Consider the following 144179-nt stretch of genomic DNA (forward strand, 5'->3'; position numbering starts at 1 on the left):
TAATGTTACAGTATTTCTTCATTTTCAGTTTTCTATTCAAATTGGTTTTAAGTTCACTCATTTGAGACCAAAAATACCTAGTATTCTTAAACTCCAAATGATACAGAAGTTTCTAAATTTGGAACGTGTTGTTCTTCCTCCCATTTGGGGGATTTTGTTTTATAGATGTACAATAACTTGCCACAGCACTTGAACAAAATTACTAATGCCATATCCAACGATGTTCTTATTATGTTATACCCCTGACACCAAAAGCAATTGTATGGGCTTAGGCACAGCATAGGTGCTTGTTCTCAGGCTGATCAAACAAGCTTAATTATGACCTCCAGATAAAGGCACTGCCATTAAGCCATTGAATTATCACAGATAAGGCTGAGTCTCCGTTACTGTCTGATGATAAATCACAGCTCACAATGGGCAGAGGAGTCAGAGCTCACACAGTTAATCCTTTGAGGGTTTGGATGGGCCCGTTCTCCTACTGTTTTGAATCTATTTATATTGCACTCAGAACCCCCAAATGGCCTCTGCTTATCTCCAGCTTTAGATAATTTATGCTTTTTGGTGTGTCACCTCACTGCTGAAGCTGTTATCAGGAATGAGGAGGTTTAGGAAATCGGATCCAGTGAAATACTAATCCTCCTGCCAATTACTACACAAAAACAAGTTTTCTGTGCTGATTTGCTTTTGTTTATTTGATACTGCAAATGTGGATTTTATGATTACAGTTTAGGACAATTGTTTAGCTCCCAAACAAAATAAGCGTTTAATTTGACTAGCTTCCTCTTTTCACAAGAGTGGTTGAGCAATTTGCACTGATTCAAATGGCCAGATGGTTTCCCCTCTGTTTGTCACTGACTAAATAGATGTGTAAATATTTTTATTTTCATGGAGGGTTGGTCTTGAGAAGAGCATTTGTTGAAACCCCTCTCAATGGTGGACTTCTGGTCCAAGATGCACCCACCCTCATTTAGATTCTTCCATGTGAAGTGTCTTCTATGGGAAACTATTTCACATAGAAATATGATGCCTGTCTTGGAACTGCATTAAGTTGAAAAATTTTTTCATCCCTTACTGCTGTCCAAGTTTTATGAAATCTTATCTCTGAGAATTTTATGAGGTTGTTTGACTAGTAGTTAAATCTATTACTTTCAGTGATATGAAACATTCCTAAATGAGTAACTACCAAGCCCATAAAATTCTCATGTGCTTATTAGCATAGTATAATGAAAATTTGAAATGCAAGGTTAGACCATACTTTTAAACAGGCGAATTAAATTCATACTGAACATAGCTATGTTTGTCTCTTCACTCCTTTCTAAATAAGATCTCTAAGGTTTTAGGGTTTGGGGAGGATGCAGTCACCTGGTTGTCAAGATTGATCACCAATTATTCAACTCTTCCTGTGTTCACTGTTGATGCCAGTTATTGAGATAGTAATCTTTGGAGTGATAAGGGAAGCTACAAAATTAATTCAACCTTGAGATTCCATTACACTTAATGTCACCTAATAGAACATTTGATATTTTTAATCCTAGTTAAAGACTTTCTCCCTAAGCAATTGCTGATGGCAGAAATGATGGAAAAGAAAAATATCTGAATTTATAACTTCTACAATTCTTTTTCTCTGGGTGTATTTCTGGGTACAGCATATATGTAGGTGGCTTCTCAAACGGCTCCTTGATTCTTCTATAAAAATGTGAGGTGAGTGTCTGTATTTCAAATTGAAAATGAAATGCTCATTTTTCTCTCATATATGAAAGCTTCTTCTCTTAAAAGATTTGCTTCTGCAAGGTATCCTAAATGTTAGCTTAGAAACTTTCTTACCTTTTTCTCTAAAGTACCAGAATTAAAAAAAAAAAAAAAAAAACAGATAAGAAAAGAAACCTGGACTAGTAGATCCATGCCATTCCAGAAACTCAATAGTTTTGATTTTAACAAATCAAATTTTATGTAAGATTTAATTTATTAGCATGTACTTTAAGTCACCAGCCAAATAATAAACTTCATTGCTTGTTTTATATTTATCACCTGTCACATTCCTTTTGAAATAGTCATTTTTGGGGGGGGGATTATTTTGTTTATTTCTCTCCCATTTAACCATATCAAGTTCAAATTCTTCAAGGACCAACAGACTGCACTATGAACTTTCATACACGTTTTACTGGAATCTACGGTCCTAGAGCTTACTGCTCTTTGTGGAAACACATAACAATAATTAAATAGAGCTGTCACATTGTTCACGTCTCTATACCTGGAATGAAGTTCAAGGACAAAAGCAAAACCTCTCTCCACTTAGTGGCACAAGTAAATGACGCTGTGAGTGGGAAGTTGAGATTACTATGGTTTTAGAAATAACATTATCTGTTGCCTCATTTGGCTATGACTCAAAAAAAAAAAAAAATTAAGTAGCATTAAGGAATGTGTGTGGGCTTCCCAGGTGGCACTAGTGGTAAAGAACCCATCTGCCAATGCAGGAAACATCAACTTGGGTTTGATAACTGGGTCGGAAAACCCCAAGAGAAGGAAATGGGAATCCACTCAAGTAATCTTGCTGGGAAATCCCATGGACAGAGGAGCCTGGTAGGCTACAGTTCATGTGATCTTAAAGAGTCAGACACAACCTCAGTTCAGTTCAGTTCAGTTCACTTCAGTCACGCAGTCATGTCCGACTCTTTGCGACCCCACGAAGCACAGCACGCCAGGCCTCCCTGTCCATAACCAACTCCCGGAGTTCAATCAAACTCATGTCCATCAAGTCGGTGATGCCATCCAGGCATCTCATCTTCTGTTGTCCCCTTCTCCTCCTGCCCCAAATCCCTCCCAGCATCAGGGTCTTTCCCAAGGAGTCAACTCTTCGCATGAGGTGGTCAAAGTTTTTGAGTTTCAGCTTCAACATCAGTCCTTCCAATGAACACCCAGGAGTGATCTCCTTTAGGATGGACTAGTTGGACCTCCTTGAAGTCCAAGGGACTCTCAAGAGTCTTCTCCAACACCACAGTTCAAAAGCATCAATTCTTCAGCCCTCAGCCTTCTTCACAGTCCAACTCTCACATCCATACATGACCACAGGAAAAACCATAGCCTTGACTAGACGGACCTTTGTTGGCAAATTAATATCTCTGCTTTTTAATATGCTACCTAGGTTGGTCATAACTTTCCTTCCAAGGAGTAAGCGTCTTTTAATTTCATGGCTGCAGTCACCATCTGCAGTGATTTTGGAGCTTAAAAAATAAAGTCTGACACTGTTTCCACTGTTTCCCTGTCTATCTCCCATGAAGTGATGGGACCAGATGCCATGATATTCGTTTTCTGAATGTTGAGCTTTAAGCCAACTTTTTCACTCTCCTCTTTCACTTTCATCAAGAGGCTTTTTAGTTCCTCTTCACTTTCTGCCATAAGGATGGTGTCATCTGCATATCTGAGGTTATTGATATTTCTCCTGGCAATCTTGATTCCAGCTTGTGCTTCTTCCAGCCCAGAGTTTCTCATGATGTACTCTGCATAGAAGTTAAATAAGCAGGGTGACAATATACAGCCTTGACGTACTCCTTTTCCTATTTGGAACCAGTCTGTTCTTCCATGTCCAGTTTTAGCTGTCACTTCCTGACCTGCATATAGGTTTCTCAAGAGGCAGGTCAGATGATCTGGTATTCCCATCTCTTTCAGAATTTTCCACAGTTTATTGTGATCCACACAGTCAAAGGCTTTGGCATAGTCAATAAAGCAGAAATAGATGTTTTTCTGGAACTCTCTTGCTTTTTCGATGATCCAGTGGATGTTGGCAATTTGATCTCTGGTTCCTCTGCCTTTTCTAAAACCAGCTTAAACATCTGGAAGTTCACAGTTCATGTATTGCTGAAGCCTTTCCAAGCTTTCCGGCTTGGAAAATTTTGAGCATTACTTTACTAGAGTGTGAGATGAGTGCAATTGTGCAGCAGTTTGAGCATTCTTTGGCATTGCCTTTCTTTGGGATTGGAATGAAAACTGACCTTTTCCAGTCCTGTGGCCACTGCTGAGTTTTCCAAATTTGCTGGCATATTGAGTGGAGCACTTTCACAGCATCATCTTTCAGACACAACTTAGCGACATTTAAAGTAGTGATAATAGGCTATCTATATATTTGGGGACAGACTGAGATGGAAGGATCAGAATTGAAGATCAGTGGACAGTTGCTCAAAGGTGGTGTCCGCAGGACATTCTGGGGTCTTGGGCTCAGGGATGATACATGTCTACAAGAGGAGTTTAAAGGAGATGGTAATAAAAATAATACATTTTGATTGTTCTGATAGATCAAGTGATTAGACAGCAGAGAGTTGGAAAACCACTGTAGAACTGTTTAGGATACATGACTCCATTCACAGCCTGTACAATTTAAACCCACAGCCACAAGTATCTGAGATAAAACAGAATTCTACTCAGACACTTCCTTAGTATTTCCCCATAGACACTTTCGGCAATTCAAAATAGAGCTGTTGTGTGTTATGCAAAAATACATAACTAAGAATAGAGACCTTGAAAAGTATATTTAAACCAAGAGGAATGGGAGCACAAATTTTGGGTCAGCCACAGAGAGTGAGGATTTTTGTCATAAATATTTGTACCTAGGTCTATAGTGTTACAATAATCATAAAGTCAAACAAAACCAAATGACCAGATGTTGTGGTCTGAGTTAAGCAAACAGGTATGGAAAACATGGAAATCACCAGATATCTATGTCCACTTGCAGTTTGTTCTTTGTTTTATGCATGTATATTCATGTGGGACATTGACTCTATCTTATGAAAGCCTGCTGAGAAAAAAATTTATATATTGGCTTTTGGATTTTATGAATTTTTTTTTTTTTTTCCAGAGGCAAGAAGTCCAAACCTTTTACAAATCCTGCCAGCCTCTCTAAATCTGTGAAAAACACTAGAATACTCTGAAACAAAGGTGAAAGTACTTGTGTTTATTTTTTTTCCCTCCTATTTTTCAACAGGGAAATCTCAAAGGCAAAGATATTTCTCTGCCTCTCATGTTAGTGTTTGGTACATTGGTATGGAGCAAGGACTGTTTCTCTGGAGACTCTGGTTCCCTTTTCCAATCTCTCCCACATTTGATTTCAGGAGATATCAAGTTAAAGAACAACCTTGAGTAGAAGAAGGACAAAAAAAAAAAAAAAGACACCAAAACTCAAAAAGGTGAGCAAAGAAAAATGAAGACAGGAAGAGGCAGCCAGTTGGATGGAAAGCTGGAGGTGGAAGGGACTTTAGCAAACTGATTTCCTGACTTTACAATGAAAGAATCTGAGGTCCAGAGCCTAAGAGTAATAAACACACTCATGCAAGTACTCGGTCAGTGACCAAGATGAAACAGGATCTCATTTTCTTAGTTCCTACTTTTAAGCTTTTCTTCTAAATCAGTTTATCTTTCTCCTTTAGCTGATGTGTGAAGGAGAGAAACCTCACAGTTTAGAGCATCTTCTAGATTTTTAAACTCTTTGCTTTCAGAAATCTGAGCTCTGCCTCTTCTTGTCACTGCTGGGAATGTCTCCAACCGAATTGATGGTCAAACCTCATAATTCACTCTAACCTAAAGAAAGTTTGGACCACAGGCTAAACAAAGAATACTGGTAACCTGTGGAGTGACTACAGATTAGTTTGGAAAGTGAATTTACGCTTGCTCATCCCTCCTGAAATAGGAAACAGACTGTGTTGTGTTGTGTTGTGTAAATAGCTCTAGAGCTGGTCTGTGTGTTGTTCAGGACCAGTGAGCAAGTGTTTAGACCTGTTTTGGGTAGCCGAGGGAAAGCAGTGTTGAGAAGGGAGGCTTGGCAGCCAAGGCTCCCCGTACATCAAGGCATAGAGAGTTGATGAGGTGGTTCCTCATGCTTCTGTATTCCAAAAACTCATGGCAGTGAACAGAAAAGATGAACTTTTTTTGATATAAAGAGCAGGAGAACATGTAAAAAGATTGCACTGACAAGGTTGTGTGATAGTGCAGAAAGAAGCATATAGTCAAATTTTTGCATGGCATGCCTAGTCAATTTTGGAAGAGATGGGATAATATAATGAACCTTCATCCCCAGCCTAAGTGAGAGATAGCTGGCCAAGTCACCAATATTTTAAACATTTACTGTCTTAGGTGCATTGGCTCAAAGGTAATAGAAAGCCAAAAACTCATGATCATTTATCTTTGTGCATTAATGTGTGATGTGGCTGCATGCATCTTTTTGATCTTTAAAGCAAATAGAGAGGAAGGTGCTGCCTCTCCTTGCCTTGTGAACACTCTGGCACCAAGCCCCTGGGTCCTGCTGTGCCTGATGTTAGCTGTGTGCCTGCAAGTGCTGCTGGGGTGTAACCAGATGAAACTACCCACAAAAGAAAGAAATGCCAGTGCTCTTAGTGCTGCCTCACTTTGATGTTTTGTTTTGGTTTTTTGTTTTGTGAATGGTTATTTATTTTTTACTATTTTAATTGTTTTTATTTCAAACATTATGAAATACACATAACAAATCATGAACACTTTTTCTAATCCTGTCCCCAACACCATGGTTTGGTATATACACATTTAGCCTCTAACCCTAACCCTAAACTATTATATATTCAGCAAAAAATGAGACATAAACTTTTCTTTGTAACTTATGTTTTCCCTTACAATATTATGGATAACTTTCTAGATCTGTACATCCCAATGTGCTTTATTCTTAAATTGGTTGAAATATTACTGAGAATCAAAAGAAAAAAGTTGCTCATGATCCCACCATGATTATAATTTAAGTAAAAAAAAAAAAAAAAAATCCCAGTTAACCATCAGGTGAAAGTTTGCTCTCCACTCATCCAATACACATGTGCTTTCCATCACACATGAATGCTGTGATAGTAAATACGAGTAACAGTTGGCAGAATACGCTTCCAGATTTTGACCACATTGATACTGACATATCTATATACACATCTACATATATATGCATTTTTAACATATACGTGTATTTCATTTTAAAATGAACCAGAATTTTCTTAGTGAAAAATAACATAGTAGTTTTTCTTTGGTTTTAAGTTTGCAAAATAATTTGTTAACTGTCAATATGAAGGCAACCTAAACCCAAAGAAAAGAACATCATGTAAAAAGGGAAATTTCTCTTTAGTGTCTGCCTAACAAAATTTTCAGACTTATGGAAATTAAACATAGAAGCTACATGGGGCCAACAGGAAAGTATTTCCTCAGTCACTCATTCATTTATTCATTTGATAGTAACATCAAATAGTTACTATTTGATGAGCCACACATTAAATCTCATCCAAAAATGAGATCTGATAGGTGTTTCACATTAGGATTAAGAGGCATGTAAAATGAGTTCCTGTGTTTTCTGTTCCTTGAAAAAAAAAGACAAAAGTAAAGTAATAATGACATCGGTTATGTTTACTCTCAAAAGTACATTTCCTCTCTCTCTCTCTCTTAAAGGAATCCCTAATCACTGTTTCATGTTGTGCCATTGAAAATGATGCTAGGGGTTGGAGAGGAGGAAGGAATATTTAATGAGCATCTGCAATGGATTCTGACTCCAGTTTTGATGTCTGGTTGCTGATAGCTTTCAAAATCCTCTCTTTTGCTTCCTTGCCTCACTTCTGGGAAAATCAATAAAAAGCTCTCAAGTTGCCTGTCTTGTACCAGTGGGAATTTCGGACTAGCAAACTACCTGCCTGGGACCCCACAGCCCAGACTCACCCGCCAAGTCAATTGTCCCTCTCTGCTCTCTAAGTTATTTTCAAACTTGCTTGGGAGCACCAATCCTCCCTGGAAAGCCTCATGATGAGGTAACAAACTTTTTCAGACCCTCTCACTGCATTCATGGTGTCATTTGTTTCAACATCTGAATAAAATTTGGGGTGAGGAGTTGAACCACTTACGCCATGGGGTAACCACAAGGTAGTATTTAATACATGCAGGCATCTATGGAGTTTTATATAAACTATCAAACATAATATTTATCACAAACCAATGAAGTAGGCAAAAGAGCAGATGATGTGATCAAATAAGTAGCAGAGCTTCCATTTAAATTTAGATCTGATCCAACATCCATATTCTTTTTATATAACATGTGTTGTAGGCATTATTTTTAGCTGCAAGGTTCAGAGGATCCATACAAATGCTCAGATAACAAAGAGTTCACAGAAGAAGAGTAGAACCAAAGTTGATAAATTCAGAAAGTATTTGCAGGAGACACAATGATAGCTTATGAATAGTAGGGACCTTTCCCAGCCTGTATCTATTTTTTATCAATGACCAGAACTTTTCAAGAAGCCATTAAGCAAATTTTGCCTCCCAGAAGAGGAATCACATTTGCAAGCCTCAAGCAGATACTGGCAGAGGAATAGATACCACCTTGACTATCCCACTTAGGCAATGGTCACCCTGGGAGGAGGAAAGATTCTCTACACCTAACATGTGCCAGGGTAACCATCTGAAAAAAATAGAGGCTTTGGCATCAAGAAGGAAAGGGGGGTGCCTCTCAGACACGTAATCCGCTGTGCCCACTATTCTGTTTTATTCTGCCTTTTTGTGCCATGCTCGTGTGAACTCGAATACTCTAGTTATTATATATTTCATATATTTCAGTGTATTTTAAATGACATTTTTACTAGTTCATATCTCCTCAAGTTAAACAATAATAACAACAACGAAGGAACGTAAAGACCCCCCTTTCCTCATGCTCTCAGTTTCAAGCCATTTGTCACTCTGAGCCTGGTAGCTCCTGAGGTTAGTAGGTGACCGCGTCTGGCTACATCTCTGGCTCTGTGTGGGTCTGTCTCCTATAGGCTCCTCCAGTGACTGAAGAAAGATAGCAAAGCCCAGAGGATGGGTAGGAAAGTGGGGGGTCTTAAGAAGACCTGGGCGTGTGGCAACCCGTGGACTCTGTCAACAAAGAAAGTTGATGATCACTCCTTTTAAATGATCCTGGTCAACTTGACCCCTAAAGGCCAAAACTAGATTTTTGGCTCATTCTTTCCTGATCCAGCCTATGTAAAAAGGCAGGGAAAACAAAACAGAGAGACTGCTTTGTGTATTTCGGGAAGAGGCTGATAGCCTGCTATTAAAGATACCACAAGATAAAAATAAAGAAGATAACCCTTTGGCCTTTTATCCTGTGGAGAATCCCCGTCCTAAATAAGTTCCAGCCATCAGGGCTGAGCTGCAGTGAGCTGCTTGAGAAAAATAACCTCCCATTCATTTAAGGAGCCATAGCAGCCAGAGAGAAAAGGGTCAGGTTGAAATACAGAATACATGCCCAGTGACATACAAGCAAATGAGAAACTGAACTGTTTTTAAAAGAAAGGAAGGAAGGGAAGAAGGGAGGGAAGGAGGGAGGGAAAATGCATAAAAAACATACAGATGCAATATTACACACCCACAGAAACTAAATTGTGGATTTGGCAACTAACAAACCAAATATGTTAAAACAGAGAATGGTTATTGTTGAGACTGGATGAAATAAGTACAAAAATATCTCAAAACACAGGAAAGAAAGAGAAAGAGAAATCACAAAGAAAAGAAAATACACGAGAATAGCTTTAAGAGCAAGAGCAGCAAAAGGTGATTTAGAGGAGGCAAAGGAAGGGATGGGAGTGAGGTCATTATGAAACAACTTCTAGACATAAATTTTCCTAACCTGAGAGTATATTTGATTCTAACAATTAAGAGGGCTGAGTAAGTTACAGGCTGATTTAATAAGAAGACCTACAACACTATGTAAATCCTTGCAAAATGTGTGAACTCCAAGGATAAAAGAAAAAATAAATGTATGTTTCCAACTTAAGAGAATAAGTTGCCAGAAAGAAAAAATAATCACAGTGGCATAGGCATTATTATTTGACATTGGAAGGTAATAAATAATAAGGTTATTTTTCAAGAGAAATAAAACCCAGCATGCCAAGAATCTCGTACTCAGTTACTTATTTTCTTGTAATGACTGAAATATCCATTATTCACTGATAGTTGGCTGAGGCCACTGGAAAAGATTGCACTTTGAAGTTTAGGCACGGCAACTTGGTTTTTGGTCAGTGAGATGTGACAATCTGTAATATGTGTCACTGTGGAGGAAGCATTTATTGCTAGTGTGTGTGGATTTCTCTCAATCTTCTCGGCCATGGCAGTTGTGGAAATGGGTTTAAATACCACCACTGTGGGATGATGGAACCTCCTGGGGGGCAAAGTCAGTGGTAAGACATCTAGACAAACCCATCTTTTGATCCACTCTGGTCTTAGAGCATGAGAAAGGAAGAAACTTCTGTTTTTTTCAGCACTGAAGTTTGGGGCTGACGGTGACACCTCACCTATTCTGAATGATTCAACTAGTCATCAAAGGGTCAGTCTGCAGTGGGGCCCTCAGATCAGATTGTTGTCTTCTGATTCCAGGACAAAAATGAGGTCCTGGCAAATTAGATCGCCTCAATGAACAGGGAGGAAAAAGAAAAATGGAGAATCTGAGAGCTAGCACATTTTAAAAGATGAGAGACAGAGTGTTAAACCAGAGGCAACTGTGTTCATGAATTAGCAAGATTAAATTTCTCAAAATCAGCAGAAATGGAGACAAAGAATAACATTCACTGAGTTACGGGAAAATAAAGGTCATCTCCACACATCCTATTTTACACATTAATCTGGCCATGAAACATTATAAAGTATGTATTGTAAATCATATTGCTTAATGAAATGATTGATTTAATTCAACTGTATTTGTTGTTGAATAAGTCCTGCCAACTTTTAAGAACAAACTGTTAGAGTGAAATTGTGATATTATGATAACACTTGTTACTATTTGGCATTAAGTGACTTTCTTTAACAAAGAAAAAACCTTTACACTGGACTCCCTTGTTCATAATCAAAATACCATGTCCAGGAAAGATAGTTTAAAACAAAAGAGTATGTAGAGGAGCAGAGAAACAGAAAAAAAAGCTACCTTTTTTTTTTTTTTTTTAATGAGTGAATGTTGAGGTCTAAATTTTATAAACATTATCACTGGCTTAAAAGTGTTAGAAAATGGTGAATATGTAGTCACCAATGGGCTTACAATAAGGAACAGAACCTATAGTGACTGGCATAAAATTCGCAGCTGTTCAGAAGGCCATGAATATCCAATTGGTGGGGCAATTTCCAAGGTTAGTAATTTCTATTTTCCTATCATCCTTTACCAAATAAGCATGCTCAATGTTGCTATAAATACTAGCTTTATTGGATATGCAGAATTTCATCTAACATTTTCTATTAGAAATATTATTTTATATAAATATTTACCATATGATTTTATCATATCACTTCAGTTCAGTTCAATGGCTCATTCGTGTCTAACTCTTTGCAACCCCAGGGACCGCAGCATGCCAGGCTTCCCTGTCTATCACCAACTCCCAGAGCTTGATCAAACTCATGTCCATCAAGTCAGTGATGCCATCCAACCATCTCATCCTCTGTCATCCCCTTCTCCTCCTGCCTTCAATCTTTCCCAGCATCAGGGTCTTTTCAAATGAGTCAGCTCTTCACATCAGGTGTGTGGATCACAATAAACTGTGGAAAATACTGAAAGAGATGGGAATACCAGACCGCCTGACCTGCCTCTTGAGAAACCTGTATACAGGTCAGGAAGCAACAGTTAGACTGGACATGGAACAACAGAGTGGTTCCAAATAGGAAAAGGATTATGTCAAGGCTGTATATTGTCACCCTGCTTATTTGACGTCTGTGGAGAGTATGTCATGAGAAATGCTGGGCTGGAAGAAGCACAAGCTGGAATCAAGATTGCTTGGAGAAATATCAGTAACCTCAGGTATGCAGATGACACCACCCTTATGGCAGAAAGTAAAGAGCAACTAAAGAGCCTCTTGATGAAAGTGAAAGAGGAAAGTGAAAAAGTTGGCTTAAAGCTCAACATTCAGAAAACTAAGATCACAGCATCCAGTCCCATCACTTGATGGCAAATAGATGGGTAAACAGTGGAAACAGTGTCAGACTTTATTTTTCTGAGCTCCAATATCACTGTGGATGGCGATTGCAGCCATGAAATTAAAAGTTGCTTACTCCTTGGAAGGAAAGTTATGACCAACTTAGACAACATATTAAAAAGCAGAGACATTACTTTGCCAACAAAGGTCTGTCTAGTCAAGGCTATGGTTTTTCCAGTGCTCATGTATGGATGTGAGAGTTGGACTATAAGGAAAGCTGAGTGCCGAAGAATTGATGCTTTTGAACTGTGGTGTTGGAGAAGACTCTTGAGAGTCCCTTGGACTGCCAGGAGATCCAACCAGTCCATCTTAAAGGAGATTAGTCCTGGGTGTTCATTGGAAGGACTGATGTTGTAGCTAAAACTCCAATACTTTGACCACCTGATACGGAGAGCTGACTCATTTGAAAAGACCCTGATGCTGGGAAAGATTAAGGGCAGGAGGAGAAGGGGATGACAGAGGATGAGATGGTTGGATGGCATCACCGACACAATGGACATGGGTGGACTCCAGGAGTTGGTGATGGACAGGGAGGCCTGGTGTGCTGCAGTTCATGGGTTCACAAAGAGTCGGACATGACTGAGTGACTGAACTGAACTGAACAAGCATCAGTCCTTCCAATGAACACTCAGGACTGATTTCCTTTAGGATGCACTGGTTGGATCTCCTTGCAGTCCAAGGGACTCTCAAGAGTCTTCTCCAACACCACAGTTCAAAAGCATCAATTTTTTGGTGCTCACCCTTATTTATAGTCCAACTCTCACGTCTATACATGACCACTGGAAAAACCATAGCCTTGACTAGATGGATCTTTGTTGACAAAGTAATATCTCTGCTTTTTAATATGCCCTCTAGGTTGGTCACAACTTTCCTTCCAAGGAGTAAGCGTCTTTTAATTTCATGGCTGCAGTCACCATCTGCTGTGATTTTGGAGCCCAAGAAACTAAAGTCTGTCACTGTTTCCACTGTTTCCCCATCTATTTCCCATGAAGTGATGGGACCAGATGCCATGATCTTAGTTTTCTGAATGTTGAATTTTAAGCCAGCTTTTTCACTCTCCTTTTTCACTTTCATCAAGAGGCTCTTTAGTTGCTCTTCACTTTCTATCATAAGGGTGGTGTCATCTGTGTATTTGAGGCTATTCCAGCTTGCGCTTCATACAGCCTGGCATTTTGCCTGATGTACTCTGCATAGATGTTAAATAAGCAGGGTGACAATATACAGCCTTGACGTACTCCTTTCCCAATTTGGAACCAATCTGTTTTTCCATGTCCTATTCTAACTGTTGCTTCTTGACCTGTATACTAATTTATCAGGAGACAGGTAAGGTGGCCTGCTATTGCCATCTCTTAAGGGATTTTCCACAGTTTGTTGTGATCCACACAGTTAAAGGCTTTGGCATAGTCAATAAAGCAGAAGTAGATGTTTTTTTCTGGAACTCTCTTGCTTTTTAAATAATCCAGCGGATGTTGGCAATTCGATCTCTGGTTACACTGTCTTTTCTAAATCCATCTTGAACATCTGGAAGTCATGGGTCACGTACTGTTGAAGCCTGGCTTGGAGAACTTTGAGCATTACTTTGCTAGTGTTTGAGATGATTGCAATGGTGAGGTGGTTTGAACATTCTTTGGCATTGTCTTTCTTAGGGATTGGAATGAAACCTGACATTTTCCAGTCCTGTGGTCACTGCTGAGTTCTCCAAATTTGCTGGCATATTGAGTGCAGTGCTTTCAGAGCATAATCTTTTAAATTTTGAAATAGCTCAACTAGAATTCCATCACCTCCACTAGCTTAAGCCCTCTTAGAAGAGGTCATCATTAACCCTATTATATAGCCACCAAGCAGACAACCCACCTACTGCAGAATAGTTATAATACCATGTATGATGTAATATTAATTATCAATAAAATTATCATTATTATTTTACATTATTGATAAATTTAATACTTCTTATTTGAAATTAATTTGTCATGTATACATTTAAAATTTTCAAGACACAAATGATAAATTATAAATAAGAATCTTAATGAATATTACAGAAAGCAAGAGAGAATTGACATTTGTGACAACATGGATGTTCCTTGTGGGCATTTTATTAAGTGAAACAAATCAGACAGAAAGACAAATACTGTATGATCTCATTTATATTTGCAGTCTAACAAGGCTGAACACATTGAAACAGAGAGCAGAATGGTGGTTACCAGGGAAGCAGGGCGATGTTGGTAAGGGGATACAAATTTTCAGTTATAAGATGAATGGTGACTATAGTGAATAATAGTCTATTACATACTTAGAAGTTTCTAAATGAGTAAATCTTAAATGTTCTCACCACATACACACAGAGGAAATGACATGAGATGAGAAGTGAAAACTAACCTTATTATGGTGATCAGTTCAAAATATAAATATATGTATTTGTATATATATATTTCAAGTCATCAAGAGGTATACCTTAATCTTACACAGTGTTATATATCAGATATATCTCAATAAAACTAGGTGGGAAAAAGCATTTCAATACACACTCACTCAAATGAAAACTCCCAAATAGAATTGTGAAAGCCATGGATGGCAAAAAGATAATTAAGAACCTGTCTTTAGTTTAATGAAAATATCATCATTCACAGTCCTCAAATATTCATCACTGAGCAATGTACTTGTTGCTTTCGATGAAAAGTGTCCTGAAGCAAGTATCTCACTTAATTTCTTAAACATAGTACTCCATATTCCATATTTTGGTGGCACATTCAGTTTTAGATACTAAGAAGTGATCCATTTTAGTAGTTAACTTTAGTATAAAAATATTCATTATATGAAGAGTGGCATCATGTTATTAATTTTAAAGATTTCTTATTTTAACATAAATTTGAATGAAAGCTAAGTGTGTGCATATACATGCATGTATTAATTGGCATATGGAAAAGGAAGAAAACATATTTGTTGTCTGAAGTCAGCTATCTTTATCGTTTATTTTGATTGTACTGAAAATGTGATCTATGAATTGTTGTACCTAATTGCTGGTAACATATTTACAAAATTGAGAGCAAGAGTTTAGATACTTTCATGTTTGGCACTGCTCATGACATACAAACACAGGATCAGGGGACTCATTTCACAAAACAAGATATAGACTCATTTCTGTTTTGTTTAAATTCTGTGTGAGTCACAAGTTAAATCAGTCCAAGACAGACTGGGGAAAAAATGAAAAACTGATTTTTCACCTTGAATAATTTGAGCAGCACTGGTCTTCATCACCTAAGGTGGTAATCTGAGGTTAATACCGTTTACTTTTTATTTTTTGTTATTAGCATTTGTTTAAATGATTCTCTCAACTAAACTGTGGCTGATTACCGTGAGTAAGATGCTTTACAAAATGCTGCCTATATTCCTTGTATATAATTGGTGTATTCTTGAATATAGTTATCAGTGAATTTATCAAGTTATACATGAATGGCTTTAATAACTACTACTAATAATAAATATAATAAAATAGCTAGTAATTATACAGCACTTACAACATGCCAGATTAAACAGTTTAAAGTCATTATGTTCTTTACTCTTCACAATAACCTTAGATGTTAAGTACTATGTGTGTACTATATGATCCTCTAATTATTTCAGAAGTCACAGCACAGAACAGTTAAGTGAATTACCCAGGTCACAATATTTAGGAGGTGGTATTCCAGGGGTTTGAATCTTAGCAATATGTAGGCTCTGTACCTCCTAACAGTGTCTCTAAATTTTAGCAGAATTGTTAAAGATATCCCTAGTCCAGTAAGTCTGGAGAGGTTCTAGAATTTGCATTTCTAGCAAGCTCTCAGGAGATGCTTGAAGATCACATGGGGAGAATGCCATGATTTAGTCAGAGAGCATTATAGGATATTCTGCTAGAAAGAAGCTGAACAGCCAAGGGTGTCTTTCTCTTCTTACCAGATATGCTATCCATTGTCAAAACCAATGAGACCATCACAAAATACCTAGAATAAACAGCACAAAACAATTTATTGCAGGAGAACTATGTCAGTCAGGTACAGTCTTTTGGAGCAGAACAAAAAACTTATCTCGTATGACTTTAGGGGAAGCATAGAGTATGCCTGCCTGCTGCCTGCTAAGTTGCTTCAGCTGTGTCTGACTCTTAGTGACCCTACAGACTGCAGCCCAACTCCTCTGTCCGTGGGGAGTCTCCAAGCAAGAGTACTGGAGAGGGTAGCATAGAGTATAGGCACTGACAAACATTCACAAATGCATGTGGGTTGACAACATCTTAGATGCTTAGTTAGTCCTTTTAACCATGGCTACAGAATAATCAGACTTTTCCTGAATCTGGGGCAACTTTTTTATTTTCACTACCAAACCTATATTTGTTTATCATAAATATACTGTCATCAAATTCAACCATGATCTTCTTCATGCCACTGTCCCTGATTTTTACAAATGCAGTTGATAATTGAATCTAGGGGAGCACACAACTAATTTTATGACTCAGTTTTTCAGGGCAGTTCAGTTAAGTCACTCAGTCATGTCTGACCCTTTGATATCCCATAGACTGCAGCACTCCAGGCTTCCCTGTCCATTACCAGCTCCTGGAGCTTACTCAAACTCACATCCATCGAGTCAGTGATGCCATCCAACCATCTCATCCTCTGTTGTCCCCTTCTCCTCCTGCCTTCAATCTTTCCCAGCATCAGGGTCTTTTCTAGTGAGTTGGTTCTTCGCATCAGGTGGCCAAAGTATTGGAGTTTCTTATAGAGTTCCTCATAGATTCCTAGTAGATGTTCAATGGATGCTTATTGAAGTTATAAATGGGGTGGAATCTGAAACAAAGTAGGATTCCCGAGGCTTAAATACAGGAATCAAAGAAATATCCACGGACATACTCACAGATACAAGAAAATGAAGGCTCTTCCAGAAGCTATTTGTATATTTCATAAATCCATATCTGGAATGAATTTAAACATTTTTATTCTTCTGTTCATTACCAATATAACCACTGATGTACTCAGGATGCTGTATGTGTGCATGTCTATAAATATATGTATATTTATACATGTGTGTATATGTATACATATAAAACATAGATGAAATGATGGAGAACAACTTATCATTTATAGCTTATGCTAGTTTTATTATCCTTGAAGTCTGACATTGACACTTATGAATGAATTATCTCATTACTGAATACTTGAATACTAATTGAAATATTAACAATGCCATAGAAATTCTGTGTACCATGTAGTTAAGGTTACTAAATGGCATCACTGATTTGTTCTAGTTTTTCTTACAGGTTTAACTGTGTAATGGGACTTCCTTTTAGGAATGTAAGTCCAATGATTGAAGGGACAGATAAGTTAACTCATAATTTCTATAACTACATGTTTTGCTGTAAGACTAATCATTTTCTCTATGAATTGTAATTTTGTAATTATTTTCTTATTTAGTCCTCTGTGACTGATTAAATGTTTTTATGTGTCTTATGCAAGGATTACCCTGGAAACAGATATCCAGAGAGAAAGCTTACTGTAACTAAAATACCAATTTATTCATAGCTACTTAGGTAATACTGCCATTTCACCCATTCTAAACAGGTAAAGAGAAAAAATGTAATTTGTAGACCATCAATAAGTAATTATTGACTGCAAGCCTTCTCTGTTTAAATTCTGCTTCACCAAAGAATTAACAAGGATAATGCATCAAAATTTTCTGTAGAAATAATGTGGTTTATTTGTTTATGGACACTGGGGCTTTATCTCAACAGCCCAACTAAAGCTATGATTTTTATGTATATTGAGAAGAGACTAGAAGAGTGTCGGCAAATACTAAGTGCTCATGTATTGAATGAGTTATTGAATGAATGTAGGAGTAGTCACCTATGACAGCCTAAGCCACAGAATCCATGAACACAAAGGCAGGCCTGTTATGGAGAAATCAGAATGGGTTTATTTAGTCTTGTGCTTCCCAGACTTTAATGTGATTTATAAATAACCTGGTGGTCTTGTTAGAATGCAGATTCTGATTTAGTAGGTCTGGGACCAGGCTTGAGAGTGTATTTCTAATAAGTTCTCAGGTGATGCCAACATTGCTGGAACCTGAGCCATAATTTGAATAGTGATGGTTTAGCCACTGCTGCTTGAAACTGGTCCTTTCACAGCAGCTCTGGCAACTAACTTCATTTAAAAAAAAAATGGCAACTAAATTCTATGCTGGGGATATCAAAGTAAATCAAATACAATACTGCGTGATTGTTCATAGTTTTCTTTGTAAATCTACTTGGTTGAACTTGGTAGTCGTGAAGATTGACTTATATGCACTGCCATGTATAAAACGAATAGCTAGTGGGAACTACTGTAGAGCACAGGGAGCTCAGCTCAGTGCTCTGTGGTGACTTAGGTGGGTGGGAAGGGGGAGAGATGGAGGTAGGGGAGGGAAGGAAGTGCAAGAGGGAGGGGATACATGTAAACATGTAGCTGATTCACTTTCTTGTACAGCAGAAATTAACACAATGTAAAGAAACTATGCTAATTCAAAATTTTTTAAAAAGCCATGGAGAAAATGTACTCTTTCTTCCAATGAAGGGATATGAGTCCTGACTGGGAAATATTGGAGCTGCTGTCAGTTGAGTTAATTGATGGTTCATACTGGAACCTGCACATTTCCTTGGTGATCTGAGTGGAAAAAAATCACTGTTTTAATAAATACAGTTGATTCACACTTTCAGTCATCACTCACTTTTTCTTCCCACAAACTCAAAAGTTTGTGTAACTTGTGCTTCATTTCCTTTATCTCTTTGAATAAGAATTTCTTCTTTAGGAAGTTTTTAGAGAGTACAGACAGTTAGCAGAGCTGGCCAAAATTTCTTTTGTATGAATGTAGAGAAAGTAAATGTTTTGTGTTGGCAGAACTGTACCCATTCCAAACTTATGGAACAAACAAGAGCTGTAAAATATAGTCGTCTGGAGTGAAGTAATCGTTTTCAGCATGTAATATGCCAAAGAGGAATCCCTGAGCAGGCTCTGTGAAATGTTTGATCATCCTAAAAACAGGATTTGAAAACAACACTATAACATCCTGCTGCGTTTAAAGTCTGGGTGGCTTGAAGATGCAGTTTATTGAACAATACACCAGATAATCCTCTAGCTACCTCTTTTTCAAGGTCAAGTCCACACTAGCAATTACAGTAATGTTTGTTGAAGTTACTTGAATGGCAGGTATAAAGGCTGCCATTTAACCAAACTGGTTGATCCGGTGACTTTGTTTGTGAATTTTGCTCCTCACTTTTGCTTTAAAAGAATCACTTGTGTGGAAAAGAAAACAAGTTATCAGCCTAACCCAATTAACCGTAAAACTAACAGTTTTACCTGCAGATAAATCTATCAAGCATTCTCACAGAATTAAACAAAATCCATTCACATTTAGTTGAACACAATCTCTAGATTCTCACCATATTGACACTCCCAAGATTCAGGAATAAAAATAGTCACTGGTGTTCTTCTTGTAATCATATCAACTAAAATAGGAACCAATGAGAACTTAAATCTCAAAACAGGGGATTAGATTTTTAAATTTGGGAACAAGCAGGGATTTCTTTTGTTTGGGACTCTTACGTCCTGACATTTTCTTTTTTTCTCCCTGTCAACTCTTAGATGCCTATATCTATTAGATGATGGGGGAATAAAATGTACCGATTAGCACCTGGCATAAACAAAACAAAAAATAGTAACTTTTGGAAACTACTACTTTTTCTGCATAAAACAAATATGTTAGGAGCAATGATATCTTAAGTGATCTAAATGAGAAAAACGAATCTTTGAAACAAATTTGACATTTCTTATGAGTTACAATGTTTATTTTAATATAATTTAGTAAAGAAACTATAAAATAAGCCTTGATTATCAATATTATCACAGATCATCATTTGATTGAATAGGTTTTATAGGATATTTATAAATATTTATCCATTACTAAAGCAAACATTTGTTCTGAGTGTCAGCTGCTCATTACATGCTTTGTTAATATGAAAGATGTTAAATTCCTCTTGGGATAACCAAAAGATACCGTTGCTTGTGAAAGCAAGTTGTAGATTAGTATTCATACTATCATCTCAATTTTGAAGAAATAGAAATAAAAGTATTTTTATATAGTCTTTGTCTTTCTCTATATGTATGTTATATACACAGGTATATTAGAATAGCAAAGATTTTTCTAGACTAATACATAGTCTTTAAATCTCGGTGATTTAAAGCAATAAGAACTTATGACTTACTGTCATAAGTTCATTGTTGTGGCCAAATCTATAGTGTAGTTGTCCTCCCCACTGACTTGGTGATCCTGACCATTTAATCCTCTGCCTTCTCTGCTACCCGAACAATAGGCTTGATTGGTTGATCTAAGCAGGAGGAAAACAGCCACTGAAGAATTGAAAGAGCTTTCAATTCTTCCAATTCACTGTCTTTACTTAAAAGGGTCACATTATTTCTCCTTATATTTTACAGACATAATCAGTCAAACATACTTGCTAAATACAAGGAGGCTCAAAAATGCAGAGGAGTCCATGGAATGCTTGGTACCCTGTATTTCCACAAGAAGAAAGGGTTAAAAGGAGGGAAGCCTAATTGTTAAAGAGTAGATAAATTTGAGGAGTGGAAGAGAAGTGGTAAAGGAGGACCACATTTTATTGTATTCAAATCTAAATACCTTGTTTTTTCAACAATGCTGTATTTTGTTTGATTTGATTAAAATATATTTTAAATTTTATGAATTCTTAAAATCACTACTTAGAGACCAGGAGAATCCTCTGGCTTAATTTTTGTAATAAGGTTGTGACTAGTTCAGTGTCTGGTAGGACATTTAGACCTCTTTTCATTCATCATTCTTTTAGTTATCTTTCTTACTTAACATTTTTGTAATGTTATCAGTTCTCTTTTGGTAACCAAAATGTTCTGAGCTTTGCTTTCATAGGTCAATGATTTTCAATATCCAATTTGCTCCTAAGTCCTTAATAAAATAATCAGAAAGTAGACTCCTCTTGTAAAGCCTCCACTAATTCCAATGGAGTTCCATCAAAATAAAGAGTAGCCTGTAATCATGGAAGCATGTTTCCAGTGATAAAAAGTTTCACAATATTTTATAGATAATGTGATTAAAAAACTAAGAATCTAAAATTGTCTAAGTTGGGTAAAGCCCTAGGAAGTCATAGGCTTTCACATGCTCACAGTAGGGAAGAAAGAGCTGTTTGGTGAATTTGCTTAGAAAATGGCTTCAGGGAAATCCCTGTTTGTCTTTGGTTAGCTAATTTAGGAGTGTGTGACATTTTCTGGGCTTTTATGTTTCCCTGGCTCACTTTGAAGGTATATAATTTGTTATTCTTTTAGAAACATATTCTTTAGATGTGAACAGTTTCACATGGATGTAATTCTTAACAAGTGCTACATAACCATAGTTATTTTAGGTATAATATAATTATTAAACAATTGCCACTCCCAAGCTTTAAAAAATATATATAAAGCAAGGCAAGATAGGACAGCTGAAGGTAAAACAATCATGAAGGAAATTTGAGAACTCAGTGTTCTTCAAAGGATTATTTGCATGAACAAAAGGAATATTAATCTGAGGTAACCATAGGAGGCAGCGTAGGATGCATTCAAAAGCAAACCAAGACCTAAAAGTGCAAGCAAAATGCAGGTTAAAAACCTGCACTTAAAATAATAGTGTGACTTGAAGTCTGCTGTCTCCCTGACCACTGGATAAAATTATCAGCTACGCATTTTCATAGAACCATATTCATTGCAGAAAACAGACTTTATTGGAGCTACTACAAGAAAAAAAAAGGGCCATACAGTTCAGAGAATCTTCAGAAGACTCAAAGAATCAAGTTTAGACACCAGAGCTTGAAGTTACACAGAAAAAAAACACAACTAGAAAAAATGCCCAACAACCCAGAGTAGCGGCCCTCAAGGTGTGGCTTGTGGACCAGCCACTAATCCACATACTGTTGCAAGTCTGGGGTGAGAAAACAGACCATATCACTAGGCGCGCTAGTTTAGTTGACAATCTTTTTCTTAGCAAGATTTCCTCACAAGAGAAGCAGCATGTCAATGTACACTCAAGTGCAAGCTCTTGTCTGAAATGAAGACAAGAGCAGCACTGTTTCTTGGTTCATCATGCCTTCACCCTTTGCTGCATGTCACTGATGCTTCTGCAAAATGGAGACTAAAACACTTCAACCTAGCAACCCCAGGAAGAAGCATATGAGTCCATTACCTTATTCCCCAGAAGAGTCAGTCCTCTTTTGAGCTACAGAAGTTACCCAAGGCTCCCTTTGGCTTCCAGGTCTGATGACAATAAATAATAATAAAACATAAAGTTTACTGGTTTGATCAAATATTTTGTGAAATGAAAAACCTATCATCTAGAATGTTTTTCAGGTCATGAATTATTTTGAGACTGTGATAAGAACCATGGATGCAGACTTCTCTGGTGTTCTGGTAGTAAAGAATCCAACTACCAATATAGATGACACAGGTTCAATCCCTAGTCTAGGAAGATTCTGCATGTTGCCAGAGTAACTAAACCCTCACACTGCAACTACAGAGCGTAAGTGCTGCACTTAGAGAAAGCCCACGGGCAGCAATGAAGACCTGGTGCAGCAAAAAAAAGAACCATGGATGCTTATTCTTAGCAAATTGACATACATGCAATTGTACCTGGACTCATAGAAGATTTATGGACACTGCAAAGGCTGTCTTCAGACTCTAGGTAAAAAAATCCTGATCCAGAGTAAAGTAGAAATTATCAACTTTATCAATAATTTGATTTTAATATATAACTCTCTATTTTACATGAAATGATACTTCAATTTGGAGCTGAAAATTGCAATTTGATTTACAACTCTTACTGGCAATATAATCTAGGCATATAAACTCTTTGGATCTCAATTATCTTACTTGTCCATTGAAGATAATAATACTTATCTCATAAGATTACTATATTTCCTTTGGTATGTATCTGGAATAGCACTTGTCACAAAAATATTTAATAAATGTTCATTTACTCATTCATTCTTTACTTATTTAGTTTTGATGTATTAATAAGACTGCTTACAATCTCCTGATTATTTTCTGCTTTTACAATTATGTTCAACGCATATTTATTAAATGCTCACTTTGTACCAGAAGCTGTGCTAAAGGGTGTGCATAGATAAGCAAGTAGGAAACTCTGCTCTAGAGTAACTTACCATATGGTGGCATGTTAAGAGAAACTATTGATATTTTGTAGTAAGTGATATAAGAAATAAGCATAAGGTTGTATGGGATCCCAACAAAGGAGCAGTGGAACAGATAGTGAAGATTTACTGAACAATTCATGATGGAGATGATAGCAAGTTGTGCCAATAATATTAAACTTTCTAATTGCTTTCTGTATGTTGATTATTTTGCTAAATATTGTTAAATACTAAATATTTAAAACTTAACAGATGTGGCTACTAGGCTGAAACAGAATATCAATGAGAGAGTTGGAATTAGCTTTGACTTCAAATCTATGTTCTTTAACAATTAGTTTAAGAAAGTCGGAAATATTGTTTCAGTCAGGGGGAAGTAACTTTAAAAATTACTGGAATGAAGATATGGCATGCTTTTTGTATGAAAGAAACTACATAGACTAATGATGATAATAATTGTTATGAACACAAACGATAATAAATTATAAAACATAATTAAGAGATAACCTAGCATAATATCAAGTTTGATTGTAAAAAGAAAAAGAAAAAAGAGCAAGTAGTCATAATTGAATTACAAGTATCTAATTTGTGAATTCTAGATCTAATGGGGCAGGAACTAGATTAGGTGTGGGAAGATGATGCATCCAAGTTTTAAGAAAATTAGGATATCCAGGAGGTAGTCAGAGATATATGTTTTTATTCCAGAGACATGGTCAAAAACTGGAAACTAATTTGGTTGACATTAGTCTAAAAATAGCAAAAAGAAAAAAAAGAAAAGATCATTACAGTGTACAAAAACCCCAGTAATACAGAAGGAACATGGGGCATTTTACTGTGCTTATTTTGAACAAAATATACCTGCATTTCAAAGCATACACATTGTAGTTTCTTATTCCTTCTTTATGAATTCACTTCAGTCCCTCAGTTGGGTTCGACTCTTTGTGACCCATGGACTGCAGCACGCCAGGCTTCTCTGTCCATCACCAACTCCTGGAGCTTGGTCAAATTCATGTCCATCGAGTCGGTGATGCCATCCAACCAATCTCATCCTCCGCTGTCCCCCTCCCCTCCTGCCTTCATTCTTTACCAGCATCAGGGTCTTTCCCAATTTGGAACCAGTCCCTTGTTCCATGTCCAGTTCTAACAGCTGCTTCTTTACCTGCATACAGATTTCTCAGGAGGCAGGTAAGGTGGTCTGCAAGGAGATCCAACAAGTCCATCCTAAAGGAGATCAGTCCTGGGTGTTCGTTGGAAGGACTGATGTTGAAGCTGAAACTCCAATACTTTGGCCACCTGATGCAAAGAGCTGACTCATTTGAAAAGACCTTGATGCTGGGAAAGATTGAGGGCAGGAGGAGAAGGGGACGAGAGAGGATCTCATCCTCTGTCAGAGGATGGCATCATCGACTTGATGGACATGAGTTTAGGGGAACTCCGAGAGTTGGTGATGGACAGGAAGGCCTGGCATGCTGCAGTTCATGGGGTTGCAGAGAGTTAGTTGGACACGACTGAGCAACTGAACTGAACTGAACGGAAGGTGGTCTGGTATTCCCATCTCTTTCAGAATTTTCCACAGTTTGTTATGATCAAAGGCTTTGGCATAATCAATAAAGCAGAAGTAGATGTTTTTCTGGAACTCTCTTGCTTTTTCTATGATCCAATGGATGTTGGCAATTTGATCTCTGGTTCCTCTGCCTTTTCTAAATTCAGCTTTATGAATGACCTAAAAATTATTTTATATTGTCTGTTTTAAAAAATATGGTAAAACTAGAATCTATAGCTAAGGAAAACTTTAGTTGAAAATTAGTAAAATTAGCAAAGTAACAGCTGATGCAATAAGACTATGCTCAACAAGGAGAACTCTCTATAAATGAGTTTATTGAAGTTCATATTATAATAAATACCAATTAAAAAAAATAAAACTAGCAACAACAACAACAACCAAACTCCCTGTGCTTTTTACTTGGAATTTAAACTAAACTTGTGATTGACAGCTTTTTTGGAGGGAGGGATGCAGGGAATCAGTTGTGCCCAAATTTATTTAGAAGACAGAGTCAATATTTTTATTTATAAATCTCTTATGATCTTTTAAAAATTTTAGACTATTTTCAAGAATATCTGAAGGTCCTATCTAGAGGCTGAAAGAAATTTGAATTGCTTCCTAAAAATTCCCTTAGTAGACATTGCTATTTACCAGACAGTTTGGTTAACAAGACAGATTAATGGCTAATAAGTGTTTCCCATTTTTATAGTTTAGATCAGATAAGATCAGTTGCTCAGTCATGTCCGACTCTTTGCAACCCCATGAACTGCAGCACACCAGGCCTCCCTGTCCATCACCAACTCCCGGAGTTCACTCAGACTCATGTCCATCGAGTCAGTGATGCCATCCAGCCATCTCAACCTCTGTCGTCCCCTTCTCCTCTTGCCCCCAATCCCTCCCAGCATCAGGGTCTTTTCCAATGAATCAACTCTTCGCATGAGGTGGCCAAAGTACTGGAGTTTCAGCTTTAGCATCATTCCTTCCAAAGAAATCCCAGGGCTGATCTTTAGAATGGACTGGTTGGATCTCCTTGCAGTCCAAGGGACTCTCAAGAGTCTTCTCCAACACGAAGTTCAAAAGCATCAATTCTTCTGTGCTCAGCCTTCTTCATAGTCCAACTCTCACATCCATACATGACCACAGGAAAAACCATAGCCTTGACTAGACAAACCTTTGTTGGCAAAGTAATGTGTCTGCTTTTGAATATGCTATCTAGGTTGGTCATAACTTTCCTTCCAAGGAGTAAGCGTCTTTTAATTTCATGGCTGCAGTCACCATCTGCACTGATTTTGGAGCCCAGAAAAATGAAGTCTGACACTGTTTCCACTGTTTCCCCATCTATTTCCCATGAAGTGATGGGACCAGTTGCCATGATCTTCATTTTCTGAATGTTGAGCTTTAAGCCAACTTTTTCACTCTCCACTTTCACCTTCATCAAGAGGCTTTTGAGTTCCTCTTCACTTTCTGCCATAAGGGTGGTGTCATCTGCATATCTGAGGTTATTGATATTTCTCCCGGCAATCTTGGTTCCAGCTTGTGTTTCCTCCAGTCCAGCGTTTCTCATGATGTACTCTGCATATAAGTTAAATAAACAGGATGACAATATACAGCCTTGATGTACTCCTTTTCCTATTTGGAACCAGTCTGTTGTTCCATGTCCAGTTCTAACTGTTGCTTCCTGACATGCATACAAATTTCTCAAGAGGCAGATCAGGTGGTCTGGTATTCCCATCTCTTTCAGAATTTTCAACAGTTTATTGTGATCCACACAGTCAAAGTCTTTGCCATAGTCAATACAGCAGAAATTGATGTATTTCTGGAACTATCTTGCCTTTTCCATGATTCAGTGGATGTTGGCAATTGGATCTCTGGTTCCTCTGCCTTTTCTAAAACCAGCTTGAACATCAGGAAGTTCACGGTTCACATACTGCTGAAGCCTGGCTTGGAGAATTTTGAGCATTACTTTACTAGCATGTGAGATGAGTGCAATTGTGTGGTGGTTTGAGCATTCTTTGGCATTGCCTTTCTTTGGGATTGGAATGAAAACTGACCTTTTCCAGTCCTGTGGCCACTGCTGAGTTTTCCAAATTTGCTGGCATATTGAGTGCAGCACTTTCACAGCATCATCTTTCAGGATTTGGAATAGTTCAACCGGAATTCCATCACCTCCACTAGCTTTGTTCGTAGTGATGCTTTCTAAGGCCCACTTGACTTCACATTCTAGGATGTCTGGCTCTAGGTCCATGATCACACCATTGTGATTATCTGGGTCATGAAGATCTTTTTTGTACAGTTCTTCTGTGTATTCTTGCCATCTCTTCTTAATATCTTCTGCTTCTGATAGGTCCATACCATTTCTGTCCTTTATCGAGCCCATCTTTGCATGAAATATGTCAAAGAAGATTATGTGAATAAATAGTTTTTATTTTACCATTGTATTTATTTTCAAACAATCTCAGTCTAATAGCAGTCAACCTCATTGAAACAGAAATATAGATGACTTGTAAAGAAGATATTTTCTGTGATTTTATGGTTAGCTTCATTCAAACTTACTGATCATTTCAGATACATGTGTGGGTCCATTGACTGCAAATTCACTGCACTGTTAAATGAAAGATGCACAGTTATTAATTTTGGATGCAATCCATCTGTATCTTCAATAGATATCAAAGAAGGCAATGAGAACACATCATTGCATCCTGTGTTAAGACTTCAGCAATGCCAGGGCAAGACAGATGTATGTCTCAAAGTACCAGGAAGGAAAATCTGTCAATATTTTTTTCTTTTCTATTAATTTTTTAATCCTAAAGCAAAAATTTCACCTGCATAAGTAGTTCAAACATATAGGTACTGACTAGAACTTTGCCTGTTTACAAGTGTATAATTTGCATGTTTGCTAATGTATGATTTCTCTTCACCTTCTTAAAATTTTTATCTTCTAACTATCAAGTTGTCCCATGGTTTTCATTGTTTGGGCACAGGGAATGGGAGGAAAAAAGATGATTATTCTGTCAATGTATCAGTTCAGTCGCTCAGTCATGTCCGACTCTTTGCAACCCCATGAATTGCAGCACACCCGGCCTCCCTGTCCATCACCAACTCTCAGAGTTCACTCAAACTCATGTCCAGAAGTCGGTGATGCCATCCAGCCATCTCATCCTCTGTCGTCCCCTATTCCTCCTGCCCCCAATCCATCCCAGCATCAGAGTTTTTCCAATGAGTCAACTCTTCACATGAGGTGGCCAAAGTATTGGAGTTTCAGCTTTAGCATCAGTCCTTCCAAAGAACACTCAGGACTGATCTCCTTTAGAATGGACTGGTTGGATCTCTTTGCAGTTCAAGGGACTCTCAAGAGTCTTATCCAACACCACAGTTCAAAAGCATCAATTCTTCAGTGCTCAACTTTCTTCACAGTCCAACTTTCACTTCTGTACATGACCACAGGAAAAACCATAGCCTTGACTAGACAGACCTTGTAGGCAAAGTAATGTCCCTGCTTTTGAATATGCTATCTAGGTTGGTCATAACTTTCCTTCCAAGGAGTAAGCGTCTTTTAATTTCATGGCTGCAGTCACCATCTGCACTGATTTTGGAGCCGAGAAAAATAGTCTGACACTGTTGCCACTGTTCCCCCATCTATTTCCCATGAAGTGATGGGAACTGATGCCATGATCTTCATTTTCTGAATGTTGAGATTGAAGCCAACTTTTTCACTCTCCCCTTTCACTTTCATCAAGAGGCTTTTTAGTTCCTCTTCACTTTCTGCCATAAGAGTGGTGTCATCTGCATATCTGAGGTTATTGATATTTCTCCCGGCAATCTTGATTCCAGCTTGTGCTTCTTCCAGCCCAGCGTTTCTCATGATGTACTCTGCGTATAAGTTAAATAAGCAGGGTGACAGTATACAGCCTTGACGTACTCCTTTTCTTATAACAAACCAGTGTGCTATTCCATGTCCAGTTCTAACTGTCACTTCCTGACCTGCATACAGGTTTCTCAAGAGGCAGATCAGGTGGTCTGGTATTCCCATCTCTTTCAGAATTTTCCATGGTTTATTGTGATCCACACAGTCAAAGGCTTTGGTATAGTCAGTAAAGCAGAAATAGATGTTTTTCTGGAACTCTCTTCCTTTTCCATGATCCAGCAGATGTTGGCAATTTTATCTCTGGTTCCTCTGCCTTTTCTAAAACCAGCTTGAACATCTGGAAATTCATGGTTCACGTATTGCTGAAGCCTGGCTTAGAGAATTTTGAGCATTACTTTATTAGTGTGTGAGATGAGTACAATTATGCGGTAGTTTGAGCATTCTTTGGCATTGACTTTCTTTGGGACTGGAATTAAAATTGACCTTTTCCAGTCCTGTGGCCACTGCTGAGTTTTCCAAATTTGCTGGCATATTGAGTGCAGCACTTTCACAGCATCATATTCCAGGATTTGGAATAGTTCAACTGGAATTCCATCACCTCCACTAGCTTTGTTCATAGTGATTCTTTCCAAGACCAACCTGACTTCACATTCCAGGATGTCTGGCTCTAGGTGAGTGATCACACCATCATGATTATCTAGGTCGTGAAGATCTTTTTTGTACAGTTCTTCTGTGTATTCTTGCCACCTCTTCTTAATATCTTTTGCTTCTGTTAGGTCCATACCATTTCTGTCCTTTATCAAGCCCATCTTTGCATGAAATGTTCCCTTGGTATCTCTAATTTTCTTGAAGAGATCGCTAGTCTTTCCCATTCTGTTGTTTTCCTCTATTTCTTTGCATTGATCGCTGAGGAAGGCTTTCTTATCTCTCCTTGCTATTCTTTGGAACTCTGCATTCAAATGGGAGTATCTTTCCTTTTCTCCTTTGCTTTTCATTTCTCTTCTTTTCACAGCTATTTGTAAGGGCTCCCCAGACAGCCATTTTGCTTTTTTTGCATTTCTTTTCCATGGGGATGGTCTTGATCCTTGTCTCCTGTACAATGTCACGAACCTCATTCCATAGTTCATCAGGCACTCTATCTATCAGATCTAGTCTCTTAAATCTAGTTCTCACTTCTACTGTATAATCATAAGGAATTTTATTTAGGTCATACCTGAATGGTCTAGTGGTTTTCCCCACTTTCTTCAATTTATGTCTGAATTTGGCAATAAGGAATTCATGATCTGAGCCACAGTCAGCTCCCAGTTTTGTTTTTGCTGACCGTATAGAGCCTCTCCATCTTTGGCTGCAAAGAGTATAATCAGTCTGCTTTTGGTGTTGACCATCTGGTGATGTCCATGTGTAGAGTTTTCTCTTGTGTTGTTGGAAGAGGGTGTTTGCTATGACCAGTTTATAAGAGAAGAAATTTCAAAATCAGGTGAGAAAGATATTAAGCCAAGATCAAGTAGAACTATTCATGAGGTTATTAAAAAAGAATAAATAAAAAACAAAGACCTCGGTGGCAGGTAAGTCTCTTTTATGAGAGATTAATATCTCAGATAGGAGGTTGGCTACATAGGTAGTGTAGTAAGTACAATGCTATGTACCCAGAAAGCTCCAAATGTGAACTTACTGAAAACATGTTGAGTGTGCATTTATAATAAAAATAAAATAATCAGTACATTTCAGGCAATGTTAAATATTCTAACTGGGAAACACTTTTTAAAATGATACTATTTTCTTGAGTCTTAATATAGCTAAAAGCTAGTTTGTATATTTGAATTACGAGTAAAAAAATCAAGAGAATGTACCTTATTTACAATGTTGATTTTTGGCTCTTTGACAGTCTGACATAGTGCAGGAAACTGTATTGGCACAGATGATTGGCAATAATTAGAAGATAAGTTGACTTTTTAAAAAATTGTTTGATGCTTTATACCAAAGCTAATTACACTTTTAAGCACATTTATTTCTTTTATGTGTTTTTAATCTTTCTTCTAACAAAGTTCCCACTGAGATTCATGATTAGTGAATATAATCCCAAAAGAAGAGGTCAGGGAGATTAATTTGTGTGGAATCATCTCACTGGAGATCTCAGTGGCAAAAATTCCAAGCTGAGAGACAGGTTGTTTATCCCCCAAATATGCATGTTCTATTTCAGCTTCTTGGCTACTTAACAGAAAAGGGCTGTGCGTAAAAAGAAGGATCCAGAATAGGTAATATTTGGGAGTAGATAGACCTGTGGTTTGATACAAGTTAATTAAGGTTGGGCACTCAAAGGGAAAGCCGATTATTTACTAGCTATTAGAAGCTACTTCCCTGGTGGCTCAGTGGTAAAGAATCTGTCTGCCAATGTAGGAGATGTGGGTTCAATTCCTGGGTTGGGAAGATATCCTGGAGAAGGAAATGGTAACCCACTCCAGTATCCTTTGCCTGGGAAATCCTATCGACAAAGGAGCCTGGCAAACTACAGTCCATGGAGTTGCAAAAGAGTAGGACATGACTTAGGTATTAAACAACAACAACAACAATAAATTAGAGTCTGAAAATCTTATCTGCTAAGAAACTAAGGTGTGAAAATATTTAAAGTCTCAATAATAGACAAAAATTATCTGTTCAGTTCAGTCGCTCAGTCGTGTCTGACTCTTTGTGACCCAATGGATGACAGCATGCCAGGCTTCCCTGTCCATCACCAGCTCCCGAAGCTTGCTCAAACTCATTTCCATTGAGTCAGTGATGCCATCCAAAGATCTCATCCTCTGTAATCCCCTTCTCCTCCTGCCTTCAATCTTTCCCCAAATCAGGGTCTTTTCCAAGGAGTCAGTTCTTCACATCAGGTGGCCAAAGTATTGGAGTTTCAGCTTCAGCATCAATCCTTTCAATGAATATTCAGGACTGATTTCCTTTATCTGTAAATTATCTGTAATAAGCTTTATTATAGCACTTTAATCTTTATTGCTTATATTTAATATGGATAACATAAATATAATGACAAATATCAACTATATACATATATATTAATAAAGATATCCTGCTTGTATAAGGTGTCTATTAGTGTTTAGAGCTAGCTAGCATTATATGATTCCACCTACTCTCTCTACCATCCCACCCCCATCAAAATAGAAGGGAGTAATAACTAAAGGGTTTTTACACATAAGTGTAGAGTTTCTTTTGTAGAAATGTAGAGACAAGTTTGGAGACGGCAATGGCAACCCACTCCAGTACTCTTGCCTGGAGAATCCCAGGGACAGAGGAGCCTAGTGGGCTGCTGTCTATGGGGTTGCACAGAGTCAGACACAGACTGAAGCGACTTAGCAGCAGCAGCAGCAGAGACAAGTTTATTGAGTCTAGTTAATGAAGGGATAATGTTATAGATCAGGAGGATGTTAGCTAGCTACATAGTACAATTTTATACATTACATTCCTTAGTAATTAATAGACTTTGTTTTGTCTCTCTACCATGATATGTAGTCATTATGATATCCCATCCAGTAGAAATCTCTTGCCCTCTATAATTGCACATAAAACACTTGTGTAAGTCATGGCTGTATAAATAGAACTTATTTGCTTGGGACTTTAACTTAGGTATTTATTGATTTGTTTTCCAGTTTTATTGAGATATGTTGACATATGACACTGTACAAAATTAAGGATTACAGCATCATAACTATTTGACTTACATCATAGAATGATTATCAGATAAGTTAGGTGAATAGCCATTGTATAGATCTAAAATTGAAGTAGAAAAAAATTTTCTTCTAATGAGAACTTAGGATTTACTCTCTTATCTTTCATATATATATATGTACATATATATATATATAAAACCTAAATTTTTGTATATAATATATATATAGCTTATGGCAATATTAATTATATTTACCATGTTGTACTTTATATCTCTAGTATTTATTTATCTTATAACTGGAAGTTTGTACCTTTTGACTCTTTCTCTTTCTTCCCACCACCCTCCTCTTATAACCACAAACCAGAACTCTTTTTCTATGAGTCCGTTTGTTTCTGAAGTATGATTGACATATAACACTCTGTTAGTTCCTATTACACAACATAGTGATTCAATATTTCTATACATTTCAAAATGTTCACAGTGATGTTATGATTTGTCACTATATAAAAGTATTACATGGTTATTGACTATATTCTCCACACTCTATATTTCATCCTATTGACTCTTGTAACTAGAAGATTGCACCTCTTAATTTCCTTCGTCTTTTTATTTCCTCTCCCAACCCTCTTCCCCTCTGGCAATCACCTATTTGTTCTCTGTATTTATAACCCTTTTGCTTTTGTTCTTCGTTTGTTTGTTTGTTCCTTATATTCCCATATAAGGAAATCATGCAGTATTTGTCTTTGTCTGACTTATTTCACTTACATAATGCTCTCTTGGTCTCTCCATGTTGTTGCAAATGGCAAGATTTCATTCTTTTTTTAATGGCTAAGTAATAGTCCATTGTGTATGTATATATATCTTCTTTATCCATTCAGCTACTGTTGAGTGCTTAGGTTGTTTCCATATCTTGACTACTGTAAACAATGCTACAATGAACATAGGGGTATGTATATCTTTTCTAACATAGGTAATTATACATGCAGAACCACAGAGTTCCAATAATCTAGGAAATATTTGATCTATTAAATATATGTAAAAGTGTTTCTTCAGCATCTAGATTAGTCAAATTTTACTTCACGATTTCAAAACTTTTCAGACAAACCTAGTTCCTTATCCTTTATAACTTCTTTCTAAAAATAATCACTTATTTATTTTTGGTTGTGCTGGGTCTTCATTGCTACATGATGGCTTTCTCTAGTTGTGGCAAGAGGGGCTCCTCTCTAGCTGTGTGGTGCTTCTCATGCAGGTGGCTTCTCTTGTTGCAGAGCACAGGCTCTAGGCACTCGGTCTCAGTAGCTGTGGCACACAGGCTTAATTGCTGCATGGCATGTGGTGGGATCTTTCTGGACCAGGGATCGAACCCCTGCCATCTGCATTAGCAGGGGGATTCTTAAACACTGGACCACCATGGAAGTCCTATAACTTCTTTTTTCACAGTATTTGCAATGGTTTCAACATCCTTTCAATGTGCAAGTTTATCTTTTCTCTATGTTTAGTGTCTTCTGATCATGAAGTTATTGCTTAAAGTCTGAGCCATGAACTGTCTACAAGTAGAAAGGATCACAAAGGCAAGAGCAGCAACATTCTTGCTTTGAACCTGCAGACAAGACAGTAGAAGCTAAATTACCACTGCAAAGAGAAAGTAGAAAGAATATTCTCAATTTGTTTTAGTTTAAATTCTTCTCAGCAAACCATAGGGCTATAAAACTAAAAATCAAAAAATTAAAAAGGAGATTGCAATTAAGACTCTATGAACAGCTGACTAATGTAAATATTTCAGAGAATACGATTCCCAGAGATACATTTGGGCACATCAGTTGGGTTGAATAGCTGTTTATTTGTAATTTGTTTTCTTTCAGTCACTTAAGTGAAAAATTGGAATGCATATTTTGGAAGGAAGGAGATTTGTGTAAAATTTGGGATATGTGTGATATCACAAATAAAGATGTGAAATATTTTTCATTATTTTTATTAAGACATGAGATATTTGTTCAATGTCACATTTGAAAACCAAGGGTTGTCTTTAAGGAGAAATGCATTAATTATTCTTAAACTATTGTTTTACAGTAAAAGAGTCTCATTTATGTAGACATAGACAAAATACGTAAAATCTTCGTAACTATGTAGTCCCTATACTCAGCTTTATATGTAATAATTTATGTGTAACCATATGACTCTCTAATAGATTTTTCTTGCAATCTAATGGGAATACTTTGACAATTGTAAACAGCTTCAAAGTTAAATCTCTGTAATAATGATAGGTAGTAAAGTTTGGTGATTATAATCTCTATTGTTAGGAAAGGCTGTTAGCTTTTACTAAAACCACATTTCCCTAAAAATTGTAAAGAGAGTTTATGGCTAATTTAAATAATGTATTAGTATCCATTAAATGTAACAAATAAACTTTGGGAGAATTTCTCCCTATATTACCCCCTACTTTCTTACTCTCTTTTTTTTTTTAAACATTATTCCAATTGTTCTTCCACAAAATTTTTTCTGTATAAATTTGTCCATTTTGAAATAGTCATTTTAGTGGAGGTGAGATTTCTGCATCTTTCTTTTTAAAAAGATATTTAATTAAGAGAAAGTAGTCAGTTGAAAAGTAAGTGTGTCTGGTTTTCCTGTGTTTGACTAATACCACTGTCTGGCCTGGGCATGAGGGCAGTCAGGAATCATTATACTTCTGAAAGCAGACCACAGCCATGGATTTCCATTATCTAGCACAGCATCTCTCCCTATGCATGCTTCTTAGACTTTAGAGAACACACACTTATAAATAGAAATTTTCAACCTAAAAAAAAGACTAACATCAATTAACAGATGCAGAATCTGAGTGACTTCAAACCCCCAAAAGATATATAATTTAAAATATTTATATCAAACAGTTGAAATAATTGACCAAAGATCTATCCTAACATAATGCTGTGATTTAAATCCTTGCATTTAGTACATGAATATAGATGCTGTTACCTGCCAACAAATTAAAATATTTTAAAGCTATTAATATACTCTTTATTTATTTTGCTCTTTTTTCTCTTCCATGGAATTAATTTTGTTTACCTATTCGTAAAATATCACAGTTTTAAGATAAAAGAGCTAGTCGTGTCCGACTCTGTGTGACCCCATAGACGGCAGCCCACCAGGCTCCGCTATCCCTGGGATCCTCCAGGCAAGAACACTGGAGTGGGTTGGCATTTCCTTCTCCAATGCATGAAAGTGAAAAGTGAAAGTGAAGTCGCTCAGTCGTGTCCAACTCTTAGCAACCCCATGGACTGCAGCCTTCCAGGCTCCTCCGTCCATGGGAGTTTCCAGGCAAGAGTACTGGAGCAGGGTGCCATTGCCTTCTCATTAGGTGTAACTATAGTGTAATGCATAAATATATCAAACCAACATGTTGTGCACCTTAAAAAAAGTGTTACGTTTAGCCCTTCATTCATAAAAGCCATTACTATCTACTATTTGTTGAATAGGGTACAGTCATTGTCATAGAGAAATTTATAAATAGAATGAGTCCTAACCTAAAGGAATACTTTTTATATTAACTCTTAATTTTAAATGTAGTTCTGTAATTTTCTTTACCAAAGAACTAAAACATAGAAGTGGCATTCAGAGAAATCTTTTAGGACTACAGAATAATTCTTGATTCTTAGTATGACATCCATGTGCAAGGCTACTCTGATTTAAGTTTTAAAAACATATATAATGATTTAAAAATTATATAACACATTTAACTTTAAGATTAATGATACTATTCTGATGAAGTAGGTGGATACTGAATATGGATGCTTCCATTACCTGTTGCTTGCATATAAGGTACACATGAATGCATGGGGTGACGTTGTTGAGAAATCTCCAGTGCCTGATAAATTGTTATAAGTGGCTTTGTTCAACTTCCTAGAAATGTATTTCATTCTGTCATCACTTCTACATTCTTTCATCCTGCTAACTGACATGCTAACTCCTGGGAAAAAGATGGAGATATTTCAAATGCAGAAAGATGTAAAATGTGATTTTAAAAAAAGCATTTAAAACCTATGATCCATTATTACCTATCAAATCATTGCCTTTCATTAAAAATGGATGCTTAGTTTTGTATATTTATGGTATCTAATGAATAATGAAAAGCTATGACTCACTTAATAGACATACTACTAGACAATTTCAAATGAAAATCCCTGCAATGCTCCAAGTAGAATAAGCTATGATGGAAACAAAAAGACTCAAGTTCTCCAGTCCCCTTTAGGTAGCTTCTGGTAATTGAATCATTGGAAAAGTGCCAAGAGGTCATCTGGCTGGCTGCATTCAAGAGTGTGCTGACCTGCACTAACTAACTGCAAAACAAGTAGCTTCTTAAACTTACAGCCAGGGTAGTTCTCTTGATTTCTCTTAACAAAAAATGTCTCAGGTCAAATAGCCAGTATCAGTATGACTGTTCTATGGTGATTACTCTATGATAAAAACCAAACAGGTTTTCAAGGCACAGATGAAGAAAAAAGTGATACTGGTTTTTCTTCCACCTGATGCATTTTTTGAGCCAGTCTCCTGGGACAGTTTAATGCATGAGATTCTGACTTGTGTGCTCATTTCCTTTGCGTATGAGGCTAATTGTAATGCAAGTTACCTTCCTACCGACATCATTTGTGAGTCTCGCATGTAGCTCACGGTGCCAGCACCCTAAAGAATGCTTGTACAAACAGGTTACTGATGTTTCCTCCCTTTTGAGATGTTGGTTGATGCTATGTAAAGCAGAAAAATGTTGTGAAAGAAATGATTGCAAGCAATTTCATAGGAAGAATATCATTTCTCATCAAATAGACAATTATTCTGAGGGGGTAGCAGTGACTGGTAAAACTGAGCTAATCAGTTAGGATTCTAAATATTCTAACTTTTCTTTTGCAAATCCCAGTATCGCACATACTTTTTATTCTAGTCCAGATTTCCCTAACAATTATTTATGGATCCACAATAATCTGTACCATAAGACACTATGGTCCCACATATTTATTAAAATAACTTAGAAGCCCTATTCTACTCTCATTTCCTATTTTCCTTTGTTCTCTTTCCTACATCAGGTGGTTTATACTTTGTTTATCTGATAAGGCCTGACTTTCCATTGAGAGAACAAAAACTAACAGTATATTCTGTGTCTTTTTTGTAGCCTCCATTATCAACTTTCTTCTATGAATGGATGGCACATTGACTTTTTCACTAATAAAACATTACATGTGGAAAGGCAGTTCTTCAATAATAACATATGTTGTCTTGTTGTGTTGGAGAAATATGAGAAAGAATATGAGATAAATGAATATGAGTTTCAAGTGTGGAAAAAATTGTCTGAAGATGTGGGAAAATGACTAGAGAAGGAAAATATGAGAGGCTATGAGCTTGGAGATGTAGAAGAGATCTTGAAAAAAAATTTGGATTTGATGTAAAGAACCATAGTTTTCCAGCTGATGTGGAAAACAATATCCTTGAGCAGTCAAGGACAAGCATTTTGTCAAAGAGATCAGGACAAATGCGTTGTTTGTTAAAAGAAGAGGAGGAGAGGACTTGTGCGTCAGTCACTCTCCAAAGCCCCAAAGCTCTGTGAGTACATGAGGATAAATTAAACACAGGCTGCTGTCTGTCTTCTAGAGGGAAACAGATAGACTTATCAATAAGTGAAACAAATGGGAGCCCAGAAGGGAGGTGTGAGTCATTGGGAAGGGTTGGTTATAAGGAATCTCCCTACTCTCAAAAACCTAGTAGGTCTTCAGGAGGCCAGAAGTAATCCAAGTTTCTTCTGAGAATCCAATCAAGCTTCTTTCAGAACTTCAAGGGGTGAAGTGAGAGCATTCCCCTGACATAAAAAAAAAAAAAAAATCTAAGACTCTAAGTTACTAATTTAAGACCTGAACTACATGTTTCAGGATCTTTTGACTATTATAGTCTATGGAAAAAGAAGAATGGAAAGTGTTACTCACTCTGTTGTGTCTGACTTTTTGTGATCCCATGGACTGTAGCCTGCCAGGCTCCTCTGTCCATGGAATTCTCCAAGCAAGAATACTAGAGTGGGTAGCCATTCCCTTCTTCAGGGGATCCTCCCAACACAGGGATCGAACCTGAGTCTTCTGCATTGCATGCTGATTCTTTACCAACTGAACCACCAGGGAATATAGATTTGACTAAAAGTTTTCAGGTAAAATCTATGATAAATTCACTTTAACCCCAACTCTAAGGGTTAACTCAAAATATTAAGACAGATTTTATGTGTATGTAGAATTTATCTTTTTCCTTTGCATTCTTGGTTATGGTTCTCCTAAATAAGTCATTCCCAGTTGAAGCCTCTTATTTCTATTACTACAGAAATGAATTATGATATAAAATATTCTCATATTTTAAAAACAAAACAAGCAAAAAGAATGACAGCCTAATTTTCAGTCAGTTTTGCTCGCCAGGCTTTGACTTACAACAAGCTTATAAGTCTGAATAAGTTCATAAGAAACCATTCATGGGGACTTCTCTGGTGGTTCAGTGGTTATGAATCCACCTTGCAAAGCAAGAGGACGTATTCAATCTTGTTGGGGAACTAACATCACAGATGCCTCAGGGCAACTATGCCTTTGAACCGAAAGTACTGAACCAGATCATCACAACTAGACAGGCTGTGTGCCACAAGGAAAGATCCTACATGTTGTAATTAAGACCCGATGCAGCCAAATAAAGATTAAAAAGTAAATAAACACATCCGCAACAACTTTACTAAACAGCACAACTACACAATGAAATATTATTACATTTTCAGTTAAGATCTTGCCTTGTGTGCTCAGTTGTGTCAAACTCTGTGTTCCCTTTGGACTGTAGCTCACCAGGCTCCTCTGTCCATGGGATTTTCCCAGCAAGAATACTGGAGTGGGTTGCCATTTCTTCCTGCAGGAGAACTTCCCAACATAGGGGTCGAACCCATGTCTCCTGCGTCTCCTTCATTGCAGGCAGATTCTTAACCTGCTGAGCCATCAGGGAAGCCCAACACATCTGCAAACACCCTTTTAAAAAAAGAAACTATTGATAAAAGAGAATGTATCTGTCCACTTAAAGGGTTAAAAAGTGTAAAATGATATGGCATCCTAAAATGAATTGGTAACATGCTGACTCCTGCCTTTATTGTGTGACTTTGTTGGTATTTGGCTGTATGTTTGTGCAATTCTTGAGAGTGAAAAGAGGGATAGAAAAAAAGAAAAAGAAAAGGATTAGAGCCTTAGGTCACAGTGAAATTTCAATGCTCCTTTTAGTATGTTGACCAATTATAGACATCTGAAACCATGTGTACGATATTATAGAATCATTAACATGTTGAAAATACTGGCAAGACATTAAAGATCTAGTTTGTGCCTGCACCTGTCTATGCCTGTTTGTTTGTTAAATATTAGGAGGAAATAAATTATTTAGCCTAACTCTATCAGGCTACTATTCTCCCCTCCCACTGTTTGGTAGTAAAGGGATTCAAATGAGTGTAGGTAGTTGTTCTAAGCATTTTAAAGCAGATATTAAATGTCTAAAAAATTGTCTTACAATTACTGTATAAAAAAGCTGAGAGCATTTTCTTAAAAAGGAATAATGATTGAATACATTCTGCATCAAAGTGAAGGATTAATAGCAGTGAATAAAAGTTTTCTACAAAGTTTTGTAAAGTGTGCCGCAGAAATTCATTTCCTTCTTTTTGCTCTCTCAGATGTGTTGGCTTCTTGCCCTTTATACAGCTAACACATTTAGTATTGCCACATTGTGGAAAGCACAGTAGATCATTTTATATGTGAACTAACTTCTGTGGAAAAGTGTATGCTCTTTTGTTGTCCCACAATAAGAGTCCTTCACTTGTTATTTATTTATTTTTTGCAAGCTCTTGCATTTATTATTTATGTGATGGGTAGAATTTCATCACTGAGATGAAAATTTTCAGTACTAATTTCTGAGAAATTTAGAGATGCTCACTGGACATTTTAAAGGCTTTTATATGGTCTCTCTGATTTACTAGCTTCAGATAATTTATTTTAATTAAAAGCAGATGGAACTTCAACTCAATGGATGGGAGAGACATTTAACTGGAAAAAGTCTGAAGTAGTCATTTTTAACTATCCTTAATTTTATTTCTATGAATTTAAAATTATGACTGTATTATTCAGGGTTCTAAGCTAAGTCACTTCAGTTGTGTCCGACTCTCTGCAACCATAGAGGGCAGCTCACCAGGCTCCTCCACCCATGGGATTTTCCAGGCAAGAGTAATGGAGTGGGGTGCCATTGCCTTCTCCATTCAGGGTTCTATATATTAAAATTCCCATGCAAGAAAAAATAATAATTTATCTCACTAGGTGTGAAATAAAAGCATTTTTGCAGTGAGACAAAACTTCTCTTTCTGGCTAAAGATGTAACAATTTAAAGAAGATGATCCTTTTTTAAGACTACTTTGGTGTTCCCAAAGAGTCTATTGTTTAATCTGCCAAGAAATTCTGTTCCTGCATCAATAGACATTTTAAAACTCCAACACGACCATACTATTTCCTCAGTAATAGCAAGGGAATTAACTTTAATGCAGTAAATTCACAAGAAACTCCTATGATAAAAAGATGCCTCTTGCTCCTATTATTTAATTGATCTTTTTGGAACAGTTCATTTGTACTCCAGAAAAAAAATAATTAAGTGGGTTATTAAGTTCTTTCAAATGTATGAAAACAATGATGACTAATACCCAGATATCTTTTTATGAAAGGCTTTTGTGTTTGAACTTTCTAACTTCTAATCTCTAATAGGTGGTTCTAGGCTTACTATTATTATTATTTTAAGCCTAAAACTTCCTTAATAGAATTGAAATCAATTTGGTTTAAATTCCTTTTATTCATTTAAGATCATATGAAATGGATTTTACTTGCACAATGTGAAATATGTTAAATTTCAAAGCCTTATACTTTACTCTTCATTTCCTGCCTAGTCATTTAGAGAAAACCACACCGTGTGGCAGGAAAAACACCACTTGAGCAGTTAGGAGGCATGGGTTCTAGCTATTTGACCTTGAATTAAACTTCAATTAACTTCTCTGTGCCTCAGGGTCCATATCTGTTACATAAAGGAGCTGTCAGAGGTTGCAAATCTGCAGTTCTAGCTAGATTCAGTTCTCAGCTGTTTTGCTTGACCCACATGGTATTAAAAAAAATGAATGAACATGGTTGTATCAACTTACATTCCCATCATCAGTGCATGTGAGTCACTATTGTTCTATCTTCTTACCAATACATAGTATTGTCAACTTTTCTCCTTTATATATTTTGGTGAGTGTAGTTGTTTTTCACTATGAATTTAATTTGTATTGTCCTGGTGACTAATAAAGTGAAGTGCCTTTTCATTCTCAGCCATTTGGATAGCTCCTTGGGTGAGGTGTCTGTTTGATTTTGGGGCCTCCTTTTTTTTTTTTTTTTAAGTTGGATTGTTTGTTTTCTCTTATCGATGTGTTAATCAGTTTTCAGATATTCTGGATATGAGTCTTTTGTTGGATAAATGAATTCAAAGCATGTTCTCTGTGTCTCTTCACTGTCTTAAAGGTGACTTTTGATAAACTAAAATTCTTAATTTTAAGGAAGATCAACTTTTCAAACTTTTTCTTTGTATTTAGTGGTTTATTACAATTTTAAAGACACTTCTGCTTCCCATAAAGTTATAAAAATATACTCCTTCTACACAAACCATTCTAGAAAGTAGTATCTTCAATATGCTGTCTTCTAGAAACTTTATCTATAAACCATCTTGATTGATATTCCTAATAGAAACTCCTTGAAACAACCTCAGTTCAGTTCAGTCACTCAGTCCTGTCTGACTCTTTGTGACCTCATGGACTGCAGCACGCCAGACTTCCCTGTCCATCACCAACTCCCAGGGCTTGCTCAAACTCATGTCCATTGAGTCAGTGATGCCATCCAACCATCTCATCCTCTGTCATCCCCTTCTCCTTCTGCCTTCAATCTTTCCCACCATCAGGGTCTTTTCCAATGAGTCAGTTCTTAGTATTAGGTGGCCAAAGTATTGGAGTTTCAGCTTCAGCATCAGTCCTTCCAATGAATATTCAGGACTGATGTCCTTTAAGATTGACTGGTTGGATCTCCTTGAAGTCCAAAGGACTCTCAAGAGTCTTCTCCAACACCAGTTCAAAAGCATCAATTCTTTGATGCTCAGCTTTCCTTATAGTCCAACTCTCACATCCATATATGACTACTGGAAAAACCATAGCTTTGACTAGATGGACCTTTGTTGGTAAAGTAATGTCTCTGCTTTTCAGTTTGTTGTGATCCACACAGTCAAAGGCTTTGGTGTAGTCAGTAAAGCAGAAGTAGATGCTTTTCTGAAACTCTTGCATTTTTGATGATCCAACAGATTTTGGTAATTTGATCTCTGGTTCCTCTGCTAAAGCCTGGCTTGGAGAATTTTGAACATTACTTTGCAAGTGTGTGAGATGATTGCAATTGTACAATAGTTTGAACATTCTTTGGCGTTGTCTTTCTTTGGGATTGGAATGAAAACTGATATTTTCCAGTTGTGTGGCCACTGCTGAGTTTTCCAAATTTGGTAGCATATTGAGTGCAGAACTTTCACAACATCATCTTTTAGGATTTGAAATAGCTCAACTGGAATTCCATCACCTTCAGTGGCTTTGTAGTGATGTTTCCTAAGGCCCACTTGGGTTTCCATTCCAGGATTTCTGGCTCTAGGTGAGTGACCACACCATCATGGTTATCTGGGTCATGAAGATCTTTTTTGTATAGTTCTTCTATGTATTCTTGCCACCTCTTCTTAATATATTCTGCTTCTGTTAGGTCTATACCATTTCTGTCCTTTATTGAGTCCATCTTTGCATTCCCTTTGTATCTCTAATTTTCTTGAAGAGATCATTGGTCTTTCCCATTCTATTGTTTTCCTGTATTTCTTTGCATTGATCACTGAGGAAGGCTTTTTTCTCTCTCCTTGCTATTCTTTGGAACTCTGCATTCAAATGGGTACATCTTTCCTTTTCTCCTTTGCCTTTTGCTTCTCTTCTTTTCTCAGCTATTTGTAAGGCTGCATCAGACAACCATTTTGCCTTTTTGCATTTCTTTTTCTTGGGGATGGTCTTGATCACTGCCTCCTGTACAATATCATGAACTTCTATCGTTAGTTCTTCAGGCACTCTATCAGATCTAATCCCTTGAATCTATTTGTCACTTTCACTGTCTAATTGTAAGGGATTTGATTTAAGTCATATCTGCATGGTCTATTGGTTTTCCCTACTATCTTCAGTTTAAGTCTGAATTTGGCAATAAGGAATTCATGATCTGAGACACTGTCTGCTGCATGATTCAGTAATTCAGTTTCAAGGGATTTGCTCAGTAGAAGTGCATATACTTGTGCACCAAATAACATGTACAAAAATTTTTACAGCAGCATTATTTATAACAACCAAAATTTGGAAACCTGTATTTATCATTTATTAAATGTATTGTAATATATTCATGCAATGGAATAGCACACACACAGCAAGAAGAAGGAAGTCTTACCATTATAAGGTTTTGAAGCTATGCACTGAAGAGTAAATGCTGTGTGATTTTATCTATGTAAAATGCAAAACCAAGCCAAACAATATGATGATGATAACTGAATAGTGGAGAAGAAATATGGTATGACATCCCTTAATGCAGTATCTAGAAAGAAACGATACAATTGAACTGATTTACAAAACAGAAACAGGCTCACAGTCTTAGAGAATGAACTTAGGGTTGTCAGGGAGAAGAATTGGGGAAGAGATAGAGAGTTTGGGATAGACATGTATACTCTGCTACATTTAAAATGGATAACTGACAAGGACCTACTGTACAGCATAGAGAACTCCACTCAGGTTATGTGGCAACCTGGATGGGAGGGGAATTTGAAGGAGAATGGATATATGTATATGTTAATATATAGTTGAGTCCCTTTGTTGTCCACCTGAAACTATTACAGCATTGTTAACTGGCTATACTCCAATATAAAATACAAAGTTAAAATGCAATAAAAATTTTTTAAAGTGAAATCTTTTGTAGAAGGGAAGATTAATGCTGTGAGGCACCAAGAAGATTTCTGAGGGGCTAATAATGTCCAATATCTGGATCTGGTTGTATGCACACAGGTTTGTACACTTGGTAAAATTCATCTAGTTATACATATAATACCTGCCCTTTCAATCATTATTAATTATTAAGAAAATAAAATATTTGATGGAGTCAATAGTTTAGGCATATATATATATAGAGATAGATTAAAATATCATTTATAATATATGGAGCAGAACTAAGCTATTAGTTGAGCAATTGCTACTCACCTAAGTGAATAGAAGGTTTCTAACCAAGATTGCATCTTCTACTTTTCCTGCACAACGAAAGCAAATTAATCTTTTAAAAAACACCCACTTTTGAATATAATGCTTCCCTATTTAGAAATCTTTTATAATTCTCCTCTACCTAGACAATAAACTGCAGATTTTAAACATTTAAGTTATCTGTAGTGGGAACTAATTATATACCATGTACACTGAATTAGTTACTTTAGTGAATTTAACTCATATCAAATCTATAAGTTAAGTAGCATTATGCCATATTGTAGGTGGAAGACTCTAAGTTCCTGAAGTTAGTTAATTGGGAGAAGCAATAAGATAAAAATATACATCTCTATGACTCCAAAGTACATACTATTTTTATTGTACCATGTTTCTCCTACAGTCATGTATATATTTCCTATCTACTTTATCCAATTTCTTATCTTCTTACACCCTCCATTCCAGACCAATTTAGCTCAAAGTCTGCTTCCCTCAATCAACTTTACATTTTCTAACCCTCTAATTTTTCCTAATCCTATTGCTTTAAATCTTTTTCTATCTGCATACATGTTATTCCTTCTTTCACATGACTTTTAAAGTCTACCTTTATTTTAAAGCTCTGTTTAGCCACCACAGGCTGAGTAATTTTTTTCTCCTCTGGAACCTTAAACGCAGTTATTATTGTTACAAGTCATTCATGATGTGCAACATGGTGACATTTTTCTATGTTGCCTTGAAATATTTAATTTTTTTCCTAAATGTTTGCCTTATTTCCATAATTACGTTACAAGCTCCTGAGTACAGAGAAAATACTGATACTTTTTCATCTTCTCCCTCAGAAGTATTAAATATAATGGAGATTGAAGTATAGTGTAAAAAATATGAGTTTGTAGGATTAGGATAAAAATAAATTTTATGAGAGTTAGTCTTACACGAGTACCATTAAGCTCTTTATTTAGATAGATACATGAATGTACATGATAAATAGACCAAGACCCTAGAGATTTTTCTAATCTATTAAAAAACAATTCTTCCTAATTTCCTATTTATTCTCTATTTCACTCCCATTTGTCTTTGACCCCCACCATCATGCTGATGTAGATTGCTCTTCTCAAGGTCAAAAGCAGGACTTCCCTGGTGGTCCAATGTCTAAGACTCTGAGCTCCCACTGTAGGGGGCCTGGGTTCCATCTCTGGTCAGAGAACTAGAGGCCACGGGCCACAACTAAAGAGCCCACATGCCACAAGGAAGATTAAAGATACCACCAGCTGCAAATATGATCTGTCACAGCTAAATAAATAAATATTATTGAAAAAAGGAATGTGTGTGCTCAGTCGTGTGATTCATTGTGGCCCCATGGACTGTAGCCTGCCAGCTCCTCTGTCCATGGAATTTCCCAGGCAAGAATACTGGAATGCATTGCCATTCCCTATGCCAGGGAATCTTCTAAGACCCAGGAATGGAACCCTCATCTCTTGTGTCTCCTGCATTGGCAGTCAGATTCTTTACCACTAGCATGACCTGGAAAGCCCCTCTCCAGAAAAAAAGAAGAAAGATAAACAGAAAAGACCACACTCAGTCAGTTAGTTCAGTTGCTCAGTCCTATATGACTCTTTGGGACACCATGAACTGCAGCACACCAGGCTTCCCTGTCCATCATCAACTCCCGGAGCTTGCTCAAATTCATGTCCATTGAATTGGTGATGCCATCCAACCATCTCATCCCGTACTGTCCTCTCCCCCTCCTTCCTTAAATCTTTCCCAGCATCAGGGTCTTTTTCAAAGAGTCAGCTCTTCACATCAGCTGGCCAGAGTTTTGGAGCTTCAGCTTCAGCATCAGTCTTTCCAGTGAATATTCAGGGTTGATTTCCTTTACAATTGACAGGTTTGATCTCCTTGCAGTCCAAGGGACTCTCAAGAGTCTTCTCTAATATCACAGTTCAAAAGCTACAATTCTTCAGTGTTCAGGTTTCTTTCTGGTCCAACTCACATCCATACATGACTACTGGAAAAACCATAACTTTGACTAGATGGCCTTTGTTGGCAAAGCTTTTTAATATGCTATCTAGACTGGTCATAGCTTTTCTTCCAAGGAGCAAGTGTCTTTAAATTTCAAGGCTGCAGTCACCATCTGCAGTGATTTTGGAACCCAAGACAATAAAGTCTGTCACTGTTTCCATTGTTTCACCATCTAGTTGCCAAGAAGTGATGGGGCCAGATGCTATGATCTTAGTTTTTTGAATATTGAATTTTAAGTAATTTTTTTCACTCTCCTCTTTCACTTTCATCAAGAGGCTCTTTAGTTGGTCTTCACGTTCTGCCTTAAGGGTGGTATCATCTGTATATCTGAGGTTATCAATATTTCTCCCGACAATCTTGATTATAGCTTGTGCTTCATCCAGCTGGATATTTCATGTGATGTACTCTACATAGATATTAAATAAGCAGGGTGACAATATACAGCCTTGATGTACTCCTTCCCTAATATGGGACCAGTCCATTGTTCCATGCCTGGTTCTAACTGTTGCTTCTTGACCTGTATACAGGTTTCTCAGGAGGCAGATTATTTGGTCTGGTATTTCCATCTCTTTAAGAATTTTCCACAGTTTGTTGTGATCCACATAGGCAAAGGCTTTGGTGTAGTCAATAAAGCAGAAGTAGATGATCTTACTTGACCCTTTAGTAGTTTTCACATTTAACTACTCTTCCGTTTGGAAAACTTTTCTCTACATTTTCATTGGAAAAACACTTGATTTTTCTCCCATACACTACTTTTATCAAAGTCTCATTTACTTCCTGCTGCTGCTGCTAAGTTGCTTCAGTCGTGTTCAACTCTGTGTGACCCCATAGACGGCAGCCCACCAGGCTCCCCGTCCCTGGGATTCTCCAGGCAAGAACACTGGAGTAGGTTGCCATTTCCTTCTCCAATGCATGAAAGTGAAAAGTGAAAGTGAAGTCGCTCAATCTGTCCAACTCTTAGCGACTCCATGGACTGCAGCCTACCAGGCTCCTCCGTCCATGGGATTTTCCAGGCAAGGGTACTGGAGTGGGGTGCCATTGCCTTCTCCTATTTACTTCCTACTCTCTCTTAATTCTTGTGTTCATTCAATCATTAATTTATTCTTTCATTCAAAAGTCCTTACTTTAAGAAAAAAAAAAAATCCTTACTAAGAACCTATAATGTGCCAGACATATAGGCAGTAGAGACACAACAGTGAACAATATTTGTAATATCTTATTCCCATGAAATTTTAATGGAGACAAAAATAAAATAATTAATTATGATAAATTAGAAGTTGATAGGTATTGTGGAGAAATAACTATACCCAGATGGAGGGTAAAGAAAATGGAGTGGATTAGAGCTATTGGTTACAGAACTGATTATGGAACTTCTAGGATCTGGGGCAAAAATTAAAGTACAGGGCCTTTGTTCAGATATTGTTCAGCATTTCAAGACAACAGGAGAGTGTTAATCCAGAATATGAGCCCTTTTATTAATCTGATCCAGTATAACAGCAAAGGTCACACCCCTCATAAAAATGATCTTGAGTGGTTGCAGAAATCATTGAGTTCATATATGGTGGCACATACAATTCTAGGAGAAGAGTGCTCCAGACAGAGGAACACTAAGATCAAAGGGCTTGGAGCAGGAGCACATCTGGTGGATTTGGGCAGTAGTGAGGTGAGCAGCATGGCTGGTTGGAGCAGAGAAGATCTAGGGGAGCCTAGAAGGAGATTAAGCCCAAGATCTAATTGTGGGCCTGGTCAGGTAGGGTCTTACTGGTCACTGTAAGGATCTCATTTTTTCATCTAAGAAGAGTTTGGGGGCACGTCTGACTTAGTTTTCCTCAGGATCATCTTTTATTTGTCTTTGTCACCCAAATGTTATTGACTGGAGTGTGTTTCAATATTCATTTACATAACAAATTTCCAGCCAGTCACAGGTGTTAGTTTCTGTAAAAATCCCCTGGTCAATAAAGTATTAAATAAATAATAATGATAGGTTGTAGGAAAGAAGAGTAAAAATATGTGGGAGATGATTTGTGGTTTGAAATAATGCAAGCGAGAGACTACTACGGTAGCACAGATTAGGTGAAGAGAAGTGGTTGTATTTGGGGTATAATCTGAAGAACCTTCATGTCTTGTTCCAAGACTTCTTTGCTTCTCTACATCTACCTGATAAGACCTCAGTCTCATGGTCTGAGGTATTTTTTTCAGGATTTAGCAGTTCTCATGCAAGCCAAACATGTCAAGTCCTATCTGACATATTCATTTGGATTGCTCATAGATATTTCGAATACAAAATGTCCAATAAATAAATTGGACATGAATGATTTTTTCTCTCATTTTTTTCTCTTCCATCTTTCTTTTATCAGAAAAATGATTATCAATATTTGTTTTGTTGTTCAAGCCAGAAACCTGGATTGTTTTTCTTCCCTAATCCTACATGACTAATTAATAAGAAGCCTTATGACTTAAGTCCAGAATAGAGATCTTAAATCCATTCCTCTGTCCATCTTTAATTCCATTTTACTGCCCTAGCCACAGGTTTCTCCTCACTGCAGTGACCACCTAACACTGCCCTCTACTTCTGTTCATGCTCTTTGTAGCAGCTCAAGTATTCATTTTAAGACACAAATCTTAAAAGTAGATCTTTCTTTACTTAAAACCTTTTAAGAGTTTCCCACTGTATTTGGAATATAATTAAAACTGCATTCCACGTTTTACAAGGTTCTTCAGGTTCTGGTCTCCTGCCCATCTCATGCCCGTCTTTGTTAGCAAACTCATGCTCCCATTCAAGCGCTCTTTTAACATCTTTTACACAAGAGAAAATCTATAGCAATAGTAGTGATTTATAGCAGGTAAAAGCTAAGAGAAAATTTTTTTCCCCCACAAATATCTGGCCACATATTTAACCATTTAAAAGGCTTAATGGTAAGAAGAAGCATCTCTCATTCACCATTGTATAACTAGTCAGTTTAAAGTGAGTACCATATTGTAAGGATTCTATACCATACAGGGACTGAATAAATAAATGAAAAGGAAGTGCTTATTAATTCAAACTCTAGTTCTCTCTGAGGCATGTTCTATTACATCAAAGTAATACACTTATTTTATGTCTAAGACTTTAATTTGTGATATATTTTTCAAATTACAGAGCAATACAGCAACAATATTCCCTTTAACCTCATGAATGTGTGATCTACTTAAACTGCCTAAAATATTTGTCATAGCTAGTTTTCATTTCTGAACCTGAGAATAGTTTAAATGGCAGTAGATTGATTTATAAATAAAATATTTTATAATAACTATCTTTTTCAGTTCAGTGATCTGGGGACATGAATAATCAATACCCCTGAAATGAAATACACTTTTGTGATATAACAATTAAGTTTTATAATAAAGAACTGCCCTTCCCAGGTGGCACAGTGGTAACGACTCCACTTGCCAATTTAGGTGACTCGAGAGACTCAAGTTCAGTCCCTGGGTCAGGACGATCCCTTGGAGGAGGAAATGGAAATCCCCTCCAGCATTCTTACCAGAGGATCCTGGTGGGCTATTAGTCTAGGGGGGGTCACAGAGAGTTGGACATGACTGAGCATGCGCACAGAAAATAAAGAACTACGGAAAAGATCGTTCCAAATATTTTCAGATTAGCCATAAACTTAATAACAGAGTATCATACTTATGGATGTAATTTTAAATTTGATCTGTAAAATTCCCTTCCTTTCCATTTTGATTCCTTAGATACCAAACAATACCAAAGGGGGAATTTTAAAAGTATTAGAAATAAAACTGAGATAACTTTAACACTGTTTTTTCCCCAGGAGTAGGGGAGTATGGAGGAGGGTGTGAAACTACATCTTGACCTTTTGGTCTTGCCTTCCATCTCTATTTCAGTTCAGTTCAGTTGCTCAGTTGTGTCTGACTCTTTGTGACCCCATGAATTGCAGCACGCCAGACCTCCCTGTCCATCACCAACTCCCAGAGTTCACCCAAACTCATGTCCATCAAGTCGGTGATGCCATTCAGTCATCTCATCCTCTGTCATCCCCTTCTCCTCTTGCTCCCAATCCCTCCCAGCATCAGGGTCTTTTCCAATGAGTCAACTCTTCGCATGAGGTGGCCAAAGTACTGGAGTTTCAGCTTTAGCATCATTCCTTCCAAAGAACACCCAGGACTGATCTCCTTTAGGATCGACTGGTCAGATCTCCTTGCAGTTCAAGGGACTCTCAAGAGTCTTCTCCAATACCACAGTTCAAAAACATCAATTCTTCAGCGCTCAGCTTTCTTCACAGTCCAACTCTCATATCCACACATGACCACTGGAAAAACCATAGCCTTGACTAGATGGACTTTGTTGGCAAAGTAATGTCTCTGCTTTTCAATATGCTATCTAGGTTGGTCATAACTTTCCTTCCAAGGAGTAAGCGTCTTTTAATTTCATGGCTGCAATCACCATCTGCAGTGATTTTGGAGCCCCCCAAAATAAAGTCTGACAGTGTTTCCACTGATGGGACCAGATACAATGATCTTTGTTTTCTGAATGTTGAGCTTTAAGCCAACTTTTTCACTCTCCTCTTTCACTTTTATCAAGAAACTTTTTATTTCCTCTGCACTTTCTGCCATAAGGGTGGTGTCATCTGCATATCTGAGGTTATTGATATTTCTCCCGGCAATCTTGATTCCAGCTTGTCCTTCATCCACCCAGCGTTTCTCCTGATGTACTCCATCTCTGTTTACATATACCTTTAAACATTGGAAGGAAACATAAGGCAACAAGACACTGTGATATTAAAGCTATAGGCTTGTTTGTTCCTCAGCATATCTGGTATTATCTAATTAGATGATGACTGTAGTCTGTGGTCATTTCATGTCACTAGTGGTCGTGAAAGGTAAAGATACACTGAACGGATGAATATGCCCAATATCTACGTCTCACACATTCTAAAACACCTGTTAGCAAACTGAAATGCTTAAGTGGAAATGTTTCCATTTGTGGATCAGGGTTGAAAACTTTCAGGAAGGTTTGATCTTACAACATTCAGCAAACTTTTCCCATACCTACAATAGCAAAAGAATCTGAGAATTATAAACATTAAAAACACAGCTAGTGCCCTTGAAGAATTCTCAATCTAATAGCGAATGGGGTTAGCAAAAGTTACAATGGTAATATGGTTTAGTAACTAGAATATACAATAGAGGAGAATCTATGCCAGTCTGGGGAGGATAACTTGAGGTCAAGAAAGTCTCTGTAATAAGATAATAGTAATTTTTTTTTTTTAAGTATGAAGAAAAGGAAAAAGAGAAGTAGAGAAGGAAGAGCAGGCATTGCAGTGAAAACCACATTAATAGATGGTCCTTGGGGATAAGAGATCAGGACACGTTTGAGAAAGTGAATTTTCACTGACAGGTGAGAATGTGGTGATGATAGAAGATGGAAAAGAGATTCCAAAAGATATGGTCCTAAGGTTAAGCTGCCTACTCCATATCCAAACAGCCTCCTTTTTGGAGCAGATAAACACTATCCTCTTAATGACACTCCTGTCTTGGCTTTCTTAGAACAAGGGTGATATGAAAATGCCCTTATTTATTGCCGCCCGGTTCAGAGAGGGTAAAATTCCAGTTACAACCGAGTCTGCAGGACTTTTTTGTTCTCCTATAGCTCTACTTTGATAGTTTTTATTTTTTTTCCCTACAATGTCTCTATTCCAATACTAACAAGTCAGAACATACACTAAAAAGGATATTTTACTGTTGCAAAGTCTGTAATAATAAGATTATACATTTCAACACCTAAACATGACACCTTCCAAAAAGAATTTCAATGGTCTTTGTTAAAGAATCACACTAGGGAAAAAAATGAAATTTGAATGCCTTGTTTTTTTTTAGTTTTCTCATGCTTTTTGGAAAGAATGCTACACTTTCATTGAAAATTATCCTTTGATCTTCAGTGGAGTATAGATATTCTCTACCTCATTTATGCTTAAGACAATGAAACATGTTTGTTTTGTCATTAATACTAATCTTGCTTTGATTTCTTTGAACTGTTGGCAACAGGTAATTCAACTTGTCTTTTCTAGACAGATTTTGTTCCTTGTTGGATGATGAAATTTCTCTGGTGTTAACACCTAAAAAAGACTGTCTACTTTCCCTTTCCTCTAATTATCAGGTATATAGTTAGACTGCATCCAGGAATCGGATTTAGTATTTAAACTGAGGAAGAACATACTCATTTAAACAAGTTCCTGACCTTTCCTAAAAATGAAAATTCAAAAAGCAATCAAAAACTTAAGTCAAAAGTATTAGGATAAAAAAAGAAAAAAAGCTTTTTAGCAGATATTTCTCGGTATAATCACTCATACATCTTTTTCTTCATTTTATATTTAATAGTGTTGTGCTAAAGATACACCAGAAACTTCCAATGTAAAATCTTACAAATGAATCGTGGTCTTGGTTAAAGTATCGATGACTTGGCAAACATGTACAATGGTGAGCATGGATAAACATGTTTTCAGGTTTTTCTAAACCAGTCTTCTTCACCAAAATGAAGTCTTAATAAATGTCAGAGTTAAATCTCATTTGTTCTTATGATTTCCCAGGCACTATATATTTGAAAAAAACACACGGCAAATTTCTAGATACAGTATCACAAAGGTAGGTGTGGAAGAAATTCATTAACTTCTAAGCATGTATGTCTGCCAGAGCTTTGATACCACAGACACTTATTCCTGACAGCAGCCATTTATTCCTTGCCAGTTCATAAGTGCTTCCTTATAGCAGAGAATTGCATTTCCACTGGTATTTGAAACACTGGCAACCATATCGCTATATATTAGAATACATGCTCAGAGATTACTATCATTCCAGAAGAGCAGAATAAGAGCTGCCATTTCAAGATGGTTGTTGAGCTAAAGGTCAACAAAGGACTCTTGGCTTTAGCGAAAGAATTCTAACAGGGGAAGGAAGTACATTTACATCACCGAAGGGCCACTTCTTGAGTATTTGATTATAGACAAAAATAGGCTTACTTAAAAGGTCTTTTGTAAGGGGCAAGATAGGAGTCAGTCAGTCTGATAACAAAAACTTCTGCTTTCTACTTTGGGGTTTCTCTATAAGCAACTGGAAAATGTTCCACAGTTTCTTCAAGTGGCCATGTAAGCAAATGTTTATCATGGAAACTATTTGTAGATATGACTTAGGTGCCAGGAAGAAGGCTTGACAAGGAAATGATTTGCTTCAAAGTGACCCTAAACAAAGAATATAAGAAGTCCATTGTTCTGTTGTCTTTCTTAAGTTCTCTTTCATTCTCTGTCTGTGTTTTGAAGAGACCGATGCTCTATGACTAAAGTAACTGTATGCTTATAGAATTCCTTATTTGTAAGAATGGCATAATGAAATTTGTAACAGATGGGAACAAAGAATATATATATGTATACGTATGTATATATTCCAGTGTTTAACTGTAAAAATTACTTGTCACAAACCATGATTAAAATAATTAGGCAATAAAAATGAAAGTATATGTTCCATCAGTGACAAAGTCTGTTTCAGCCACTTTTTTATTCCAGAATATATGCTGAAAACACATGAAACCAATTTGCTTCCATTCTTGTAAAGAATGTCATCTTTTGTGTACACTCTCCAAATCATCCCAGAAAAAAAAAAAATCTCTTTTTGGCCTCTCTATGGTTTAGTTACTTAGAAAAATCATTACAAAAGCGCTTGTAATAGTATACATATATTCATTTGTATAGAATAGTTCTGGTTATTTTAAAGTTCAGTGATGAAGAGATTTCATGTGTGACACAATGTTGAATTTTAATGAGTTAGTAATGTCTACTGTTGTCACTAGATGTGAAATAGCTAGTTAAATAAGATTTGGCTTGACACATGAGGTACAATGCTATCATAAATTATCTTGGACTCACTAGGGAGGTTTTGCTTATATCGAATGCCAAAATAACCAGTCATGTAAGTAAAACAACTGTCAATTTACTGAAAATGCCAGTCAAAATTGATGTTTGCCTCAAATTATGTAGCAAATTAAATAAAAACACAACCAAATAGAATTCAATTACATATTGATGATGTACAGATCAAAACTCTCTCACAAATTAATGCAAGCATATAAATTGGTTGCCATGATGAACATCAGAAAGGTCCTAGAAATTTATTTAAAATCTAATCCTTGAAGAAATCATTTATGAATTTTGCTCCCACAGACTGGATCAGTTCTGCCTCAGGAATAACTGTGTTATGTACCCACCTCTTAAGGGTATAGGAATATGTATTTTGGAGAGATACAAATCATGGTTTGTGACAAGTAACTTTTACAGTTAAACACTGGAATATATACATATGTATACATATATTCTTTGTTCCCATCTGTTACAAATTTCATTATGCCATTCTTACAAATAAGGAATTCTATAAGCATCCAGTTACTTTAGTCATAGAGCATCAGTCTCTTCAAAGTCTAAGGGACTTTTTAAAAACTGGAGTATAGTAAGGACTTTTTAGCACCAGAGGTGATGCAGTTACTTCATTAGTTACAAAGTAAAAGAAAAACATATACAAAAGTCAGAATTTTGTTTGGTGGAAAGTTTCATATGATGAATTGTAGAAGCTGGTCTTAATTTGTTCATAACTCAGAGTCACTTCAAATTTTTATCTCAGTTTTCAAGTGAATCCCTTTCTGTAGAATATTTTACAGGAAAAACAAACCAAAACAAAACACTGTCTTAGACCTAGGATTCTAAGACTAGACAAAAATGCATGTCAAAAAAGTAAAAAATTGGAATGAAAAGTAATTTAGATATTGTCTTTGCACAGTTGCTCAGTTGTGCCTGACTCTTTGCAACCCCATAGACTGCAGCATGCTAGACTTCCTTGCCCTTCTCTCTCTCTCAAGTTTGCTCAAACTCATGTTTACTGAGTCAGTGATGCCATGCAATCATCTCATCCTCTGTCATCCCCCTCTCCTCCTGCCCTCAATCTTTCCCAGCATCAGGGGCTTTGCCAATGAGTCAGTTCTTTGCATCAGGTGGCCAAAGGATGGGCAGTTCAGCTTCAGAATCAGTCCTTTCAGTGAATATTCAGGGTTGGTTTCCTTTAGGATTGACTGATTTGATCTCCTTGTAGTACAAGGGACTCTCAAGAGTCTCCTCCAACACCACAATTCAAAAGAATCAATTCTCCAGCACTCAGCCTTCTCTATGGTCCAACTCTCACATGCATACATAACTACTAGAAAAACCATAGGTTTGACTATATGGACCTTTGTTGACAAAGTGATGACTCTGTCTTTTAATATGCTGTCTAGGTTTGTCATAGTTTTTCTTCCAAGGAGCAGGCATCTCAATTTCATGACTGTAGTCACCATTCACAGTAATTTTGGAGCTCAATAAAATAAAATCTGTCACTGTTTCCATTTTTTCCCCAATTATTTGCCATGAAGTGATGGGACCAGATGTCATGATCTTCATTTTTTGAAGGTTGAGCCTTAAGCTAGCTTTTTCACTATCCTCTTTCACCTTCACCAAGAGGCATTTTAGTTGCTCTTTGCTTTCTGCCATAAGGATGGTGTCATCTACATATCTGAGTTTATTGATATTTCTCTCTGCAATCTTGATTCTAGCTTGTGCTTCATCCAGCCTAGCATTTAACATGACATACTCTACATAGAAGTTAAATAAGCAGGGTGACAGTATACAGCCTTGATGTACTTCTTTCCCAGTTTGGAAGCAGTCCGTTTTACCATGTCTGGTTCTAACTGCTGCTTCTTGACCTGCATACAGGTTTCTCAGGAGGCAGGTAAGGTGGTCTGGTATTCCCATCTCTTAAAGAATTTCCCACAGTTTGTTGTGATCCACACAGTCAAACGCTTTAGCGTAGTCAATGAACCATAAGTAGATGTTTTTCTGGAATTTTCTTGCTTTTTCTATGATCCAACAGATGTAGGCAATTTGATCTCTGGTTCCTCTGCCTTTTCTAAATCCAGCTTGAACATCTGGAAGTTCTTGATTAACATATTATTGAAGCCTAGCTTGGAGGATTTTGAGCATTACTTTGATAGTATGTGAGATGAGTGCAATTGTGTGGTAGTTTGAACATTCTTTGGCATTGCCTTTCTTTGGGATTAGGGTGAAAACTGACCTTTTCCAGTTGTGTGGCCACTGTTGCATTTTCCAAACTTGCTGGCCTATTGAGTTGCCAACTTGTTACACATTGAGTGCAGCACTTTCACAGCATCATATTTTAGGATTTGAAACAGATCAACTGGAATTCCATCACTTCTACTAGCTTTGCTCATAGTGATGCTTCCTAAGGCCCACTTGACTTTGAACTCCAGGATGTCTGGTTCTAGGTGAGTGATCACACCATCATGGTTATCTGGGTCATGAAGATCTTTTTTGTATAGTTCTTCTGTGTATTCTTGCCACCTCTTCTTAATATCTTCTGCGTCTGTTAGGTCCATACCACTTCTGCCCTTTATTGTGCCCATCTTTGCATGAAATGTTCCCTTGGTATCTCTAATTTTCTTGAAGAGATCTCTAGTCTTTCCCATTCTGTTGTTTTCCTCTATTTCTTTGCATTGATCACTGAGGAAGGCTTTCTTATCTCTTCTTGCTATTCTTTGGAACTCTGCATTCAGACAGGTATATCTTTCCTTTTCTCTTTTGCCTTTCACTTCTCTTTTCTCAGTTATTTGTAAGTTATTTGTAATGGTTTTTTGTAAGTTATTTGTAATGGTTTCCTCAGGCAACCATTTTGCCTTTTAGATGTGGTAAGTTCATAAATAATTTCTAAAGGTGGATTCATATATAATTTCCAATGTGACATATCCCCGTAAAAAAATGATAACTTGAGACATTTCCATAGAGGTTTTTAACATTTAAAAAATAATTTTCATGTTCTCTGTTCAAGTGTCCCAAATTCCATGCATTACATAAATAAAACTGGTCATCAGGTGATGGGAAATTTGGAATACCTCTGACTTCAAGAGATCTTCTAATCCTTTCTTTGTAAGGTATACACTATTGGAAGCTGCAGGTTTCCTTTTAAATCTCAAGGTACCTGTGCTATTTGGCTCCAGCTTCCTTACTCTTGCTGCCTATTTTTTTTAGCATTTTACTTCATTTAAAATATTTATTTATTTGGCTGCATTAGGTCTTAGTTGCAGCATGCAGGATCTTTTGTTGTGGTGCACAGACTGTCTAGTTGTGGCACACAGGCTCCAGAGCACAGGTTCAGTCATTGCTGCACATGGACTTAGCTGCTCAGAGTCATCTGGACTCTTAGTTCCCCAATCAGGATTCATACCTACATCTCCTGAAATACAGGGCAGATTCTTAACCACTGGATCACCAGGGAAATCCCCACTCTTTCCGATTATACTGAATATAGTTAATCTTCTATTATATCATAAGTCATACTCCAGCTCCTCTCAGAAGATAAATTTACCTCTAATTCTTCCAAGAAAGTGAAGGGTGTGTAATTTGAGCTAAATCAATGTCTGCCTTACATAACTATCTATTCTTCAAAATCTATTTTGTTCCTCTTTTCTCTTCTTTCATCATGGGCTTCCCTGGTGGCTCAGACAGTAAAGAGTCTACCTGCAATGTGGGAGACCTGGGTTGGGAAGATTCCCTGGAGAAGGAAATGGCAACCCACTCCAGTATTCTTGCCTGGAAAATCCCATAGACTGAGTCGGCTGTTGGGCTACAGTTCACGGTGTTGCAAAGAGTCAGACATGACTGAGTGACTTTCACATACATACATAATTTGAGCTAAATCAATGTCTTCCTTTCTAAGCTATCTATTCTTCAAAATCTATTTTATTCCTGTTTTTTCTTCATTTCAGATGAAGAAATTGTTAATTTCCCATGATAGGCTGATACCTGTACCTGCATTTGACTCAATCTCCCAAAGGGTTCCTGTTTCATAGTTTATTTCCTTCCAGTTATCTTTCCAGTTTTCAATATTTCGCTCTGTATTTGCTACTTGCTCTGATATCATTAATTGTCTCAGGGTTCTTTTTTTTTTTTTAACTTCAAGGAACAACATTAAGCAAAGGAAGAGCCCTTACCATCACCACTGAAACAAGCAATCACTATGATAACAAAATTCAGACCCTTATTCTGACCCTCTCTCTATGGTCATTTCTCCCCATGTCCATATTCTCATTGTCTGGGCCATCTCAAACCTGTTAAAATTTGGCTTCTATCTATGACTTCAAAGAGATTGCTTTGCTGCATATATCCCAGAGGATCTTTTTATTTTGCATGCCTTTTCTGAGTAGACTTATTTAGTCCCATAACTTCATTAATAATTCCAACATTATTAATTTAATCTCCAGAACCAGACATATACATCCAACTAATTGTGAATATCTTTGTGCCACATGTGTGTGTCTAATGAATACATTTTAAGACTGAGGTCATCATCTTTTGTCCCAAACCTGCTCCTCTGCCTGGGTTCTCTACCTTAGCCAACAGCCTCCTTTTTTACCCAGTAACCCACATGAAAACTGAGCCTCAGTCTTCTTGCTTTATTTATTTATTTTTTACTCTCTAAATCTAATGAGTCTTCAGGTCTTGAAGATATGACCTCATTCACATATCCGTCTTTCCCATTGGTCCTGTACACTGATGGCAAACTCCTCTTTCCGAAAAGTTCCTAAAATTTCTTTAGGCTTCTCTCTGCTCGAAACCAACAGTATCCACACCACCTACCAGAAAAAGCACTCAAACATTGATAACGTACCATTTGCTGATCTGAAACTTTGTACCTCAGCACAATATTCTCTTTGATTTTAAGCTTCCCCTACCCAATACATTCAGTTTTATATGTTGAGTACAACTCTTTTTAATGTCCAGCTCAAAAGGCACCAATATCACAAAGTCTAATAGAAAGACACTACTTTTAAGAAATAGACCCAAGTTTTAAACACAGTTCTGCATCTTAATGGTTTTTTAAATAAGTTTTCTTAACATTTCTGAATCTGTTTCCTCATCTCAAAATGAGGAATTAATTCTTCTATAATGCAAAGATTGTGAGTAGTTCATAATATGGTCATTGTGAATAGTAAATGGGATAATATAAGTAAAGTATCCATCAGCACACCTGATATCATGGAACACATGCTAGTTTTCACTTGACTCCCTTCCCGGTAGTGATCTCTGCCCAGACATAGATTCAAGTCTCAGCCTTTCCTGCATGATCCTGGCCAAGTTACCTAATCTTTCTGCATCTCACTTTCCTCACCTGTGAAGGTGGATAGTAAAGGAACCTGCCTCAGAGAGGTGTTCTGAGATTTAAATGATGTGATGAAAGTATACCCATGGGTTGTGCTTAGCATATAGAAAGTACTGTATACAAAGTACCTATATTCTCATAGGTGTATGGTACTTATTTATTTTCTCTTTTAATTGTAGTTAATTGTACAAATGTTATTTTTGACAGCCCTTGTCTGTAGTGATGCCATGTAAACTAATATAGAATAAGTTGGTTTGATGAGTGAATTGGAAGCATTCAAAAAGTATAGTTAATAATAATCAGGAATAAGTTTCATTTCATTTTTTTTGTGCTTTCTTTCTTCTTCTTTTTTAAATTATTAATACACAGAAATAGAGTTGAGCCAACATGGGGAAAGTTAGCTAGAGAAATGTTGGAGGGAAGCAGGATTTTGTTGTCACAAAAGGGAAATTACCTCTTTTGTGATCAATGGAGGTAGTCAGGGAGACGAGTCAGAGCAAAGCACAGAAAAAAGCTATCAGGAAAACTTTGAAGGTCATATTAGTTTAGAAAGGAAAAGTAAAAACTTGCAGCAAAATTAACAGAAATATGGTTCAAGATGAATAAAATTGAAATTATAAAGAAAATACATATGTGTGTATAGATAGGTAGATATTAATACATAGAAAGATAAACACAGGTAGGTAGACAAGAGAGATCAATGTAAATAACTAGGCTCTTCAGACTTGTGAAAGTCTCCTCCTAAGTATCAGATCCTGGTATGTATTACACACAAGCCTCTACATTGTATAGTTGGTACCTGGTGGTGATGGTTTAGTCACTGTCATGTCTGACTCCTGTGACCCATGGACAGCAGCCTGCCAGGCTCCCCTGTCCATGGGATTCTCCAGCCAAGAATACTGGAGTGGGTTGCCATTTCCTTCTCCAAGTTGATGCCTAGTTGTCTAAAGTAATTGTCGCTAACTAGTTTACATTGCTACATAAAGGAATCCTTAAAGTTAGTTATACCCCATAAACAGTATAAAAAGGCAAAAAGATAGGACATTGAAAGATGAACTCCCCAGGTCAGTAGGTGCCCAATATGCTACTGGAGATCAGTGGAGAAATAACTCCAGAAAGAATGAAGGGATGGAGCCAAAGCAAAAACAAAACCCAGTTGTGGATGGGACTGGTGATAGAAGCAATATTTGATGCTATAAAGAGCAATATTGCATAGGAACCTGGAACGTTAGGTCCATGAATCAAGGCAAATTGGAAGTGGTCAAACAGGAGATGGCAAGAATGAACATTGGCATTCTAGGGATCAGCGAATTAGATGGACTGGAATGGGTGAATTTAATTCAGATGACCATTATATCTGCTACTGTGGGAAGGAATCCTTTAGAAGAAATGGAGTAGCCGTAATAGTCAACAAATGAGTCCAAAATGCAGTACTTGGATGCAATCTCAAAACGACAGAATGATCTCCTTTCATTTCCAAGGCAAACCATTTAATATCACAGTAATCTAAGTCTATGCCCCGACCAGTAATGCTGAAGAAGCTGAAGCTGAATGGTTCTATGAAGACCTACAAGACTTTCTAGAACTAACACCCAAAAAAGATGTCCTTTTCATTATAGGGGACTGGAATGCAAAAGTAAGAAGTCAAGAAACACCTGGAGTAACATGCAAATTTGGCCTTGGAGTACAGAATGAAGCAGGGCAAAGGCTAACAGAGTTCTGCCAAGAGAATGCACTGGTCATAGCAAACACTCTCTTCCAACAACACAAGAGAAGACTCTACACATGGACATCACCAGATGGTCAACACTGAAATCAGATTGATTATACATCCCTTGCAGTCAAAAATGGAGAAGCTCTATACATCAGCAAAAACAAGACCAGGAGTGGACTGAGGCTCAGATCATGAACTCCCTAGTGCCAAATTCAGACTTAAATTGAAGAAAGTGGGGAAAACCACTGCACAATTGAGGTATGACCTGAATCAAATCCCTTATGATTATACAGTGGAAGTGAAAAATAGATTTAAGGGACTAGATTTGATAAACAGAGTGCCTGATGAACTATGGACAGAGGCTCGTGACATTGTACAGGAGACAGGGATCAAGACCATCCCCATGGAAAAAAAATGCAAAAAAGCAAAATGACTGTCTAAGGAGGCCTTAAACAAATAGCTGTGAAAAGAAGAGAAGTGAAAAGCAAAGGACAAAAGGAAAGATACACCCTTATGAATGCAGAGTTTCAAAGAATAGCAAGGAGAGATAAGAAAGCCTTCCTCAGCGATCAATGCAAAGAAATAGAGGAAAACAAGAGAATGGGAAAGACTAGAGATCTCTTCAAGAAAATCAGAGATACCAAGGGAATATTTCAGGCAAAGATGGGCTCAATAAAGGACAGAAATGGTATAGACCTAACAGAAGCAGAAGATATTAAGAAGAGGTGGCAAGAATACACAGAAGAACTGTACAAAAAAGATCTTCATGACCCAGATAATCACAAAGGTGTGATCACTCAAAGTCACGTAGAGCCAGACATCCTGCAATGTGAAGTCAGGAGGGCCTTAGGGAGCATCACTACGAACAAAGCTAGTGGAGGTGATGGAATTCCAGTTGAGCTATTCCAAATCCTGAAAGATGATACTGTGAAAGTGCTGCAGTCAATATGTCTGCAAATTTGGAAAACTCAGCAGTGGCCACAGGACTGAAAAAGGTCAGTTTTCATTTCAATCCCAAAGACAGGCAATGCCAAAGAATGCTCAAACTACTACACAATTGCACTCATCTCACATGCTAGTAAAGTAATGCTCAAAATTCTCCAAGCAAGGCTTCAGCAATACATGAACCGTGAACTTCCAGATGTTCAAGCTGGTTTTAGAAAAGGCAGAGGAACCAGAGATCAAATTTCCAAAATCCACTGGGTCATGGAAAAAGCAAGAGAGTTCCAGAAAAACATCTATTTCTGCTGTATTGACTATGGCAAAGCCTTTGACTGTGTGGATCACAATAAACTGTGGAAAATCCTGAAAGAGATGGGAATACCAGACCACCTGACCTGCCTCTTGAGAAACCTATATGCAGGTCAGGAAGCAACAGTTAGAACTGGACATGGAACAACAGACTGGTTCCAAATAGGAAAAGGAGTACGTCAAGGCTGTATATTGTCACCCTGCTTATTTAACTTATATGCAGAGTACATCATGAGAAATGCTGGGCTGAAAGAAACAGAAGCTGGAGTCAAGATTGCTTGGGGAAATATCAATAACCTCAGATATGCAGATGACACCACCCTCATGGCAGAAAGTAAAGAAGAACTAAAGAGCCTCCTGATGAAAGTGAGAGAGGAGAGTGAAAAAGTTGGCTTAAAGCCCAACATTCAGGAAACTAAGATCATGGTATCCGGTCCCATCACTTCATGGCAAATAAATGGGGAAACAGTGGAAATAGTGTCAGACTTTATTTTTCTGGGCTCCCAAATCACTGCAGATGGTGATTGCAGCCATGAAATTAAAAGACACTTACTCCTTGGAAGGAAAGTTATGACCAACCTAGACAGCATATTCAAAAGCAGAGACATTACTTTGCCAACAAAGGTCCATCTAGTCAAGGCTATGGTTTTTCCATTGGTCATGTATGGATGTGATGAGAGTTGGACTATAAAGAAAGCTGAGTGCCGAAGAATTGATGCTTTTGAACTGTGGTGTTGGAGAAGACTCTTGAGAGTCCCTTAGACTGCAAGGAGATCCAGCCAGTCCATCCTAAAGGAGGTCAGTCCAGGGTGTTCATTGCAGGGACTGGTGTTGAAGCTGAAACTCCAATACTTTGGCCACCTGCTGTGAAGAGCTGACCCATTGGAAAAGACCCTGATGCTGGGAAAGGTGAAGGCAGGAGAAGAAGGGGACGACAGAGGATGAGATGGTTGGATGGCATCACCGACTCGATGGATGTGAGTTTGTGTGAACTCTGGGAGTGATGATGGACAGGGAAGCCTGGCGTGCTGTGATTCATGGGGTCGCCAAGAGTCAGACATGACTGAGCGACTGAACTGAACTGAATATATTCCAAATAGTGAAACAAGTCATATGTATCCTCTTCCCCATTTTTTTTTCACTTGCTCCTCCCCTATATATGTTCTCCTTTATTAAAAAACAGTGGCTCCAGAAGGCTTCTGCAGGCCTGTGGGATTGAATATGGCCTCACTCTGCTGATGTGGGAGACAAATCAGCTGTGTACCTGCATTCTTTCTCCTAGTTGAAAGACGACTACTTTCTCTTATTTATACTCAGAAAAAATGTTCTTAGGAAGAAAACTCACATATAACTTAGAGTCCAAGTTAGCAATACTTAAAAATTATCTTTTATATCATTAAGTACCACTGGTTCCTAATTGCTGAAAGAGACATAACCCACACATCAAATGGTAGCCTGCTGTGTAATATTCAAGAGCAAAAAATCTTATTGAGATAAGTTCAGCTGATAATTTCTGAGTTCATTTCCAGCTGGCACCCCACAGATTCAGTGATAGGAGCCACAGAGTACAGACCAAGATTTAGTCGGAAGTGCACTGAAAATTTAGCTATCAGATGAAATTTAGCCAGAACGTATACCTACCTTCTGAACGTGTGGACAGAATTTTGAGATTGAAAATTACCACTTCACCGAGTCACTTTTGAATTCCTAGCTGATTAAAAAAAGGTTTTGCAATTCTGTCAAGTAAAATCTAAATTAATTATTTTCATTGGAAAGTTTTGGTACATTAATTAATTAATCATCAGGAAATGAAATGTGCAAAGTTTGCTCAGGCATAGAATGTGTTGGTGAAAGTTCTGGTGTGCTCAGTACTGGAATAATCCTGATAATGACCACTGAGGATCAAAGGGAAAATTTTTAGCTACAGACTCTGAAGCTGAAAGTGTTAGTTGATCACTTGTATCTGAGTCTTTGAGACCCTATGTACTATAAGCCCACCAGGCTTCTCTGTCCATGGAATTCTCCAGGCAAGAATACTGAATTGGGTAGCCATTTCTTTCTCCAGCAGATCTTCTCTACCCAGGGATTGAAACTGGGTCTCCCTCATTGCAGGCAGATTCTTTACCATCTGAGCCATCAGGGAATGATGTTTAAGCTGAAGGACTTCTAAGTCCTTATTCCAGAACTTTCACTGCATTTTGCCTAGGGCCAGGAAGCTCACAACAGAAACAAGGCTTTTGTACCCCTGAGTAGTAGGAATGCAATTACTGAGAAAAGAGCATCTTGTTCAGGCCAAGTTCCTCACTAGACTTAGTGGAAACATGGGACACGAGGATTTCACTGTAGAATTCATTCCAATACAACAAGTATGTTGTATCACTTACTGTGTACTTGGCAAGTGATACAATAACAAACAACTAGATTCTCAGCTGACAAGGCTTTTGACTCTTCTATAATTTTAATTCTTACTAAAGAAAGAAAGACAGAAATAAAGCATATTTGAAGAACGCATCCTCTATATTAGAAGACATTTTGCAGAAAATAAAACTTGCCCCATAAATGTTTGGGTTTGGTCACTGGTTCTTGGAATCTGAACAAATGTAAACTAAAGAGTTAGAAGTCAGAGAGTGAAAGCACAGAGTAAACGAAGACACATGTAAAGAATTAGGAAATCATTCACCCCAATGTTCATTGCAAATCTGTTTATAATATCCAGGTTATGGAAGCAACCTAGGTGTCCATCAACAGAGGAAATGGATGAAGAAGATGTGGTACAGATATACAATGGAATATTACTCAGCCATAGAAAGGAATGAAATTTGTGCCAATGTAGATTTCGATGGATATAGAGATTGTAATACAAAGTGAATTACACTTTGTATTACAAAGCTGATATCTGAGGGTGAAGCTCCCCCCAAATGGCCCCAAGTAGAACAACAGAAAACTGCCTACATGGACCCAGCCAACCCATAAAACTGTAAGAGTTAAGGAAGTTGTTGTTTTCAGATATTAATACTAAGTTTTAACGTTGTACCTTTTTTGGCTGTATAACTAAAAGAATAGCATTTTGTTATAAGAAACAGGGGCAGAATAGTGACATGCTAGTTAGATATAATCTTCTCCCATATATTCTATTTCTTCTGAACTACTTTGAAGTGGGAATGGAGTTGGTTTACTAAAAAAAGTTCATACAAACAAAAAGCAATGAGTCTTTAGAAGAATTTAAAAAGACATAAAATCCATTTAGAGGTAGGCATTGTTTTATTTTTCTTTTTTATTTGTATTTTAAAGGCTTTGAACCGTATATACTTATGATAACTTAAACTCAAAAGAAAGACACATTAAAAGTTGACTGGTTTGATCAAGTGATACTGTAGCCTGCCCACAGGTCCACTCCTCCCTCTTCATAGAACCACTAAGATGCCACAGAACACAAATTAAAACCACAGATTTGGAGGATAGAAATAAATATTTACACTGGGAACCTGGGGTTAACTTATTTAAACCTAGATTAAACAACAAATGTTGGTTACCCCAATCTACTTCCCATAAGAAAGAGAGGGAGCACAATATGTTACAAATCATTGACTGATGAAAAGATTTCAAATTTGTCTGAAGGAATGAGCTTGAGCTGGATTGAATTATTTAATTATGGGAGGATTTTGTAACATATATCCTTTGTAAAGATCGTATGTAAGTCGTGTCTAACTTGACAATTAAAAGAGATTTTTGTTATAAGTAGATAAGTTTTGTCAGTAGCCAAAATCCAAATCTCTCCTTGTATCTTGCAAATAAACCATTAAGAACAACAGAAGAACAAACAGAACACATAAACACTTTCAGTATAATCAAAAGACAACAAAACTAAAGACTTCAAATTACTTAAGTTAAAAAAAAAACAACTTTCCAGCAGAGCTAATTCTGGAGCTCCTTTGCAAACCTTTACAGGTTACTGAGGTGGGATGGGGAGCTGTGTGGCAGAGAGAAGACAATGAATAAAATCATATTCAAAAGAAGTTAACCTTGAGTGTGAAAATATTGAAAAAAGAGTTCTGGTAAATGAGTGCTCTGACCATATGGAAGGGGCTTAAAAGCTACTTGTGATTCAATAAATTAGTCTTAATAAGATGATGCTTCTGATGAAGAAGGTAAAATGAAAGGAATAGGCAATTTTGGAGACTGCTTAAGAATATGAGAAAAGAATAATAGTATGCTCTTGAAATATACAAAAGTTAACTTAAAAGATATCCCTTGTTTTGGATCTGATGACTCAGCATCATAATGATGGCACATCTCTCTAAGTTAGTTTGTACATTTGACAATTCCCATTAAAAACAGCCCAAAACCCCTAGCTTCTTATGGACCCATAGCTGATACTAAGGTTCTTTTGGAAAATAAACATTCCAGGAGAGCTAGGAAAACAGTGAGAAAGATGAGCTCTGAGGGTGGACTGGTTTCAGTAGATACTAAACACTGTGAAGGCTCCATGGATAAGTGTCATAATGATGCATAAATGGATACAGATTAGTGGATTTTTTTTTTAATGCAAAAACAGATCCAAACACATACATTTTAGGGCTTTCCAGGCAGTGCAGTGGTAAAGAATCTGCTTGTCAATGCAGGAGATGCAAGAAATACGGGTTTGATCCCTGAGTGGGGAAGATGCCCTGGAGAAGGAAATGGCATCCCACTTCAGTATTCTTGCCTGGAAAATTCCATGGACCATGGAGCCTGGTGGGCCATAGTCCAAGAAGTTGCAAAGAATTGGACATGACTGAGCAGAAACACACATGTACACATCTAGTTATTTATTATAGCTCATTGTTATTTATTATAGAATAGGAGAAGGCAATGGAACCCCACTCCAGTACTCTTACTTGGAAAATCCCATGGATGGAGGAGCCTGGTAGGCTGCAGTCCATGGGGTCGCTAAGAGTCAGACACAACTGAGCGACTTCACTTTCATTTTCACTTTCATGCATTGGAGAAGGAAATGGCAACCCACTCCAGTGTTCTTGCCTGGAGAATCCCAGGGACGGGGGAGCCTGATGGGCTGCCGTCTATGGGGTCACACAGAGTAGGACACGACTGAAGTGACTTAGCAGCAGCAGTTATTTATTACAGCACAAACACATACATATGTGTGTGTGTGTGTGTGTATATATATATATATGTATATATATATATGTTCAGATATTTATTGCTGTGTTATTTAGAATTGTAAAGTTTGGAAAACCACCTAAATACCCATATATAGAAGAATGATGGAATGAGCTATTATAGAATGGAGTGCTATGTAGCTGTCAAATAAAATGAGGAAAATATCTATGAAGATATAAATAATAGTTCCCAGGTTATATTAAATAGAATAGAGCAAAGTGGATAAAAATACCAATAATAAGCAAATTTTGTATAATAATGGACAGCATATATATATATATATATATTTATATACACACACATGTATATATGTATATATATATACACACACAGGGTGGTTTAAATGTGGTATAATGTAAAATATATATTATATCTTATAGAGTGGTTTAAAAGATGGTAGAAGCAATGAGAGGGTGAAAACAAAATGGAAGGGAACAGGAAGTAAGAATGAGTGGAAACAAGGGGTGGAGGAATACTTCCCTGAGTCCACCTTCTAGTGTAGTGGCTCCTGGAACCATAATGTTATATATATTCACCACCAGCACCACCAACAGTAATACATCAACAAAGGTAGGAAAACTCTAATATTAAATACCAATAGATAAGAACAATTCTAACTCCATTTCAAAATAATTATATAACCACATTGAAAATGTAGGAAAAGAACCAAAACTAAGACAAATAATGTTGAAAAAGTATTTTATACACACTTGGGATAAAGGCAGAAAGAACTATAAGCACATATTCAACTCGAGTCAGTAAGTTTGATTTTTGCCAGTTTTAAAACTACTTTCAGTGTATTCTAGGATTGAGCAAACAAGTAAATCTATTGATGATAAGGAAAGCCCGGTTTCACTGTCAGAGATGGGAGAAATAAATATTAAGAGAGGGCAGGCTAGCATAAACTTTCCAGTGTCAGGTTGGAATTGAAAGTATCAGCATATACTTATGGGATAAATAGATACATAGATAGATGGATGGGTGGATGGATAGATAGATAGAAGAAGTTGAAATAATAGATACACTTGTGTTTCCCTGATGGCTCAGTAGCTAGAGAATTTGCCTGCAAAGGAGGAGACTCAGGAGACCCAGGTTTGATCCTTGAATTGAAAAGATCCCCTGAGGAGGAAATGACAACCCACTCCATTATTCTTGCTTGAAAAATTCCATGGACAGATGAGCTACAACCCAAAGGATCATAAAGAGTTGGACCTGAGTGAGCGACTAAACACACATGTGTTAGAGAGAGAAACCAGCTTAGAATTACTGGCTCTGTCCTCTGAGAGAGTCTGTAATCAATGTCTCTGCAGTAACAATGAGCAAACCTACTGCTCACATCTTGTTTCTAAACCATTCTCCACTACCAGAAACCAAGGCTATTTGGAGAAATGGCTGATACCAGGCTGGCATGGGAAAAGGACAAGATGGGCTTGTAATATCTTGAGATAAAAGATATGCTAAAAAGAATCACGAGCATGTCAAAAAGACTCAAGAGTCTGCTTGAAGGAAATTCTACTAACTAAATCTGTGACAATCTGAATCTTGAAATAACAATGGAGTATAACCTATGAAAGAAAACAAAACCTCATAACTCCATACTGATATAAATTAATGAATGGGAAAAAAGAAAAGCTCTTCCTTATGGTAGAATGCAAAGTAATGAATTTAGAAGAAATGATGATTAGGAAAGAAAATCACCATTTAGCCTTCATTATACTAATAATTTATCAATGTAAACTGAAGAATAGAATATTTACATATTTCAAAGTATCTCTACCCAAAATATGATTATTTGCAAAACTAGAAATTTTATAATAAAGAAATATGGCAGACACCACCTTAGCAAGTGATCAAAATTGACATCTTCAGTAATAGCCAAATCCATGCTTCTGTCTAGAATGTATAAAGAAAGACACGCCACTTCTGTATTACCGTCAAACAGGCATATCTATCTAAAAGTCAAAGTGAAAGTGTTAGTCACTCAATTGTGTCCAACTCTTTGTGACCCCCATGCACTGTAGCCCTTCTCTGTCTATGGAATTCTCCAGGCAAGAATACTGGAGTGGGTTGCTATTCCCTTCTCCAGAGGTCTTCCCGACCCAGGGTTTGAATCCAGGTCTCCTGTATTGTAGGTACATTCTTCACCGTCTGAGCCACCAGGGTGTATCTAAGAATAAGGAAATATCAGACAAGCTCAAACTGAGGAACACTTACAAAATAATTGCTCTATATTGTTCCAATATATCTAGGTCATGAGAGTCAAAGAAAATCTGCAGAACTGCTTCATTTTAAATGAAACTAAAGACTGAACAGTTGAATCTAATGTGATACTGGATTGGATTCTGGACCAGAATTTTAAAGAAAAAATAAGACTCTTGAGAGTCCCTCGGACTGCAAGGAGATCCAACTAGTCCATCCTGAAGGAAATCAGTCCTGAATATTCATTGGAAGGACTGAGGCTGAAGTTGAAACTCCAATACTTTGGCAACCTGATGCAAAGAACTGATTCATTGAAAAAGACCCTGATGCTGGGAAAGATTGAAGGCAGGAGGAGAAGGGGATGACAGAGGATGAGATGGTTGGATGGTATCACCTAATCTATGTACATGAGTTCGAGTAAGCTCCAGGAGTTGGTGATGGTCAGGGAAGCCTGGTGTGCTGCAGTCCATGGGGTCACAAAGAGTTGGACACGACTGAGCAACTGAACTGAGCTGATGAAACACAATATTGCTATGACTTTAAAAATTTGAATAACATCTCTCCATTACATAATAGTATTGCTCTAATGTTAACTTTCTGACTTTTAGTGTAGTTTTATAGTTAGGGCTCCCCTGGTGGCTCAGACAGTTAAGAAACTGTCTGTAATGTGGGAGACCCAGGTTCGAACCCTGGGTGAATAAGATTTCCAGAGAGGGGGATGGCTACCCACTCCAGTATTCTTGCCTAGAGAATTCCATGGACAGAGGATCCTGGTGGGCTATAGTCCATGGGCTCACAAAGAGTTGGACACAGTTAAATGATTAACACAATAACAATGATAGGAAAGTATCTTTGTATTTACAAAATATACATAGAAGTAGTTAGGGCTCAAGGGGTACAATGTGGCCTTCCAAACTTCAAAAAGTGTGAAGAATGCTAATATCTTTAAATATATCTCAAAAGAATAAGAGCCTAAAAATCAAGATGCAACTAAACATTTAAATCAGAATTAATTTCCTAAAAAAAAAAGCAAGCAGAAGATATTTTCTAGGAGGTTGAACAAAATGCATCCTTCTTTGCAATATCAAAGTGAATAATAAATAGCTTGTAAAATATATAAAATGTTAAAAGTTATACCAGTGTTCAATTTCTGTAAAGCATGAGCTTAATATAGGTGATATATCCACCTTTTTCAACAGGGCCAATAATATCTATTTTGACACCTATGTTAATAGATTTTCTCTGCTTTTTCATGCAGTGTCTTCCTGTTATGTTAACTGAGATTTTCTTGTTAAGATTTAATTTAAAATTCACAAAACTATCCTCACAGAGTAAAATCTTGTGGCAAAGGGAATATTTTGCTCTTACGTGGCAAATGGAAAGTTGGAAGATGCCTGTCATCTCATGTTATAGTGAAACATTCTTATGATTTTTTCATAGCCACTTAGTAAAACTTTATAAAGGTATTTACTTACTTATGCATTCAACAAATACTATTGATCTGATGTAAAATGAAACAGGTATTTAAGCAAAGGGGAAACTTAAGACTCCCCTTCACTTAAAAACAAGCAAAATGAGTCTCAAGATTCTTATGAAAAAGGAGCTCTTACTAGAAATCTATGAAACTGCTCTATGTAAAGGCTACCAAAAAGACCAGAATTCTAATCCTGAGGCATCTAACGCAATCTGCTTTATTGGAGGGTGCTGTGAACAGTTATTTTACCACCACAATATTAGGAAAATGTCCATCTCTTTGTGACCCCACGGACTGCAACACACCAGGCTTCCCTGTCCTTTACTATCTCATGGAGTTTACTTAATCTCACATCCATTGAGTTGGTAATGTCAACCGGCCATCCATCCTCTGTCACCCCCTCTTCTCCCCAAATCTCTTAAGAAGGAAAGGATTTCAGAATCTGTATCCTGAAATTCTACATATATAAAGACATACTGTCCATAAGATTGCAATTAATTAATTTATGATATTGTTGAAATAAATAAATGACAATAAAAAGAATTTAATGTGTTGAAAAGAAAAATCTCTATATATACATATCTAGAATATATACACATATATAACAGATATATATATATAATCAAGAATTGCCTTGAAAGCCAGGAATAGATGACTAGGGCTTGCATAGTGGCTTCTCTTGTGGCTCAGCTGGAAAAGAATCTGCCTGCAATGAGGAGACCTGGGTTCTATTCCTGGATTGGGAAGATCCCTAGAGAAGAGAAAGGCTACCCACTCCAGTATTCTGGCCTGCAGAATTCTATGGACAGTATAGTCTTTCAGGTCACAAAGAGTCAGACACGACTGAGCGACTTTCACTTCACTTGCATAGTAAGAACAGAATCCTGGGCTGAGGACCTAGGTCAAAAGAGTCAATTAATACAAGGAAAACTAAAAGCCATCTATTTATATTCCTAATGTTAAGATGATGAGCTCAGATAAATTGTATCAGATCAAAGGCTAAGCTGCTTAAACAAAGGGATTTTAAACTGTGGTGTCTTAAATATGATTAAACTTTACTTCCCTCACACATCAACCTAAAGATGATCCAGCTCAGTGGGGTACCACATTCCCCATGATCATTTAAGGATCAGATTTCTTCTTTGCAGATCCAGCTTTTCCTAAGGTGTTTCTTTCTTTTGCTTGGCCCAAACCATGGGCTGCAGCCAGAGAAGAAGACAAAAATGTGAAGTCCAGGTATTTCACTGCACCCACTGCTTCCATATCTCATTGCCCTGGACTTAGTCACATGGCCACATCTCATAAATATGATGGAGAAATGGAGTTTTAAACTGCACAGACATGTTTCCAGAACATCCTACAGCCATAAGGGGAAAGAGGACTGTAGATCTTAAAGCCAATTAGTAATGCCTGACTCACAGATTATTCCATAAGGTAGAATCTTATAGAAATGTTAGTTCAAAAAACTCAAAGTGGGAAAGAAAGTAAATCCAACAATTTACTTTCAGGCTTCAAAAGGAACTTAAATCCTGGAATCAGACAAAGGGAAAAAAAATGAAGATACGATGTGAGCATTATTAGGAAGTTTGAAAATTATTTCAGCACCCATAATTATTTGGTATAATGACTTACTGAAATTTAAGTATCTTAAAATAACTCCTTTAAGTACTTCTTTTTTTCTTTTCACCTTAATTAAGCTTATTACTAGATCTAAAAATTCCAAAATATTTTTTAAAAAAAAAAAAATCAAGCTCTCCCACCTGGTGAATCTGCTCCATAAAACTTGTAACGCTTGGTATCATTCAGATTGAACTCACATTAACACATATTTTTATAGGTACCATGCTGATCATGTAAATGCAGTTAGCTTTCTGGGAAAAAAAGAAAAAGAAACCACACAAATTGTAACTGATTAGATGCTACTGCAATCATACAGAATTTAGTCTTTTGAGAGGAGGAAGGGATTGCATATTATTTTTACAGGAATATAGATAAACTTCACTTTACTTAAAGGTTATTTTGTCCTTATAAAGGAGAATGAAAATGTGCAGAAGGGGTTTCATGCTTTGTAACCCCTCCAGGCTTCTCTTTGAGGAGGACAGTCATGATGCAAGCACCAACAGTCTGGTCTCAAGCACATTCTATTCAATTCAACAAATATTTATTTAATTCCCATTCTGGACATGGAATCTGAAAACGAAAAACTCAGATTTCCACCTGTGTAGGGAAACCCCAATTCTTCCCTACTGTGTGTTTCTTCCCTGTGAACCTCTTTTACTATTCACATGTAAACTTCTGGTCACCAAATTGTGAACGAAGCAGTTTTCTGTGGTCCCAACTAGGAGTCCTATAATTCAACTCAATTCTGACACTTTCTAGGGTTTCAGGAGCTCTGTATTGGGAACAGAAGTCAAAGAACAGTATTAAAACAAGAGATGTTCCTAGTGTTCTTATCACTTAGGAAATTACAAGTATTTTATGAGCTCTGTACCAGAACTGGGAGCAGAGACCAATATATATTTTTGATTATCTCACAGCCCAGCCCTGGTCTCTGGCCAAGGGCATGGCATAGCAAAACAACATATAACTCAAAAGATATTGGCACTTTACTAGAATCCCATGCAGTCATTAATGATCATTTTAGCTCCTCCCCATAGAGAAAAGAAAGACATATTGAAAATGTCTCCCAGGGAAGGTCACTCAGGTTTGTAGGCTGCCATTCCATTTTGTCAGGTTCCAAAGGCAGGAGTGGTCCAGACAACCCCATAGATTCACCCTTTCAAGGCACTTGATATAATTGAGCTAAGAGATAATATCATCTCTTTCTCTAACCTTCTTTTGAGGTATTAATTTGATATTGGATTTCATTTTCCTTATTATAAAACCCATTTATTTGTTACTTTACTCAGCACCTTTCAGCACCTATTCTTCCTTCTCACCATTTATATTCCAACTCTTACATCTTTAGAATAGACATTAGGTTTGGCCACTGTTCTGATCTAGCTTGCTGGTAGCAATACTAGTCTACAAGTGTTTCGCCCTTGGTCCACTCCTGTTCACATAGGGATGGTGATTGCAGCCATGAAATTAAAAGACGCTTACTCCTTGGAAGGAAAGTTATGACCAACCTAGATAGCATGTTCAAAAGCAGAGACATTACTTTGCCAACAAAGGTCCGTCTAGTCAAGGCTATGGTTTTCCCAGTGGTCATGTATGGATGTGAGAGTTGGACTATGAAGAAAGCTGAGCAGCGAAGAATTGATGCTTTTGAACTGTGGTGTTGGAGAAGACTCTTGAGAGTCCCTTGGACTGCAAGGAGATCCAACCAGTCCATCCTAAAGGAGATCAGACCTGGGTGTTCATTGGAAGGACTGATGCTGAAGCTGAAACTCCAATACTTTGGCCACCTCATGTGAAGAGTTGACTCATTGGAAAAGACCCTGATGATGGGAGGGATTGGGAGCAGGAGGAGAAGGGGACGACAGAGGATGAGATGGCTGGATGGCATCACCGAGTTGATGGACATGAGTTTGAGTAAACTCCGGGAGTTGGTGATGGACAGGGAGGCCTGGTGTGCTGCAATTCATGGGATAACAAAGAGTCAGACATGAATGAGCAACTGAACTGAACTGAACTGAACTGAACTGAAGTTTACACAGGGACAAGACTGATGAGCTATCTTTACCATCAAGCATTCTGATTTCTTTTACTCTTACACCAATTTTTCCAGAATGCTAAAGGCACGTCCTGCCCCATCAGGACTTTAGGAATTCTGATGTAAGATTTAAAATATAGCTACAATCTCTTGCTTAAGAACCATTTTTACTTCCAGCCCTGGAAGTTGCAGCCCTGGTCCTGTGACCACTGATCAAGTAGGGGAAAATGTTGAGATGATATAAAGAAGATAGTATACCATCATCATCTACTCCACCCACTCTCTCCCAGATCCAACAGAAAAACAGAAACATCCATTTAGGATATTCCCTAATCCTGCTCATGCTCATGTTGAGTGCAAGCACATACTCATGAATGTATGTGTAGGCTAGACCTTCCTGCCTGTATCTCCTGCAGTTCTAGAAGACCAGTGTTGCCATTGCCCATTCTAATTCTCCATCAAGCTAGTACTCTGAGAAGGATGTCTCACTGCTCATTGTTAGACATTCTGATTTGCAAGTTGTGTTCTTTAGCCTGAAGAAACGATGGCCAGTTATCCAGATTGGGGCAGTATTTTCTATTCTGATTATTTTATAATATTCTGAGCATTTGCATCTATCATTGAGTGAACAAAACATGGTCCGGAGATAGTGTCTATTTCTGCCAGGGCCGATGGCCATCAGCACCAGTCTCACTCGCCGGCTATGAACAGAACCTTCCCCCTTGGAAATCTGCCACAGAGGCAGCTGCAGCCTCTATCACTTTTGTTGGTAAATAAACAGATTTTATTAGAATCTTTGCCTCAAAGGGGCAGAAGGACTGTGTCTAGATTCAGCTCATTTCTGCACTGCTGCAATATCTTCAGGTCCACTCATTTCATGGACCCAGTGGCTACTTTAAGTGAGCACAAAGGGATAACTGCTTGTTGATTCTGTAAAGGGGAAAAAAAAAAAAACACCCTTTCCCTTCTCTTGGTTCTTTGGCTGACTGAATAATTAAATTGACACAAGAGAAAAAAACACACAAATTTTCATTTTACAAGTATGGTATCTAATAGAAATATGAGACTCAAAGAAGTGACCAAAGCAGGCAATTTTTATACAAAGAAACAATAAATTTGTTAGAAATTGACATGACAAAGAAGTCTGGGGCTTGGGGTAGAAATTAGTGAAGGAGTAACAAGGTTTGTTTATATAGGCTTCTCAGCCTAAATTCTCTATCTCCAGTGACAAGGATGCCTTCTCCCTTCTGGTACAAGGAAGGTACTTTTCACCTGGGAGATTTATTTCCTGCCTTCAGGGGAACAAAGGAGGGCCAGAATGTTCTTGTATTGGTTGCTTCTTAGGTGACTTTTGTTCAAAACAGTTAGTATGCCAAAGTAGCATACTTGAGGGTGGCCTGCCCTGGACCCGATCAATTCTAATCATCTTCTAAATCTGGATGGGCTATTTTGGATGAGCATTGTATGTCCTCTTTAATGTACCCCCCAAATTCCTACAGAGGTTTCTGTAGGCATGTGCCCCAACTGGATCAGGTTTCCATTGTCCTCCTGCCAGACCATATGGCCATGCCAATGACTACTGCCCATGAATCAGTGAAAACCCAAACATAGGGGCTTTTTCTTTTCCACTATTGAATTCTTCCATCAGTGCTAGAAAAACAGAGTGAAGTTCAGCCCACAGAGCTGAGCTGATTTGTTTTTACCTTCTTCGATCAGAATGCTGACTTTTCAAATAAGCTATCCATTCACTGTGGAACTGCCATCCACAGTTGATTAGTTGAGAGCTGTTTGAAGGACATTATTCAAGTGACAGTAGACTTTAGTAGCTCCTACTACAGTTCTAAAGTCAGTCCTAGGGGGAGAGATTCCTTGCTCATGAGTATCTCTGCCTTTCCTTTCCTCAGGCAACATGTTTGTTGTTGTTCAGTTGACAAGTTAAGTCTGACTGTTTGCGACCCCATGGACTGCAACATACCAGGCCACCCTGTCCCTCACGATCTCTCAGAGCTTGTCCAAGTTCATATCCACTGAATCTGTGATGTTATTTAACCATTTCATTCTCTGCTGCCCTCTTCCTCTGTCTTCAATCTTTCCCAGAATCAGAGTTTTTTTTCCAATGAGTCAGGTCTTAGTATCAGGTGGCCAAAAGACTGGAGCTTCAGCTTCACCATCGGTCCTTCCAATGAGTATTCAGGGTTGATTTCTTTCAGATTTGACTGGCTTGATCTCATTGCTGTCCAAGGGACTCTCAAGAGTCTCCTCCAGCTCCACAGTTTGAAAGCATCAATTCTTTGGCGCTCTCCCTTCTTTATGGTCTAACTCTCACATTCATACATGACTATTGGAAAGACCATAGCCTTAATGACACAGACCTTTGTCAGCAACATTACTCTGTATAAATAATTTCCATTATATTATGGAATTCTTTGAGGGTATTTCCATCCCTATTAGAGTGTTTTTCTGATATTGCCCTAGACATTATGAGTATTGCAGATATCAAGATCATTTTACATCTTTCAGTCATTGGGTAGCTTCAATTAATGTCTGATAGTGAGGTAGAATGGGCTTCCCTAGTGGCTCAGTGGTAAAGAATCTGCTTGCAATGCAGGAGCCACAGGAGACATGAATTCAATCCCTGGGTTAGGAAGATCCCCTGGAGGAGGGCATGACAACCCACTACAGTATTCTTGCCTGGAGAACCCCATGGACAGAGGAGCCTGGTAGTCTACAATCCACAGGGATGCAAAGGCTTGGACATGACTGAAGAGCCTTAGCATGCACAGTGAGGTAGAAAATACCTCTCAAATAAAAATTCTCTAATCCAGAGTTCCAGTAATAGTTGCTGGGAGGTACCTACAGATTTCTGCCATAAGCTTCAGTCAGGGCTCCAGGTAGCATTATCATGTATGAGAATTTGTCCCCAACCACCTTCCACTCCAGTTCTCCAGCTTCTATTCCACACTGTGAGAGCTCAATCAATCTTACTAATTTCTATTTACCATTTCCTAGCCTGTCCAATTAGTATCCATTGGAAGGCAGATTTACGTGCCTTCTGTTTTCAATAGAAGTAGGGAAACTTTCGGAGAAGGCAATGGCACCCGACTCCAGTACTCTTGCCTGGAAAATCCCATGGACGGAGGAGCCTGGTGGGCTGCAGTCCATGGGGTCGCTAAGAGTCAGACATGACTGAGTGACTTTACTTTCACTTTTCACTTTCATGCATTGGAGAAGGAAATGGCAACCCACTCCAGTGTTCTTGCCTGGAGAATCCCAGGGACAGGGGAGCCTAGTGGGCTGCCGTCTTTGGGGTCGAACAGAGTCAGACACGACTGAAGCGACTTAGCAGCAGCAGCAGCAGCAGGGGAAACATTCCCCAAACACAAGCTTCATCCGTGAATATAATCAAGTTTAAAGGAAAGATCCAACCACTTCACTTAAAGTCTGTCCAAACATATCAATTCTCCCATAAACTTTTACTATAATTCCGTCAACTCTTAAATTCCTAACTGTAGCCTCTATTAGAATTTCATCAACAGGGTTTTGCTTTACAATATTAGATAGAGGACGAGTTTCCCAGCCAGACCTAGTATCTATCCCCATAAAACATTCAGGTAAGGAAGACACAACCACTTCACATAAAGTCTGTTGAAACATTCCAACTTATCAGGATACAGCAGTCTTACTGGCTCTCACATTTTTCTGTTTTCTCAATCCAATTTTAGCCTTTGCCAGGGCTTCACCAATGGGTTTTGGTACCACAGTTTGGGGTTCCTATATCAAGGAGTCTTGGAAAGTCCTCCTTCGTTCCCTCCTATTTTACCCACACTTGTACAAAAGGCTTTGGGTCCCCAATGAGGAGTCAAGCCAAGGGACCACTGGATCATTTGTCAATCTTTAACCTGATTCTTCTCCTCACCCCCTGCCACAAGTACAAATGACTGTTGGTCAGATTTCTAATTGTAATCCCTGTATTCAGGCTTTAAAATTTTTTTCCAAACTAGGAGAAATGAATTGGATTTGTCTGAGGCACTTTAATATTGGGGGACACGTCGGGGTCCCTTCAACCCTCTCAATCTTTGGTAGTGTTGTACTTAAGCTTTTGTTTTAACTCCATCAGTGTGTATTTTATTTATCCCAATTCTTAATAGTCATTTAAAAATTTCCACCCTGCTGGGGTAAGTCTCATGACTCTTTTTCCTCTTGCTTCATTCCTATAAATATTCGCTTTATTACCTTTTTTTCTTAATAACCATTTAAAAATATCCACCCTGCTAAGACACTCTCTGATTGTTTTCTCTGCCTTCACCCATTATCTTATTAATCAACCTATGACTCAGTGGGTAAAGAATCTGTATGAAGTGCAGGAGACACAGGGTATTCAGGGAAACATCCTGGTCATCATAAAGCCAGCCCCATATAGCTTTCGTACAAAGCATATCAGCCGCTTCTTCTGGCGTACTGCACTCGGCATTCATAGGGGGAGGTGGACGGTCGCTCTTCTCAGAATGAATAGACCTTATAGTGGCTTTTTATCGAGACTGGAATACCAGCCTGGCTATACCTGCAAGAACAGCCTTCTCTGGGTCTGGATCATGCAATATCTATCTGTGATTGTTCATTACTGAGCTGTGGGACTATCAACCCAAACATGCTCTTCCACTCTGCAGCATCCCAAACCAAACATTCAGTCCCCAATTAGTCACGCTCACAGCCCATTTCCTTAAAGGTTCTGCAGGAAGCTGATTTTACTGACAAACAAAATGAAATAACTCCTTCACACTGTTCCCTCAGGTTTCAATAGTTTCTTGGTATTTTCCCCTGACGTTGGTTATCTTCTTGGTAACCAGAGTTCTCAGAAGTGCTTTCTGTTCTCCCAGCAATGTTTTTACCTTGGGCGTGGGGGTGACTTTGGGCTACTAGTTAAAGCTCAGGCTCATTGAAATCTGAATCTGGTCTAATACTGAGATCTAACTAAGCAATTTTGTTTACTTTCAAGTTAGCTATTACACATAATAATAGCCAAGGGATAGGTTATTTTGCCTTTTTATTATTAGTTTGTATTTTCTTATGCACCAAATGAACCAACTCCCCTGAAGTTGGACCCATGTCTAAATTTCATTAGTAACTTTTATCTTCAGTAAATGATTACAACACAGCTGCTGCTCTATAGCCTGGTGACTGTGAGGGAAAGACTCAATTTTTCTTTTCTATGTAGGGAAAAGTAGGAAAAACATACCAGGGATCACATGTGTTTTTCAACTCCTCTAGATGAAGCTTGTTTATATAGTCAAAATAAGAGAGTGGAAAATAAAAGTAGTGGTTTCATTTTTTGAATGGCTGTAAGAGTAATGCTGTTGGAGTTACTGAGCATGGGTCAATTAACTGTAGGCTTAATGTATTAATCTATGCATCCCACATAAATTTACTGAACATTTAATATATACAAGCACTAGGCAGTTTTTTGACTCTTGCTATTACATTCAAGGGTTGATACTGATCCAGTAGGGTTAGTATTCTACATTACTATGCTGTGAATTCTTGTACTCTACTGGTCCCATTCCTTCATTCTTTCAATAGATTTTCACTTTCGTTATTTCCAGTTATCTCATCAATAAATCAAAGTATTTTGCTAGAAGAAATTTGAGATAGATGGAAGTGAATGAATCAGACATTCTGATTTCAAGGAATCATTAATCTTGAAAAGATAAGGAATAAAAAAGATGGTATATGATTAAATGCTAAGTGCATTAGGTGACACGAAATTTTAGAATAGGAGTGAACAGTGTACATTGAAAAAGCCAGTGGAGTCTGAGCAAGATTTTGAAGGATGGGAAGGTTGTGGACATAAAAAGGACTGAGAGTACATTTATTTTGAAATCAACACAATTAAAAAGAATTGAAAAAGAAGTACACATTGCCATAGAATACTGAGAAAATAACTTGTCTGGAGAGGAGATTTATCATAACGATTTCTCTAATTCATTCATCAATAAAGAAATTTGTCTTCAGTGAATATTGTAAACAAGATGGCATGCAAGGATCTTGAGGTAAAGTTATGGAACTAATATTCCAGCAAAGGAAAAACTAATTAAATAAGTAATGCAAATTAACCAAGATTGGAGGGGGAAAATAGCTAACTATAAAGGGCAAACCAGATGAAACCCATTGGTTTCCAAATATACCCTAGCAGCTACCTAATGTGATTATGTAAGATATAACAATAATTTTTGAGTACAGGTTTGTCTTTAAGCCCTTTTAAAGTTCACTTTCCTATTTTTTCCCATCTTTTCTTCCCTGTGAAAACATATGCCAAAGAGAGCCAGTCATAGAACAGCTTGGTGTCTCTAACAGTTCAATACATTGATGCATTTTGTTGTTTCCACTTTGTCCAGAATTCCTTTAGGTTGAAGGGATACTTTTTAGAGGATTTTTTTTTTTCTTCTCACTCAGTACTAGTTGTCAGAAGGCTCTGGTGGAAAAGGGGAAGCACTTCGGACTTGAACTTAGATAACTGACCAGATTTCTTCACGTGAACAGCCATCTGATCATCCATTTTCTAAACATGAGCTTCGGTGTGTATATTTGTAAAAAATAAATAAATAGATAAAATAAAAATGGGAATGAAATGTATTTGAGATGATGCTTTTTTACTATAAAGGGTTATATAATTATACATGTAGGGAGCTGCCAGTTCTATCCATGCCACTCTCTGCTTCAATTTCTTCTTTTACTGCTCAAGCTGGTTTCATTAAGACTGCTCTGCTCCTCTCCTTCCTCTGTGACTTTTCTTCACCTACTGTTACAGTGTTCTGGTAAAATGTAGGCATCTAAGGACCAGGGAGCCCGCAGTAGCAAAGGGGAAGAAGTTCATTCAGGGCTATCCTAGGGCAGGGTTACAAGGTCATGATGTAGTCTGTGATATGTACAGTGTATCAACTCAAGAGAGTTGGGGGTAGAGGGAGGGGGAGGCAGGGCTTGAGTTTAGCTACCATTTGCTGAAGTTTGGGCTGAGTGAAGGGGAAGCCTGTTAGACAAACCTTTTCATTGACTACTCTACATTGCAGGTACTTAATCAGATGGGGAAAAAGGGAATTATGAAATCAATGTAATTTTACTAGGTGCAAGGTCATATTAGGTAGCTAGACTATAGAAATGGTTTATTTTTTCTCTTGATATTATTATTGGCTAGAAATTATTATTTAGTGAAAAAGGAGAGTAGATGAAATTAAAGACAAGTAACTATAGCTCTGATCTTTCATAGCTCCTACCACTAAAAGATAAAATAGAAATTGAATGGAAAAAACTAGGCTACCTAGATTTATTCTAACCAACAGAAAACTAACATGTTTTCCTCTGTAAAGACTCAAAGTAATGTTCATTACTTCAGAGAATTTACTGTAGTTTAGCTTAGAGTTGTCATCATTAGCAATAAATAAACAAACAAAACAAAAAAGGACACTGTTTTATTTGATTTAAAATAAACAACAAATACACACACATATACATGCATACACAGGTTCAAATATTGCATGGGCATATTTATACTAAATATATGTTCATGTATATATGTACATATGTGTGTGTGTATATATATATATATAGTATGTATTTGTAGGTTTATGTATATATATTTAATATAAATACATCTCATGGAGTATTGGGAGCATATTTACATTTTATTCCTTGTTTACCTGAAATACAAACTCAGCTGTGTATGATGTATTTTATCTGGCAAATCTAGACCAGCATCTGTCTTTAGTTCTCTAGGCTGATAAACAGAATGATGTTGGCGTATTGACAGCAGATCAGGTCCTTGGGGGGACGCCTCACATTAATGAGTGCTCAATATTGATGCATTCAAGTGCAGTCCAGATTTATCACTTGTATGATGAGAAAAATAGCAGTAACAGGAATCCTAATACTCTTGTTTGCTTTACCTCTGCAATCCATCAATATGTCCACTGGTACCAACTTGGTTCAAGTCACCATAATTTCTCACTTGTAATATTCAGATAGTGTCCTAGCTCCCTGCTTCTACTTTTCATTTATTTATGTATTCAGTCAACAGGAATTTATCAGGTGCCTGCTAAGTGCCTGGCACCATTCTAGGCTGAGGATACAGAAATGAATGAATGAATGGAAAGTTGTTTTACTCATGGAGGCTATTTTTAAGTTGGGGGAGACAGGTAAGTAAAATGTATAGTATGGTAGATGGTGAAAAATAGAATAGAAACAAAATGGCAAGTGCAGTTGGGGGTGTCCACTTCAGATGGTGATCAGTGAAGGCCTTCCTGAAAAGATGACGTTTGAATGAAGCCTGGAAGGAAGAAAGGGCATGAGCCATGCTGCTCTCTGGAAGAATAATATTTGAGTTGGGGAAAACAATTAGGCTAAAATTCTCTACCAAGAACATTCTAGGAAGAACATGGCATGTACCAAGGAGTAGGTTGCACAAAGAAAGTAGAAGATGTTTTTTATTTTAAGCTATTGTAAAGAATTTGGGTTTTACTCTAAGTAAAGTTTACTCTGAGCTTTATTGAGTTTACTCTGAGCTTTCTCTGAGCTTTACTCTGAGAAAGACAGGGTGGGTTTGAAATAAGGGTATAATGTTATCTGACTTATCTTAGTTATCTGAAGTAATTTAATTTGGATCATTCTTGCTACAGTATTAAAAGACTATTGCAATATTCATGCAGAATTGGTGGTTAGCCTGGACCAGGTAATAATGGTAGTGGTAAAGTAGTAATGATAATTGGTTTTCTTCAGAATGTACTTTGAAGATAGAACCAAATGATACGCTGACAGATGTGGATTTTGTGACTGGGAGGAATGGAGGAACCCATAATGACTTCAAAGGCTGTGGCTAAACCACTGCAAGGATAGAGTTATCATTTGCTAAAATAATTAAGACTATGGGAAGAGGGTTAGGTTTTGGGGAGGAAATATCGGGAGTCTGATTTAGATCAAATAATTTTGAATTATGCTTTATTCTTCCAAGTGGAATAGTTAAGACTAAAAAACAAATAGCTCTGGGCTGGAGATGTGAGGTTGGAGTCGTTGATGCATATTTAGTACTTAAAGCCTTTAGATCCACCAATGAGTAAGGAGATGACTGTAGATTTTAAAAGACTAGCAGATCAGCAAATGAAACTTGTCATTTTCTAGCATTAGAGTTGTAGGTGTGAGGGCTAAAAAGGGCCCAGCATTGTCAGGTAGAAAGGAACCAGGGAAATATGATATCCTGGAAATCAAGTGAAGAGATGTTACATGAATGAAAGAGGGAAATTAGGCCAGAATTTTAAGAGAAAAATTGAGAAAAGGTATGAGATTTATCAACCTGGAAGTCATAGGTGATTTTGACAAGAGCAGGGTTAGAGAATCTCTGAGGATCAAAGATGGGCTAAGTATGTGTGCATGCTGTGGCCTGAGTTGTGTCTGACTCCTTGAGATCCTGTGGGTCATAGCCTGCCAGGCTCCTCTGACCATGGGATTCGCCAGGCAAGGATACTGGAGTTGATTGCCATGTCCTCCTCCAGGGCATCTTCTCAACCCTGGGATAGAACCTGCGACTCTTATGTTTCCTGCATTGGCAGGCAGATTCTTTACCACTAGCATCACCTGAGATTTATGAGTTGACAATAAAGGAATTGAAGAAAGCCAGTATCAGTGATTCTAACTAGATGTTTTACTGAAACAGGGGAAAAAAAAGGTGGTGTGATAACTGGAGGGGGAAGTAGACCAAGAGATTATTATTTACTCAAGAGGTTATTAAGTGAATCAAAAGATTATTATTTGCTACCACATGTGTGCACATGCTGGTTTCCTTTATTTACAAATTTTGAGAAGCTGTCTTGCTGAAGCAAACTAGTACTGATACACAATGTTCACATGATAATAGTATCAGAGACAGAAATTTGGCTGTACAGATCACCAGTGTAGCAGATGGAAAAGAATTTATTGCATTCCTACATAATTAATGAATCAGTGTTAGAATATTGTTATTTAAAATTATTGTTTAAAGAATAAATATCTTTTAAAATTATATTTTAAAATCAAATAAAATTATTTTATTTGGTGAATAAAACTTTTCTAAAGCTGTAGTCTTGGTCTTTGTTTAAAATGTATGAGCTCAACTCTATTTCCATGGGTCTAGGGTGATATGTTCTCATGACTGGACACTCGATTCTGATAAGATGGAGATGTGCCTTTGTTATCAGCATTCAGTATAATACCCCAGCTCTCTCCTGGCCATATTCCCAGGATTTCTACTGTCGAGTAACTTTTAAACAAATACCAAGAGCATCAACGGGCTAAATTTAGACCTATCTCAGTGGGGAGGGAGTTTGAGCCAGGGCTGGCAGCAGGAGCATGGTAACTCACCTCTGCCAAGCCTTCGATTTCCCAAAGAATATTAATAACCAGGCCAAGGACTCGACAGATGGAGAGTGGCTATTGAAGAGGATAAAAGAGGAAGACAGGAAGGGAGATGGTTGGAAGAGGCCAAAAGGCAAATGTTATCTTGTCCTTACAGCCCTACAGGTCTAATTGTGTATTCTATGTAAATTTAGCATCTATATTTGCAGGTTTGTCTCTAGAATTATAGTTTGATTAGTTCTCTTCTTTCTAAGCCTGGGAAGAAGAGCTTGGCTACAATAATCCAGCCCCACTTCCTCCCAAGCAGGATGAACTCCCTTGCCTGGCAGGAATCATGCTGACAGAATGAACATACTAAGTGGGTCGGAGAGTATTTGTGGGCTCCAGAAAAGATTTGCACTGGATTACCAGCTCAGCGGTAAAAGCGTCCACTTGCAAATGCAAGACATGAGGGGGTTTGATCCCTGGGTTGGGAAGATCCCCTGGAGGAGGAAATGACAACACACTCCAGTACTCTTGCCTGGAGAATTCCATGGACAGAGGAGCCTGGGCTATAGTCCGTGGAATTGCAAAAGAGTCAGACATGACCTAGCAATTAAACAATGACCAGTGTACTAATATGTATCTTGAGTTCATCTTATCATGCATCTATTTTAAAGGCTAGTCAAAAACACAGCAATTTGTCCAAATATTAATATGTTAAGTTAGACTTTTTCCCCCAATAAAATGAAGAGGAATTTGTTTCGGGTATGTAATGGAAGAAAGGACACCTGAAAACCAAAGAAGGAAACGTGGGGTTAACATTACAACTGGGTCCAGAAATACTGCACTAATTAAATCATCAACGATAGGGTAAAGATTAAGGGAATTTTCTTATTTTCCTATCACGTAGCAATCTGAAATTATGCTTTATAAAAGAATAAAGCAACACAGGAAATGATATCTTAAGGGAAAATGACCGAGTGTAGAGTTTCATGTTACTTTATCTTTAATCTATGCACAAGTTTTTATATAAAAATCTGTAAAAAGTACTCTAAAATGATCTAGTAGTTATATTACCTGGAAAATTAGTACAGAACATTGTCTTTTCTTTATTGTTCAAATTGATGTAACATATACTTTTTGGAAGGAAATATATCTAGGAAACAAACTGAGTGGGTTAAGCAAAATTTTTTTTCTTGAGAACTAAAATCCTTTGTCTTATCTAACCTGAGTAACAGAACTAACTTATAGTCAACTAATGCTTAATGCATCTCAACTCCCAACAAACAGAAAAGACCCAGGCTTGTGTGAAGGCTTTATGGAGCTGAGCAGATGTCTGAAGTAGCTGACAAGACAGAAAGTGCCTTCTAGCAGATAACAATACCAGAGCACACTGTTTAGAAATGTCTTGTCTCACTCTGCTCCGCCAGCAAGTTCAGGGAGTTAACAATCAAAACTGCCTCATGTATTTAAACTTTGTGCAGTGGGTCATACAAACATTCTTTGAGTTAAATGGTGTAATAGATCTAAAAATCTCATACCCACTTTCCTTTCTCTCTCAGATTTATCATGCTGCGACATAAATACCCACAGTATTTTACAAGACAATGAACTTGGTGTTTTCTAAGGCCAGTAATTTTTGCTGATGAGTGGAAATCTAGAGAGCTGTAAAATGGCTGTTTGACACAATCTTGGGGCTTGTAAAAGTGCATCCTTAGAATATATTTTAAATTACAATATGATCATATTTCTAGAACTGAAAATATCTGAATATGCATAACTAGTCATGGGAAGGATAAAACATGCTAAACACCTAAGTTGTAAGGAAACTTCTAAACCCTGACAGTAGCTGACCCAGAAAACTTGTAATATTTACTTATCTTCATGTGTTTATTTCTCAGTTCATATCCTTCTGGGGGATGGGCCAGGTGGACTGAAGTTGGAGAGGATGGCTTAAAAGTCATCTCATCATACTTGCCCCAAACGTATTGATAATTTGTCATATATGTGTCCGCTGCACTGCTGCCAGTACTAGTTGTGGTCCTCTGGGGAATTTCATGGTTTCTGGGGACTTTTTTCCTCTTCCCTTTCTTCTATTTGTTTCAGCCCAGAACATGCGATGTCATCACAGCTCCATTAGCTCTACCATGACAATACAAGCACATTATCATAATAAACGTGCTCCGGTGCTCATTATCAAGGAAGTGACTCGGTTCAGGAGTTGCCTCTCGTCTGTGGAGACTACCCCCGCCTGCCAGGTCTCTCTGGAAGGAGTCCTGGAAAATGAAGACATCAAACGCTGTTGGGATCCAATGGCATTCCTCTCCTCCGTCCTCACAGACTGGGCTTGAAAAGCAAGTCTCTACTTATTTTGGTTCCAACAAAGACGGAACAATGGGGGAGCTCTATGCAAAGCCTTTTTTTCCTGTCCGATTTATAGGCATTATCCCAGGCATCTCCATTCAAAGGAGGGTAGTGCGCGGGGCCTTGCTTCTTGTTTAGACTAAGCTCACTCTATCTTAGGTCTCCTCTCATTTTCTTTTTGGCATTCTAATCCTCAGACTTACAGAGTTACTCAGGAATTAAATAAACTAAATAAGAAAAATACTGATGTAGCCAAGTCATGGAATTATAATGAGGTATCTCATTTTTTGTTTTTCCTCCTCCAGATGCTAACTGGAAATTTCAGTGGAAATGTGAATGATCTTTAGGGTCATGTTTTCCCTGCCAAATATTATCCAAACGTTTTTATTTTTAATTTACTCTCATCTGGCAACAATTCTCTTTGTGGGGAGGGAATTTATTTTACAATTAAAAAATTGGGTTTCCTCTAACAAAAGATGTGATGATGTTTTCGAGGAGGTCCCTTATTATATATTTGAGTTTTTAAAGTTTGGTTTGTCAATACTGATTTTCTGATGGAAATAAGTGTGTACATTTTTGTAGGTGAAGAGCATGGAACAGAAGTTGCAGCTTCGGGAAGCACTGTTACATTTATTAAATAGCCAACAAATTCTATAAAAAGAATTTCAAGTATGTGCTTAAATGGTTGAATTTAGAAGGTAAGTTGTCTATCAGCTGATATAGTAAATAATACATAATTATAAACAACTATTCTGGAGATTGAAAATAATAATGGTAACCCAGAGTTTGGCCAAGCATCTATTACTGATTTAATTATAACTCAGTTTCTTTTGGAAAGTTTTCTGGGCTCTTGATTGTTAATATAATAAGCTATGAATCATTCAAGGCAAATTATAGACTATATGGATGCAGTGAACTTCGGGTATGTCCTCTTTCTATAGGCACTTAGTCTTTTCAACAAAAGAAGAATGACTCTAAAAGTTTGGTGAAATTATAATTTATATTAGATTCATGCAGAATAAGATTCACCACTTAGATATGTATTTAGCACCCTAAATTTTGAAATTTATATAAAAATATTTAGTAAAGAGCATGAAAGTATTTAATTTTAGTATAGATTACAAATTTTCTGGGGGAATATCTATTTGTCTTTAGTTCTTTTGTCTTGTACTCACATGGATGGTTGAAAGTTGGCTCTAGTAAGAATCAGAATAAATCATTAACAAAATTTCAGTTTCAAAATAATGCCTATTTTTATAGTGCACAATCTTACTTGTCAGTCTCCATAGGAATTATTTTAAAATGCAGCCCAAAAAAGTTATCAGCTTGACATGCCTCAGTTTTTATGTGTGGAAATGAAGAAACTTCTAAAGAACCATTTTTTATTCTTCAAAAAATTATATTCTGTTTGTATTGGCTGCATAGGAGAGAAATTCAATTTGCTATGCTATGCTATGCTAAGTCACTTCAGTCGTGTCCGACTCTGTGCGACCCCATAGACGGCAGCCCACCAGGCTCCCCCATCCCTGGGATTCTCCAGGCAAGAACACTGGAGTGGGTTGCAATTTCCTTCTCCAATGCAGGAAAGTGAAAAGTGAAAGTGAAGTTGCTCAGTCCTGTCCGACTCTTAGCGACCCCATGGACTGTAGCCTACCAGGCTCCTCCATCCATGGGACTTTCCAGGCAAGAGTACTGGAGTCGGGTGCCATTGCCTTCTCCGAAATTCAATTTAAAATAGTTCAATTGAAGAGGAAGAAGACAAAGAAAAAGAAACAGAAGTAGGAGGAAGGGTAGAGGAGGTGGGGGAAGGGAGGAGGAAGAGAAAAGCAATTTATGAATCTAAGTAAAAGTCCTGAACTAAGTAACTGAACCTAAGTCCTGAACTTAAGTAACTGAAGTGGAAACAATGGCAGACTTAATTTTTTTGGGCTCCAAAATCACTGAAGATGGTGACTGTGGCCATGAAATTAAAAGACGCTTACTCCTTGGAAGGAAAGTTACAACCAACTTAGACAGCATATTAAAAAGCAGAGACATTACTTTGCCAACAGAGGTCTGTCTAGTCAAGGCTATGGTTTTTCTAGTAATCATGTATGGATGTGAGAGTTGGACTATAAAGAAAGCTAAGCGCCAAAGAATTGATGCTTTTGAACTGTGATGTTGGAGAAGACTCTTGAGAGTCCCTTGGACTGCAAGGAGATCCAACCAGTTTATCCTAAAGGAAATCGGTCCTGAATATTCATTGGAAGGACTGATGTTGAAGCTGAAACTCCAATATTTTGGCCACTTGATGTGAAGAGCTGACTCATTTGAAAAGACCCTGATGCTGGGAAAGATTGAAGGCAGGAGGAAAAGGCGATGACAGAGGATGAGATGGTTGGATGGCATCACTGACATGATGGACATGAGTTTGAGTAGGATCCGAGTGTTGGTGATGGACAGGGAGGCCTGGTGTGCTGCAGTCCCTGGGGTTGCAAACAGCTGGACACGACTGAGTGACATAACTGAACTGAACTGAACTGAACTGAACTGAGGTCCTAGGGTAAAGCTTGTTTTAGTCAAGGCTGGTACAGGTCTTCAAAGCTTGCCTTCTACCTCTCAGCAATACTCGGCTGTATATTCGCCTCATGGTCTTCTAGTACAGAATGCCCTGCAATAAGGGAAGTTGATAAATGGCAACTGCAGAGTTACATAATTTGTAAATTAAGGGAAAAAGAATTTATTTCTCTTGCTTTAGTACCTGTGTATCGGTAGCAGGAAGGAGAGCATAAGGGTCACCAAGAGTATAAAGTTCAATGACTACTCAAGATTATATCACATGGACCTCCTTTCTGGTGTAGAAAGATACTTTTAACATTGTAAAAAGGTGGAGAAGACAGTATGCTGAGGAGCCAAATTCAAGAGCGTCTTCTAATAACTCACATTATGAATCTAAATAACTGTGGAAAATTCCTAAGAGTTTACATATAGATCACTTTCCATTTTAAATTAGTCTTTGCCATACGACATGCAAAGAAAAGACTCACCACTTAGATATGCATCTAGCATCTCAAATTTAATAAGTTTAACACTGAGATTGCCCAAATCTGCCCTTCCCACAATCTCCCTTTTAGTAGATGCCTGCAACATTTTCCCATAGATATTTAGACCAAAATCCACATGGTCATCCTTAACTCTTCTTTCTCATGGCTAATCCATCAGTAAAATCGATAGGCTCTATCAGAATCCAGTGATCTCGCCATTCGCACCAGCACCACCCCAAATGAAGGCATCATTATTTTATGTTTGGATTGCTCTAATAGCCTCACAACTGGTCTGCCTGCTCTTGATCCCTTTCAATCTGTGTCTGCCACTCAACAGTTAAGATGTTTCTTTAGGGTTTCCCTGGTGGTTCAGATGGTAAAGAATCTACCTGTAGTGCAGGAGAACCACGTTTGAACCCTGGGTCAGGAAGATCCCCTGGAGAAGGGAATGGCTACCGACTCCAGTGTTCTTGTCTGGAGAATTGCCTGGACAGCGGACCCTGGAGGGCTACAGTCCATGGGGTTGCAGAGTCAGACATGACTGACTGACTGACACTCTTTTTAGTCATTTAATTCCTCTGCATAAGACTCTCCATCTCATTCAGAGTAAAAGCCAAAGTTCTTCAATGACCGAACCAGGTCTTTTAGGTACTTGTCCCCAGGGACTTTTCTGACTGCATCTCCCATTCACTCCTTAGGTTCCCTCTGCTCCAGTCCCATGGGGCTTCTGATCCTTGAACATAGCAGCCTTGTCCCTGCTCCATGGCCTTGCATTTACTGGAATTTCTGACTGAAATGCTTGCCCCTGGCAAGTAGTGATTCCTCTGCTCCATCACTTCCATAAGATTCTTTACTGTTTTAACCCACATACTGCTTGGGCTGCTCTATTTAAAATCGCACCCCATCAGTTTCTGACCCTTCTTTACCTAATTTTTCCCCATAACACTAACCAGTATCTGACATTCCGTGTCTTATACTTAATTATCTTGTCTCTTCCATTTAGGTACCATATCCAGAATAGTGCCTACTGGTCCTCAATAAATATCTGCAAAATAAAGGGTTAAGTAAATGAATAAATGGCTGAGGGAGAAGTGTTGAAGGCAGTTAAAATCAGACGGGGTTAGGCCACTGGAACAGGATTCACTTCACAGTGAATCACATGGTTCTGGCCACAAGTGATGAAACTGACGCATGTTCAGTGTACAGTGATAGACAAACACTTACACGGCTATACTTGTCCTTCTGTTTCTTTTTCTTTCCTATTATTGATGTTTCTCAATGATGTTTGATGGAGAAAATTTCTGCTTCCATCTGGTTTTGTTTGTATTTATTTGCTGTAGCAAATAGGCACATGTAGCATTTATTGTTGGAGAAGGCAATGGCACTCCACTCCAGTACTCTTGCCTGGAAAATCCCATGGACGGAGGAGCCTGGTGGGCTGCAGTCCGTGGGGTCGCTAAGAGTCGGACAGGACTGAGCGACTTCACTTTCACTTTTCACTTTCATGCATTGGAGAAGGAAATGGCAACCTGCTCCAGTGTTCTTGCCTGGAGAATCCCAGGCACGGAGGAGCCTGATGGGCTGCTGTCTATGGGGTCGCACAGAGTCGGACACAACTGAAGCAACTTAGCAGCAGCAGCAGCATTTATTGTTGGGGAAGAATGTGAGCAAAATATGAATGAAGAAAGTAAATTTGATAAAAAATTTTATAGTTATAAAAAATTGAAGTTATGATGTTGTTTGTAAGGCTGATCTAACTATATTGTTTTCATTTAAACAGGAAGTGAGGTGCTATCGTAACAATTGTTGTTCTACTCTTCTGATTCTCAAGAACATCTCTAAAATTATTCATTGGTGTGTGTGTGCTAAGTCTCTTCAGTCATGTTTGACTCTGTGAGAGCCTATGGACTGCTGATAGGCTCCTCTATCCATGGGATTCTCTAGGAAGAATACTGGGGTAGATTTCTGTGCCCTCCTCCCAGGGATCTTCCCAACCCAGGGACTGAACTAGTGTCTCATGTCTCTCTGCAATGGCAGGTGGGTTTTTAACCATTAGCACCACCTGAGACGCTCTTAATCATTGGTAGCATATGTCAAAATAAGGGCAGTTTTATTTTATTTTCTTATTTTCTTCTTATTATTTTTTGGCCACCATGTGGTATGTGGGATCTTAGTTCCCTGACCAGGGATCAAACTCGTTCCCTCTTTAGTAGAAGGATGGAGTCTAAACCACTGGACCACCAAGGAAGTCCCCAATAATGACAATTTTAAAGACTGCTGCTACCGCTGCTGCTGCTGCTAAGTCGATTCAGTCGTGTCCGACTCTGTGTGACCCCAGAGACGGCAGCCCACCAGGTTCCCCCATTCCTGGGATTCTCCAGGCAAGAACACTGGAGCGGGTTGCCATTTCCTTTTCCAATGCATGAAAGTGAAAAGTGAAAGTGAAGTCGCTCAGTCATGTCCGACTCTTAGTGACCCCATGGACTGCAGCCCACCAGGCTCCTCCGTCCATGGGATTTTCCAGGCAAGAGTACTGGAGTGGGGTGCCATTGCCTTCTCTGTTTAAAGACTAGTGAAATGGTTTTAAAATGAATTGCCTTTCTTTATTTAAAAGTGTTTTTTTTTTTTTTTTCTTGGCCACACTGCTTGGCATGTGGAGTCATAGTTTCCTGACCAGGCATTGAACTCGTGACCCCTGGAGTAGAAGCATGGTGTCAACCACTGGACTGCCAGAGAAGTTCCTCACCTTTCTTAACTTCCATTTATTATTGAACTTTTCTTCTGGTAGACATTGTCACCATAGTTAACAGAGGACTAACAATACTGTGCACCCATATAATCTCTATACTTTGCTACAGCTCACTGACCATTTCCACGCATGGATCAGTTTGAGAACTGCAGCTGGTGTACCTTAATCTGCAGCAGCTTTTCCGAGGATATTGACTTAAGAGCTTTGCAGAACTCTTTTGATGCCTAATTTCATCCACCCTCACAATTTGCCAAATTACATTCTTTTATCTTCTGACAATTGCATAGTCTACTAGCTCTGGTCCCCTACCCCTGAACCCCCATGCTTTAAAAATTGTCTCTTGACCTCTGTTTTTCCAAAGTTTTACTAAGATATACCTAATGTGATCTTCTTTATATTTATCCTGTTCAGGTTTGTAGGGCTTCTTGTCTCTGAGGTCTGATATCTTTTGACAGTTGTGGAAAATTCTCAACCAGTGGCTATTCAAATAGGATTACTGTCTGTTGTCTTTCTCATCCTCTTCCAGGACTCCAGTGATATTTCTTATTGGAACATTTTACTAAGACTCATATGTCTCTTACCTCTTTTGCATATTTTCCAACATTTTTGCTCTCTGAGTAAGCCTGATATTTTTCACTGACCTATTTTATTTTTTTTATGTATGTAGGCATCTTTATTACAATTCATGAATACATTAGAAATTGACATGGATTTCTATTAAGACATCTAGATTCTCACAGGCATCTGCTTTCCATTTATTAGAAAATCCACGGTTTACTCGAGAATGGCAAAAAAGGTCAATATCTTCATGTCATTATGACAAGTTTTCACCTCATAGAATACCTGTAAGTGTCTCTGGGCCTCCCAGCTCACTATACTGTCTTAATAGACCTGCCCATTCTCAAGTGTCTTCAAGAATTCCTTATAAATCTCAAAGGGCACCTGGACAACAGAACATTCTATTAGTCTGCTGGTTTTTAAGGTGAAGTTCCAAGGTTAAATATTGTGCCCAAATGTAATATTTTCAAATTGTCCAGGTTTATATTCCAAAAGGTCTTCCCTGGTGGCTCAGAGAGTAAAGAATCTGCCTGCAATGCCAGAGACCCAGGTTCGATCTCTGGGTCAGTAAGATACCCTGGAGAAGGGAACAACAACCCACTCCAGTATTCTTGCCTGGAGAATTCCATGCACAGAGGAACCTGTTCAGCTACAGTCCATGGGGTTGCAAGGAGTCAGAAGTTTAGGTTTCAATATATGCCCTTAGGGAGAATACATTCAGACCATAATATGAGTCATCTATAGATCTGTTGATTATTTCTTCCCTTTGTATCCTGTTCCTTCACATGCATAGTAGTTTTTAACCAAAGAGCTAATGTGGGGATGCATGCTAAGTTGCTTCAGTCATGTCTGAATCTTTGTTACCCTATGACTATAGCTTGCCAGCCTCCGCTGTCCATGGGATTCTCCAGGCAAGAATACTGGACTGGGTTGCCATGCCCTCCTCCAGGGGATCTTCCTGACCCAGGGATCAAACCCACATCTCTTACATCTCTGGCATTGGCAGACAGGTTATTTACCACTAGCACCACCTGGGAAGCCCCCCAAAACTAATATTATGTACAAAAAAATGTAGAGGCTCTGAATGGCACTATCTTTCCCCAGAGAGTTCATTCCCTTCTGACAGATAGAATTGGGGGCTCTATCTACCCAGATTGGAGCAGGGTTTTCCTAGGACCCCATCAAACTCTGTTTTTAAATAGGGTTTCGTTCTCCAGGGATTCTAGTAGGGAGCCTGGAGTCTTTATTATGACATCGTCTTTTGGGCATCTCCTGAAAGGCCAGCCTTTACTTCCTTAGAGTCCTGAGACAGCCAACTTCATTCTACTTTTCAGACACTTTCTTTTTGACTTTTTAGTCTTCTGCCTTTAAACGGTTTAAGAATCTGGCAAACATGTGGACTGGAAATTGACTAGAGTTGGGCCCACTTCTTTATTATTCCCTTCTCTCCAAGATCTTGGATTTCAAATCCTAGATACTTGGAAGTTCTAAACCACAATTTTTGTTTTTGCAGTCTTTTAAGATGGTCAAAAGCTCTGTGGCCTTCCTGTCTCCCAGCAAAGGTTGCCTGGCTCCCTGATGCTTGTATATTTCAGTTCTCACCTGCACATTGGCCATCCTCCTGGGATTCTACTCTCGAGTATGTGTTGCTTCGTTATACCTCTGATGTCTTCAAACACCTTTTTTGTTGTGGAGTGAGGGGGGAGACATAATAAACTTGGTTTCCGTAGTTGTTCTTAACAAGAGAAATACACCACTAGATTTTAAAATAAGATTTTGGGATTAAATTTCTCTAGGGAATTCACTGGTGATTCAGGGTTAGGGCTCTGCACTTCTACTGCAGGGGATTGGGTTCAATCCCTGGTCTAGGAGTTCAGATCATGCAAGGTGAGTTGGGGTCCCCTCCCAAAAATTTTTTCTCCACTAAATTTTTAAAATTCCATTTAATGTGAATTTTTTTTAATAATAGCAATGTTTCACTTCTGTTAGCCCAGAGCAGTCCTATTCAATATAAACAGGAGTCACATATGTAAGACATATATGTAATTTTCTATTTTTAGGAGCTACATTTAAAAAAAGGTAAGCAGGTGAAATTAATTTTATGTGTTTTATTGAACACAAAGTATTTTCAACATGATATTAATATAAAAACCATTCATTTTACTTCACAATGATATAATTTACATCTTTTCCTTCAAACTAAATCTGAAATATGGTGTGTCTCTTACTCTTCATTAGATCTCAATTTGTATTAGCCATATCTTAAGCACTCATTTGCTGCATATCGTTAAGGTGGCTATTACCTATGACCATCACAATCTAGACAGACAAGAATGAGTAGTTAATTTTATTTTGAAAGAAATTTGTTACTTTTGGCGATATTTCAGTGAGCTAATTTGGGGTTTATGTTCTCCAAATCTCTTAGAAGCTAGAGAAAAAAAAAGGTAGAATTTATTGAAAATCTCAATACTGGAATAAGAATGATGAGAAAAATGTAAATGAAAGAGTGCAAAATAAAAATCTTTTCTTGTTAGACATTAAAATAATTATTTTTGGAAAACACAGGCTGATCCTTATATTTTAATGCTTTGATATCTGATTTCCATTCCTGTAAGTGTTTGGACTGGGCAGGCCGTATGTGGAGGTGGAATTAGTAATGTAGGACTGTCTACTCTGTGACATGAAATCACACCTCTGGGCATGAAATACCTTCCCAACTCGTTCAGAGCTGCTGCTGTATCTGTGACAGATGGCAAACCTTTAATTGCACAATTAGAGGGGGGGAAAATACCCTCAAGAGTTAAGTAGCACTGAGAGAGGTAACGCACTGACTTAAAATTCTAGGAGAAAAATAGAATCCATTTTGACCTTTCTTCCTCACACGTGTGGATGGTGATACAGGATGATCAAGTATTTAAATAACTGGCTATGGAAGATAAGATGGAGCCTGGCCTGGTGAAGATGAACTGTCAAATGATGTTTGCTATTATTTATTTGGGCACGTGCAATCCCCTACCTTATGTTTTAAAATTTGACATTGACATTACAGGTTCCTAACAATCTCTAAGAGAGGCACTATAATTATTCTTAACCCCATTCTGCAGATGAAGAAATCAGAACACACAAAAAGGTACTTGTTTAAAGTTCCACAGAGAGTAAGGAAAGCAGAATTTTGGCTGAGATTGACTCATTCCAAAGTCTGATATCTGAATTACATTGCCTTACTCTTCCCTGCATAAAACATGCAATTTTAATCACCTAAACCTATTAGATATTATATGAATCATTATATTTTAGCTTCATGATTTTAAGGAATATTTGAATTTCACAGGTATTAAAGAGAGAGAGAGAGACAAAAGGTGTGAGTCTCTTAAGTTTTGAATGGATAACTGAAAAGTTTCTCCTATAATTCAGGGCTCTCTGACAGTTAAATCAGTATTAAAAATATTAGGGTTAATATTCCTTGTCCTGCAGTGCTTGAGAGGACATTACGTAGTAAATGATTCTACATTTATTCTCCAAGATATTCTGTTATCAGGCAGATTCAACTGTAGCCATAACTTCCTTAAGATGTAGTGGCTGTAAAGCTAGCCACAGACTGGACTGCAGAGTGTGAGTAGTGAAACGCTTCTTCTCTTTTTTTGCTAAACTTTGTTCATGTGCCTTGGTCTTGTATTTCATCTTAACGTTTCATAAGTCACTCCAGCATTAGTAATGAGTGCTTTCAACAGAAACGTCACTTTAATTTTCCACACTGTGCTGCCTCCTGTATCTTCTAGAAGTCTCATTTCCCCAGATGACTGCTATACACAATCACTTTCTAATGAAGATCCTTCTCCATCTCTCATTTTCCGGTGGATTTTGTGCCTGTGAAAGGTGCCAGACTGACAGATGACACAAACCTCTTTGTCTCCCAAGTCAATAGAGGAGGCAGACACCCGTCTATGTGGTAGCCTGCCAGCAGGACTGCCCTTGGCCAGAAAGAAAAGAGGCTCCATCGTCGCCTCTTTGCCAAAGGTATCTTAGCAAATGCCAACTGTAATTATGTGTCTTAGTCTCAAGCTCCAGGACTAATACAGAGGCATAAACTAATAAACAAAAGGCTTCCCTGGACTCCAGTCTGACTATCTTTATGACCTCCTGCTTTAACAAAGCATCCTATTTTAGAAACACTGCCAGTTCCACAGCTGGCCCGACTGCTGTTTCACACCTGTCTCTTCAGAAGAATAGATACCTCCTAAGACTGCAAAGCTGGCTCTGAGTGCTGACTTTTAAACTGAAGAGATGCTAAAAGAAACCTCATTATTTATCATCAGTGAGTACTTCTTTATTTGACCTCTTTTGTAAACTGGAAGAAATGATTAAATACCAAGAAGATATGAGGTCAGCTTGTTTTTAAATGAAATGCCAAGAAAGAACTTGAACTATACATTGCTGGTTTACTACAGCAGGGTAGCCTTGCAAACTAATTTAGTACTGAGATAATTGCATCAACACGAAGCAGTCTCAGAATGGGAGGACTTGGACAGTGCTGTAAAATCAGTTTTTTTTTGTATGTAACTATGAAATGAATAAATAAAATGAAAGGCAGTCAGGTGGTTCCATAGAGATAGCAGTCTCTTTGGTAACTTATATAAAATATATTTTGTGCAACTCAACATGTGTAAATACATAAGAACATACTTTAATTCTTTGCAAGAGGAAAAGTTGGGACTTCCCTCATGGCCCAGTGGCCAGGACTCCATGCTGCTAATGCAGGGGGCCCAGGTTTGGTCCCTAGTGAGGAAACTGTATCCCACATCCACTACTAAGAGTTTGCCTGCTATAACTAAAGAACCCACATGCCAGTGAAGATCAGAAGTCCCAAGTTCCACAACTAAGACGTGGCACAGTCAAACAAATGAATAAAAAAAGAAAAAAAATAAGGAAAAGTTTGGGTATTATTGGAAAATAAAAAAAAAACCCACAAACATATATACATACATATATGCATATATGTATATAAATTTTTCCAAAAGGGGAAAGTCTTCATTTAAAAGGAAAAGAAAGATGTATTCCATATCTTTTAAGCAACAATTTAACCTTTAGGAATCTATCCTATATGTAGAAGTATGCTGCTGCTGCTGCTAAGTCACTTCAGTTGTGTCCGACTCTGCAATCCCATAGACAGCAGCCCACCATGCTCCCCCGTCCCTGGGATTCTCCAGGCAAGAACACTGGAGTGGGTTGCCATTTCCTTCTCCAATGTAGAAGTATATGTGACACATAAATATACATAAAGGAAAGATTTTAATGTAGCCATGTTATAAGTAAAAAGAGGAACATTCTCAATATTCTTCAATAGGAAAATTTCTGGAAAATTATTATATACTGGAGAAGAGGACGACAGAGGATGAGATGGCTGGATGGCATCACTGACTCAATGGACATGAGTCTCAGTGAACGCCGGGAGTTGGTGATGGACAGGGAGGCCTGGCGTGCTGCGATTCATGGGGTCGCAAAGAGTCAGACACAACTGAGAGACTGATCTGATCTGATCTGATAGAATATATTTTTGCCTTTTCATACTGTTTATGGGATTCTCAAAGCAAGAATACTGAAGTGGTTTGCCATTCCCTTCCCGGGGGTCACCCTGCTTATATAACTTATATGCAGAGTACATCATGTGAAATGCTAGGTTGGATGAAGCACAAGCTGGAATCCAGATTGCCGGGAGCAATATCAATAACCTCAGATACGCAGATGACACCACCCTTATGGCAGAAAGTGAAGAATAACTAAAGAGCCTCTTGATGAAAGTGAAAGAGCAGAATGAAAAAACTGGCTTAAAACTCAACATTCAGAAAACTAAAATCATGGCATTTGATCCCATCACTTCATGGCAAATAGATGGGGAAACAGTGGAAACAGTGGCTGACTTTATTTTTTGGGAGGGCTCCAAAATCACCACAGATGGTGATTGCAGCCATGAAATTAAAAGACGCTTGCTCCTTGGAAGAAAAGTTATGACCAACCTAGACAGCACATTAAAAAGCAGAGACATTACTTTGCCAACAAAAGTCCATCTAGTCAAAGCTATGGTTTTTCCAGTGGTCATGTATGGATATGAGAGTTGGACTATAAAGAAAGCTGAGCACCAAAGAATTGATGCTTCTGAACTGAGGTGTTGGAAAAAAACTCTTGAGAGTCCTTTGGACTGCAAGGAGATCCAACCAGTTCATCCTAAAGGAAATCAGTCCTGAATATTCATTGGAAGGACTGGTGCTGAAGCTGAAACTCCAATACTTTGGCCACCTGATGTGAAGAGTTGACTCATTTGAAAAGACCCTGATGCTGGGAAAGATTGAAGGCAGGAGAAGAAGGGGACAACAGAGGATGAGATCATTGGATGATATCACTGACTTGATTGACATGAGTTTGAGAAAGCTCTGGGAGTTGCTGATGTACAAGGGAAGCCTAACATGCTGCAGTCCATGGGGTCACAAAGAGTCAGACATGACTGAGTGACTGAACTGAACTGAACTGATTTGATAGAATATTTTGCAGCTCTTTTTATATATAAGGGAATCCCATTTTGATAATTACAATGATTAAAAAAATAACCCTTACAACCACAATCCCTTTATATGTACAAACAATGTCCTTATCTGAGCATGGAGAAAGACATAGAAGGATACAATCCAGGTATAGAAATATCCATGCATAGAAGGTAATAGAACTTAGGGAAAATCAAAATCTTTTTTTATTAAAAAATAAAAACAAACAAAAAGATACTTCTGTAAGAAGGCTGTCTGCATGCTGGCATCACAGAATTTCTTAAATATTGCCTGTCAAAATGTCTTAATTTTCCACTGCTAGAATAATTTCATTGGTTTTGTTAGTCTATATGTGCAACTCTATCTTTGAGTCATTAGGAACAATCTGTTTTTATCACAGTAATCTGTCATGTAGTTAAGTGAGATTGAGAATATCTTCAACATAAAGTGTTCCTGGGAGGTCAGTCCTAGAATCAGAGGCACCTGGGACAGATCCAGGAACCTCAAACTCACTTGAGAACTTTCAAAATAAGATGAGTATTCAGCTGATATGCCTTTTTAGAAGAAAAAAATTCCCAGAATGTGTTTCTAACATCTTATTGGCCTGGTTTGTATCACATCCGATACTAAACTAGAATTGTCAAATGGAATGGAATTATCCTGATTTGCTTAGGTTAATTAACATCCTACCCCTGGAGCTGGGGGAGAGGAGGAGTGCATGAAACAGATGGCTGCCCAGTATCTGAACTAAATCAGAGGGCTTAGTAAGGAACACTGCTGCAGTAAATCTGGAGTATTTTCCAACACTCTTAAGCAAATCTCTAATTCTTAGTGGACAGCCCACTCAGTATCTTACAAATTTAACTCAATTCTGATACTGTCTACCTGGATATAGCATCTGTTTCTGTTGGTTGAGGGCTCAGTCCTGCAAAACTGCCCCCCACTCCAGACACCAGTTGCAAGTTCAGGTTGTCACTTGTACTTGTGGCCTATGAACTATAAATTTGGTTCCCACATTCTCATCTCAGGTTTGATAATGATGCTGAGCAGGGCCCTGTGGGGCAACTGGGCATGGAGACCTTTTTTGTCCCCCATTTCTCATAGGCAACTTCAGCCTCCATAATTTTCCCTGAGTTCAAAAGGGCAGATTCGAACAAGGGTGGAATAACCAGGAAACCACCTGAGGCCAGAAAGGCTCATCAAGACAAGGAGACATGACCACCTAGGACCCTGCATACATGCTAGTCCTGTCAACAGCCCCATGCTTTTGGAACTTTACAGAAGAAAGAAGAATGCAAGACTGTTACTGCCTTGATCCTTATCATATACTCCTTGTTGTTGTTATTGTTGTTCAGTCATTCCTTCCTAACCTACTCTTTGCAACCCCACAGATTGTAGCATGCCAGGCTTCCCTGTCCTTCACCATCTCCTGGAGTTTGCTCAAGTTCATGTCCATTGAGTCGATGATACCACCCAACTATCTCATCCTCCCTTCTATCTTTCCCAGCATCAGAGTCTTTTCTAATGAGTCAGCTCTTTGCATCAGTTGGCCAAAGCATTGGAGCTTCAGCTTCAGCATCTGTTCTTTCAATGAATATTTAGGGTTGATTTCTTTTAGAATCTAGATTTCTTTTAGAATTTGGTTTGATCTCTTTGTTGTCCAAGGGACTCTCAAGAGTTCTCCAGCACCACAGTTCAAAAGCATCAATTCTTTGGTGCTCAGCCTTTGTTATTGGCCAGTTCTCATTCCTGCCTGACTAACTAACCTCTCCCTGGGCTTCTCTGGAGGCTCAGTGGTAAAGAAACTTCCTGCGAATGCAGGAGATGCAGGTTTGATCCCTGGGTTGGGAAGATCCCCTGGAGGAGGAAATGACAACCCACTCCAGTATTCTTGCCTGGGAAATTCCTCTGTCAGAGGAGTCTGGTGGACTACAGTCCATGGGATCACAAAAGATGTCAGACATAGCTTAGTGACTGTTGGCTAAAAAATAATGTGCAACATGAGAGTGAGGACTGCAGCCTGGGAGACAGCACCTCACATAGCTCTGAGAGACTTCTCTAAAGAGGCAGCGGGGGAAAGTCAATGTATAAGGTTTTGGTGAAGGCAGAATGCAATGCAATCAAGAGCCACTTTACAAAGGTTTTCTGCTAGTTACCCTGAAGGGATTTAGTGCTTTTTGAGATATGAAGAGATGCAAGGACTGGGATCATGAAGTCAGTTCCTGAAAATATCTAACTATCTAAAGCCCTGTTCCACCAGTTTCCCTGGAGCACAGAGTGCCTCACTCTCCACCCCGAACTGCTTTTAGGGACTGTTGAAGGTCAGCAGCTACAGCAGCACAAGGTTCAGTCTCTGCAGAGACAGATGGCAAATCCCACGGCAAGCACCAACACGACTAAACAACAAAATTCACCAGGGAGGGGAGCACAGTTCTTGAGATGCTAGCCTACTGTGTCCCTCCTTCAAGGCAGTAAAGCCACTCTTTCTTTCTCCTCCATAACTCTGTCTTCTGTTTGGCATTGGTGCACAGACAGCCAAGATTTCAGCAACAATAATTTGCTAGAATGGCTCACCTAGACCAGGAAATTGTTTACTTATGCTTACCAGCTTATTATAAGGGATATGATAAAGAATACAAACAAGTAGCTGAATGAAGAGGTGTGTAGTGCAAAGTTCTGAAGGGTCTTCAAGCACAGGAGCTTCTGTCCCCTTGGAACCAGGGTGCATCACTGTACCAGCATGTGCATGTATTCACCAACCCAGAAGCTCATCAAATCTCACTATTCAAGAGTCTCTGTGGAGCTTAATCTCCAGCTCCCTTTACCTTTCCAAGAAGTTGGTAGGTGGTGATTAAATACAACCCACTAATCACTTGGTCTTTCTGGTGATCAGCCCCTTTCTGAAGCCACTTAAGAGGTCCCACCCTAAGTCACCCCATTAACATAAACTCAAGTGAGCTAAGTTTATGTTAAAGTGCTGCATTCAATATGCCAGCAGGTTTGGAAAACTCAGGTTCTTGATGTCTCATCAGAGAAAGAATTCAGTGATAGACAAAATGATAGGTAGATAGTGTATTTATTTAGAGAGAAACATACTCCACAGAGTGTGGGCCATCTCAGAAGGAAGAGTAGCCTTGAAATATGCTATGGTTAGCTTTTATGGGATGGGTAATTCCATAGGCTAATAAGTGGGAGGATTACTCCAAGTATTTTGGGGAAGTGGGCAGAAGTTTCCAGGAGTTGGGTCATTGACCACTTTTTGACCTTTATATCCATACTTGGAACTGTCATGGTGCCTGTAGGTGTGTCATTAGCTTGCTGATGAGTAACAATGAGTTATTCTGAGGCTCAAGGTCATTTTTAATCAGTTTATGTCTTTCCTGCCATTCTTTTAAAAGTGTGCCCTGCCCCTTTCCATCCTGTTTCAGTAGCAAGCCCTCTCCCTTTCTCCATCACAGTCCAGATCCCCACTGGTTGAGCCCTGCAAATTTCCCAGCCATCTCCATGGAGAGATATCAAACTAGTAACTCCCATGAAGCAACCTACAGAGCTGGTTTTGGGGGGCCACTGGCTGTTGCTCCTTGAGTTCTGTTTTCCTACTGGAGGAGCCAGAGGTTAGGAGAGACTCTACATGGTGCTGTGCTGATGTGGGGGAGAGGCCAGATGGTTGATGCAGCCTGCTTCTCTTACCCTTCTAATACAGTCTGTCTTGTCTCCAGGATGCAGGGGGCATGCTTCAGCCTCACCCCCATGTTCTAGGAGACTCTCAGTGGTGTCTTGTTCTTGAGTGGTTGTTAGTTGTTCTTCTTGCAAGGGGGAGTGAAATCAGGAATGACCTATGGTGCCATTTTGGTGATGTCATTTTCTAACAAGTATTCTTTTCAAGGTTATATCTGGGCATTTAAATTACTTACCATACTTAGTCTCATAATTTGCCAGGATCCTGATAACTTCCAAGGAGGGCTTTTATATGAGTTCTGACTTCTAATTTAAAAATATTGGATAGCTAATGAGTTTTAATAACAAAACAAATACTGGATTAAGCTTTAGATAAATGGTTTTCAGAGAAGTCAAAATACTTATCTGTGCAGAGCTTGTATCATATTTACTTTTGATATAAGTTTTAAATCAATATTTATTGCATTTAAGTTATGCTAATCTTTATTTTGAAAGCCAAATAATAAAAAATAAAAATAGCTGACAAAAGCTCCTCTATTTAGATAAAGTGTGGTGGGTGGAAAATTGTTTTAAATGTGTTTCAGAAAATGAAAGCCAAAATTATAGTTTTCTGTGTGTATATTTTATAAAATAAATTTTATTTGAAACATGCAAATGATACAAAAATTTTTATTCAAATAAAAGTAGCTAAAGTGGAACACTTATTAAACTTTCTCTTAATTCTTTTTTATGAAAAGCATGTCGTGTTTTAGTGCTTTCTCCATCTCTCTGTCTTTATTTTTTGGTGATCTTGTAAATGTTAAACTTGGATATGGGTAATGGGGAAATCCTTAGTTTCTTAGAACGTATCTACTTAGGATGAAACAAAGAGAGGATCAAATCTCTTGGAATTCCGAATGATAAACCATAAAAATATGTCACATACTGCAATACAGACTAGCTGGATTCTAGATTCTTGTTGAAAGTATAATATTGAATTCAGTGGTTTCCAGTATCTAACAAAGTTCCACTAAAAGAAATAATATTGATGTAAGATCACCTGAAAGAAATACAGTACATCTATTGTGTTAGAGAGTAAATAATATATTCTTGAATTAAGCCAAGCCATCCAAAGCATACTAGCCCATTTGTGGGTGGCATTTACTGAACTGAGTCTTGGAAGGAAGCCATGAGACTAAAGAGAAGACAAGTATGACAAATAAAGCTATAAAGTTCTTAGTGGTGCTTTCTTTGTGGTAACTGACACTCTTGAATGAAATGACACAGTGTCTTTCTTTCTTTCTCATTCTATGATCACATATGCCTATGTTTCCTTACTACTTGCTTTTGCTCCTTGTAAAAAACAATGAGAGTATCATCAGACGACCAGAAAAACTTTTTTTATCCTACTGAAAGTCAGTTTACAAACAACTTTTAGGAACTGTGTTGGATACTGGCTTTCATTTTTCTTTTTAAAATATTTTTAAATTTGTTTATTTAGCAGCCCCAGGTCCTAGATGCAGCATATGGTTGATCTTCACTGTAGCACATGGAATCTTTAGTTGTGGCACACGGACTCTAGTCCCCTGACCAGAGATGGAACCTGGGCCCCCTGCAGTGGGAGCACAGAGTCGTAGCCCCTGGAACACCAGGGGAGTCACAGCTTTCACTTTTCAGGGATTTCATTTCTAGCTATTGTTCTTTTCCTTGGCTTCTTTTCGTGTATTTGTAGTTTACTTTATTTTGCTTTATTTTGTTTATATTTTAAGTTTCTTTAGGTTTATTTTGGATAAAAGGGTCAAGATATATAGTTTGGGAGAGGAGAGTTAGAAGGAGAAGAATATGCTTTGCATTTCTCATAGCATGAGGCAGAATACTTTGCAACAGAGGGCAGAATAGAAATAGAATTGGTTGTTTTTCCTCCAATTTGCAATAAGCATATTTTCTCCTGTGGAAGCTCTAAGAATGTCAATTTGTTAAATGATACTGAAATTAACTTTTGAGAAAGCTGTGAGGTTGGATCAAAATAGTTAGAGTTTCAGATGAAAACAAAACTGGAAGTTTTAGTAGTTGATGAACAGGCTTTATTAACTATGGGTTTGGACAGGCTAAACTTTGGAATTAAAAGTCGGTGTGAATTAGATGAAATTTATGCTCTTAAGCAATATCTGGATAGTTTTCAGTTTCGGATTCTGTCCTCTCTTTCTGTTTGTGATCTTGGCTGTAAAAGAATCTGAATGAAAGGTTTTTTATTGAAACCCATCACCATACTGAGGGAAAAATCCTTTAAGAAATTGTTGAAGTTTTTTAACAAAATACAAAAAACAGCAATTTATTAGTTAATTGTTAGCATAAGCTTTACTGATAACTAAGATTTAAAAAAAGACAAATGGTTTTGTTTGGGTGGGATCAAATGTATCTTAAGCGGTTTATATTTTTTCCCCAAGACTCGAAAACCTTGGCCTGGTTCCAAAAATGAAAAAAAAAAAAAAAATCAGCTACAATGTTCAATCCTAAAGCACTCACGAGAGAGATGCTGTCATTCGAGAAAGCTGAGTTCAAGACAGGAGAAAATGAAAACCACAGCCTTCCAGACCACTCCCTCCTTCCACCTTCTCATATTGCAAATACAATATTTCCATTATCAGAAGATCCATTTTCAAGTAAGAGCTGCTGCTCAAACAGCCTAACGGGGAAAAAAAATAGTAAAACGGTAAAAGAAATGCTTTATAAATCATCCTTCAAAAGCTGTCCTGGGAGGAATGTGATATACCTCAGCATCTTAAGTGTTTAGCAAATAATTTCAGCTGTGCATTCTAAATGGAGCTCTCCCTCCTTTACCTAATTACTGAAATATGTGCTGCAGTTTGCAGAACTTTGCCACTGTCATAACTTTTCTTGAAGTTCAGCCAACCAATGATAATAAAGCTGTCACGAGATTAAAGGGGGCTGCAAGTCATTGCTTCTGACATTTATATGTAACATGGGAAATGCAAACAAGTATGAGGAGTTATTAGTAATATTATGGGCTTTGAATCCTTAAAATAGAGTGCTTAAGACATCTGCCTCGCCAAGGAGAGTGAAAGTGAGGTAAATCCAAATCGCGTCCTCCTTTTGTTTAGATCAGGCAACCAGCTCTGAAAAAAGCAGTGGGAGCCGTTTATTTCATTTTCTGCATGTAGCATCAGTTTGAAGCATATGCCTCAGACACCCACCCTCAGAAGGAATCATCTTGAAATCTTTTTTACCATCAAGAAAATTGTAAAACTTTATGAACAGCCCCGGAGCCCTTTTCTGGAGTTCCTTCCTTGTCTGGTATTCTGTTCTGGATTTCAACACCAGCTCTGGGCTTGGAGCAACTCAAATGAGTGTAGGGGAAGCAAAATAAGTCTCTTCTGAGTTTTACTGCAGTTTCAGTTTCTCAGGTTTGTTTTTGATAATTGAAGGATACTACATTACAAAAGAGAGTTTAGAGGAAAAAAACTGTGTTTTAAAAACTCTGGGGAAAACTCCAATTTTACCCTTGTTTTTAAATCTTATTCTTACGTCTCTTCTTCTTAAGTTTGAGATTCTCTTCAAGAAGAGAACCACTGAAGGTCTAGACCATTTGTCCTTTGTTCTAATATGCAAAAGAGGCAACAAATTTCATTATCTATGATGGTGATAGATCGCCAAAATCTAGGATTAGGCTGATTTAGAGTTTTACTTCAATGAACACAATAAGAATACTTTAACTTTTAAAATTATTTTGGCACTGATTCAGTTCAGTTCAGTCGCTCAGTCGTGTCCTACTCTTTGTGATCTCATGGACTGCAGCACGCCAGGCTTCCTTGTCCATCACCATCTCCCAGAGCTTGCTCAAACTCATGTCCATCAAGTCCGTAATGTCATCCAACCATCTCATCCTCTGTCGTCCCCTTCTCCTCCTGCCTTCAATCTATCCCAGCATCAGGCTCTTTTCCAATGAATCAGTTCTTCTCATCAAGTGGCCAAAGTACTGGAGCTTCAGTTTCAGCATGAGTCCTTCCAATGAATATTCAGGACTGATTTCTTTTAGGATTGATTGGTTTATCTCTTTGCAGTCCAAGGGACTCTCAAGAGTCTTCTCCACAGTTCAAAAGCATGGATTCTTCAGTGCTCAGCTTTCTCTATAGTCCAATTCTCTCTCATATCCATACATGACTACTGGAAAAACCATAGCTTTGACTAGACGGACCTTTGTCAGCAAAGTAACGTCTCTGCTTTTTAATGTTCTGTCTAGGTTTGGCACTGATATTTAGGTATAAATTTGGCTTCTGGAAATAGGCCAGTTGAAGAAGAAGAATGGCTACTTGTGGTTGAAACCGAGTAGGACCGTTTGAGAACCTCCCAGGCACAAAAGCCCCTCTGTGTCCCCCATTTCTTATTTGCAGAAAATATATTTAGTCTCCTAGGCCTTCCCTGAGTTACAGAGAGCTGAACAGGGAGTTACTGAATAGGAAAGTGAAGGAATGCAAAAAAAAAGGAAAATAATTCAAGCAAGAAAAGTAATGATAATAGTTCAGTGATAAAACAGAAACCTAAACCTAGTTCTTTCTCAGGGAATATATGGAACAATCTGACACTTATCTTTGAGTAGTTCTTCGGGAGCTGCAATACCCCTCTAGCCACCGCACACACACATCCAGGTGGAGAAAGGTGACTAAGTGCTGAGCATAAGCGTGTGGAACACAGACGGTTTGGAACCAGAAGGTTGATGATTAAGATTCCTGAAACACCACCTTGTTACTTCCTTACCAACAAGCAATCAGGAGAAAGTCACGCATCCTACAGCCCTCACCTCCAAATGCTGCCTTTAAAAATGCTTCCCTGAAAACCATCTGGGGAATTTGATTCTTTTGAGCATAAGCCACCCATATTCCTTGCTTGGTGCCTGCAATAAAACACTATACTTTCTTTCACCATAAACTTGTGTCAATAAATTAATTTTGCTGCACAGCAGGTGAGTGAACCCAAAGTTCGGTCTGGTAACATAGTTGAAACAATAAATATTTGAAATAAGGTCCTTTTTAAGAAGGCCTATGATAAGGCATGGAAGTCTTCATGATTTGTTTCTCTCTCTCCTGGCCCTGGAAACTACAGTTTGAGTGGGATTAGTTCAAGGATAATAAATTGCAGAGAGCAAGGTGCTGGAGGTTTATAAGGGGAAATGGGATGTGGGGAAAGGGACTGGGAGTCCTGAGCATTTGGTCTAGTTCTAATTCTGCTAATAACTATAATTGTCACCAAGTGAGCACCTACTACATGCAAGGCACTAAGTTGGTGCTCCCACAATTGGAATTGTATATAATTAGGACTTAATTTTTATCTGCTATGATCTTATTTTAAAAAGTAGCTTTTTTTTTCTTCAAATAATTAAACATTGCTGAGAGTAAGTTTTGTTTTAAATCTAAGTTCAGGACTAACTAGTTTCATTTAGGGGATTAAAACAAATCTGAGTGATTGCACATAATGTTTTTCTATAGCCCACCTATTGAGATGAATGAACTATAATGGACTTGAGTCTACCAGTGATCAAAGAGAAAACTGCTTACTTGTAAAAGTCTATTAATTGTTCTCATAGTTAATAAATGATTTCTAGTCAAATAAATGTTGTACTATGTCAATGGTATAATTTAGTATGTGTCTTTCTACAAAAAACGATTGAGTGTAAAACAGATGAGACTAACAGGAATGTAGCAATTTCTTATAACATAGTAAACATACTGATACCAAGCAGGACCCTGCAGGGCTCTCCTGGGTACCAAAGGACCTTTGTATCCCTTATTTCTTATTTGTAGGAAAAGACTTCAACCTCCTAGACCTCTCCTGAGTCTCCAAGCACAGATTTAAGCAGTTACTAACCGGAGAAGGCAATGGCAACCCACTCCAGTGTTCTTGCCTGGAGAATCCCAGGGACAGGGGAGCCTGGTGGGCTGCCGTCTATGGGGTCACACAGAGTCCGACATGACTGAAGTGACTTAGCAGCAGCAGCAGCAACTAGGGATTGAAAGGAATACATAAACAAAGGAAAAGCAGTCAAGAAACTATAGTGCAGCAAGCACTAAATCAGAGTTCTAGCTCCTCCTCCAGGGGTATACAAAACGATAAATCTTTGAGTTCTTCTGTAGGAACTAAGAGCCGGCTTCCCAGGTGGCGCTGGTAGTAAAGAACCCATCTGCCAATGCAGGAGGCATAAGAGACACAGATTTGATCCCTGGGTTGAAAAGATCCCCAGGAAGAGGGCATGGCAACCCACTCCAGTATTCTTGCCTGGAGAATTTCATGGACAGAGGAACTTGCCAGGCTACAGTCCATAGGGTCACAAAGAGTCAGACATGCCTGAAGCGACTTAGCACGCACACACACAGGAACTAATACCCTCACCCAGGTGAAGAACAGTAACTTCAAGCTGAGCACAAGACTCCTGGAACGCCACTCCGTTACCTTTACCAACAACCAACCAAGAAAGACACACACCTGCAGCCCTCACCCCAGGGAATTTGCCTTTAAAAATGCTTCCCTGAAAACCATGTAGTTTGTTTCTTTTGAGCATAAGCTACTTGTTCTTGGTTGGCCCTTGCAGTAAACTTTTCTGTGCTCTAAACTCTAATATTTTGGTTTGTTTGGCCTTACTGTGCATCAGACATGCTAACTTAGGTTCAATAACGACATAATAGTTATGTTATTATCACTGACTTTGTTGACCTAAAAAACCCACATAATGTGAGACCTATGTGTTCAGTTATATTTGGGGACTTGCTGAGGACAATAGCCTAAGATAAATCTTCTCAGATACCTCTGAAGAACTGTTCTGAAGAGGTGGGAGAGAGGTCAACATATATGTAATTCACATGAAATCAAGCACACATCTCAGTAGAAAGTTGCTGCTAGCTATGAAGAGCAGATATCTTAGTTAATGGTTTGAGGGCATTTCTAAGTATGGGAAGATGCAAGAATTTGAGTTCATAAAAATACTTCTGAAAATCTCTATTTGAAGGGCTGTTCTGCCAATTTTCCCAGAGCACAGAGTGTCTCATTCCTGATCTCCATCCTGAAGTTCTTCCTTTCATGGTGTGTAAAAGACCAGTGAGTGCAAGGGCTTATGACTTCATTCCCCTAGAACCAGACGGCAAATGACATTTTTTTAGTTGTCAGTTTAGTATCTAAGATTGAAATTTGACTATGGTCCAGAAAAAATTGGGAGGTGAAATATAGATTGCAACCACTGGGAAGATCCTATTGCTGGTGGTCTTGTTAAATGGCATCCTGCAAGCACACCCTTCTCCCACTCTAAATCTACACATCTTTCTCCCTCTGTGGCTCTCTTCCTTCATCTCTCTGTGTGAAATGATGGTCAGTGCACATTGTACTCTATATACATTTTAAATTAATCCACACTGCTTCGTTTTATGAATTTATTATTTTTAATTGAAGTATAGTTGATTTACAATATCATGTTAGTTTCAAGTGTACAGCACAGTGATTCAGATTGTTTTCCCTTACAGGTTATTACAAATTATTGAGTAGAGTTCCCTGTGCTTGTTGGTTATTTATATATAGTAGTGTCTCTGTTCAGTTTAATCACTCAGTTGTGTCCGACTCTTTGCGACCCCATGGACTGCAGCATTCCAGGCTTCCCTGTCCATCACCAACTCTCAGAGCTTGCTCAAATTCATGTCCATCGAGTCAGTGATGCCATCCAACCATCTCATCCTCTGTCGTCCCCTTCTCCTCCTGCCTTCAATATTTCCCAGCATCAGGGTCTTTTCCAAGGAGTCGGTTCTTTGCATAAGGTGGCCAAACTATTGGAGTTTCAGTATTGGAGTATAGTAGTATCTACACTATTTTTATTTTATTTATTTATTTTTGGCTTCCCTGGTGGCTCAGAAGGTAAAGCATCCGCCTGCAATGTGGGAGACTGGGGTTCGATCCCTGGGTTGGTAAGATCCCTTGGAGAAGGAAAAGGCAACCCATTCCAGTATTCTTGCCTGGAAAAGCCCATGGATGGAGGAGCCTGGTAGGCTAAAGCGTCGGACACGACTGAGCAACTTCACTTTTTCACTTTACACTATTTTTAAAAAGTGATATTAAACCTGCAGAGTGTTACTATGTGAAGAAACTACTGTCAAATGAAAAATTTCAGGGAAATTACATTGTAACTTTGAATTCAGATTGTTTCAAGAAGAAATGAGATGGTTCAATAAAATTTACAAAATGACTGAAAACTATCAAATACTAATTTTAAACAAAGTTATAGCCAGTTATGTTTTTGTGCCAATTTAAGTAAATTAACAAGGTTCTCAGGTCTTGCAGGAACACTGAAATGTTAAGACTTCAAACTCTTAGAGCAAAAGCTCTCTGAGCCCTCATTCCAGCAGCCAGGCCTGTCTCTTACATGCTTAATGTGCATTTTCACATGACCTTTTCAGGGTTAGAACTAAGACTAAGAAGTTTTACCAATAAGGGAGAAGAAAAGAGTCAGGCAGAGGAGCAAAGCAGAAGTGTAAATAGTGAATAAGGTTTGGAATGAAGATATTTGAATCTGAATGGTGAGTTAATGATTCAATTAGTTTTTCACTTTGTTAAACTACATTAATCCTCCTTTACCGGGTCTCCATATTGAAGCCCTTTGAAAAGAAAAATGCAAAGGATCTTAAGAAGAAAAATTCTAAGAACCAGAGCCTTTTAAAATCATTAATGCTTCCCAAATACATGCTGCCTGTTGGGAACAATGTGGATGCAGGGCAGAGATTGTTTTAGAAGTCTCAAGACTTGAATAAGGATAGCTCCAGTGGTCATAGAGCAGTGGTGAAGCTGTTTCTGTCTGAAGGAGCCTTGCAAAATATGTGCTGTGTTTTTAACCCAGGGAAGCAATCAGTTAAGGTAAAAAAACAAAAACAAAAACAAAAACACAAAACTGGGGGAGAAGGTAAAGGAATATATCTATAATCAGAATATTTCAAAAATAAATACTAAAATGGAAAAGCACAAATGAAAGTGTTGAGAATTTTTCCCCCTTTTTTATATTCTGTTCTGCCTTTAGACTATTTTAAATTTATAAAGTAAACCTATTGATTTAAAACCTCAAACTCAGATTATCACTGTCATTTTATCATCCTTATAGCCATCATATCAAGTATGTTATTAATCATTCAGGCATTCCCAATACTAGTCTAACAAGTAAAAAGGAAGTCCCTATCTTGAATATTTACAGTTAAACAGATGTTAAGCTGATTCACTAAATATATTAAGGACATGAAGAGAAATGGAAATTACTAAAGAAAATTACCCATAGGATAGTGAAACACAACCACAGCAGTCTTATGATATGGGGTCAAATTGCCAGTTGGAATTAATTGAGATTCTGAATTTTTAACAGAAACGGCTCTTATTTCAAATTCAAATCTAAAATTCCAACTCTGTTAACAAAGATATGGCAATGGTCTGTTGGAATACATTTTAGCTTAGTTACTTTTAAGTTATGATATTGTTGTAGGAAAGGGGACCCCTTCCAGGGCCCGAAACTGGGCTCTTGTCTAACATTCAGAAATGAATCGTCTGAGGAGACACATGTGCTGACAAGGCAAGAGATTTTACTGGGAAAGGGCACCCAGGTAGAGAGCAGTAGGGTAAGGGAACCCAGGAGAACAGCTCTGTCCCATGGTTTGCAGTCTCAGGTTTTATGGTGATGGGATTAGTTTCCAGGTTGTATTTAGCCAATCATTCTGACTCAGAGTCCTTCCTGGTGGTGTATGCCTTGTTCAGCCAAGATGGATGCCAGAGAGAAGGATTCTGTGAGGTGGTCGGATCTGTGGTGTCTCCTTTTGATCTTTCCCGAACTCTTCCGGTTGGTGGAGGCTTATTAGTTCCGTGTTCCTTACCAGGACCTCCTGTCCTAAAACAACTTATGCAAATAGTTACTATGGTGCCTGGCTAGGGTGGAAGGTTTCAGTGTGCTTCCCCTAACATCCGGTCTCACCACTTCATGGGAAATAGATGGGGAAACAGTGAAAACAGTGTCAGACTTTATTTTTCTGGGCTCCAAAATCACTACAGATGCTGACTGCAGCCATAAAATTAAAAGATGCTTACTCCTTGGAAGGAAAGTTATGACCAACCTAGATAGCATATTCAAAAGCAGAGACATTACTTTGCCAACAAAGGTTCGTCTAGTCAAGGCTATGGTTTTTCCTGTGGTCATGTATGGATGTGAGAGTTGGACTGTGAAGAAGGCTGAGCGCCGAAGAATTGATCCTTTTGAACTGTGGTGTTGGAGAAGACTCTTGAGAGTCCCTTGGACTGCAAGGAGATCCAACCAGTCCATTGTGAAGGAGATCAGCCCTGGGATTTCTTTGGAAGGAATGATGCGAAAGCTGAAACTTCAGTACTTTGGCCACCTGATGGGAAGAGTTGACTCATTGGAAAAGACTCTGATGCTGGGAGGGATTGGGGGCAGGAGGAGAAGGGGACGACAGAGGATGAGATGGCTGGATGGCATTACTGACTCGATGGACGTGAGTCTCAGTGAACTCCAGGAGCTAGTGATGGATAGGGAGGCCTGGCGTGCTTCGATTCATGGGGTTGCAAGGAGTCGGACATGACTGAGTGACTGATCTGATCTGATCTGATCTGATGTATTAGACAAACAGTCGCTGTCTTTTAGTATGCTGAGTATTTAAGTGAAATACTGTCAATATCACTTATTTCCTAAGTTATTATTTCAGTTAACTGGTCTATAGGTCAGCCCAATCCCATTCTAAAGGATTATAAATTTGAATTTTGATGACTTTTTATAATGTGGAAGTAGCAAATAAAGTAATAGGTAGAGGATAGAGAGAAAGATCGGAGAAGGCAATGGCAACCCACTCCAGTATTCTTGCCTGGAAAATCCCATGGATGGAGGAGCCTGGTAGGCTGCAGTCCATGGGGTCGCTAGGAGTCGGGCATGACTGAACGACTTCACTTTCACTTTTCACTTTCATGTATTGGAGAAAGAAATGGCAACCCACTCCACTTATTCATGCCTGGAGAATCCCAGGGACAGAGGAGCCTAGTGGGCTGCCGTCTATGGGGTCGCACAGAGTCGGACACGACTGAAGTGACTTAGCAGCAGAGAGAAAGAAAGGAAGAAGAAAGATAAAGGAAGGAATAAATAGAATGCAAACTAATTCACATATTTTGAATAAGAAAAGAAAATCTCTTACTTGTTAAGGGAAGTTTTATATGTGTGTGTTTTGCTGTTATTGTTTTAATCTATTAACTGGAATATCAGAGTTTCTTTTGAATGGAGTCAATTTTACAGTGTTTTTCCATATAATTTTCATATATACTATCTGATCTGAGAAAGTATTTTGTATTCCATGAGGTACCAAGATATTAAATGATGCTTCATTGGTGTAAAGGCAGGTAAGGGAGGACATGCAAAGGCAGACATGCAAATAAGGAAATTGAATAAAATTAGAAACAATTTAGGTGAAGTGTGTATCTACATGTGATTCATAATTAATACAAGTAAAAGAAATAGTGTCTCTGATTTTATAAAACTGGAGACTGTAACCAAAAATACGGATTCTGAAATCTGCCATCTTGATGGATATCGAGCAAGTCATTTATACCCTCTTTGACTCGGTTTCCTCATCTGTAATGTGAAGATAATTATAATCTACCCCTTAGACTTGTTCTGTGTATAGAAGGAGATTACAAATGTGGAGTCCTTAAATCTGGGTCAGTGACTTATTGACTGCCTGATAAATGTCAGCTGTTATTATTATCTAGATTTTCTTGAACTAAATATACCATTTCTCATTTTAGGAGTGAAAATTATGACTCCAATAGTGTATGTATTGGAAGAGTGGAAAGGAACAAATTCTCTTTTCTTTTTTTTTTTTTTTCAGAAAATTCAGTGCAAAGTTCTGTGAGTCTTTATCTAATATATACAGACAGCAGGTACGAGTTCTGAATTTAAATATTAAGAAGTTCTGCTACTTCATTTGTTAAGTTTTGGGAAATAAATTGTTCCACTCTTTTCAATATCTTAAGAACTCTAACCATCATGTTTTTCATTAGGTGTTTTTGATTCTTTAAAATGTCACCATTTTTTATGCAAACAAGAACTAATTTTAGAAGTTCAGACCTGTAAAAAACTTTAAGCCAGACAAAAGGCTTTTCTCTTCAATGATTAAGTTTGGGAAAAGACTGTTAATCTAAAACTAAGCTAATATATGCCATTTATAAAATCTTTATAAAAAATACTTTCCAACTTTCTTATAAACCTAATTATATTTGCTAAGTTAATTATGTGTTACATTTGTTTTTGGTTGTTTTTCCCTCTACTGATCATATAGTTCCTATATCCTCCATTGTATAAAACTGACTGGAAATCAATTCTGTTCCTTTTTCCTGGCTCAAATATGGGTTATTGCACTCCATTTTTGCCTCATAACAGCTTTTTGGGGGATCAAGCTACTTTTCTTGTGATCCCAGAACCCAGCGTAAGATGAGTAAGTAACATGTCTTTGATCCCTACAGAGCAATTAGGCTTACAAACATCAGATCCTGTTATTCTATCAATGTAGAGTGTGGAGCATAGTTTATAATACATGTTTCCAGCAAATCTTACCAGAGTAGTCCCTGGAAACTCCAGCACCAAACATTTACAACTTTCACCAAATTAATAATCCTTAGCTTCTTTGAGAAAACAATTAGAAATGTGGAACTGATTAACTTGCAATCGGTTTTTATCAAAGTGACTTTAACCAAGACTGAATACTTTCTTTGGAAAAAAAAAAAAAGACTGGAAACAAAACAAAGGATACAAAAATCTATAATTGTGAGTGTTCTTTGAAACATTGTAATAATTCATCAAAAGTTAACTTTGCTTAGACTGCCATTTGCTAAACATTAAATCATTGCTGAAGAGTTTTACAATGTGAATGTTGAATATTTGTTTTTTTGGCCCAAGGCAAACACTTTACATCCCTGCTAACCTATCCCAGATTAAAACAGTTAAAAAAGAAAACACAAGCCGGACTTTCTTTTTCAAAAAGGAGAAACACATTCTTTCATTGCCGCAGAGTGATCCTTTCAGAATTAAGGGAAGAAGACCAAAAGGTCTCAAAACTAGATAACTTCAGATGAGACCTTGAGAATTATCCTTTCTTCAGACCCTTGCAATCGTAGTTCCAAATACTAAAAGCACCAGTCACACCTGTAAATAGCAAATGCGTTTCAGTCTGACTCTGGAGTTATCACATATATGAAAGCATCCCCCACACAAAAATTCTATCAGAACTTTCCTTTTCCATTGTCCTCAGGGTGGTGCCCCAGAAAAAAAAACAGGCCTTACTGACAAGATTGTTATTTCTGCTTTAGTGCTTCCCAGGTGAGACCCTGAATTGTGGCTTATTTTAACAAAAACAAAATCTTATTTGCACTTCAGAAATACCTGTTCAGCATTTCTTAATATCCATGCCTGTTTTTGGAGAAGGAAATGGCAGCCCACTCCAGTATTCTTGCCTGGAGAATCCTGTGGACAGAGGAGCCTGGCGGGCTGCCGTCTATGGGGTTGCACAGAGTTGGACACGACTGAAGCGACTTAGCAGCAGCAGCAGCAGTAGCAGCAGCAGCATGCCTGTTTTCGGCTTCTGCATGTTCAGCCAGTTAGTTGCTTAGAGTCTATACATTTAAGGCTGATCTTTCTTGTGTGACCTTTGGTAATGAATTCTCCTTTATGAATAATAATCCTTTAGAGGTAGACATAGAGGAAGAACAGTAGGCATCCCTTCTATAAATGGAGCTTTTAAAAAAAAATTATTGGAGTATACTTGCTTTATAATGTGTTAGTTTCTGCTGTACAGTAGCGTGATCAGCTATATTTATGCATATATGCCCTCTTTTTTGTATTTCCTTCCCATTTAGGTCACTGTAGAGCACTGAGTGGAGCTCTCTGTCCTATACGGTAGGTTCTCATTAGTTATCTAGTTTATGCATAGTGTCAATAGTGTATATATGTCAGTCCCAATCTCCTAATTCATCTCACCCTACCTCCCCTTCCCCGGTTGGTGTCCATGTTTGTTTTCAATGTCTGTGTCTCTATTTCTGCTTTGCAAACAGGTTCATTTTACCATTTTTTTTTTGATTCCACAATACCTCATTTCTTTTAAACAGTTGTCTTCCCAAATAATATTTTCTGGTATTAATCTGTTCTACACTGTGATTACTTTTCAATTGAATTCTTTGTAGTCTTGTAAACTTTGACTTTTTGGTTATCTCCCAACAATGAAATGTTTGGGCTCAGGCATAGTGGCTTGCTGTTCCATGTACAACCCTGCGTCTTGGAGCAGTGGGTGTGTTTGCATTACTTTAAGGACATGTAGTGGGGGCGGCTGGAGAGGTGAGTAAAGCAAGATGTATTTCAAAGGAGCTCTTGAATTCCACTTGGAAAGCATTTTATTTCTTATTAATTATTTTGAACCTTAAGGCACATGTTCCTCCTTACCACAAGATAAGACTGACCCCAAAAGGGTAGTCATCACCAATGACTGCACTTTTTAAAAATGCAAAGGTCATGGAGAGTTAAAGATCCATTACAGTTCTTGAGACAGAGAGGAAAGGTGGACAGGAGGTGAGAGGGAGGGGGTTCCTCATGCCTACCAAGCACTTTGAAGATAAAAAGCTCTAATGAGTGTTAACAATGACAGTGATAACTAAAATAACACATTCTTAAACATTTAGTTAGTTACCTCCTCCATAATACTTTTGGGTTGTGGAATAAAGTGGTCTTGAATTTTTTTTTTAATGGTACAATGGCTGAAGAAGAAAAATTAGATGTACTTAAATCATTAATAAGTATCCAAGCCAAAGTCTCAAGGACCTTTAATGTTCAGCTTCAAAGAAGTAGGTAAGATAAGCAGGAGCAGCACTGGATAAAAGGTTAATACAGCAGCCAAACCCCTACCTACTCCAGTGAAGTTACAAGCAATGAGGGAAACACTTGTCATGTTTCGTCTATAGACATATTTTTTATTGTTATGGCTGAACATGGGTATCTTTATACAAATGGCTTTAATATCATTTATAAGTAAAAGGAGAAGCATATGTTTTTTTATCATCTATTAGTTTTAGCTATTTACAAAAACTCCCACTGTAGCATTAGCCTCCAGGATAATTACTAAACTGATCATTGGTAGGATCATGTCCACTTAAGGGTGCTGTAGAATTCAAACATTAATTATATCTATTAAAAGAAAAGCCTATTATAATTAAACTCAAATATGCAAGTTAAAAGAAAAGTGAGTTAATAAACTCTCTTAATGAATTAAATTATAAAAAAGTTGTTTTAGCTTAATAAACTTAAAACAACTTCACTTTTAAACTCATAATTATACCATTGAATTTTAATAAAATGTAATTGCTCATGATAATAATGCTTATTAACATTTTATTTCAGGATTAAGTGTTTTGAGTATGTGAGTACATCCTATTGGCCAATTTACAACTAAAGTGATTTGTGTGGGTTTATTTATTTATTTTTTTTTAAATACATTTAAAGGAAGGGGAAGGAGTGATCCTTTCCTGGTCCTAATAATTACTTTCCTGAAGAATAATGTCTATTAGCGGATCTCTCTCTCTCTTACCTGGGGAAATAGACAGAATATTGTGGAACTCAGGAAACATGGGTTGAGTTACACTGGTGTCAGGAAAAGAGCTACTATTGATAAAGAGGACTTTGTAAACAGTTTTCTACAGCTTGATCTTGAACTTCATAGATGCCAGCCTCTTAATATATATACTCAGGCTCTCCCGGAAACTTTGCAGACCCAAGCATGCTGCACAAGCTGAAATAAATGTGAAGTCAAGATCTAATGGGTAAAGGTCCCTTTTCTCTATAGGTCTTTATGTAGATGGTACAAAATTTATTAATTTTAAGCCACAATGACACTGATTTCTGTTTTGAAGTAGAGCACAGATGAAATTCCAGAATGGAGTTGTTAGTGTCAGGCACAGGTAGGCAGAACATAGAAGAAATGGAAATCAAGGTTAGTCAATATACTGATAGAGAAAGAAAGGTACCTCCAAGATGACTAGTCTCCCTCTCAGATTTATAAACATTTCAAGATATCTCCAATATAACAGATACTATTCTTAGAGGAGGCATGCTCCCTCTAATTTTCCCCAGATAGTGGAATAGCAATTGTGCAAAAATTAACATCTTGCTCAGAGAATTCTCCCAGTTAAATAAATTCACAGGCAATTAGCGAATACTGACTAGCATATACTCCTGAGCCTATAACCAGGAAGGTTTTTCTTTGTCCTACTTCACTCAAACCTTCTGAGTCATTGCTAGTCTTTGGAAACATATGTATTTTCTTTTAGGAATATCACTGCCTCCTGGATAATCACTTTGGACACTGGGGAATGACTTCCTTTGAGGCCAATACTATGATTATCTTGCACATTCTATTAATTTATTGGAGTTTCTAAAAAGTGTGACAGAGCAGAGGTTTGGCATTGGGTGAATTCAAATTCTGAAGTCTTTAAGGAAGCATATTTATTTCCACTGAAGATGGTGTAGTTGCATAAGAAACTTCAGCTTCACCTAAGCATTAAGTATCTCTGTGGTTGAAATAGGATAATAATAAAATGGGTGTGTTTATGTATGTATGTGTGTTTAATACCTTGGACTTCTAGCTCATAACAGGAAAATAATTTGTATATTAGTTTCCTTTAATCTTTGAACTTGGTCTTATAAGTAGTTTTTAAACTTGATCTCTCAGAGAATATGAAAAGAGGGGTGTTTTATTCAAATGTGGAGCTTCTTTCTGTTTCTGACATTATTTTATTGTAATATTTACCATATTACTGTTGGAATGTCTCTATGATATTATGATACTTCATATTATGGAACTTCTAGTGAGATATAATGAAAAATGCAAATAGATATAATTTAGGATTTGAAGTAGAGCAGACAATGCAGTTTAACTTTGGGTATAGAGTGGTCTTGTAGTTGATTTAATGTACTGTTTAATAACTTTTGAGGGTAAGTCTATATTTTCCTTAATATTTTCCCCAAGAAAATACCAAGGAAAGTAGGGATTGGCATGGACCCAAAAAGGTACCAAGGAACCTATCCTGATAGTCTGTTGTTCTCCATTCGGTCCCCCAGGGTAATAGGCACCCCTTGGGAGATAATAGGCAAAATGAGGCTAAGGCTTAATCAAGGGGTTAAACTGGGAAATCCTAATTAGTGGTGCATTTAATTCCACTGTCAACAGTTCCTTAACACCTAAAAACATATATTAGCATAATCCTGGGTCTCTCTCCATCCCCTCCCTCATGCCTTCCTTGACTATGAGGAGATACTAGGAGATACTACAGGTAGCTCAAAGAGAGAAAGTAGTCAGGTCCCCCTCTCTTTCCTTTCTTTAGGAGTAAGCTGCCTACAGAGCACTCCTCTATGCTACACACTGGGCCCCTTCACAGCTGGCGGTGGAGGTGAAAGAGAGTTCAGAGACCAGGAAGGGCTAGGGATGCATGTGAGCCAAATCGCATCAAGAGGCTCAATTATGCTGCATGTATATCATATTCTTCTTTAATCTTTGCTTTACCAGTAATGAAGGTCCCCACTCCATCTTCCTTATTTTCTTTTTTTCTCAATTTGCTTTCAGTCTGGTAGGAGAATAGAAGTATTATTATTATGTGGGCCCTCAAACCGCCAACATTATAAATGTCTTATAGAAGACGCTACCAACCTTGCACTAGTATTCAGTAACAGAGCCAAGATAGGAAGCCTGTTTCTTAGTTTTGGTGTTAATAAGTGGGTTCTCCTACCAAATCAATGAAGTAGATCAATGGCCAAGGTTAGAAATATATTGATTACAAAAGAGGAAGACTATTTAGTAATAAAATCACAACATTAGAATAAGAGAAGCGGAATGCCTGCCTCTGATCATATTTCATTTCATTTAATGGCTTTCATTCCAATAAAGGACAAAGAGGTGTGATTAAGAAGTTGATTCCCAGGGTTTAGTGTTTCAAAGTAAGGGAAAAAAAGCTGAAAAATTGATGGAATATTTTGGTAATGCTGTGGCCCCCATCTATGAGTTTTCTCCTCTTTAATTCCCTCCCCCCCCCCACACACACACTCTTAATATTAGCTAATGTGTATGCAGTTCTGATCATGTTCAGACAGCATGGTAAGTGCTCATACATATATCACCTCACTAATTATCACAATTCTTCAAGTAGGTCCATTTATTTTTCAAATGAGACACCTGAGGCTTCAAGAGGTTACATAAATTGTCTGTGGTTGCAAATATGGTAATCGACAGAGCTGTATTCAAACCCAGGTTGCCTGAATCCAAAGCCCAAATACCAAACCCCTCAGCAAAACTGCCTTTTGGATTCTATACCAATGAAATTAACATGTGCAATGGCTGCAGCTGAGATTTCTTGCACCACCTGTGATGTTATTTTTTTCAGTGACTTTTTTCATCTACATAATATGCTACTGAAGAGAGAGTTCAGCCTTTTTTGATAAAAGTATACATATCCACCTAGTATCTCAAGTCCCATTTCTTCTTGGCTCATAAAGGTTCAGATTTCCTGAGTTCTGTCTCATGCATTTTTTTTTTTTTCCAGCCAGAAGAAAACAGAGATTTTATATATATCCTGTCTTTTACTAAAATAAATCAAGGACAATTGTCTTGACTAGTCTGACATAAGATCTGATCACAAGGACATAACTGTGTAAAATGATTAAACAAGAACAACTCCTGAAAAAGAGATGAATGATTATACAAAAACTTTTCTAAGGTTATTATAAAGGAAGTAGAATAAAATCAAGCAAAATCAGCATGGCACAGGCAATTTGAGCTCTCTCCCATTTGTCCCATAACCAAATTTAATAGAAATGTAGGGCTTCCATTAAAAATTTAACTTCACATGTTTCATTCTATCTTGAAAATGCATTTGCTCATCATATGCAGACTAATGGTATGCATAAAAAATGCAGTTTATAATGTATTATGGAATACCACTAAATGCTTTATACTCTTAAAAATGTTTCCTTTTAATAATACAATCCAGCATACATAATTTAAACTCAATGCCTATGCTAAGTGTGTACAGTTAACATTAATTTAGATTTGTCACCTAATAGAGGACACAGAGAATTTTGATTTTGAATCAGACAATTAAAAAGTTATCTGTCATAATACATTGTGACATATTTTATTTTGTCTAGCATTTATTGTCTATATTGCTAATCATATATCAGAAACAAGGTATTATTAAACATTTCCAGCAATATTTTGAGATACATTTTCTTTACTATTGTTTATAGAAAATAAAGACTTTATTTCAGAGAAGCGATATGAAAATGAGCAATGTCACACAGCTGGTTAGCATCCAAGAGGATCCACAAAGGGCAGATAGTTTATGCTTTCATTTACTAGGCTGTCTTACCTCCTCAAATGCTAAGGATTGAATCTCATTAACCTTATCTTGGTAGTCTACAGTTGCTACCTCTTTCATTTTTTAATTGCAGAGTTTCAATCCTTATGAGGTTTTTAAGTGTAATTTCTTTTTTCAGCTTTTTATCTTTCAGTTCTATCCCCAGAATCCTTGTAACTACTAAACTGGATTAAAGACTTGAGTCTAGATGAGATTAAAGATTAAGAAGCTTGAGGATAACAAGATAAACATTTAATAACTTTTATCATCAGAGTAGAAATATGTAAAGCTTAAGAATGCAGAGAGATGGACAACAACAAGATGGCAACTGCTTTGGGCCTTTTGTGAGTGTAGAACTATTTCAGTATCTTAACAATTAAAGCCACTATCTCAGGCTGCAATCCAGTCTCTTAGAATCTGATAGATTTCTGCACAAGCCTAGCATCAGTGAACTTAATCTCCTTAAGAGAAAGTAATGATTGCCACTTAGAAATGATTTCCAATTGTCTTAATCCTGTAGCATAGGTATAAAAACATTTCTCCTATTCTTATCCATAGTTTTCCTTTCCTTTCTTTATTTTCTCTCTACCTAAAGGAAAGAATAAGTTAAAAAGCCAGCTGATAGAAAGCTCTGCTTTAAATTCAGGAGGTGGTTCTATGAGAACCCAGGGATTAATTTTTTGTTTGTTTTTAACTTAAAAATACTACTTTTATCTACCCATTCTCATGAAAAATTGTTAAACAATTATAGCAGGTTAGTTTATAATGCTTAACTGTAGCAAAAGTGAAAGTGAAAATCACTCTGTCCTCTCTCACTCTTTGAGATCCACCCCATGTACTATACAGTTCATGGAATTCTCCAGGCCAGAATACTGGAAGTGGGTAGCCTTTCACTTCTCCAGGGGATCTTCCCAACCCACCGATCAAACCCAGTTCTCCTGCATTGCAGGCAGATTCTTTACCAGCTGAGCCACAAGGGAAGCCCAAGAATACTGGAGTGGGTAGCCTGTCCCTTCTCCAGCAATTGACCCAGGAATTGAACCGGAGTCTCCTGCTTTACAGGCAGATTCTTTACTAACTGAGCTATCAGGGAAGCCCAATTGTAGTAAAGTCCAAAAATAATAGCAGTTTTTCTTTATTTTATTATATTCATTGTTTAGAATTGTTGCATTGTTTTCACCTAACACCTTTAGACCTAGAACAATGTTGACTAGTAATGGCAATAGGAAACATCATCAACTTGTTTCTAACTTTTACTTTCAGCTTCCTAAGAGAGCATTAGGCTTCCCAGGTGGCTCAGTGGTAAAGAATCTACCTGCCAAGCAGGAGATGTGGGTTGGGAAGATCCCCTGGAGAAGGATATGGCAGCCCTCTTCAGTATTCTGGCCTGGGAAATCCCATGAACAGAGGAGCCTGGTGGGCTACAGTCCACGGGGTCACAAAGAGTAATACACAACTTAGCAAATAAACAACAACAACAAACTTCAACTCTAGAATGTTTTTATTGAATTGTTTTTTATTTTTGGCTGTGCTGGGTTTTCGTCGCTGCGTGGACCCTTCTCTAGTCGTGGGGAGCAGGGGCTGCTCTCTGGTTGCGGTGCAGTTTTCTCATTATGGTGGCTTCTCCTGTTGTGGAGCACAGGCTCCAGAACATATGCGTTTCCATAGTGTTTGCAGGACTCAAGAGCACAGGCTCAACAGTGTGGGACATGGACTTAGTTGCGCTGAAGTATGTGGGATCTTCCCAGATCAGGGATTGAACCCCTATCTCCCGCATTGGCAGGCAGATTTTTTACCACAGAGCCCGCAGGGATGCCTGACTCTAGAATATTTTTTCTATTATTTTACTTTCTACTCTCTTTCCTGTCTTGTCTATATTCTTTCCTTCTGGAAATTTTATTATATAGATTATATAATTTATTTTCTGACTCTTGAATTTTCATATATTTTTCAACCCTTTTTAAAACATGGTACATTATGGAGGGCTGGCTGTCTTTTTCCTTACTAACTAGCTCTTCTGTTGTCCCATTCTATTTTTAAACTTGTCTTTGACTTTTTTCTTACTCGTTTTGCTAATCAAATAATTTTATTTCCAATATCATAATCATTTCTGTATTATTTTATGGAAACATTATCTCTCTGAATGTCTCTAAAGACAACATTGATTATTTTTGCCTTTTTAAAATGTATCTCTTGGGCTTCCCTGGTGGATCAGTGGTAAAGAATCCTTCCAGTGCAGGAGATAGGTTCGATCTCTGGTCCGGGAAGATCCCACATGCCTCAGGGCAACTCAGCCCATGTGCTGTAACTGCTGAACCCACAAACTCTTCAGAGCATAAGAGTTTGTGCTCTGAAACAAGAGAAGCCACTGCAATGAGAAGCCTGTGTACCGCAACTGGAGAGTACCCGCTGCTCGCCACAAAGGGAGAAAGCCCTAAGGCAGCAATGAAGACCCAGCACAGTTACAGAAAAAAATTAAAAATAAACAAATGAAATGTATCTCTTTAAAAAAGTATTTTTAAGTTTTGTGCCTCTCTGTCTTGATGCTGGCCTTCCTTCACTAGTTTCTGGTGCATGGTTATCTGCTAGTATCTTGTGTGTAAAGACCTTTTGCCTATCTTTGGATGCTGGATACAATGATGGAATTTACCTTGTTAGTTGAGGAGAAAACACAGGCATGTATGTTGTGACAGGGACTGATAGTGGATGTTCTGAGTTTTTGAAATTCTTTTAGGGTCTGTGGTTACTCAGGCACGTTTATTTAAACATTCTATTATCTTTACAACAAAAATTTGTTTTATTTGCGTGTACACAGTCACAATATCCACTGAAGATAATTTAATGGATCAGATTACAAATATAATTTAAGATTGAGTTTTGTCCTATAATCCAGTGTTAAAGCAGAGTTTATTATTCAGTATCCAGGTAGACAATGTCCAGGCTTTAGAACTGAAAATAATTGTCTGAATCCTAGTCTTAATTTTTTTTTTACAATACTAGCTATGAGAATTTGAGCATTACTTAACTTTTCTGGGTCTGTTTTCTTGTCTGTAAAATGTGGTTATAGTAGTAATTAGTCAACACTATGTATGAATGTGAAAATCTATAACAAATGTAACATCCAGAATAGTGCATAGACCATATTTGTTGCTCAGCTGACATCAGTCACCTTCCCAGTGTGCAGTTAAGGTAGATGAAAATAGCATAATCTAGTATAAGAAAGTAAGCCAGTTTGGGAATAGGGACAGCTCTTCTATTAGGAATTTAAGATTTATTAAACTCATAGATATGTCTATTTTTACATGGAGAAAAGTGCTTACTTTTTTCTTTACCACTTGTGACTGGCTCTTTGAAAAGAATAAAAAGATAGCTATACAAGCACCTGTCAAAACTCAGCTGTCATTTATCAAAAGGTAGTTTCCTAACATTAGAGACATTCAGCAAATAGTTGATAAATGAAAATTATGTTATAGACACTGTTCTAAATTTTGGAAGATTGGAGTATTAGTAAATATGTTGATTTAATAAAATACTTTGTTTGCAAAGGAAACAAAGTAGATTTAGATTCTAGGATTGCCATTATTTCTATTCATATTACCTGTTCAGCTATGCAGTATCATATGATGACTGCTGAAAATGCTTTTTTCTCCAAAATATTATCCCATAATATATGTATATGGTCACTTATATTTTAAGATTTCTGTAGAAAATAGTGTGAGCTCACCCCGTTGCATTGTCTTGCAGTTACAGGCTCACAGTATTCTTTATTCTTTATTATTTAGTGAAATATTAGTGAAGGCATTTAGTAATCACAGGTTAATGCTAATTGATTTGTCACTTAATTATCTTTCTTTATGTCATCAGAGACCTAGGGAAGCCTGAAGGCATTACATTTTTTGAGGAAGAAAGAGCTGAAAATTTGTAATGAGGTGAACAAAGGAGATAGAGCACGGTCCTATGATGGTTGTGAGGATTATACTGAATACAGATTTTACCCAATTCTTAATTGCTTTGTTGAATTCTTTGGGATGCTGAATGCATGTAGGATCCACATGTGAGTCTCTTTCCATCCACGAACCTACATTTCTTGCTCTTGCCTGAGAGGGCTCCTGAAGGGTTTGGAGGTCCCATCCTGATATTTAACCTTTTATCCTCTTTGAAAGCATGTGGGTTTATTTACCCCTTTCGAGTTTGCCAAAACAAAATAAAAAAATCCCCTGCTCCTTGCTCTAAAACAAGAGATTTATTAGAAAGGATACCACGTAGCAGAGATAAAATATGTGATTAACTGAGGGCAAAGTGATTCCAGATGCTGTTCTATTGGCCATTTGGCCTCCTTGAAGGGTCACTCATGGGTTTCTGCCACAGTTGTCCTGGCCTTGCCATCACCCCATGCAGTTTCTGAAAAGGGCAGTCAGAGGGCTCAGTGGACAGGTGACATGCAGATCTAATTCACAATTTTGGTGAGTCTCGATGGGATCTCTTTGGGGTCTCACAAAGCAAAGTTGTCTTTGCCTTTGTTTTTTCCCTACTCCAGCCAGTGCCACTTGCTCCTCCAGGTATGCACTGTAGTCATTCTTCAAATCAACAACGTGTGAGAATTGGGCCCCCAAAGACCAATATTTTCTGGACTTTTGAAATAAGGACTCTGTGATCAGTTGCCTTCTATCCAAGCAGCAGCTTCTCAAACAGGCATGAGGCTATAAGGAGGTGCTAGGAAGCTAAGATTGCACAATTTATCCAAGGAACACAAGGTCTAGGAGAACAATAAATCATTGTTCCCATAATCACCTTCAGACTAAAACCAGGGCTTTTCTCTGTTTACAAAGGGAGATTTATTTGGTAAAGGGCAGGAGGATGTAGCATAATGAATGTTTTGAAAAAAAAATGTCAGTGTGTGTATTTGTTAAGTATTTCAAAGAGGCCTCTTGGACTACTTCAGGTGTGGGGTTCACTAGCTCTCCTTGTCCGGAAGGAAGGAAGGACATATAAAGGACGTTCCTTTCCAAAGAGGAGTGATGTTAATATCTGTTAGTTAAATTTCCTTAAGGAACATTTCCTTTCATACTGGTTTATAGTTTTGATTTGGATGTTTTAAAATATGCCATAGTAATCACAGATTTAAAATAACTTCTTATGATAACTCAGTTTTCTTGTTTGCTACATTTTTTTTTTTTTAACATGTAAAAATATTGTGCACTGGGTATGTGAGTCACAGTGGGCTAGGTTATGCTGCCTAACTGAAATCTCAAAGACTTTGGATATTAGAACTCATGCAAACTCTGCTGTATATCCAAAGGCTTCCCAGGGTAGCTTTCAAGTGAGAACTCAGGAATCCTCCATCTTTGGCTCCATGATCTCAACCTGTAGCTTTGTGGTTTCCATAGCAGGAGAAGAGAGTATGGGACTCAAATCTCCTCTTAAATGCTTTGACCCATAAATGACACACATTATTTTTGTACAAAGAAATGATCACATAACTCTACCTAACTGAAAGAGGCTGGAAAATATGGAGCAACATATAGATACTTGGTAAGTGGTAAATCCCTCTATCTTATTGAGCAAGCTGTTTCTCCTTTCCTTCCCAGTATTCACCATATCTTTAAATCCTATTCCATGTAAGTCTCCTTACTATTTATATGTGAACAAATGATAAGTAGTAAACTTGTTCATTCAGTTTAAAGAGACAATCAGCATTAGTGACAATTAGTAATAGAATGATTTAGAAAACAGATTTCTATGGGATTCTATCATACAAGATATATGCTTCCTCAGAATAGAGATGAATGATGACCATGAAGGACATCTGGAAATTTATTTTGAAGTAATTAAGTTTAGGAGAATAACTCTCAGGGAATAAGTTTCCATTGCCCTCTTCAAAAAAAAAAAAAAAAAAATCCAAAGCAAATACATCCTGCTCTAAAATTACGTCATTCATTGCAGTCTGGGCAACTTCCTATTACCCATCCTTCTTGATGACTCAACATTTATGTGAATGATATCTTGGCTCCCTAGTTCACTGCCTTCACATTGTCAATGATTCTCCAACCACATTATCGACACATCTCCATGGTTTCATTCAGTGTATTGTCAACACCAGAATATGCACTACCTTAAAATTCATGAATTTAAATATTCTTCAGTAGTCATATAATATCCAATTTGGGAAAAATTTGAGAATGAAGGGATATCCTATTAATTATTTTACTAATCATATGCTGAAACAACAGGAATAAACAAGGATTATTCTCAACAAGAAGGAATATCATCCTTCTAAATATGTGACTCTGACTCCATCTTTCTGTCTCTTCAGTTCAAATGCAAGTGCTGACTTATATAATCTTAGATCTTAGAAACTGAGTTAATTGATTGACTCCTTTTTGTTCTTAGTATTTGACATTGCTCAGACATAAAGCGTCTGCTTACAATGTGGGAGACCTGGGTTCAGTCCCTGGGTTGGGAAGATCTCCTGGAGAAGGAAATGGCAACCCACTCCAGTATTCTTGCCTGGAAAATCCCATGGATGGAGGAGCCTGGTAGGCTACAGTCCATGGGGTCTCAAAGAGTCGGACATGACTGAGTGACTTTCACTTTCACTTTTTTTCTGTTCTTTAGCATCCTCCTGCTGTTGATTCTCTCTTCATTGCTCTTACAGTCCATTGTTCATCACTGTAATTATTTCATGTAAAATAGATTCATTTTCATTATCCTCATTTTTCTCTATTTGGAAAAATCCCAAAATCTGTCTTCTATGGGTCTGATCAGTTCCACAACACATATGGACATCACGTCATGATCTCTAACCTCGAATACACCTTACCACTCTATTCAGCAGTGCTCCTTTTCATTTATTTTAGAACATCTAAATATTACTAATTCCAATGGACATTTCCCTCACCATCTGATTCATCTTCCCTTTTCCTCCCAACAGTGGACAATTCCGTGGGGCCACTCCAGATTCAGAGGTCTCTGTGGGGACTGCAGAGGCATCCACTGAGACAGTATCAGCCCAATTTCCCCCTGCGACAGTTCAGCACACTTGCTTCCCCGTACAGATGTTGACTTTCTGGATGCCAATCTCCATCTCTAAGTCTGCTTTCCAGAGAACACAATCTGTGTTACTAACGAACTTAACCTCATTTTTCAGGTCTCAGCTTAAATGTTACTTCCTGTAACAGCACTTTCCTGTCCTCTTCTCACACAGACTCAAACCCTTCCCCATAGAAATGCTCTCATGTGGAATTCTATTGTTTCTGCTTATAGTTCTTATCATACTTTGTTACTGTACATTTCTTATTTACTATATATTTATTTGCTTCTTGAGGAAGAAGGCAGGAGCAATGCCTGTTTTCTTTGCCAACATATCTGTCCCAAGTACTTAGCATATGGTTTAAATAATTGGGAGAATAATTAACCCGTCATTGCTGATAGCTGGTACCCAAAACTTTTCTTAAAAATATAACATTTTAAAGCAAATATATATTATATACACGTCCATATATATATATGTATATATTTAAATAAACAACTAAGAATGAATCTAGTTGTTTACCTCAGGATAATTTATGGACATAATGCAAACTAAAATCTTGCGGAGCACTAGGGCCTTAGTAGCAGACTTTTAGCAGCACTTAATTGACTCTCAAAGGGTATGCTGTATTCAAATACTCAGACTGTGAGCATGACTATAATCTCTTCTGAAGGATTAAGGCTTTACTGAGTAATATTTGCCATATGTGCTTTGTGTTGTGAAGTTTTTTTTTTTTTAACAACCAGCTCCCTGCATTTGTGATTAGTTGGATCTTCTTAAGTAATTAAATGCTTATTTACATTAAGTAAAACATACTAAATTCCATACAGCAATGACAATAAGCTTCACAGCCATGAGGTAATAGATTTCAGTGAAGTAACTCATATCTTGTCCTTGATTGATTAGTTAGTAAATGACACAAGGAATTTTAGATAATTTGTTATGAAAAAAAAACGGAAAGTAAAACATTCCTGGACTAGTTGGATCTTCTTGCAGTCCAAGGGGACTCTCAAGAGTCTTCTCCAACACCACAGTTCAAAAGCATCAATTCTTTCGTGCTCAGCTTTTGTTTTAGTCCAACTCTCACATCCATACATGACTACTGGAAAAACCATAGCTTTGACTAGACGGTATTGTAGCAACTAACTCATTGTTGAATCTCAGACTAAGCCCAATATCTGGCCCATAGTTGGCATGCAATTAATGTTTATTGAGTGAATATAGGAACATATCAATCAAAATAGTATAAATAAATGTGCTTTCATATGCCTTATTTAAGTTTATTATAATAAACTATAAAACAGGCAGCAGACTTGCTATAAAATCCACTTAACAATGAGACAACTGAGAATCAGATCACTTAAATTCAATGTCTTTGTCAGGTATTGTTGGTTGAAATGAAGAGAAACTCACTAAGTGTAGCTCAGAAAGAAATGAGAACTGTTTCCAAGGACACAAGTAAATATCATGGAATAGTGAAGTTGAGAATAGAGCCAGGCCTCAGAGAAAACTGGAAAGTCACAAGACAGTTAATCGCATGCTCTCTCTGTCCCTCTGCATCTCCCTCACTCTTTCTCTCTCTCTCCTTAGCTACATATTCTCTTCTCTCTCTCTGCTTCTTAGTGCATCTTTTTCTTTCTGTAGAACAACTCCTGCTTTCTCTTGGTTTTGTTACTCAATGATTTTGGCTTCCTGGTATATTTGCCTTGTCATCGTTCCAAACTGGGCTTTGGTGGACTCCATATGACTAGAAGCTACTACCATTTGAATAGAACCTTTGGTTTTAGTTATGATAAGGAAATACATGACCTTTACATTAGACAATGAATGTGGGGCATGTACCATTGGTATATAATTATAGGGCTGGAATCTGCAGCAGTACCCCTTCTGTGGTCTGAGGATAAAGCACACATAGTAGTCCAAGTTCACACTCCTAATAAGTAATCAAGTAAAAACTGAGTGCAGAGATTTCAATTCCTGGTTCAGTTCTCATTCAAATATAGCATGTATTAATAAGCAGCTGCTATGTGCCTGTAACTATGCTAGGCACCAGGGTATAAGTCTGCTTCATTGACTACACTAAAGCCTTTATTGTGTGGATCACAATGAACTTGTAGAAACTTCTTAAAGAGACAGGAATACCAGACCACTTTACCTGCTTCCTGAGAAAGCTGTATGCAGGTCAAGAAACAACAGTTAGAAATGGACATGGAACAAGGGACTGGTTCAAAATGGGAAAGGAGTACATCAAGATTGTATATTGTCACCCTGCTAATTTAACTTATATGCAGAGTACATCACAAGAAATGCCAGACTGTATGAAGCACAAGCTGGAATCAAGACTGCCAGGGGAAATATGAACAACCTTAGGTATGCAGATATACCACCCTAATGGCAGAAAGTGAAGAGGAACTAAAGAGTGTCTTGATGAAGGTGAAAGAGGAGAGTGAAAAAGTTGGCTTAAAACTTAAAATTCAAAAAACTAAGATCATGTCATCTGGTTCCATCACTTCATGGCAAATGGATGGGGAAAAAGTGGAAATAGTGACAGATTTTACTTTCTTGGGCTCCAAAGTCACTGTGGATGGTGACTACAGTCACAAAATTAAAACACACTTGTTCTTTGAAAGAAAAGCTATGACAAACCTAGACAGCATATTAAAAAACAGAGACATCACTTTGTCAACAAAGGTCCATATAGTCAGAATCATGATTTTTCTAGTAGTTACGTACGGATGTGAGTGTTGGACCATAAAGAAGGCTGAGCATCAAAGAATTGATGCCTTTGCACTGTGGTGCTGGAGAAGATGCTTGAGAATCCCTTCGTCTGTAAGGAAATCAAACCAGTTAATCCTAAAGGAAATCAGTCCTGAATATTCAGTGGAAGGACTGATGCAGAAGCTCCGATACTTTGGCCACCTGATGCGAAGACAGACTTATCGGAAAAGATCCTGATGTTGGGAAAAAGTGAGGGCAGAAGGAAAAGGGGCTGATAGAGGATGAGATGGTTGGATGGCATCAGCCACTCAATGGACATGAGTTTGAGCAAACTCTGGAAGATAGTGAAGGACAGGAAAGCCTGGCATGCTGCAGTCCATGGGGTTGCAAAGAGTTTGATACGACTTAGAGAGTGAACAGCAACAACAAAATCTATAAGCATGAGCCAAGTCAGACTCTCTATATTCATGAAGCTTATAAGGAAGGTAGAGAGTAAAAGTGAAATCAAAAAGAAAAATATGGTAAATGTAATGAAGAAAAGGTATGTGGGTGCCTTGTGATAGAGGCAAAGTTGGCAGTTATAGGGTTTACAGGAAGGGTTGTTTGAACTGACATCTAGGTATAGGTAAATATTTGAGAAGTGAGGATATTTTAGAAAAAGTAAGAAGACTAAAGGTAAGCAATTTGAGAATTTGTCTTGAGGGTCTTAGACGATGGTGTATTTTGAATGTGGCAGTATTCGTATCTTGGAAAGGTCACCCTGAATATTTCTGAAGGACAAAGGGAAGGTCAGCAAGCAGGACGCAGACTGTGAGGGTTACCTGAGTGGTAATGAGAGGTTTAGATGAAGCTTTGCAAATTAGCTACAGTTACCGAAAGACTGAATGATTTCCAAATGATGCCATGTGTGCAATACTAAGATCTAATACATAATCTGGTTTATGTTCTTTTCCCTATTAAGTGATTATTAATTTGATAATTGTTATTAATGAAGTGATATGAAAGTGAAGTGATGTGAACAATCTGCTAAAAAAGCTCTCATGTATAATGCAGAAGGCAACTAAATCACAAATTCCTTGATGAGGAGGAAGAATGTTTCATCAGTGTTAATGGCAATAGAATTTTCATAATAAAGGACTTGACTATTCTTGTAAACTCAATTTTCCATACCACCAAATAACTTTAAATGAGTGCATTTAATATGTTCAGTAACTCAGTTTTGCCCAACTCTTCTGTGACCCCAGGGACTATACCCTGTCAGGCTCCACGGAATTCTCCAGGCAAGAATATTGGAACATGTTGCCATTTCCTCCTCCAGGGGATCTTCCTGACCCGGGGATTGACTACGAGTATTTCTTACATTTATTTGCAGTTATTCATTATATATAAATATTCTCCAAGCCAGGCTTCAACAGTACTGTGAACTTCCAGATGTTCAAACTGGATTTAGAAAAGGCAGAGGAACCAGAGAGCAAATTGCCAACATTCGTTGGATCATCAAAAAAGCAAGAGAGTTCCAGAAAAACATCTATTTCTGCTTTATTGACTATGCAAAAGCCTTTGACTGTGTGGACCACAAGAAACTCTGGAAAATTCTTAAAGAGATGAGAATACCAGACCACCTGACCTTCCTCTTGAGAAACCTGTACGCAGGTCAGGTTAGAACTGGACATGGAACAACAAACTAGTTCCAAATTGGGAAAGGAGTACGTCAAGGCTGTACATTGTCACCCTGCTTATTTAACTTATATGCAGAGTACATCATGAGAAACACTGGGCTGGATGAAGCACAAGCTGGAATCAAGATTGCTGGGAGAAATATCAATAAACTCAGATATGCAGATGACACCACCCTTATGGCTGAAAGTGAAGAAGAAATAAAGAGCCTCTTGATGAAAGTGAAAGAGGAGAGTGAAAAATTTCACCTAAAACTCAGCATTCAGAAAACTAAGATCATGGCATCCGGTCCCATCACTTCATGGCAAATAGATGGGGAAACAGTGGAAACAGTGAGAGATTTTATTTTTGGGGCTCCAAAATCATTGCAGATGGTGACTGCAGCCATGAAATTAAAAGACACTTACTCTTTGGAAGAAAAGGTATGATCAATCTAGACAACATTTTGAAAAGCAGAGATATTACTTTGCCAACAAAAGTCCATCTAGTCAAAGCTATGGTTTTTCCAGTAGTCATGTATGGATGTGAGGGTTGGACTATAAAGAAAGCTGAGCACCAAAGAATTGATGCTTTTGAACTGTGGTTTTGGTGAAGACTCTTGAGAATCCCTTAGATTGCAAGGAGATCCAACCAGTCCATACTAAAGTCGATCGGTCCTGAGTGTTCAGAGGAAGGACTGATGTTGAAGCTGAAACCCCAATACTTTGGCCCTTGATGCAAAGAAACGACTCATTTGAAAAGATCCTGATGCTGGGAAAGATTGAAGGCAGGAGAAGGGGATGACAGAGGATGAGATGGTTGGATGGCATCACCAACTCAATGAATATGAGTTTGAGTCAATCTGGGAGTTGATGATGGACAGGGAAACCTGGTGTGCTATGTAGTCCACAGGGTCGCAAAGAGTTGGACACAACTGAGCGACTGAACTGAAATATATGTAAATTACAGTTTTTCAATTAAATCTGGTGTCTTCCTGAGTTACAGGAGAAATTTACTTTCTCCAAGAATATCTTCCAAAGGGTCAGTCTTTTATTTCTCTATAGAATTTTTTTCCATGGACACAGAAAGCAGATTGCTTATTGTTATTGTTGCCAGTTAACATATTGTAAGCTTTCACACTACTCACAGAAGAATTATGTCAATATTTCCTATCTAAATAATAGAAAAAGCCATTTCAGTACTTTTGGTCAAAAGCTTTATTATTAAAAAGTGGCAGAATATGGGATTCCATAATTAGACAGTAACAGCTGCAGTTGTTATTCCTTTTTCAGGCTAATGGATAAATAGTCTGTTGTCAAGATTAATTCATATATAAGTATATGTATTTACATGATAGGCTGAAGTGACTTTGAAGAATTATTTTGGTCTACTGGATGATTAATACATTTAAAAATTGGCATAATACACAAAATACATAGATCTAAATGGCTAGCAATATGCTTTATTCTTGGTTAATTTGGTACATGTTAATATGTATATTGATACTTGGCCTTGTCAGTAGGCTATAGAAAGGTCAGTAGAAAGGTATAGAAATAGAAAAAAATTTCCTGTCAAAGTGAATTTAAAATTTGAAATATACTAATTGAGTTGTGTAAGATTAAGATGACAAGCAGAGATAAAATATAAACAAGATCAATAAGTCAATCAGCAAATGGTTATTGATTGAAAATTCTGTTCCAAGGGGTATTGTTACCCATTGCTTGGTGCTATTTCTAGAACTGGAGACAAAATAAAAAACACCAAAAGTAATGAGGTTGTAATGTGTTCCTAACTTAGTGGTGACAAATTTGACTTAATACAAATCATATTCTGTGAGGAGTTTATAAGAAAAACTTGAGAAAATACTTTATAGGAGGAATTACTGTAACTATCAAATAAGATTGTTTATGCTAAAGATCTTTGAGTGGAAACTACATACAAAATAAGAAATTTTGTATTAGGAAAGAAGTTCATGTTATATTGAAACTTGGTGTGATTTTGCTCCTTTATTCCTTAAATAATTGTGTTTCTGCACATTTTTCTGCATTATTTCCAACTGTTCATCATAGTGTTATATTAGAGGGTTCTATGTCAAGACTTCCTCACCTTCCTCAAGAAAAATAAATTCAAAAATTGAAGCTTTCTCTAGGGAAAAAGAATTAATTTTTTCTTAATAATGAATGAAATTTTTATATATCTCTTATGTGCCCAGCATTGTGAAAGACCTTAAGCACACAAATATGGAAAAGCATCTCTTCTCTTGAAGGCGTTCAGTGGACAGAAATTACACTAAGAAACCAGTCTTTCTATACAGTTCAGGTCTTCGATTTATGTTTTCATAGTCATATGACTTAAAATGATTTGTCTGTTGGCCACCACTTTATTTCAGGCTTGAGAGAGTTGGGGACTCACCTGATGCTCTCATAGCCCCATAAGCTTCCTATGCTCTAACCATCATCTTTATAAACTAATATGCTGCTCATAATTCAGAATACAATAGTATTCTGTAATATGGAAAACCTGAACAAACTTTTTGGCCAGCCCAATAAAATCCTCAACTTACCTTATGAATTCCTAGATAACTTTTATAAACTTGAATAAATGAAGAAAAACTGTAGTGAATTGTTTAATATCTGCCTCTGTTGAGGTTATGAAACACAATGCTTCATAAGGGCATTGATCATGCCCGTGTTAATTTCCTCCAATTCCCTGGTTCCTAGCTCAATGCTAGGCACAGCATAGGTGCCCATTAAACATTTGATAAATGGACCAATGACAAATAGAACAGAACCTGGCTCAGACCACATAAATAGAAACCAGATTTTCATGAAAGGCAACATGGTTTTGATTATTATTTGCAATACCAAAGAAATTGCAAATAAACTCCTAAAATTGAAGTAGAATGCATCTGTTTGAGTAGTTGATTGAGCTCATTAGTTTCACTTAGTTGTCTTATATTTTAACATTTTTTATTTGAGTATTTATTAAGCATTCACCATGTGGTGTGCAGTGATGCTGAGAAGATGAATAAGGTTAACTCTAGTAGTTCACAAGAAACTCAAAGCCTGGTGAAAGAATAAAAATCATTACAACTTAAGACAGAAACTGCTGTGGGACTCATATACAAATTATTGTTGGACCCAGTGGAGCTAATAATAAGTCTGAGCCTTGAATAATCAGAAGGATTTTACTGGTCTAGCCATAGTGGAAAATAGACTTTAGGCAGAGAAAACAGCATATGTACAGACATGCAGGTGTATTCCATTTGTAAGGCTATGTGCTCAGTTACTGCAATGCTTTAAAAAGGAGCATGGCAGGAATATGCACTTTCAAATAGATGAACGCAGCTTCCAATGTGATAAATGTACAACAAAGCTATCAAAGAAAGAGTATAATAATGTTAAAATGTGATTCAAATAAGTGATGGGCAGAAAATCCAGAAAAAAGAACTGGCTAAAAATAAGCATAAAACTTAGCTCTGAATTTTGGGGCAGCAAAAAGAAAAATACAATAATTTAAAAGGAAAGAAAATGATATTTTACATATAATGTTATTAATTAAATCATCAGGAGAGTCTAGCTTTTCACTAACATAAATTTAAAGAAGAAGATATGACACAAATCTTTATTCATATTTTTTAACACAAGAGTCTAGATCTGCAAATACAATTCTTAGAGTTTGTGGTAAAGTTCTCAACAAACATGCTTTAAAAAAACACTTCTTTAAAGGGTTGCCTTCACTTTCTGATTATAAACTAATGCAGGCCTGCTATAGAATACTTGGTAACTATGAAACGATAAAGAATAAGGAAAGAAAGTAAACTCCTAAAGTCATGCCACTTAGAGATACCACTGTCAACATGTATATGTACTCACTTCCTGTCTTTCTTCTCCCTAAGTTATTACTCCATGAAAGTCTACATTATTTAAATGAGATTTCCTTTAACCTCATGGCTGCTTTTCAGAGTAACCCCAATTTTGATGCAGATTTAGCGCTTTCAAAAAATATTCCAAATTTCAAACCCAAGAAAGGTATGTGTACAATGACAACTTTTAGATAAATGCAGAATGCTTCGCCATAAATGTTTTTACAACTTAACAAACGCTTATGGCCTTGCCAGAGATGGGTCTCATTGCCCAGGGCACAGCATTCTACTCAGTACATTCACAGTAATGTCCTCTCACAAAGGTGCTCCTGTCTCTCATTGCCCGATTCTATCTAGATATTTAACACCCAAGGTCAAAAACCACTGCCACAGATGTATACACACACATTTGGTCAACACACCAGAGGTTTACAAAGTGTGAGAAATTATAAAGATATTAATCCACACTTTTGAATCACCAACTCAATGGACATGAGTTTGAGTAAACTCCAGGAGATAGGGAAGGACAGTGAAGATGGGTGTGTTGCAGTCCACGGGGTTGCAAAGAGTTAGGCAAGACTTAAAGACTGAACAACAACAACAATCCACATTTCTACTTTCTCAACTTCAAAGGTAGACTTTCAATATCTGTATAACACAGTAGGGATGTACAAAATATATATTAGCCATTCTCTTATTCTCAAGAATGGTGCAACAAAGACTTTGTGTGTGTGTTTCCCTTACAGTAATAAATATCATTATGAAGAAATTCTTGTGTATAAAAGTTGAAGCCAGTTCTGATTATCTGTTTAAAACTCTTCACTACTTGTTAGAAAGATAAGATAAAGCATTTTTTCCAGCATTGTATGGATTCCTATTCTTAAAAATATATGATAATACACATACATAATAATTGATTTAACTTTTTATTGCTTATGAGGATAAAGTTCTTTTATCCATACGTATTTCATCTGTATTCCATTTATGTTTCATCTTATGTGAATTTCCTGGTTCTTTCCCTCATTTACTCTTGGGATGTGCAGTATTTTGTCTAACCTAGGTTCTGATGCTATAGTTTTCAATGACAAAGCTTTTTGTTTTGTTTCATTTTCTTCATTCGTGCTATCAGTCCTGGTGGGTGGACAAGGGTTCTGCTCCATGCCGACCTTGCTATCATGCTGGGACCCAGCTGACAGAGCAACCACAATCTGAAACTGTCCCTTGTCATCATTGTTGTTCAGTCTCCCAGTCATATCCAACTCTTTGTGACTCCATGGTCTGTAGCATGCCAGGCCTTCCTGTCCCACACCATCTTCCAGAATTTGCTGAAGTTCATGTTCATTGCATCAGTGATGCCATCCAGCCATCTCATCCTCTGACACCCCTTTCTCCTTCTGCCCTTGATCTTTCCCAATATCAGGGACTTTTTCAATGAATCGTCTATTCACATCAGATGACCAAAACACTGGAGCTTCAGCTTCAGAATCAGTCCTTCCAGTGAATATTCAGGGTTGATCTCCCTTAAGATTGACTGGTCTGATCTCCTTGCTGACCAAGGGACTTTCAGGAGTTTTCTCCAGCACCACAATTCAAAGACATCAAATCTTTAGTATTCTGCCTTCTTTATGGTCCACCTCTAACATATGTGACCACTGGGAAACTATCCCTACTCTACATCTAATAAATAATAAATGTTCTTTGTACTCTCATTTTATCTTTATGTAAATATCTATAATTAAAATATATAAATATGAATTAGAAAAACTAAAAAATTTACTTAAAGTAAAATTTTGTCTATTTTCAAGAATATATTTCATCCAGCAATGAAGCTACTTTGTTTCCTAGGGACTTTAGTGCTACTATCCCTAAGGACTTGGAAATTTCTAGAAACACTTTTCAAATAGGTAAGTATGTTTCTCTCTAATCAAGAAGGAGAGCTTTCCTGGTGGTTCAGTGGTAAAGAATTCGCTTGCAGTATGGGAGATGTGGGTTCGATCCTGGGGTCGGGAAAATTCCCTGGAGAAGGACGTGACAATCCACTCCAGTATTCTTGCTTGGGAAATCCCATGGACAGAGGATCCTGGCAGGCTATAGTCTATGGGGTTGCAAGAGATACGATTTAGTGACTAAAAAACACCAAACAATCAAGAAGGAACTGAGTGTGTTGGGGAGGGAACTTGCCTAAGATTTTCAAAGATTCCTGTGAAAACCTTCAGAAATGGAGCTCTTGGAAACCTTAATTCCACTCTCCCATTTCAAGCAGGTGGAAGCCACTCCAAAGGTTTTCTCACAGCTTCCTTTCCTGCCCTTTCTTTGGATTCTCCTCTTGCCTACCTGTCACATTTCTTCTCCTTATGCACTTCATAGTTGAAGTTTGCTCCATTTGGCTCCGAAGACAGAATTCACAGTAGAATAAGGCAAGAGGGAACAGGTATCATTACTTGGAGCCAATAATATTTTTTCTTCCCCACTATGCCCAGAAGAAATATGGTAAAACAATTAGAAACAAAAGTAACAAATTATTTTATGTTGCCTGTTTCTTTGCTGTTCTGAGATTCTGTTGAAGAAGGTGAGTTCAATCCGTCTTCCATCAAGTCTGCATGTTCAACTACCCATTAAATGACACTCCTTGAAGTTTTTTTTTTTTTCCCCTAACTTGGAGTATTCATATTGACACACACATTACTTGATCAGTGTTTATTTTCCTTATGATTTACTTTAAATTGGTTTAATTTAAATTGACTCAGTTTAAATGATTAGTTACGATTTATAAAGTTTTTAAATGCTCTGGTACAAATATCTCATTTCTAAAAGTTTATTCTATGGAAATGATTTATATATTGGGTTCCTCATTGTGATTTTATTTCCAGTAGTACAATTAAGCAAATAACCTAATCATTCAATAATTAGAACTTAGTTTAGAAAGCATGGCAGACATCTTTACAATCATTTAGAATGATGAAAAAATATATCAATCAGTATACAGCTAAATGAATAATATTGCTCTCAAAATATGCATGGTCTGAAACCATACAAAAACACAAGTTTAGAGAAGCATGGATACTTTGTTATGTTGCTGTTTAGTCCATAAGTCATGTCCAACTACTTTGCAACCCCATGGACTATAGACTGCCAGGCTCCTATCTCCATGGGACTTCCCAGACAAGAATACTGGAGTGGGTTTCCATTTCCTTCTCCAGAGGATCTTTCCTACTCAGGAATTGAACACAAGTCTCTTGCATTGGCAGGAAGATTCTTTACCACTGAGCCACCAGGGAAGATAAGAAAGTTTTATAGAAATAGTAATTTTTTATGTCTGGGGTATGGTATTTCAAGTAATTGTATTTTTTTTTAAACTGTCTTAAAATGAAAAACATCACTTTGGCAAACAACAGAAAATAAAATGACAGTAAATGTCACAAACATTACTTGTCCATGTATATGAATGTATGTGTTTATATAAAAGTACAACAAACTTTCTTTCAAGCCACATTTTCTGAGTTATAACAGAAAGAGCAGGGGAAATAAAAGTCAGTGTAGTAAAATTATCTTTAGGGATACTTTTCATCTCCTTTTCCTTCCCTCCATCCAGATCATAACGACCTTTTTGAAACCCTCTGCCATGGTTTTCTCAAAATTAATATTTTCTAGCTATGTATCTTTTTTTCATTTTCTTCCTCCCTCTTCCTTCTCCCTCTCTTTCTTTTTTCTTTCTCTATTTCTTCTTTTCTTTCCTAGCTCTTTATTTGTCTGTTACTAACTATATGTAATAACTACCATATACTAATAACTAATAATTTTGTTATGTGCTTTAAATATTTAATGCAATTTTATCTTCTTAGTAACTCTGAGATTTTTATGTTCTCCCCAATTTATAGATTACAAAAGTGAGGATCAGAGAGAATGAGTAATATGCCAGAGTTATGCTAATATTTACTCCTTGGAAGGAAAGTTATGGCCAACCTAGATAGCATATTGAAAAGCAGAGATATTACTTTGCCAACAAAGGTCTGTCTAGTCAAGGCTATGGTTTTTCCAGTGGTCATGTATGGATGTGAGAGTTGGACTGTGAAGAAGGCTGAGTGCTGAAGAATTGATGCTTTTGAACTGTGGTGTTGGAGAAGACTCTTGAGAGTCCCTTGGACTGCAAGGAGATCCAACCAGTCCATCCTAAAGGAGATCAGTCCTGGGTGTTCATTGGAGGGAATGATGCTGAGGCTGAAACTCCAGTATTTTGGCCACCTCATGCGAAGTGTTGACTCATGGGAAAGACTCTGATGCTGGGAGGGATTGGGGGCAGGAGGAGAAGGGGACGACAGAGGATGAGATGGCTGGATGGCATCACCGACTTGATGGACGTGAGTTTGAGTGAACTCCAGAAGTTGGTGATGGACAGGGAGGCCTGGCGTGCTGTGATTCATGGGGTTGCAAAGAGTCAGACACGACTGAGCAACTGAAATGAACTGAACTGAACTGAATTTGAAATTAAACCCTATTCAACCTCATGGCAAATATTTGATCCATTACTTGTATTTCATGTTAAATGTGCTTCCCTATTCTTTATTAAATGTGCATATATTAGAGCGTTGAGACTTGACTTGTGTGCTTTTCTCATTGTACTGTTTTTTTTTTTCTTTTTCACAAAAATCATTTATTTTCATGGCTTCACCAACTGTTATAGATTCTTAAAACTTAAAACTATACAATACAATTATCCTCAAAAATATCCACAAACAATAAATGCTGGAGGGAGTGTGGAAAGAAGGAAACTGTCCTGCACTGTTGGTGCTAATGTAAATTGATACAGTCACTATGGAGAATAATATGGAGGTTCCTTAAAAACTAAAAATAGAGTTACCACATGAT

Source organism: Bos mutus, chromosome 9 (assembly GCF_027580195.1).
Source record: "Bos mutus isolate GX-2022 chromosome 9, NWIPB_WYAK_1.1, whole genome shotgun sequence".
In the NCBI taxonomy this organism is placed as follows: domain Eukaryota; kingdom Metazoa; phylum Chordata; class Mammalia; order Artiodactyla; family Bovidae; genus Bos; species Bos mutus.